This window comes from Heterocephalus glaber, unplaced genomic scaffold (genome assembly GCF_053883595.1).
Source record: "Heterocephalus glaber isolate CG9 unplaced genomic scaffold, H.glaber_assembly_v1.0 deba00001258, whole genome shotgun sequence".
Classification (NCBI taxonomy): domain Eukaryota; kingdom Metazoa; phylum Chordata; class Mammalia; order Rodentia; family Bathyergidae; genus Heterocephalus; species Heterocephalus glaber.
The window spans coordinates 446-144,624 of record NW_028258228.1 but is presented as its reverse complement, the minus strand read 5'-3'; the positions used below and the strand labels follow the sequence as shown (position 1 = coordinate 144,624).

The window sequence follows — 144,179 nt, the reverse complement described above, 5'->3', positions numbered from 1 at the left end:
AACTGTGGCTGGAGGCACATCTGTTAAAGGCCAGGGCTCAAGATAAAGACAGAATGACCAGGCCTACATATCTCCCTAAGGGATAAGTGGTATCACCTGGTCTAATAAAGCCTAGCTAGACATCAGTCACCTGGGTGGGTGACCAGGGCTGCCTAATCCATCCCTTCCCAAAAAAAATCCTTGTTCTTTCCATGCACACTTGCTATGTGACCTACTCCCCACTGGAACAGTATTTCCTAAGTGGCTATACTTGTAACCCTAATGGTTGATCATAGTTTTGATCCACATTGTACTCACCCTGTGACTTTGTACCCACTTCGAGATTTTGCTCTATAAAACTTCCTTTGAGAATGGGGCTGGTTGGCAACCTACTTTCAAGTCTCTCAGGAGTTATCTCTGTCAGAAAATTTTCCCTACTCTTAAACTCTGTTGCTCCTCAGAATTCATTCTTCAATTTTGGGGAACACAAAACTCAGCTTATCTGACATCTAGCAGATTGAGAGTTACATTATTTCCTCTATATCAGTATCACTGAATACTTGCCCTGTCAGCTGTCTCCCCAAGGCCCCCATTGGAGAATGGATCAGAAAGCAAGGGCCTTGGTGGTTCCCATTACTGCACTGTTGTGAGTGGCCTCTCTAAAGGGAGACCAGAGACCCCAGAGAGCACTGACCTTTAAAGAAAGAAAAGGAGACTGTCTGGGGGACCAACAGCAGTTTCTTCTCCTGACACTGTTCGACCATCACAAAGGAAAGAAGTAAGGCTTTTATACATGTAGGAAAGCAGCTTAGTTATTTTGGCTATTGTCTTTCTGAGTTTAACATTTGGTGATAACAAGTGACTTTAAGTAACTCATAAAAGCTACAGGCGAATTCACAAGTCCCTCTTACCAATCCTGTACATCTAAGAGCACACCACAGCCCTCTTCTTATCAGATGGTATCAAGAAAGCAGGGCAACTTCAGCAGAAATCAAGTCCGCTGACTCACCGCAAACATCACAGATGTACATAGTGAGTCGTATCTCTCTCACCACCCATAGAGTCATTGGGTCATGGTTCTCTGATCCCAGACAATGGTTAATAAGAAAACTAGGACAATCTGTTCTTCTCCTGTGAAACTTTTTGCACATCTCTTAAAGTTTCCTGGAATTCTTTTAACAAACAGACTTACGGAAATTCCCAGAAACTACTTCTTAATTTTCTCAGTTAACAAACTTCTTGTGATCAATTTTTACAACTAGATAGCTAAATTCTACAATTTCCCACACACTGTGTTGTTATTTCTAGGTACATTCAGCTGACATAATAAAGAGAGATTCATAGAATGGAATACAGTCAAGCAACAGGAAGAAATGTCAGGAAAGACTGACCAAATATTTGTCCATATCTTTAAGTGGTTTTTTTTCTTTTCCTATTTCTTTCTTTTATTTTTATTTTTTATTTTTATTTTTATTTTTGGGGGTACTGGGGATTGAACTCGGGCCCCTGTGCTTGCACAGCAAGCGGCAAAACCACTGAGCTAAATCCCTGACCCCTATTTTTATTTTTTTAAAGTAAAACATATATTGGTACATTTTAGATATTCATAATGATAATATTCATTATAAGGAATTTGTACCTGCACATGATACACCTTGCTTCTTCTTTTCCCTTTTCCCTCCCCTCCCTTTGACCCCTCTTTATATACAAAAGCTTTGTTTCCATTTTATCCTTCTATTCTCTTTTTCTTGTCCCTTCTTCCCTTTCCCCCAACCCCTACATTTTTCTACTTCTCATTTTAACATTTTCTTCCCATATCACAATATCTATTGTATATTTTAGTCCTTATTTCCATTCTCGATTTCTCACACCAGAGAAACTATTTGGTATTTACATGTTTGTCCTATTTATTTCACTTGAGTATGGCCTCAATGTGCATCCATTTAGCTATAAATGTCTCTAGTTTCTCATTCTTTATGGCTGAGTAGTACTCCATTTTATTTTTTAAAAACCCCACATCTTCTTTATGCAGTCTCCAGTTGATGGGGAATTGGGCTGTTTTCAAGATTTAGCTGTTACAAACTGTGCTGCTATAAACATGGGTGTACACATATCGCTGTGGTATGATAATTTTAATTCTTTCAGGAAGATACCGAGAAGGGGTATAGCTGGGTCAAAAGGAACCTCTAATCCTACTATTTTGAGGAATTTCCTCACTGATTTCCACAGTAGTTGCACAAATCTACAGTCCCACCAACAGTGGGGAAGGATTCCTTTTTCCCCACAGGCCTGTCACCATTTGTTATTGATTTCTTGATAGCAGCCTTTCTTTTTGGAGATGAAATCTCAGTGTTATTTTGATTTGCATTTCTTGAATGAACAGTGATGTTGAACATTGTTTCATATATGTATTTGCTGTTTCTACTTCATCTGAGAAGTGTCTGTTCATTTCAGATGCCCATTTTTGGATTGGGTCTTTAAATTTGGGAGGTCTGATTTTTTTGAGTTCTTTTTATATTCTAGATAGTACTCCTCTGTCTGAGGAACAGCTGGCCAATTCTTTTGCCACCCTGTGGGTTATCTCTTCACCTGTTGGTGGTTTCTTTGGCTGTGCAAAAGCTTTTTTAATATGATGTGGTCCCAGTTGTTCATTCTTTTTGATATTTCCGGTGTGACTGGGGTTTTGTTCATAAAGTCTTTGTCTAACTAATATGTTCAAGAGTTCTACCTATTTCTATCTTCCAGCAGATTTAGTGTTTCTGTTTTAATATTTAGATACTTAATCCTTTAAGATTTTAGTTTAGTGCATGGTGAAAGATGTGGATCTAGCTTTAATCTTTGGCAGGTTGAAACCCAGTTTTTCAAGTACCATTTATTATACAGGCTATTTTTCCTGCAATGATGGTGTTTGGCTCCTTTGTCAAAGATGAGGTGGATCAGTATCTCTGGAGTTGTTTCTGCATCATCTAATTTTCTATTGATCCTCAGGTCTGTTTCTTTGTCAGTACCATACTGTTTTTATCAACAGTAGCTTTGTACTATAGTTTTAAATTGGAGACTATGGTACCCTCTGCCTTGTTTTTGTTGCCTAGAATTGTGTTTGCTATTCTAGGTCTCTTCTAGTTCCAAATGAAGTTTTGGATTATTTTCTCTAGTTCTGTAAAACATGCTGTTGGAATTTCAATCAGGATTGCATTGAATCTGTATAGCAATTTTGGAAGTATGGCCATTTTCATGATATTGGGCCTTCCTACCTGAGAACAATGTGTGTCTTTCCATTATCTGATATCCTCTTCAATCTCCTTTTTCAGAGTGCTGTAGTTTTCAAAGTAGAGGTCTTTTACTTCCTTCATTAGATTGATTCCTAGGTATTTCATTTTTTTTGGATTCTATTTTGAAAGGAGTTGTTTCCTCAATTCCTCCCTCAGTGAGTCTGTTATTTATGTACAGGAAGGCTATTGATTTTTGAGTGTTGACCTTGTATTCAGCTACTCTACTGAATTTGGTTATTAAGTTTTGAAGTCTTTTGGTGGAGTTTTTGGTGTCTTCTATATAGAGTACCATGTCATCCCCAAATAATGACAGTTTAACTTCTTCATTTCCTATCTTTTTAAAAATTTATTTCTCTTGTCTAATTGCTGTGGCTAATGTTTCCAGAACTTTATTGAACAGGAGTGGTGACAGTGGACATCCTTGCCTTATTCCTGATTTTATCATGAAAGATTTCAGGTTTTGACCATTTAGCATGATGTTGGCTGTTGGTTTTTCATAGATGGCTTTTATCAAGTTGAGATAAAGACCATCTATTCCAATTTTCTATAGGGTTTTTATCATGAATGGGCATTGGATTTTCTCAAACTTTTTTTCTGGTTCTATAGAGATGATCAGATAGTCTTTGTCCTTGACTCTGTTAATACAGTGTATTACATTTGTTGATTTGCATATGTTGAACCATCCCTGCATCCCTGGGATGAATCCCACTTGGTCAGGGTGTATGATCTTCTTGATGATGATCTGCATTCTGTTTGCCAGTATCTTTTTGAGGATTTTTGTATCTGTGTTCATTAGTGAGATTTGGCCTGTAGTTTTCTTTTTTGGTTGGGTCTTTCTCTAGTTTTGGCATCAAGGTAATGCTTGCTTCTAGGAATGAATTTTGGAGTATTGCTTCCCTTTAAATTTCATTAAAGAGTTTGAGAAGTGGTGGCATTAGCTCATCTCTAAATTTCTTGTAGAATTCAACAGTATTGTAATCAAGACCTGGGCTTTTCTTTGTTGGTAAGTTTTTAATTATGTTTTCAATTTTATTGATTGATACTGGGTTGTTTAGAATTTTTATATCTTCTTGGTTCAACTCTGGTTATTCATATGTATCTAGGAATCTGTCTATTTCTTCTGTGTTTGCCATCTTATTGGAATACAGAGTGTCAAAGTAGGTATTGATGATCCTCTGGATTTCTGCTGGATCTGTTGTATTTTCACCCTTTTCATTCCTAATTGCATGGATTTCAGTCTTTTCTTTCCTTTTTTGATAAGGTTTGCTAGAGATATGTCAATTTTATTTATTCTTTCAAAGAACCAACTCTTTAATTTGTTGATATTTTTTATCATTCTCTTAGTCTCTATTGCATTGATTTCTGCTCTGATCTTTATAATTCTCTCCCTTGTATGAGCTTTGTATTTGTCTTGCTCTTCTTTTTCTAGAAGCCTGTAATTCAGTCAGAGTGGGTTCTTGAAATGCGTGTGTGTAAAAAGTCCCTAATATGACTCAGCTCCCCATTAATCATTCCTGTTATACAGAGACCCAATGAGAGGCACCCATAGGGGGCTGCTGTGAAATATGTTAAAGCCCAGGCATCTGGGGGCACCTGAAAACACAATCCCATTGTTTAGCACAGGTGCCTGATGAGGATTCATTATATAATAATGAATCAGCATAGACAACCACCCATGTGCCACATGGCCTACAAGGTCACCCAGAATGTTTTGTCTTACTATGTCTCAGTAAACTGATTTAAAAAACTATAAGTGCTATGCTGGAAAGTAAAGTTGGTTCCTACTTTTTTGTGATATCTGCTCCATGCATGTTCTTTTCTTTGGGAACCGTGCCTGACTGGGCTTCCCTTCAGCCCAATGACCCTGACAGCACCCAAGCCAGAATTATCTATGTGCTTTTTATTTTCCTGTCATCCTGATATCACTTTTTTATTAATTCTCCCTTCTCCTTCTTCTTCTTTCCTCCTCCTCCTACTCCTCCTTCCTCCTCCTCCCTCCTCCTCCCTCCCCCTCCTCCTCCTTCCTCCTCCCCCCTCCTCCTCCTCCTTCCTCCTCCTCCTCCTCCTCCTCCTCCTCCTTGTACTGGGGATTGATCCCAGGACCTTGTGCTTGTGAGGCAGGCACAACACCACTGAGCTAAATCCCCAGCCCTCATTCCCCATTCTTTTTTTTGTTGACATAGACCTACCCTGAGCACATCATCCCATTATCTTCAATAAATGTAACTGTTTTTTCTTTTTACCATTAGGTGTACACTTGCAATTATTTAAAAAAATTAATTTTATCAGTACATTTTTAAGTGATGTAATTTTTCTTTTTGTACTGGGGATCGAACTTGGGTCCTTGCACTTGGGAGGCAGGAGGTGGAACTACTGAGCTAAATCCCTGGCTATTGGTATATTTTTGACATACATACTGCATACATAATGATCACATTCATCATAGGAAATTTGTACCTGTGCATAATATATCTTAATTATGTTTTTCCCCATTCTCCTCCCTTCAGTCCTAATATTGTAGACAGCTAACTTACTTATAAATATTAAAGGTAGTCAGACAGGGGTGGGCCTTCAGCACAGAAGACAGTTGTGGCCCAAGGCACATTCACTGAAGGCCAGGCTTCAAGAAAAAGAGGAACTGACTACACTCACATACTTCCCCTAGGGATAAATAGCAGTGATTGATATTCTTAATAGGCATCAATCACCTTGGGACCAAAACCTCCCAGCCCATTCCTTTCTGGAAAAACTTGTTCATTCTATGTACATTTGCTATGTGACTTGCTTCCCTATTTGATCCCCATTTGATCAGTATTATTTAAGTATTACTTGTCCTATCTCATACCTGTCAGGCTTGATCTGGTCATGAAATTAGTGTTTTTTGTTTGTTTGTTTGTTTTTTGTGGGGTTTTTTGGTACAGGGAACTCGGGTCCTTGTGCTTGCTCAGCTGGCGGGGAAACCACTGAGCTAAATCCCCAGCCAGAGGTCATGAAATTGTTAATGAACATGCTGCTTAATTCCAACCTACAGTTTAAAACAAATACAAAAAACCCACAGCCCTCAGAAAAATATAAAGCAGAGGCAAGTGGTGCTGTCTCCACTCAACACAGACCATGCCATCTTGGAGTAGATAGAACACAGGATGGGATGTGACAGGAAAGACCACAAAGTACAGCACAAACTGCAGTGCAGTACATCATCTTCCTGCCTTGACTGTGGATGGAACCTGACCATACATCACAAAGTACAACACAAAGTGCAGTACATCACATCTTCCCTGCCTTGACTGCTGCACGGACCCCAACCACATGTTTGCACTGACCCCCACATGTGATAGCTGTGCCAGACCCCTCTCCCTCCCAATCCCCGATAAAAACCCCTGCCTTTTATCCATTTGGCATTTATGGGCCTCTTGTTGCCCTCAGTTTACATCCACTTGGGTGAATAAAGTCTGTTTGCTTTCCACTGTCCTCCTTAGGTGGTCTCATTCCTCTCTGCCCTTTGTCACAATACCCACTTTGTGGTTTCCCATTGGATCAATATTACCTAAGCAACTATGCTTGTAATCTTATTAGTTGACTGTAGATTTTTCCTGACTTGAACCTGCCTCACCTCAAGGCTTTGCTCAATAAAACACCCTTGAGAAGTGGGATCAGTGGGCAACCCACTTTCCGGGCCCCACTTCTGTCTCTCTTAGACAGAAGCTATCTTTCTCTAAATAAATTCTTCCCACTCAACCTCTGTTGGTCCCTAGAATTCATTCTTTGATTTTAGAGAACACAAACTCAGCATTTTGGACATCTAGCAGATTGGGAGTTATAATATTTCACTTATATTATTTGGAGGTCCATAGATCATACACCCTATATCACATCTTCCTCACTCCATTTGCAAAATTATGTTTCTATTGTTTTCCTGCCATTCTTTTTTATTTCTTATCCCTATTCCCTTCCTTCCTTTCCCCTCCCTCTTCCCTTGTTCCCCTTCTCATTTGAAAATGTTTTTCCTATTTCCCAATATCTATCCTCCATTTTGGTCCACGTTTGCCCTTTAGGTTTCTCATACAAAAGAAACAGTATGCTATTTAAACATGTTACACTTGCAATTCTTTGCTCACTATACAAAGAGGCTACTTATCTCATGACATGGTATCACTTGAATCATTCTGAAACCATGTTCCAAACCCTATGTCATCTATGGAAAAATTGTCTTCCATAAATTAATCCCTGGTACCAAAAAGGGTTTAAAAGATGTCAGAGATTTTCTTTTCTAGTTAGGTCTGTGTGGGGTTCTAAATGCTTCCTGTTCCTGAATATCCCCATCTGTCTCAAGCTTTGGGAAATTTTCTGCAATTCTTTAACGGAATAGGGTTTCTATGCCCTCAGCCTGTAGCACTACTTCCTCATCTGTTCCATTATCCACATGGGTCTTCAGTGGCGACTCAGAGATATTAATGTTCTATTCATTCTTTCTTTTTCTTTATTACTGTCTGGATATGATCATTCATCAACCTTGTCTTCCAAATTCTTTCTCAGCCAGATAGCTTTATTGTCCATAGACTCTCAGAAATCCTATAACTTTCTTTTACTTTGTCTCTTGAGTGACTGAGCTCATATCTTTCCCATTTGTCACATGCACATAGTTCAGGTAGCTTTCAGCACTCTGCTTATCTCTTGGATGTTTGGTTTCACTGAGATTTTAACCCAGGCATTCTTGAGAGTCATGCTAGTTTTCTTTAAATATGTATTTTTAATTTTTAAAATTTACATTTATCTATTTACAGTACTAGGAAGAATGTAGCTGATTAGCATGAGTGGGGGCCAAGAAGCAAAGTGGATGTAACCTTAAATTTATATATACTTTGTGACTGTACTTTATTGGGTAATCCTCTTGCAAATTCATTCATTCCAAAGCTTACCAAGTGCCTCCCATGTACAGTGGTCTATAATTAGATGTTTTTGATATAATGGTAAACTAGGCAAAATTTACATTCCAACATAAACTTTAAACAGCTAATCATGTAATTATAGACAAGTAGGTCAAGTAGAAATATTATAGGGAGTCAGACAGGGCTGGGCCCTCAAGGGAGTCAGAAGATGAAAACCTATCAAAACTGTGGCTGGAGGCACATCTGAAGAAGATTAAAATCTCAATGGTCATATTTATTTACTTCTCTACGGGATAAACAAAATCTTGAGATTATTGGTACCACCTTTTTGAGATTTCCCATATAAATAAACCATTATCTCATCAGGGATGGCCATCTGCTCTCAGTTACTAAGACTAAGACTGAAAAGACTAAAACCAAAGTTGATGTCATCCATATGCCCTTGCTACTATTGGATCAATATTATATTAGCTAAATGGCTATACTTTTCATCTAACTGGCTGATTATAATTTGACCCACATTGTACCCACCTCATTATTTTGCTCTGTAAAACTCTCAGGAAAGTGGGCTCTGTGGCAGCCCACTTTCAGGTCCCCTCCTGTCTCTCAGAAGCTAATTGTTTTTCAATAAATTTTCCTACTCTTAACCTCTGTTGCTCTTTAGAATTCATTCTTCAATTTTGGGGAACACTAACTCAGCATATCTGACATCTAGCAGGTTGGGAGTTATGTTCATTTCCCCTATATCACTGTCATCTATTTATAATTTTGAAATATTATAAACGAGTATATGGAAAACACCTGACCTACTCCATGAACACTTTAATTTGCAATTTCTTAAAGATTGCAAATTAAGAAAAAAGAGGAGATGATGGGGAAGAAGCCTAGGAGAAAATATATATATTCTCAAGAGAAATTTTTCTGAGTTGGGCTTTACGTCTTTATTCGGGAAGAGATACCCTGCTGAGGGACTTGCCTTGTATTTCATTGATAATCAAGGATTTAGCTTTCCATTACAGCAGTTCCAAGCAAGGGAGAAAGGGATTGGAAATAGAGGTTTGGTTACTGAACTACAGCGTCAGCAATAGATGGTTAGATTTCAAACGAGATGAGAATGTAAGGATTTTTTAGGGTAGAGGGAAAATGTAAAGGAACGTGTCCTAATGAAGAGAATTCAGGGATACGAGATCAGCTCACAAGTCATACATACCCAATCTGCTTAAGAAGGTAGAGAAAGTTGGGTACAGAGGCATACACTTACAGTCCCAGCCACTTTGGAGGCTGAGCCAGGAGGACTGCTTGAGCCCAGGAGTCCAGGAGTTCAAGTCTGGCCTGGCAGACACCATTTTAACCCCCCCCCCCAGAGAGAGAGAGAGAGAGAGAGAGAGAGAGAGAGAGAGAGAGAAATATAACAGACAAAAACAAAGACTTGAATGGGAGAAAAAGTTGAAAAAGGATCAAGTAAATATTAGACTTAAGTCGTTAATAAAAATTATAGGTATGATCAAGAAATAAAATCCAAAACCTGGTTGCCTATAAGAAACACTTAAAAGCAGGTGTGGTTGTGCTTGCCTATAACCCCACCACTCTGGGAGGCTGAGGCAGGAGGACCACACATTCAAGTCCAGCCTGGGGAATTTAGAAAGACTCTGTCTCAAAAAGTAAAATATAAAAAATCTTTGGGGATATAGTTCAGCACCATGACCCTGAGTTCAAAACCTAGCATTGCAAAGAGAAAGAGGACCTCTGGTAAAATGGTGGAGTGATGAACAGCAGAGAAATAGCCTCTCTGAGATTCGGTGTCCAGATATTGGACTATAGCAACATGAGGTAGAGAAGGAGGAGGAAAGTGCTTCTCCAGGAACAAGCAAGGATTTTAATTAAGCAAGAATTAAAGTCCATGGGAAGAGCAAGGAGAGAGACTTCAATGAAGAAGAAAGAGGTGGTAAGTGGTGCTTTCTCTCTGAGCCCTAACTCACTGCATGGGAAGGGCAGCTCAAACCTGCAGATGCACTGACTGCTGGTGACCCCAGAGGCCTCTATGGAGAAACACACCAGTGGAATAGAGCAGTAGACACAGCAGATTGCAGTGGCTGGTGAGTTATTCAGGTTTAGTTTTTTGGGTTTAGTTATTCAGGTTTGGGTGAAAGTAATCACCCAGGACAGGGTGATTAGCCAGTAGCCATCTTGGAGAGGAGCCAACTGAGCTTGGAACTCAGAGCTGTGGGCTGGCTCTATCAGGGTAGGTGGAACAAAGTTAAAGTTGGCAGAAGGTCAAGGAGCCAAGTTCAAGTTGGCAAGGAGCTGAGTTCAAGCTAGCAGGAGGCACATAGAGTGTTGCAGGCTGAACAAATCAGGTTCCAGCTTCACAGCCAGAACCCAGCCTGAGCTTCAGAACTAAAGGTACAGGCTTGCTGGAATTATCTACTACCCCACTGTAAATCTATAGTTGGCTTATGGGGAGTAGTCAACATGGATCTGGATCTGGGCTCTGTGTGCCCAGTTTGTCTACCAGTGAGAGCAGAGACATCCCTTGAATGAACTTTATTTTTTTCTTTTTTCTTAATTTTTTTCTTTTGGTTCTTATTTAAATGTGAACATTGTTTCTAGTTTTTTGTTATTCTCTTCTGTTCTTGTTTTTATTTTTATTTATTTATTTTTGTTACCGGGGATCAAACTTGGGTCCTTCCACTTGCAAGGCAGGTAGCAGAACCCCTGAGCTAAATCCCTGGGCCTCTTGTTTTTATTTCTTCCTTCTCTTTTTCCCTCCTGTCTTCTTCACCAGTTTTCCAAAGTTTGTTAATAATCTTTTGTCCTCCATCCTTGGTTTTGATCATTTCCTCTTCTATTTCTTTATCCCCCCCCCATAATGACTTTTAAATTTTCTCTCCTGAGAGAAAAATCACCATATCGAGGGCGTATTTACTGTATACAATTTTCTGGTTTGTTTTACATTTTGTTATATAACCACAAATCTAGTTCATATAGTTAAAGGTGACAGATTAATGGTTACTACAGTTTGTTATTTTCTAGGCTATGTTTGATGCTATTGTTATTGCTGATTGTACTACTTTACCTAAGGTGTCATAATTTTTCTAATCAGTTGTTCTTCCTAGTATGCCAAGACTTAGATTGCCTAAAGGTCATAAATAGTAATATAGGCCAGTGCCAAAGAACTAGAGGCTAGGCAACAACTTCTCACCCCCAATAAATTGAGAAGGTAGGATCTTGCAACAGACTGAAAACCCAAAGGCTAGCTACACCTGGAAGACACCTCTGAGAAGTAGCCATTTCCTTTCTCTTGCCTAATTGCCATGGCTAATGTTTCCAGAACTATATTGAACAAGAGTGGTGATAGTGGACATCCTTGTCTTGTTCCTGATATTGGTGTGAAGGATTTCAGTTTTTGACCATTTAGTATGATATTGGCTGTTGGTTTTTCATAGATGGCTTTTATCAGTTTGAGGTAGAGACCATCTATTCCAATTTTTTGTAGGGCTTTTATCATAAATGCATGTTGGATTTTGTCAAATGCTTTTTCTGTGCCTATGGAGATAATCATATGGTTTTTGTCCTTGGCTCTATTGATATAGTGTATTACATTGATTGATTTGCATATGTTGAACCATCCCTGCATCCCTGGGATGAATCCCACTTGATCAGGGTGGATGATCTTCTTGATGATCTTCTGCATTCTATCTGCCAGTATCTTATTAAGGATTTTTGCATCTATGTTCATTAGTGAGATTGGCCTACAGTTCTCCTTTTCGATTGGGTCTTTCTCTGCTTTGAGGATCAAGGTGATGCCTCCTTCCAGGAATGAATTTGGGAGTATTGCTTCCCTTTCAATTTCATTGAAGAGTTTAAACAGTAGTGGCAGCAGTTCCTCTCTAAATGTCTCGTAGAATTCAGCAGTGAAGCCATCAGGGCCCGGGCTTTTCTTAGTTGATAAGTTTTTAATTACATTTTCAATTTCATTGGTTGATATTGGGTTGTTTAGAATTTTTAGGTCTTCTTCACTCAACTTTGGTAATTCATATGTATCTAGGAATTTGTCCATTTCTTCTGTGTTTTCCATCTTATTGGAGTATAGGTTCTGGAAGTAGGTATTGATGATCCTCTGGATTTCTGCTGGGTCTGTTGTAGTTTCACCCTTTTCATTCCTAATTGCATGGATTTGGGCCTTATCTTTCCTTTTTCTGATAAGGTTGGCTAAGGGTTTGTCAATTTTGTTGATTCTTTCGAAGAACCAACTCTTGGCTTCATTGATTTTTTGTATCATTCTCTTAGTCTCCATTGCATTGATTTCTCCTCTGATCTTTATAATTTCCTCCCTTGTATGAGCTCTGGGGTTGTCCTGCTCTTCTTTTTCTAGAAGCTTGAGGTTCAGCATCAGGTTGTTTAACTGGGCTCGTTCTGTTTTCCTAATATGCGTATTCAGTGCTATGAATTTCCCTCGTAAGACTGCTTTCATTGTGTCCCATAGATTCCGATATGTTGTATTGTCATTGTCATTTAATTGAAGGAACTGTCTGATTTCTTTAATTTCCTCTGTGACCCACTGGTTATTCAGAAGTGTGTTGTTCAATTTCCACGTGTTTATGAAATTTTTCGTTTCTTTTCTATGGATCTCCAATTTCATCCCACTATGGTCTGATAATATACAAGGGATAACTTCAATTCCTTTGCACTTACTTAAACATGTTCTATGTGTGAGTATGTGGTCTATTTTGGAGAATGACCCATGTGCAGCTGAGAAGAATGTGTATTCTGATTTTGTGGGGTGGAAGACTCTAAAAATCTGTCAAGTTCATTTGTTCAAGAGTTTGATTGAGTTCTAGTATTTCATTACTTATTTTTAGTCTAGTTGATCTATCTATTTGTGACAGTGGGGTGTTGAGGTCCCCCACTACAATTGTATTAGTGCATAGATGACTTTTCATGTCCGTTAGTATTTGTTTTATATAGCTGGGAGCACTAGTGTTTGGTGCATAGATATTTATGATTGTCATCTCTTCCTCTTGGATTGTTCCCTTTACAAGGATGTAGTGTCCTTCTTTGTCTCTCTTAATCAGTGTTGGTTTGAAATCTACTTGATCTGTGAAGAGAATAGCTACTCCTGCTTTTTCTCGGGTACCTGTCGCATGCAGTATTGTTTTCCACCCTTTAACTTTCAGTCTATGAGTTTCCTTTTGAATTAAGTGTGTTTCTGGTATGCAGCATATTGTTGGATTTTGCTTCTTGACCCATTCTGCCAGTCTATTTCTTTTGATTGGTGAATTGAGACCATTAACATTGATGGTTATAACTGAAACATATTGACTTGTCATTGCCATGACTTTTTCTTTTTGTTGGGTTCTCCCCTTTTACATTTAATTTCTTGTTGTGCCAGATGGGTTCATTCTGCTGTGCTTCCTGGGGTTGTGATCCTCAATGTCTGTTCCTAGGATATTGTCTAAAATTTTTTGGAGTGCTGGTTTAGTATTCACAAAGTTTCTAAGGTGCTCTTTGTCATGAAAGTATCTTATTTCTCCATCAATTTTGAAAGATAGTCTTGCAGGGTACATCAATCTGGGTTGGAGGCTGTTTTCTTTTAGGGCTTGGAATACTTCACTCCAAGCTCTTCTTGCCTTGATGGTTTGTGTTGAGAAGTCTGCTGTGATTCTGATGGGCTTTCCTTTGTATGTGATTTGTTTCTTTTCTCTAACTGCTTGTAGAACTTTGTTCTTCTGTTGAGTTTCTGGAACTTAACAATTATATGCCTATGTGTAGAGATTTTTTTATCAAGGCTATTTGGAGTCCTATATGCCTCACTTATCTGTATGTCAAATTCTTTTCCCCTCCTTGGGAAGTTTTCTGCCATTACTTCTGTGAAGTTTTTTTATGTCATCTGCACTCTCTCCTGTGTCTTCATTGACTCCAATCAGTCTTATGTTATTCTTCTTTGCAGCATCTAGCAGCTGCTGGATTGATTTCTTGTGTTCCATTATAATTTTGAAGCAATTTTTCTTTTCCTGGTCATTAATTGCAATCTTATCTTCTATATCTGAAATTCTGTCCTCACATTGGCTCATTCTGCTGTGTAGACTTTCAATGGAGTTTTTCATCTCCTGAAAATCTATTTGCATCTGTTTTATGGATTCCATTTGTTTCCTCTGTTGGGATTCCATCCTGTTCCTCAACTCCTCTCTAGATTTATTAATCATGTCTTGCACTAGGAGCACAATTTCTCCTGTTATCTGAGAAATTATTTCTGATTTCATTTTTTCCAGATCCTCTTTTGTTGCCAGTTCAGTGGGCCCACGTGGTTGAGTATCAGAGTGTTCCATCTTATTTCCCTTTGGGGTTGTTGTAGGTGATCTGGAAGTCTGGTTTTGAGACTTATTTACGTGTTTTCTCATTTTCCCTGGGGGGGCGGGGGGGGCTGCTGTTGGCCTCTGCGTTTATCACCACCTCTGAGCTGGGAGAGGTGGGACAGGGGCCAGGAGCAGTGGCACAGATGGCAGCCCGGAAGCCCCTTCCTCTGGGCTGGGAGTGGCAGGAGGGATGGTGGCCGGGATGCCCCTTCCTCTGGACCAGGAGTAGTGGGACGGCAGCTCAGAAGCCCCTACCTCTGGGCCAGGAGAGGCGGGATGGATCAGAAGTAGTCATTTCCTAAGGGTTCCTAATACTAGCCATAAAGCTACTTGCCATAAACAATTTATAAGCATCAAGCCAGGAATTAAATTTTTTTTAAAAATAGAAGACACTTAAGCAAGATGCAATCCAAACTTCCAGCTCACCAAAGGCAAACACGGGGACAATGAGGTAGAACAATTTAAAACCCTACCACCTGGACTCTGTAAAGTAACAGAGGAAGTAACACAGCAGATAATTGAGGCTCTAGAAAACATCAAATCAGAAATAGTTTCTAAGATAACTAAAAGTATGATGACTGTAAATAAAGACATGATGGGTGACTCTAGAACAGATACAGATGAAATTTAAAAAAATACAAGAACTTAGGAAAATAGTGGAACCATGAACACCCAACATAGGAAAGAAATAGCATACATGAAACAGATTCAAACATATATCCAGGAGATTAAAAATTCCATTGAAAGTATACACAGCAGAATAAACCAAGATAAAGACAGAGTATCAAATAGAGAAGACAGGATTGTGGTTAGTGATCATGAAAAGAAATATTTCTTAAAAATAGCAAGGGACTGCACCAGGTATGTAGCTCAGTAGTGCAGTGCCTGCCTGGCAAGTGTGAGGTCCTGAGTTCGATCCCTGGCATGTGTGCACGCACACACACACACACACACACACACACAAATAGCAAAGGACCATGAAAAACAGCCAACAGCTCTTAGATTATGCAAAAAAGAATAACATAAGACTGATCAGAGTCAATGAAAAAGCAGGAGATAGCACAAATGACATTAAAAATATCTATTCACAGAAGTAATGACAGAAAACTTCCCAAGCAGGTGAAAAGAATTTGACATGCAGATAATGAGAACTCAAATTACCCATGATTAAAAAAAAACTACACCAAGGTATATAGTAGTTAAGATTCCAAAAATTCAACACCAGAACAGAATATTATAAGTTGTTAGAGAAAAGAAACAAACCACCTATAAAGGAATGCCCATCAGAATCACAGCAGACTTCTCAACACAAATCCTGAAGTCAAGGAAAGCTTAAGTATTTCAAGCCCTGAAAGAAAATAACCTCCAACACAGACTGATGTAACCCACAAAACTATCTTTCAAATTTGATGGAGAAATAAGATGCTTCCTTGACAAAGAACATGTGAAGAAATTCATTACCCCTAAACCAGCACTCCAGAATGTTCTCAAGGACATTCTAGACAGAGATAACAAGAGCACAACTCCATGAACCCCAACAGAATGAATCCAAAAGGCAAGGGAAGCAATTAAAAGGAGGGAAAAATTACAGGGGAGGAAGGGAACCAACAACAGGAAAATAACATGACAAGGATAAGTCAATACATATCAGTTATAGCCATCAATGTAAATGGTCTCAATTCACAAATAAAAAGAAACAGACTGGCAGAATAGATTAAGAAGTAAGATCCAAAAATATGCTGCGTACAAGAAACACATTTAATTCAAAAAGAAATTCATAGACTGAAGGTCAAAAGATGGAAAACAATACTCCATGCATGAAGAACGTGGAGAAAAGGAAGTGTAGCTATTTTATTTGCAGGCAAAGTGGATTTCAAGCCAAGACTGAGACAAAGAAAGTCACTACATCCTTGTAAAAGGAACAATCCAAGAGGAAGAGATAACAATCATAAATATGTATGCACCAAATATTAGTGCACCCAATTATGTAAAACAAATATTAATGGACATGAAAAATCATCTAACCATTAATACAATTGTAATGGGGGATCTCAATACCCCACTGTCATAAACAGATTAACTAGACAAGAAATCAACAATGAAATATTAGAACTGAACCAAAGTCTTCAACAAATGGACTTAGTAGATGCCTACAGAGTGTTCCACCCCACAACATCAGCACACACATTCTTCTCAGCTGCCCATGGGATATTCTCCAAAATAGACCACATACTAGCTCATAGAGCATGGTTAAGTGAATGCAAAGGAACTGAAATTATTCCATGCTTACTGTCAGACCATAGTGCACTGAAATTGGAAATGTATGGCAAAAATCCCCATAAGAACTACATAAACACATGGAAATTAAATAACACCATCTTGAACAACCAATGGATCACAGATGAAATTAAAGAAGAAATTAGACAGTTTCCACAAATAAATGTTAATGCTAGTACAACATACTGGAAGTTATGAGATGGAATGAAAGTAGTCCTATGACTGAAATTTATAGTGGTGAATTCTCATGTCAGAAAAACAGAGCGAGCTCAAATAAACAACCTAATGTTGAAATTTAAGCTTCTACAAAAAGAAGAGCAAGTCAAGTCCAAAGCTCATACAAGGGAGGAAATTGTAAAGATCAGAGCAGAAATTGATGCAATGCAGACTAAGAAAACAATACAAAGAATCAATGAATTGAGTTGGTTCTTTGAAAGATTAAATGAAATTGACAAATATGTTGGGGACCAGGTTATATGAAGAATTATTAGGGGCCAGATTGTGTGACTTACACTCCATACTCCTAAGGCCTTGGGAAACCAAAAAGCATGCAGAAGGCTACATGGTTCTGGCTGTGTGGGGAATGCTCATAATCACAGTACTCCCATGGCAAGATAATATCTGGTAGGACAAGGTAAAGAATCTTAGTTCCTTACTAACTTGGGCAGGTATCTGGGTATAGGGAAGAGCCTGTTCCTTTCTCACACACTCCTCTTGTAAAAGTTTAACCTGCTTTTTATTTTTCAAACTATCACTTCAACTGTTATTGTTCCATGAATGACACACGACCCCTTCCTCCTATGCTTCTTTCTTGTTAATAAAAGTGAGTCAACCATGGATATTGTTGAGTCTGTACACTAGAGGCAGGCTTCTCCTGGTCCCCTTGTATCTTGAATATTGTATCTTTCTCTCTTTATTCCCTGTCATTCTTGCCTCACAGGTCTGATCAGCCCTTGGCACAAACACTTAGATAACCTTATCAAAAAAAAAAAAAAAAAAAAAAAGCAGGGGCCAGGGATTTAGCTCAGTGGTTCCACTGCCTACCTCCCAAGCATAAGGTCCCAAGTTCGATCCTTGATATAAAAAAAAAGGAAAGAAAAGACTCCAATCCATGCAATTAAGAATTAAAAGGTTGAGGGCTGGGGATTTAGCTCAGTGGTTCTGGCACCTGCCTCACAAGCTCAAGGTCTGAGTTCAATAATCCCCAGCACCAAAAAAAAAAAAAAGAATTAAAAGGTTGAAATCATAACAAATCCTGCAAAATTCCAGAAGATCATCAATACCTACTTCGGGAACCTGCATGCTAATAAGATGGAAAACATATAGATGGATTTCAAAAAATGAATCAAGAAGATACAAAAATTCTAAATAGGCCAATATTAAGTCAATGAAATTGGAGATATAATTAACAACCTACCAACAGCAACAACAAAAAAGCCCAGGCCCTGATGGATTCACTGCTGAATTTCTACAAGAAATTTAGAGAACAGTTAATGCCACCACTTCTCAAACTCTTTAATGAAATTTAGTATATGTGCTGCCGAAGCAAGCACTCTTTAATGAAATTTAAAGGGAAGCAATACTCCAAAATTCATTCCTGGAAGCAAGCATTACCCTGATTCCAAAACCAGAGAAAGACCCAACCAAAAAAGAGAACTATAGGCCAAATCTCACTAATGAACATAGATACAAAAATCCTCAAAAAGATCCAGGCAAACAGAATGCAGATCATCATCAAGAAGATCATACACCCTGACCAAGTGGGATTCATCATCCCAGGGATGCAGGGATGGTTCAACATATGCAAATCAATAAATGTAATACACTATATTAACAGAGTCAAGGACAAAGACCATATGATCGATCATCTCTACAGAACCAGAAAAAAACGTTTGAGAAAATCCAATGCCCAGTCATGATAAAAAAAAAGTTACATGATGAATTTCTTCTTTCCTACTATAGATTCATGCTAGTCTTGACCCCTACGTGAATACAGATGAAGTTAGACCCTCCCTCATTTCTCTATTTTTATGTTAGTCAGCTTTCCATCACTGTAACAAATACCTGAGATAACTAATTTATAAAAAGCTCATTTTCACCTCTGATATTGGAGGATCCAATCCATGATCAGGTAAACCCTTTATTTTTAGGCCTCTGGTGGGAGTGCCTGATGACAGTGGCAGGGAGTAAGTAATGCAGCAAAACCGCTCACCTCTGGCTCAGAAGCAAAAGAGAGAAAGAGGAAGGGGCCAGAGTCCCACAATCCCCTTTGAGTGCAGCCCACGGCGACAGGTAGACATCCCATGAGGGCCCACATCTTAACATTTTCACCACTGCCCAATCTCACCCTCCTAGGAACCAAGCCTTTTCGACATTCCAGATCCAAACTATAGCAACTTGTTTATACAGTAAAGCCTAAGACTTAGGAAAGACCTGTATTTAACTCAATTCATTTTAGGTAGACAGAGGTAATTAATGCCCCTGAAATGCACCATCAGCTGCAGATAAGCAAAACTGAATACAACTATAAACAGCAACTCTTGCCAACAAAGGAATATCTAGTTTTTTTGGAAGGTTTTATTAATCAGGACAGATTTATTTTATAGTACTAATGACAGATGGGCAGATGAGATATTTTTTAATACAGTTAACAGCTGAATTAAAAATATGTTTAACATTTTTAATGAAAATATATAAAGCTGTTTGTAAAAAGTGAATATAATGTAATAGTATTTATTACCTATTTAAAATTGGCCTTGAAAATCATACCTCTTATAATAAATTACTAAAAGTAAGTATTATTACTGTCTTGATGTCAGTTTTTAAATATTTTCCCCCTAAATATGCCTTCCTACATTCAAACATTTTTATCTGCTCTTAAATATTGGGTAAGATTTTTTTTATGAAGTTGATTTTTATTAACCAATAGTCCAGTATTTTCTTATAGCATCCATTTTTCCTACTTTTTTGAGCATCTTTTTATTGATGATTTTATAAGGATTATTTATTTTACTCAATGAATTTATTTTGCTTTTAAATTTAATCTTCTTTTAAAAGTCATTAGACCTTAATATATAGATTATTACCATTAGAATATCCAAGTTACTCATCTGTGTTCTAAGATTTTAAACATTATGAATGCTTTGTACTTATAACTTATGTGATGTCCTCATTACACAAAATTAACTATATTTAGTGAAAACTTCTTTTAGTGAAGGTATACACTAATGTTTCTTTGAAATGAATAAGTTATCTTTGGTCACTGGTGCCTATATTGATATCTCCTTTTTCAGGAAAGGTAATTGAGAAGCGGAACCTACCTTTCAACAACTGGAAAATGATCATATTCTGGATTCTTACCAATCTTGACATCAGGCCTTGAAATTAAAACTATCTTGATAAAATTGACAAATAATTTTAAAGCCATGGTCCAAGCTCTAGCCAGTTGATAGGTTTGTTTGCTTGTTTTTACTATTCTCGGCTTTTGTTTTAAAGGACCACAAAGAAGGTCTGAGAAAAGAATATTTGAAATTTTATCTTATTTGAAAGGAGAGTTAACTTTGGTTGTGTGAGGTTGATCTTAATCTTAAATCTCTTCCTTTTATTTTTCTCAGATGGGTCAGTGCTCTCAATAGTCAAAATGTATCATATCATATTAACTTTTGTTTTATTATAGCATTTATTTGTGTAGTTAAGTTTAAATAAATGAAGTTTTGTACAGAGCAAAAAAAAATATCTGTGCTCCTCAAACTACTTTATAAAATAGAAATGAAAGCAACTCTTCCAAACCCATTCTATGAGATCGGTATAACCCTGCAAGGATATAGCAAAAAAAAAAAAAAAAAGAAAGAAAGACACTGTAGAACAATACCCCTGATGAATCCATATGCAAAAATCCTTAATAAAACACTTGAAAATCAAATTCAACAACATATTAAGATTATACAGCATGATCAAATTGGGTTAATTCCAGGGATACAAGTATGATTTAACATACACAAATAAATGAAGCTAATATAGCACATAAGCAGAATTAAGGATAAAACATCACATGATCATCCCATTACATGCAGAAAAATCCTCTAATAAAATTCAGTGTCACTTGATGATAAAGGGCCTGACTAAACTAGGTATAGAAGGAGCATAGCCTTCATAAAACATAAAAAAGGCTATACGCGACAAACTCACAGTCAATATCACACTGAATGGGGAAAAACTGAAAGCATTTCCTTTAAAATAAAAAAACCAAGGTGTCCCCTCTTAGCATTCTTATTCAGTATAGCACTTGAAATTTTAGCTGGAGAAATTAGGCAAGAGAAAGAAATAGAAGGGATACAAATAAGAAAGGAGGAACTCCAGTTATGTTTGTAGATGATATGATGTTATACTTGGAAAATCCTAAAAACTCTACCAAGTGACTTTCAGAGCTGATAAATTCATCAATGCAGAATACAAAATCATCATATATAAAGCACTAGCTTTTGTATACATCAATAATAAACTTACTAAAAAAATAATAAACTTACTGATAAAAATATTCAGGAAAACAATCACACATGTACATGCATGCACACATCCTAAGAATAACCTAATGAAGATGATGAAAGACCTATACAAATAAAATTATAAAACACTGAAGAAACTGAAGAGTAGAAGATGAAAAGACCACCCATGTCACGAATTGAATTGTTAAAATGACAATACTGTTCAAAGTGATCTGGAGATTCAATGCAATTGCCACCAAAATACCAATGTCGTTTTTCAAGAAATTAGAAAAAATATCCTAAAATTCATATTGAAGTTCAGAAGACCCTGAATATTCCCAAACTAAAGAGAAATGCTGGAAGCATCACAATACCTGATTTCAAAATACACTATAGACTTTTAGTGATAAAAGCAGTATGGAATTGGCACTAAAGCAGGTATGTAGACCAATGGAATAGAACAGAAGACTCAGAAAAAATTCATGGGTCTATAGCCATCTGATTTTTGACAAAGCAGCCAAAAAGATATGTTAGAGAGAAGACAGCCTCTTCACCAAATGACTTTGGGGAAACCTGGATATCCATAAGCAAAGGAGTGAAACTAGATATCTGTCTCTCACTCTACAAAAATCAATGCAAAATGGATCAAGGACCTTAAGTAAGACCTGAAACTTTGAAACCAGAGGTAATCAGAGGGGATACCTCTTGAGATATTGGCATAGGCAGCAATTTCCTGAACAGAATTCCAATAGCTCAGGAAACAAAAGCAAGAATTGAGGAACAGAATTGGATCAGATTATAAAGCTTCTGCATAGCAAATGAGACAATAGAGTGCGGAGACAGCCGGCAGAAGGGGAGAAAGTGTTTGCCATCTATTCATCTGAAAGAGGATTAATATCCGGAATACATAAAGAACTAAAAAACTTAACAAAAGCATAAGGAATCCAATAAAAAACAGCAAATGATATGAACAGATACTTCTCAAAATGGCCAATAAAAATTTTAAAAATATGTCCAGTATCTTTAGCTAATAGCTAAATCAAAAACCGCTTTGAGATTCCATCTCACCCTGGTCAAAATGGCTATTATCAAAGGAGCAAAAAATATTCAATGCTGGCAAGGAAGTGGAAAAAAGGAACACTTTTCCACTGTTGGTGGGAATGTAAGTTAGCATAGCCACTCTGGCAAATACTTTGGATGTTTCTGAAAAAACTAAAAATTAAACTACTATGTGATTTAGCTACAATACTCATGGGTCTATACCCAAAAGAAATGAATTCAACACACAAAGATACCTGCACACCAATGATCAATGCATATATAGAAATGTCACTGAATCCAACTAATTTGTACAATTAAAGTGCATTAATAATTGTAATAATAATTAAAATGGGAGAACTGACTCTAAAGGCAATTCAGAAATCTGCCTGCTGCTCCTGCCACATGCTCACGTGATGAACTGTTTCTCCTGCATTTCAAAGGGTGAGGCCAGGATGCCACTGTTCAGTGCCTTAGGGATAAGGACAGAGTGCAGTGTCATTGGGTGACAAAGCCACCTTGGCGGGCCTGGAGGCACAGCTCTGGACCAAAAAGGCTAACTTCTGAGCCTTGAGATCTAATGAGATTTGTCTTGCTAGGTTTGGCTTTGGGGCCTATTATTCCTTTTTACTTTCTGATTTCTCTCTTTTGGCACAGTTATATCAATCCTGTACCTGTGCCATCATTGAAGTTTGAAAATATATAGTAATTTTTCTCATTTTACAGGTTTATAACCTGAAGAATTTTGCCTCAAGGCTAATCATACCTTCAGTCTTACCCATACCTGGTTTAGATGATACTTTAGAGTTGATGCTTAAACAGATAAAAGAGTTTTTGGACAGAATAAAAGTATTTGCATACTTGGGAGCCAAAAAGGTATATGCCCAAATTTCATACCGAAGCCCAAGCATCTTGGATGGCTATATTTGGAGTGAGGAAGTGACTAGGATTAAATAGGGTCTTAAGGGGATGTGCATGACTCAATAGGACTACTGTTCTTATGAGATGAGACTTCAAGAATTTTTTCCTCTGCTCTCACTCTGATCTGCAGGACATACCAAGGAAAGACCACATGACAACAGCAGAAAGAGCCACCTGCAAGCCAAGGAGAGAGCTCTGACCAGATTGGCCCTGTTGGGCCTTGATCTGGGATTTTCAGGTTCCAGAACCATGAGAATCCAGTCTGTGATTGTTTTATAACAACCTACTGTGCTGACAAAAACTTTGCAGAATTGAGTTACTAATACGTGATTAGGCTAAATTCCTCACCTGCCTTAACAGACTAAAACTAATATCTAAGATACACAGGCTAGTGTTATAATGGTAAGAAACCAAGGTTGATTATTGGAAGACACTGGAGATCAATGACAAAACTTTTTTCTTTACCCTTATTTCTTTTATAACCTGAACCCTAACCTTTTAACCAACCATTAAAAAGTTTAACATAATTTTAAAAGTTAAAACATAACTTTTATTTCCTAAATTTCAGGCATTCACATCTTTTATGATTTTTGTTATATGTACTTTTGCTTGTCTACTTTCAATCAGTATTTTAAAAACTTAATCATCTTAATTTGCTTAATGGTCAATCTAGAGTGTTTATAGTTATATTTTCCCAGTACATATGAGAATATAAATGATTATTAAAAGCATTTACCCTTATAATACCTAAAATTATCTCATGATCCAGGACTGGTATAGGAGTTATACATGCATTGCTAAATACAAAATTTGATTATCATGATGGAATAAAACCATATTAAATGTGAAGTGCTAAGAAACTAGAGAAAGGGCATTTCAGCTCACTTGGCTGCATACCAGTCATGTACCCTGCTTCAAAATGTTTCAGAAACTTATAGCCCAACAACCACTGACACTTTTTCCTGTAACAAGTGTGACCATTCCATTGCCCTATGCCTGCCTGTATCTTACTGTAAGGATGACATGCATCACCTGCCTAAAGGAGTCAAAGAAAGCATGGTCCTGTCCTCCCTGAAATTCCTTTCCTAATATTGGGCCCATGCTACTCACTCCTTCCATCTCAACCCTTTCCTTTTAAAAACACTTCCTCTGCTCCCCTTTGAGGACCTCCCTTTGTCTTGGCTGCTGTTAGCACAAAAGTGCTCTTTCAATCTCTCAGCTTATTTAATAAATCTCTTCTTTCCTTACTCTGGTTTTGGTAAATTCTTTTACCACTCACATCACTGGCCCTCTGCAATGCTATGTCACAACATTAAACATGTATGAGAAAATGAAACCCTGTCTTATGTTTCATAGTTGTTATTCTACAAGTTGCACTACTGACAAAATTTAAAAACATCTAAGTATTTGAATTTCCCATATTAGAATTATTATATTGCACCAAATATAACTTAAAAGTATTTCACAAAATTAAAAAGAATAGATTTTCAATGCTGTTGAAGCCAAATTCTGTGATGGTTAATTGTGGTGTCCACTTGGAATAAGACACACCTAGTGGATTAGTGGAGCACAGTTCTAGACATGTCTGATTGACTTCTAAGTTACAAATTGAGGACATAAGACTCATCCTGGGTGTGGGTGGCACCAATAATAGGGTTGTAGCCTGGATGGAATGAAAATAGGATTCTGTCCTTTTTGCTTCTTTGGAGGAGCTCTAGTCTTTGCCATCACCTTTAGAAGTTCATCTCCAGTTCTTTAAGGCTTCCAGCACAGACCCTTCAGCTTTTGGAAAAGGACTCACACCAGATTCTGCAGTGAACTCCAGGCCTTCGAATGTCCTCCAGCTCTCCAGCACACAGCCATTCTGCATTTATGCACCCTGACTCCCAAGGCGACCACTGTAAGTCTACTTTCTTAAATCCTTTATATATGTGTGAACATATATATATATATATATATTTTTTTTTTTTTTGGTACCGGGGATCGAACTCAGGTCCTTAGCTTGAGAGGCAGGCGGTGGAACCACTGAGCTAAATCCCCGGCCCATGAACATATATATATTTTTATATCAAATCCATTCCTCTACTGAATCTTGTCTGATACATTACTCTTTTTAAAAAATCGAGAAGCTAAATATGATAGGATTAACAACAACAAAAAAGCATTTACCTCAGTTCGCGAACTCAATTCTCTCCACAATTGCATTCACAAACTGAACTGGATGAGAACCAAATCAAATTTCCCCATAAAGTCAACATTGAACTTAACCATTGAATTTGATTCAGTTCTTGTCCAACTTGGTTTGCAACCAGAATCATGGAATCGAGTTTGTGAACCTAGGTACCACTGTATGTTATCACAGAGAAGCTGTCCAACACAACAATTATTCAATGAATGTTTAACCAGGGGCTACACACAACGCCCTCTCCTAATTACTAGACTCTAAAGACCGATCTGAAGTCTCTGAAGTTTGAATTGCACTGCATCTCCATAAGAATCTAAGCAAGGGCTGGGGATTTAGCTCAGTGGTTCCACCACCTGCCTCGAAATTGCAAGGTCCCGAGTTTGATCCCTGGTACCACACACAAAAAAATAAGAATCTAAGCAAACAGAAATGCTTCTTGATAATAATTTCATGAATTAAAGTGGTTCATCTCTCTCTTTTTTTTTTTTTTGTGGTACCAGGGATTGGACTCAGGACCTTGCGCTTGTGAGGCAGGCGTGGTGCCACTGAGCTAAATCCCCAGCCCAAGTGGTTCATCTCTTGGTGACTAAGTAGTGAAAAGGCTTTAACCTAAATCTTTGGTAAAACTTAAAGCAAGACATAATTTACTTAGAGAATAATTATGCTTTAATTTCTCAGCATTCTATCTGTGTAACTAAGTCCTTTGTATTTTATCTATCTAAAGCACATTTTCTTAAGGGTGGGGGACTGAGGAACTCCTTACTACAGATGGAAATATGTGCATTAACCTATACCTATCCCTCTTTAAAAGCACAACTTCCACCCACTTCATTTCCCCTTGTAGATGTATTCTGTTCTAGTTCTGGTGGCATCAACAATCTCTGCTGCACGTGAGGGAATAGAAGGTAAAGCCTGCGTGGTCCCAGCTCACCCCAGGAAAGGTCCCTGAGGCCTGAAAAGAAGATTTTAATACTGATAGTCTTTTGTTTTTTTTTTTTTTGGTACTAGGGATCGAACTTGGGTTCTTGTGCTTGCGAGGCAGGCGGTGAAACTACTGAGCTAAATCCCTGGCCCCCATAGTCATTTTTGCAAGCAGAATGGATTTTAATTTATTTCATTCAAAAGTTTTATACAAGAAAAAAAAAGTTTTATACAAGAAAATTTGTGAAAAAATTTATTGTAAATAAAACTCAGAGTAAAACTGAGTATTTTTTTGCATTTCTCCTGGTAATAGCACTCAACCTATAAGAAACACAAACAATGCTGTACAATGTTGTAAAGTTCTGCTTTAAATATAGCCATTTTTTGAAAGTTGGTGTCTCTTTTTAGTGGCAACAAGTAAAATTGTTTTTAAAATGCCATTTAAAAAACAGTATTTTAAGGGCCAGGGATTTAGCGCAGTAGTTTTGCTGCCTGCCTTGCAAGTGCAAGGTCCCGAGTTCAATCCCTGATACTCCCCAAAAAATAAAAATAGTATTTTAAGAAATACGTACTTGATTAACATGATGTGTTTTATAGAATGGACATATATCTGGACGCCACTCTGAATATGGAAGATTTATATGTTAAAAACCACTCTTGAAACCCAAATGTTCTTTTTATAGAAAGTAGTTTAAAATAATAAAAAGAACTTGCCAGTAACTCCATAAACTTTCACACATGGGATTTAAAAAAAAAAATCCTCACCTTCCCTACCCCTCTCCCACAAAAAAGACAAAAAAGTGATTCATTTTGGCAAAGCCTTCATATAACCACACATGCCACACAAGTGGATGCTCTGTTACACAGTCAGTATTTGCTTCCTAAAGTGCATGTTTGAAGAGTTGTCTAGTAAAACTGCAGTATCAAATATGACACTTAACACGACATGCAATAACAAAGCTAAGACATTACAGTGTAAAGTTTTAAAAACTATTTTTAAAACTTTTGATTCACCAAAAAAATAAAGATGTCAAATACAGTAGCATTCTCATCCTCCAACAGTAAGCGTTAGATGCTTCTGTTATTTGGCAAATCTTTTGGAGTTGAACAAAAAAATGCAGCCTAAACAATTTTTCTTCTGTCAATATAATACGATTCCGTGAGCAGAACAGTAGGCTGCAGCAGAAGAGTCAGATTTTTGGAAGTTTGGGTGCTTTCACCACAGGATTTGCCTCCTGTAAGAACCTCCTCCCTGCACTCTTGTAATCAAAGGTGCAGCCGTGAGTCTCTGCATAGCGATGAGATGCGCAGAAGTTGTTCCCACATCTAGAGCACAGAAAGGGTGTGTGAATAGGCACATTTCAGAGGGGTGTGCAGGCCAGCAGATGCTCTCTGGATCTTTCTCAATTTCAATTTCTCAAAAGCAGAGACCCTGAAAAGAACAAGCTAACTGTCTATGAGTGGCAATTTATAATAAAGAATCTATTATGGATTGAAGCTACGTTTAGCCTTCATGTGAAGTAGCCCCATTGCAAAAGGTGATAAATATCTCCACCATATCTCCTACACCTAGTAAACCTAAATGAAAGTCTGAAAAATGCAGTCTTATGAAAAAATTATGTTAAATATAGCTACTTCATGAAAGAATTTTTTAAAAATGTTACTATGGTAAGGCATTTTGTTTGAATACAAGACACTTCAAAAAGTAGCAGTTATTTTCAATGCCTGGGCTTACCCAAAGGCCAGACATCACCATTCTTGGAGATATCAGTCAATGCTAATGAAAAACATAATTATGGGAAGAAAAAGTTCTTTACTTTAAAAAATGTATTATTCAACTGTTTTGAAATAATTGTACCATATAATTGTTAAAATTTATAGTAAATTAACTTTCAATGTAGTCTGTTTTTGTCAATGTAAAATAATAGCATCTTGCAGAGGGCCTTCTTCTAAGGTAACGTTCCAACAAAAGCCATGCATATTTAACACAAAACAAAGAAGGTTCATTTTCCCGCTAGCTCGAATCTCCTAGTTAGAGGACAGTGCAGGATCTGCTTTTGCCTCTTGCAAACTCATGAGTTATCTACTTGTTCTTTTTTTTGGTACCAGGGATCGAACTCAGCACCTTGCACTTTTGAGGCAGGCACAGCACCACTGAGCTAATCCCTGGACCAAAATTGCCCCCCCCCCCATACCAGGGATTGAACTCAGGAGCTTATGCATGCAAGGCACGCAGAGTACCACTGAGCTAACTCTCCAGCCCTTACTTGTTCTTGACTTTAGTCAATCAGGGATTCACCTGAGGGCTGCTATTTGAACATCATCTTGATGTTGTGAGAAGCCAACTTAAATCATGCTTTATTTGCATAATCCCCAGGCTAGGTCATTGCCAGAAAAGCATCTGAGCTGCTCCAGCTGGCCAACCTTCCTGCATTCAACCTGCCTGCATTTGTAGCTAGTAGCCAGTCCAGTTTTCTTTCCACAAAGAAAACAATGTTTTGTTGTTGCTTTCTTCTTTGTTTGGAGAGGAGCTTTCACAGGTGGGAGGGTACACTCTCCTGTTAAGAGAAAGGGCACTTGATTAAAAGGCTTAAAATCTATACATGAACAGCTAAGCAAAACATATTTCTGTTGCAGTAAACATCTCTGCCACAAAAATGTAATTTGTAGCATTTTCTATCTAAAATTTAGTTATAGAATCTACAAAAGGAGTTGCACAAGGACGCTGCTTTTAAGATTTAGTAGGTTTATACTGATATGGACTTCTTGGACACACTAATACTTTTCTGGTTGCACCTAAGGGTAATCAGCTCATATAAAGTAAACCAAGCCTTGAAGAGAATTAAGAAAGATGTCTGGCTCAGAATCATACTTGATGAGTCCTTCAAGAATAATCCAGCTGTAATACAATCATCCTATAAATGAAGAGGTGTGGGAGGCCTGAGCTCAGTATTTGGCAGCTAAATTCTCAGAAGACCCTTCAAGGATTCTGACAACTAGCTTTACAATTAACCAAAGCTATGCCTTTTGTCAAAGCCCAGATCAGGTACTTGCTATTAAAGCATAAAGGAAGAAGACAGCTGTTGCTCCCCTCCTGGGAAAACCAGCCAGCATGTCTGTGAGGAGCCACTCCTGGCAGAAGACGCTCTGAGAGCTGCTCTGTCCCTGTGCTGCGGAGGCCTGGTCCTTCTTTAGTCCAGACATAACCAGGCTGTCTAAGAGAGACTGATGTTGGACTAGGATGCTTAAAACACTTGCCCAGGCCAATTCCTCCAACCCTACCCTGCAACCCAGCAGGCTCAGCCGCTGGAGCTTGGGAACCACATGGCAACTCTGAAGTGGGCTCCTCCCAGATAGGAGCTATCAATTTCAAACTTGGTTTTATTCTTCAAGGGTATTCTACATGCCATTCATCATTTCCTGAACTGCGAAAAAGCTTAGGGAGAGCCTTCGCTCTGTGCACACCACGGAGACGTTCTCTCCCTTTCTCCATGGAGATTCAATAGGGTACATAAACGGTATGATTATTAGCCTCATTCTGTCTCCATGGTGACCCCGTTTCCTTACCTCCTCTTTTCCCTGCTGCTGCACTGTTTCGTTTCATTTCCAGGCCAAGGGCAGACTGCAAGAACACAAAACACCTGCAGAGGTGAGTCACCAGTGGGGCGACAAACTCGGACTGTACTAAGATATGGTGGGGCTTCCCTTTAACATTATTTGATTTTTGTTTAAATTAATTTGGAACCCAATTCTCACTTTTAGCACTACTATGTAGTGCCTATTATTATTATTATTATTATTATTGTTATCATCATTTATTTTTGTGACAGTGTCTTACTTTGTAGTCCAGGCTGGATTTGAACTCACAGTGATCCTCCTACTCAGTCTGCCCAGTGCTGGGATTACAAGCCTGCACCACCATGCCCAGCCTAGTGTTTATTATTAATGTTTAAAAGACTAAAGTTTGATGGCTCAGATAAGAATTCTTACTTTGTGAAAAAGCACAAATAAAAATATTTAGTATTTAAGAAACTGTTTACCTATTTTCAATTACAGTTCTCAATTTAGGACCAATACATTTAAAATTTAATCATCAAACTGGGTGTGGTAGTGAAGGCCTGTAATCCCGGCAGTCAGGAGGCTGAGGAAGGAGGATCCTTGAGAATTCAAGGCCAGCCTGGGCTACACAGTGAGTTCAAGTCCAGCCTAAACTAGGTAGGGAGATCCTGACTCAACCAAAACCAACCCCAAAATAAATAAATAAAATTTAATCATCAAATAGACTGACTACAAACTGGAAAACACCACCACCACCACCACCACCACCCTCAGGCCTATTTATGGCCAGAGACAAGACTCAGTGTTGCCTCTCTTCTCAGCATCGCAGAAAGGGCTGCACTTACCGGGAAGGGCACTATAGGCTGGGGCCCGGGAGAGCCGCTTGGGGTTGAGGGGTACAGGCGCCGGAGCGGCGGATGCAGCGTGGTCCCCGGGGGGCGCAGCCGGCCCAGGCTGTGGCCACTCTGTACCCCGGCCCTGCTCCAGCTCCGGGCTAAAGAAGCCAGTAGCCTGGCCTTGCTCACACGGCCTACGTGATCTTTGGTGGCCTTGTTGGCCATCTCCGTGATGTCCCGCCCCTCCACTCGGGAGATGACGTCGGGCCTCTTCCCCGGAGAGCAGACCTTCACCCCTCCACAGCCACGGCCAGGGCTGGGGACAATGGGCTCGAGGGCGGCTCTGGAGTCCCGTGCCCTGGGCTCTCGGTGCGGCTTCCCCGGTGATCCGCTGTCCCAGGGACTGTGTGCTGCTGCCTTGGGAGAGGCCGGGGTCGATGGGGACAAGACGCTGGCCCTCCGCGCGCCCTGGGCGCCTGCACCACAGCCCGCCCCCGCAGCGTTCCCCTCCGTCTCTGCGGGGCGCAGCGCAGCCTCGGGTTTGTGCTCTTTGAGGGGTGGGATCACAAGGACGGGATCCTGCAGGTCCTTGGTCGCCAAGTTCCCTGTGGAGTGCTGGGTGCCCTGAGGCTGAGAGGACCCCGGCCTCAGGTGTCCCTGGGTCCCCAGGCCCAGGGGCGTGAGGGCGGGCAGCAGCGGGGGGCGGGGGATCACGCCCGAAGAGTCACTGGAGGGGCGCATGTTGGGTGGGTGAGGCTGCACCCTCGGGACTCTCTTGGGCTGCAAGGAAACAGCACACAGACATTACTGAGGGTCCTTCTCACCACCTGTTGGCTAATCACAGCACTTTGGCATTTCATAATCTCAATGCCAAATCTTTAAACGGTATACACCTTAAGATTCTGATTGAGAATAATTGCGCTATTTTGCTTCACTGGGTATAATTTTCTGAGAATGTTAAAGAAAAATAATTGTATTTACCGTAATATTATTTCTCAGTTTTACTGAGAGGAACATAGGTTGATTATTTGTGATATAGCACTGCTGACCCATTTTCCATCCTGGACCATCTTTCCTGCCAGAATGAACAAGTGTTTGAAGGGCTGAGGATCATCAACTGCTCTCCTGGAAGGAACTTGTGTTTCAGGAGGGTGGCCCTGACCCTAATGGCTCTGGGAGGCGAGGGAAAAGAAGGGCAAGTTCCAGCCTAGCCTGGGCAACTTTGCTAGACTCTGTCTCAAAAAATAAAATAAAATAAAATTTAAAAAAGGGCTGGAGATATAGCTCAGAGTGAAGGCCCTGTGTCCAAGTACAAAAAAAAAAAGTGGCTTGCATGTCACTTAGGCAAACTGCTTGTGCACACGATATGGGTAACGCTGAATGCCTGATTTCTTTCAGGAGTCTGGGACACACACGCTGGACAGAAGAGTGCCCCGCAGACAGGCCCAGTGAGGTCTGCGTACTGCTCACCCTTGGTGGAGGAGCTAGCCACATCCTACAGGCCCTGTGGGAAAGGACCCTGGGAAGTCTGGGCCTGGCTTCCTCTGGACTTGGCTCCCTCTACCTTTTCCCTTTGTTGATTTGCTTTATATCCTTTGCTGCAACAAAGCCTAGTCACAGTGCAATTATATCATATGTATTATGCTCCAATGACTCTTCCCAGCAAAGCATACACCTGGGAGTGGTCTTGGACCCACTGGCTCAGGGTTTTAAAACATTGAAAGATTTATTTGATCTGAGAAGAAACCAGAGTATGGTTAAAAGTTTTAATGAAAGTTCTGCAAAAATTCATGCTCTTATGAGGAAAGTTGAGAATTAAAGGAAAGAAGACTTAACAAAATGGTAGCCAGCAGGGAATGGGATAGGATGAAGTATCTGATGACAAACACTCTCCTTACAAGGGACAGAAAATATGCTATGTTGTCAGAAAATTCAGATAATCTAGGAGATAGCATTGAGGCAAGGAAAACAAGAGGAGCTAAGAAGAAAAGGCCTTATGAACCTGAACCAATTCCTGCTGCTGCTTTTATGCTGGGGCCATTGCCAATCTGGGACCATTGCCAATTTTACATCCACCAAAAAATTCTTCAAAAGTTAGGGTTACGACTTCTAGGCCGTGGAGATTTATGCTGGTTGCCTAAATCTGAATCTCTCCATGCAACTTCTACCCTCCCCCACCACGTCCCCCAGAATTAAGTAACAATCTAAGCTAATCCCATTGGTCTGGGAATGTGGCTCAGTGGCAGGGCACTTGTCTAGCCTGGGCAGGGCCCTAGGTAAATCTAAGACTCACCTGCAAAGCCTATTGCTGTGGTGAGAAGAATGTTGAGCTTCAACAAAACGAACAAAAAAACAGAATGAGAGAGGCAGGTTAAACTGCTGATGGAACAAAGTATGCCCATCAAAGAAAAAAATCCTACTTGTTACGAAAATACTGAAAGTGGGTCTAAAACCTGTGCTATCAAACATGGGCCACCAGGATGAAAAGGGCAATGAGAAATCGAGAAATCGCTTGGAGACCAAGGAGGTCATTTCAGAGGCATGGCTGTGGGGGAGGACCCAACTGGAAGGAAAGGTGCCTCCCCTTTGAGAACATGAGAAGGATGGTAAAGAAAGACAGGACGGGGAGAGTAAAGATCTCAGAGACACAAAAGTAAATCACAAAACCTTCCTTCTAAAAGAGTAACAGTGACTTAAACAGAAACAACTCCAGCACTGTGGGAGACTGAGGCAGGAGGACTGAAAATTGGAGCCTGGCCTAGGCAACTTAGTGCTCAGTGAGAACCTGTCTCAAAATAAAAAATAAAAGGGCAGAAGAGCTAGCTCAGTGTGAAGGCACTGGGCTCAATCCCTAGTAGTACAAACAAAAACAAAAATGAAAACTGAAATTCTTGCAATTTTCTAGAGAAAAGAGTGTTTGCACCCTCTCCTCACAGTATCGGGGTACTCTATCACAAAGCTGCATCTCAAGTCGTTTTTAATTGAGACAGGGTCTCACTAAATTGCCCGGATGGGCTTGGAATTTGCACTTTTCTTGACTCAACCTCTTGAGAGCAGATAGGGTTGCAAGTGTGACCTAATAAGAAACTTACTTCCCCACACAAAATCCTCACTGCTGTGTATTAACACCCAACTATGAATCCTTATTCAAGTAAATGTTATAGGAAAAAATTAGAAAATAAGCAGAAAAAGGCAGACCAAATGCACACAAAGCTAATGAAATACATTAAAAAATAAGAATTAGAACATGTCAGCTAGATTCACCAACACAATGAGGGGGGAAAAAATCTCTAAAACAAACAAAAAAACTTATATCCCAGCCCTCCAATCTGAATTAAATATTTTCAAATTAGTATTCACAGATATTTTTTAAAGTCTTATCAAGGCTGGAGATTTAGCTCAGCAGTAGAGTGCTTGCCTAGGATGCACAAAACCCTGGATTCCATCAAAAAGCAAAAGCAAAAGAAAGTCCTATAAAATCATAAATCCCCAAACTCAAGAAAAAGTAGACAAAAAATTAGGAAGATATGAAATAAATTGATCTAGTCCAGGGAAATCATTTCAGAAATGAATAAATTATAAGATGCCCAAAAGAGACAAGATTCTACTATTCTACTGAAATTAATAAACAACACTGAAAAAAGGTGCAACAGTCAAGGGAATGAAGTTTCAGCAGGTGTGTAAAGTTCCTAGAAAATAAATAAATAACATCAAAAATATACAAACTACAAGAAATCATCCTGAAATAAAAGACTTGAATCTTTATGTTAAAAAGGCACAAGGGTGTAGTGAAAATTGACTTAGAATACTTAATTCCAAGACATATCCTAAGTAAGACCATTACACTTAAAAAGACAATAAGATCAAGTCATTTACAAAGAAAAGCTACTTGGCTTGGCAGTAAAATAAACATAAAATAAATTTTCAGATAAATGCTGAGAGAATTCATTTTCAGGAGCCCTAAATGAAAAGAAACTCTAAAGAAGACAATTCAGATAGAGGGGAAATAATCCTTGAAGAAAGCATATAACTTCAGGGAAGAATAAGGAGCAACAGATAAGATGGCTCTGTAGGTACATATGAAATACAGTCTAATACTGGCAATATAAAATGATTGGGGTTCCAAGCACACACAGACTTAACGTGATGACAGTGTGAATGAAATGAGTGTGCTCAGATTCCAGGGTCTACAGTAGTAATACCACTACAACTAAATGAAAGTCATAGAAATTATTTTTGCTAGACAATAATAAATCAAGGGTGCACACTGTAATCTCCACAGTAACCACTGAAAGAAAACAGTAAGAGAAGGTATAGCTAACAAAAACATGGAAAACAAAAAATAGAGTACACCTAACAAAGCCAAAACTAAAGAAGAAAAGAAAAAAGAAACAAAGTGGGTGGGAAAATAGAGAACAAAAAGGGCTGGGTATTTATCTCATTGTGAAGGCCCTGAATTCAACTGTTAGAACTGCAAAAAGAGACAAATAAACAAAACTAAACTCATCACCTTAGATAAAAGTGAGCCAAACCATGTGCTGCTTAAATTATAACCACTTGAAAGTCAGAGTAGAGTGGCAAGGATATACCATAGAAACACAAACAAACAAAACATAAGGAAGGTATCACAACTGCACGTCTTTACTAGATCCAACGACAGACTTTCAAAATATGTAAGGGAAAAATTAAGAACTTTTAGAAAAACAAATCCACAAACATGGAGGAAGATTTTAACATATTTCTCTCAATAAATAATAGAAAACAGAAACCTTCTCCAGGAAAACCCACAGAAAACAAATCAGAAAGGATAAAGAAACAGAAGACCTGGGCTGGGGATGTAGCTCAGTGGCACTGTGCCTCCCTCGAAAGTGCAAGGTCCTGAATTCGATCCCCAGTACTGAAAAAAAAAAAAAGAAAAGAAAAAAACAGAAGACCTAACACCACAATCAACAAATTTGATCTACTGATATAAAGAGAATAATATACAATGACCAAATACAGTCTTCTCAAGGGTACCAGTAGCATTTACCAGTAAGCATAGTCACAAATCAAACCTCACCTATTTTCAAAGGACTGAAATCATTATGTTCCCCAACCACAGTAAAATTATGCTGCAAATCAATATTAAAAAGGTATGGAAAATTGCAAGTTTTAGAAACTATAGAGCCCACTTCTAAATAAGTCACTAGTCAAAAAGATATCACCAATACTACCCAATATCACCAATACTAGAGCTCGACAGACTTAATGCAATCCCTATCAGAACCCTAAAAGCAGTTTTTAAAGAAATAAGAAAATCCATCTTAAATGTCACGTAATAAGGCTACCATGGAAAATGGTCTGGTGGTTCCCCCAAAAATTAAAAATAGAATTACTATACTATATTTTCCAGCAATTTCACCTCTAGTGTATCCTAAAAGAAATGAAAGCCAGATCTCAATGAGGTATTTGCATCCCATGTTCATGGCCCCATTCTTCACAACAGCCAAGATGCAGAAGCAACACAAGTATCCACTGGTGGATATGTGGATAAATAAAATGTAAAAATAACAACAAAAAGCATCTGATCAGGGATTTGACAGAAAAGGATATCCACAGGCCCAAGAGAAATGGAAAGATGCTCTATTTCCCTGATCATCAGAGAGATGCAAGTTAAGAATACAGGGGGCCGGGGATTTAGCTCGGTGCCGTCGGCTGCCTCACAAGACTACAGGGCAATGCCACTAGATACCAACCTGAGTGGCAAAAATAAAGAGGAGGATATGCCAAATACCAACCAGAGGTACAAGTCTCACTTGTCTGTCTGCTGGACAGAATGCAAATTGGTTTAATCATTTTGGAATTGCTTTTGAAAACTGGTGGTATCTACTAAAGGCAGAAATATTATCCATAATAAGCAAATATTAACATAGGATTTGGGGACAGTATTGGGTGTTGAAGCCAAGCCCTTGCACAGGCTGAGCACCTGCTCTATCACAGAGAACCCCGTAGGCTTAACAGAATTTTAAGAAGTAATTGTTACAAGATTAATCTACGTTTCATCATCCTTTATAGTTCTAGCACTATGAAATTTTAAAAAATTACAAATTATTTTAAGTGCAGTACAACTTCTTCAGTCATGTTTTGGCTTAAGAAAATGTATCAGGATTTCCATACCTCATAATGCTTTGTCCACTCCCCCTGTGACCCAGCCCTTCCAGGGTAAGCTAGAGAAAGCCTGGCCGGCACTGTGTTACCTTTCTGCCGAGGTTCATGCTCTCCATCTTCGCCTTCAGCAGCTTCATCTTATTCATAGTTATTGAATTTTCAATGGTCTTTTGCCCAGAAGGAGAAAGGTCCACCTCCCCATCCTCATCTGTACACAAATTGTACACAGAACCACCGCTGCAAAGAAAACGAAAATGACTTGAAGCTTGCACGACACCTACCTGTCCACAAGTAAGAAGCTCTACTGCAAGCCAGAGGCTGCTAGGGCAAACACATGCTGTCAATTCGAGCCCAGGGAAGACATGTTTTGAAAAGGTCTTCCTTGGGAGAACAGATTAAACGGGGATTGATACTGTGGTGAAGATCTAGTCAGCTGTGCTTCTCTGAACTCAGTGTATCACAGGTGGAGATCTTTTGGCACCTGCTCTATCATTCAAGAAGAGGCAAAATCTATTTCCGCAAGAATGTTTAGCCAAGGCTGCTAAGTATGCAACCTAGACCACAGGCTCATCAGGTTTCTATGACCCAGAATGAAAGCAAAATTGTCACAGAAGAGAAGTACCAGTTCCCATGCATCTGAGGGACACACAATGAAAAGAACTCCTAACTCCAGTGTTAGCAGAACATTTTCTGTTCTCAAAAGATATTAAAAAGGGGATAAGAGAATTTTTCTAAGTATGTTTGGAAACATAATCACTTAGAACAGCATGGATTTTAACACAGAGCCACACCCATGGTCGTCAAGCCTTGGTGCACATTATCACACGTTACACTGTTTTTGCCTTTTTTACTGTATTAGTGCATGGAGTTATCCAGAATAAGAGGTTTAGCTTTAGCATGTTTCTACATGTGCAGGACATGTACCTCATTATACCCTTTCCTCTTTCTTTCCTCACCCCCTTTCTGGTCTCTAATAGTCTTCCTAATTTCTTGCCATTTGACCTCTACTTTTTTAGATTCCACATGTTATATTTCTATTAGTATGTTTGCAATGCGTAAGAATGATATTTGTCTTGGGGAATTAGTATATATATGTATCACATCTTAATCATTTTTACTTCCCTTCCCCTCCTTCCCATCTCCCCTCATTCCAGACCCCCTTCCCATCTTCACAGTCTACCTCCTTGTTTCCTATCATCTATCTTTTATTTTGCTCTTTAAGTTATTTATATTTGGGGTTTCTCATATAAGAGAAATCATGTGATATTTAACCTTCTGCATCTGACTTTAATTCTCTGAGCATTATGTCCTCAAGGTGCATCCCCTTCCCTACAAATGACTCAACTTTGTCCTTCTTTATGGGTGAGCAGTTAACCATCATGACATTTATTTACACTTCAAGGATACACCTGGAGCCTCTTCTTTTTGACTGCATACTAGAATGACACTGCACACAATCTTCATATTTTTACTTACATGTTTGCTTCCCTTGTGTAAAGCACACAATAGGCTTTACATATCCTCCTAGTCTTTGCACCTGACAACAGTGCTTGGGACATACCCAATACATGTTTGATGAACTGAATAGAAACATTAAAATCTCAGTACATTTTAAACAGTGAGAAAATGTGGATAGTAAGGGTTTGTAAAAAACACAAGCTCACTGCAGTGGCTACCCATTGGTGATGCAAGGGGGAAAGCCTTAGCAGCAGAAATCTCCCTGAGCCATCTTGCTCAGCATCCAGAAGACAACAAAGCAGCACTGACCAAATCTACACAAGACAAAAACACATCTTTGATGTAGGGCCGATTCATTCTTCCCAAGGAACTCTGACCCACCTTCTCTAAAAGTTAATGTGTACAAGTCTCTATCTGAAACTAAAAGGCCTTCCTTCTGTGAGCCCTCAAGGAAGTGGTCTTGTTAAACTGCAACTTCAAACATACAATTTTAGTCACAATGCAGGTGCTCCTGGAAGTTCTAGAAGGTCCTAGATGATCTGGAAAAAGATATTCTTTAGATAATCATATCTGCTGCCTAGACTGTTTCCACATCCTCAAACTTTCACAAAACCCCCAATTTCTCACCCCGAAGGCATGCTTCCTCTCTTAGAACTTGTCTGTTGTCCCTCTTGACAGTGTACTCTGACCAGGATAAACCCTTAATGTTACCATTATCCTTGCCCTGGTAAATTCTCACTGGCCCTCCGTATGCTGTCTCACACAGCACTCAGCCTATTTGGAAAATGATTCAAACTTTAAACAGAGCAGAATAAGAATACTTACTAGTCACTGCACCTGAAGTACTCACATGAATAGTAGAGCATGTAGTTGTGCTACAAAGGCATGGAGCATAACAATTCTTGTTCTGTGTGGTGTAAAACATGGGGACATTCCCAGGACATACATACAGGGCACATTCCATAAATGCTTCTGAAGGACACAGCACATGGGCAGAACATATGGTGGACATTCTTAAACTTTCTGGGGTGAAACGGATGATGTTTTGAGATTGTGGGTTAATTACATGCACACAGGCATGAGTGTCAGAAGGGACAAAGCAGGAACTGACCAGCAACTGCCACTAGCTACCTAGTGTAGCTTCCCAGTGATGCTGATGGCTCTGAATGAGAACTGACACCAGCAAAACACTGCCTGTTGGTACCGAATGCCGACTCTGCCAGGCGCTTTCCACACATTTCCCTAATTCTTGTACAACTACAGAAGACAGACTTTATATCCCATTTTAAATGAAGAAACTGCAGCTAGAGAGGTTAAGCGATTTGTCTTGCGACCAGAAAGCTGGCAGATGGGAGCACCCAAGATCCAAGTGCCCCTTGGTCTGGTTCCAAAGTTGATCCTTCTTACCGCTTCCGGTTGCTTCCCCAAGCACCAGACCATAGCTTAACTGCAGCATGTTGTGCCCCAAACGAGTGACAGACTTACAGCTTATAGTACCTGATGGGTGGTGGCCTTTGCCTCCAGGTCAACCACACCTGAAAAGGAGGGCCGCATGAAGACTGTCAGTTCACCTGCTGGACTTAGAAGGAATGTTTCAAGTATACTCTCTCCTGGGTTACCTGGCATTATTTTTTAACTTTAAATATTTCTCAATTACCCCATGACATTTTAACTTCATTGTTATCAAATACCGAAAGAAGTTTTGGACTTAATTATCACCATCATGAAAAGATCTATTCTCCCATTAAATATGTGTATTGAAAAAGAACAATCAAGATAAACATTTCATTGGATGCATTTTAGAAGATAAAAACACCTTTAAATTCATCTCAGTTTTCCTAACCATCACAGCATATTTCCTCTCAAAAACCATGAATTCATGAAATTTTTTTCCACAATAAAAAAATGTTACTAGACTAAGATAACAGTGATTTATAAACTTATTCCACAAATATCTTTATAAATTTCAGTATTCTAATATTTATTGAATTTCTACAGATTTTTTTCTTTTTTCTTTTGGATTTTTGAGACAGGGTCTCACTGTGTAGTTCAGGCTGACCTCAAACTCGAGGCAATCCTCCTTGCCTCAGCCTCCCAAGTGCTGGGATTACAGGTGTGCACCACAATGCCTGGCTTTCTACATATTTTCTTGAGTACTATGTAAAATTTCCTTTAAACATTTAAATAATTTAATATGATTAAAGGATAACAGATGGGCAAATAAGGTATTTAGTTCAACAGGAATACTATTCATTCCAAAGCTAAGACCTAATTTGACTTTTACAGACTTTTTAAAGTCTTGCAGTGTCCCTTTCCATCTTCTAAAAAAACAGAAAGATAGCATGAATCATAAAACTATTTGAAAATCAAAAAGACGGATGCTGCATTTTGTACCATAATGAATCACACAAACACCTAATTTGCCCTGTTTCTTCTTAAAGCAGGAACTGGCAAAATATGGCCATGGGCCATAGCAATTCACCTGACCATGTATTGTTTTGCTGCTTTAGCACCACAATGGCAGAGGTGAGCAAGCAGTGGTGACAGCAACTGCATGTGGCTCTTTCATTGCGATGCAGCTTGGTGAAGGGACCCTGCCTGTGGTCCAGAGCAGCAGCCCTCGCTACGCACCTCCTCTCCTGTAGCCCATATATCTGTGCCGACCAAATCCTGACACTCTGGACAACAGTCACCATGCACTGGCACAGTCTGTTCTCTGTGGCCACCAACAGCGAGTGCATGCTCTTTTCCACAGGCACTCTGTGGGGTACAGAGTCCCATGGAGATCTGTGACTCCAGTGCCTGGTGTTTGCATCCATAGAGTGCCCTTAAGTGTAGGCATGACCTATGACAAGCTTCTAGATAAGGGATATGGCAAAGGGAAAGGGATTTTACAGATCTAATTTAGCCCCAAATCAGTTCATTTTGAGTTAATCCAAAGGGAGCTGATAGCGGGGCGTGGTAGAGGGTACCTGCAGTCCCAGCTACTCGGGAGGCTGAGGTGGGAGAGCTGCTTCAGCCCATAAGCTGGAGACAACCTGGGCCACAGAGCAAGACCTGGTCTCAAACACACAACAAAACCCCAAACAAACAATAAACAAAAGGGAGCTGAGGACAGCCTCTAGCCAACAGCCAGCAAAACCTGGAGCCTCAGTCTACCTGAAAGGAAATGAATTAAGGACACAATGTGAATGAGTTTGAAAGCAGATTCTCTTCCTAGTGCAGCCTCTAGATGAGAACACACCCTGCTGACAGTGGCAAACAGCCTGTGGCACCCTGAGCCCCAGTCTCTGCTCCCCAGACTACAAGCTTTTTTTGTTGTTGTTGTTTTTGAATAGCTTTACCTATTTATTTGTTTCACCCAGAATGCCTTTCCTTCCTTTGTCTTCTTGGCAAACTCCCTCTCCTCTTTTAGGGTCACTTCCCCTCAGAGACTGTCCCTAACTCTCCATCTTTAGGTAAAATGAGCACCTTCTCTGATTCTCCAGAGATCTTGGTATCTTGTTATGTCATCAGTACTACCCACAGCAGATTGACACTCACAAAGGTAAGGTTGATACTATTTGTAACACCAGTGGTCAGCTACAAAAGTTCAGTAAATGTTTAACGACTGAAAGTGAAGGGAGATAAAGAATCACAGTAAGCTGGAATGCACAGAAACTTAGAGGTTAACAGGTCCAGTCCTTCAATGTTTCTATTGCCTAGCTAACCCCTCTAGGATTTTCTCTTTTGATTTTAAAAGTAATATTTCAATTTATCTCCCCTTTACAGAGTAGAAAAATAAAAACAAAGAAGAGATTTATATTTATCACTCTTTAAGTGGCAGGGTTAAATTTTGAAAAAAGATCCAATGATAGGTTTAACCTTTTCTACTATGTCACAGTTAAGTAACATGCTATTATCACAAGACTATTATCTAGGAGGCATCTTAGAGTTTCACAAAGTAACAGAAACAGATATCTTTTACGAGAAACTCTTACTCTGTAAAGAAACTGTAGTTTTAGAAATTACTCTAAATATCAATCATACAAAAAAATTAAATATGAGGGGAAGGCAGGGAGAACTGCAAAAAATTTAGTTTTGTTAAACACACTAAGATCACTTGATCACACAAAGTAAACAAAAGAGTATATGGAGTGTGTCAGATGATACTCTCTTTTACTAGGTGAGATATGCAAATGAAAACCTATTTACCTTAAAGATTCAGATAATGGTGTTAAAGTGCCATCTCCCCTATCTACTACATAAAAGAAATTCAACTGGTCTCCTTCTCGGTAAACCAAGAACGGAACTTGTCTGCTGCAGGAGGCCTTCTCCCAGACCTCATCTTGACTGGGGTCCATGTACTTGGCCATCTCCCTAAGCGGGTCTTCCATGGGAACTAAAGTGGAAAAATTAACAGAAAGTTTTCAATTTACAGCAACTTTTGTGCATCTTGTACACTAACAGGACATAATGTGCTGAACTGAGTAACCACTTGTGCATATAGCATTGCGTATGTTGTGTTTTTATGAAAGAAATAAAATGCATCATTATGCTGACCAAAACATAAGGATTTTCTTTTCCTGCACCACCAGCGTCTGTATATCTGCTGATTTTTATGATACCATCATCTAAGAATTTTCTGCTGCATACCTTCTGTTTTCTATATTTTCAAATATTGTTTCCAATGATCGACAACTGAAAAGCAATACAAATGCCACTTACTTTGAATTAAAAGGTAAACACATACGATTGAAAGAAATATGTAAAAAATTGGAAGGAAGGGAGAGCTGGGAGTATAGCTTAGTAGAACACTTACTTATATCCCCAAGGCCCTTGGGTCATTCCCTAGCAGCAAAACAAAAAACAAAGCAAAACAAAAAAACCCAACAAGGCAGGAGCAGGAGTAGCGGGAGTAGTCGGAGTAGCTAGAGCAGCAGGAGCAGCAGGACCAGCAGCAGCAGCAGCAGGCAAACCTCTTCTTTCTGCTTTTATATAAGCTGTTTCTTCTCAGACCTGCTGCTCTTTGATGTGAAGTCAGGTAACTAACAGGATTCAGTGGCTCAGCACACAGGGGCTGATACTGTGGTACACTGCAGAGTGTGAGGGGTCAGTACGCTCTTTTGGGACAGGATCCTCCCATGATCCTCTGCTGTCCTGAAGCTTGTGTGTCTGGTCAGAGTGCACAGGCTCTGGGGGTCCAGAGCTGCCCCTGGGTTTGAATGATACTGAGGCTATCATGACAACCTGCTCCCATCCACAGCAGCCACTGATTTTACCCCGAGGGTGGGAATGGACATTAGGAGATTGCTGCTCACAGGATAAATGCTCCAGAAGGCCCCGGGTCCAGTCCTGGGGAGCCTAGGTAACGATGGTATAGAAAGAAAAAGTTCTCTCCAAAGCTGTTCCCCTGTCAAGCTGCAGGATCACCGTTCTCTCCTAAAAGAAGCAACAGTTTTCCAATCTGCATAACTTTCATTCACTTACTAACAGAATCACAAGGCTATCCTACCCTTTAAGAAGTGCTACCACTAGAAAAATACCAAACTCTGAAGGGAGTAAGAAAAAATCCAAGATGTTCCTGCATCCTAAATTCACAACACACACACAAATTGTAAAAATAAAATAAGATTTGTTTTGTGAAATAATCATTTGAATGATTTGATTGACTCAGATATAAAATGTACAACTATTAAAGGACATTTTTCAGGTAAGTTCTTGGCTTTTTAAAGTGAATGTTCTCCTTTCCACATTAAATGGGAAATAAAAATGATGATGCTGGATGTTAGGTTTTATCACCGCTGTCACTACATGCACATGAGGGCCACTCACAAGCAGCACAGGGCTTTGCTAGGGCCTAGGTTGCCACTATACACATGTGTGCATGTACATGCATCTGTGTACATGTGCACACGCATGTGCACACCATGTATATCTGTGTCAGAAAAGTCATTTACTTTATTAGCTACAAAATAATGCATATAGAACTAGGATACAATTAATTTAATTTTAATTATGTAAAAAATAAATTTTATTTTATCCCTTTCCTCCCCTCAAGCTCCCTCCCTTCCCTATATACACAATTTAATATTAGAAAGCAAAGCATTTTCTATGCTTTCTTGATAATGGTTATCTCAGAACAAATTTTAAAGCTAAATATTCCTGGAACACACACAGTAAAGATATTCTCTGAACCATGGTTTTGAAATAAGATTAAATTAGCTTTAAAAGTATGGTTTCTCAAATACAATATGGAAAGCTACTAAACCTAGATGCAGTTTTTCTTTTCTTCACAAAGTTTTAAATGACTTACTATAGGCAATATCAAGCCTTTAACATTAAAAAGTGTATTTAATAAAGGGAAATTTATTAAAAACAATTTTAAATATTAAAATTAAGTGCTAGCTACTGATTTATCAATTCCCGAGAAAGGCACAGAAAGTTGTAGAAAAATTATTATGAAGACTTTATTATAAAGCTTCAACTACCAAAGGGTAGTGATGCCTTTCATTTTCATTAAAAAAGAAAAAAATATATATATACACTCAGAATTTGTAATACTTACATGCATTCTTATAAATGTGCAAAATAATTTTACTCCTATTAAGAAAAATTTGCTGTTCTAATTAAACACTCTGTACTACACACAACCAACTGTCAAAAACATAATACAATGGAATTCACATGTCATTAAACACTGTATAATTCTATCTTAACGTAATGGCTCAGTAAACACTTAGGGCTCTTGTACTGCTCTCAAAGTCATCACTATAAACACTACCTGTGTTACATAAAAGCATTTTATCAGTCTAGTTAACAGAGTTCCTGATGTCTCCAATCTGCTGTAGTATGATTACTGTTTGCACTAACCTATGCAAAACAGTGCAACAGCTCTCACAAAATCCTCTTGAGGTAGCTAGGGAAAAGACGGTAATAATCCTATTTTTAAACCACATTTGTGAAGCATAGGTATATTGTTTGACAGGTGGCAGTAAGTCAGCAGTGAATCAATACTTAAGCTTCAATTTTCTGGTCTGTGAAGAACCAAACAAATCTGAAGCGCTTCCCCAATAGAGCAGCTGCCTCACATGGTGGGGATTTGTGTGACATTGCTGAAGCAGGGGCCAGTGAATACTCCTAGCTCTTCTATGCTTAGAACTTTATTATTAATCAAGTCTCTGCCTACATCATCTCCAACGACCCTCCCTTCTGTCCCACTTCATAGACATTGTCACATTATCTTATGTTTCCAGTGCAGCTCTTACAGCCACTTGAATTTACTGTCATTCTTTACACATTCACCAGAGGCAGTGTCAGGGAGCAGGGCCTCATGTTCACTGTAGTGACACCTTATAGTCACCGAGCATTTGTGGAAGGCATGAATGAGCAGACTCTAGAGGTTGCCCACATTCTGAGAAAGGATTCGAGAGGGCCATGAAAACATCCATGAAACCCAGATACATCATAAACAAGGTAAATAAATGGGCAACTATGACATTTTCCATAGTAATCATTATTCCAGGAATTGAAGACTCAGTAGGAAAAAAAAGCAACAAAAGTGGTATGAATCTAAACTCAATGATGACATTATCTATATTGCCACTCCTTTTGCCTTCCCTTTACTGTGTAGGTTTACTTCTAAATCTCCCTGAATTGAATCAGGAGTCACGAAATCTTCTGGAATATATTTAAAAGTTCTGGTTCTCCATGTATTTACGTCTTAAAGAATAATGCCAGTGAAACAAATAAGATTCTTCTAAGACCTAACAGCAGAGAAGGAACTTGACTTAAACCAGAGGTTATAACATTGCTGACTTAAGAATGTTATTGTCAAGCTGCTTGAAGAATGATAGCCAAATTGCTTTAAAGTATGCCTACCTTTTCTAGTATTTATAGGTCCACCACGCATGGCCAAAACCAGCTTCAAGGTACAATCTTCTGAAACGCTGTGAACAGTGAACACAGAAATAATCTATAATCGTGAGAACACATCCAATGTTAAATGTAATACAAATTAAATGCTGTTCTATTGGGCATAGTACTTATTCTTCAAACCCTAAAAAGATACAGCAATATGAATAAATTTAAAATGTTAATATTTACTTATACAAAGAATTAAAAAGTTAAATGGTTCCCATCAGCCTTACACTGATGTGAAATCCCAGAATAAATGTACTGGAAAGGACCTCTGTGATCTGTGCCTCTCTACCCGATGTGAGCAAAATGAGGCCTGGGGAGAAGAGAGGCTTGCCCAGGACCCCCAGAGCTGTAGGAGGGCAGATCTGCTCATGGCAGCAGCAAACAGGAGAACAGTGAAGCAGCCTGGGATGGCCCCCAGGGATCTCTCAACTATTCTGCATTATTCTGACTCTTCAAAAGAGTAGTGAACTATGTGAGAAGGAGAAGGAAAAAAGCCCAAGTGTGTCTGGACCCAGTGGTACACACAGATCTGCTCAGTGACCAATGGGAGGCTTCAGGAGGAAATTCTAGGCAGGGAGCAAGGCTCTCAGGCCCAGAACTCTTCTGCAGATGGACAGGAAAGGAACACAGAAGACAGGAATGGGTCAGTGTTCTGAGAGAGAGAGAGAAGCAAAGGGGACAAGAAGTTAATAGGAAGATAGAAAAAGCAGGAGGGAACAGTTTGACATGAAAAATAATAAAGTGTAGGCATCAGAGGGCAAAGATTCAGGGGCAATAATGAACACTGAGCCAATAAATCTATAGCTCAAAATTTACAGTGAATGAAAAAAAAAAAAGAAAAAATTTACAATGAAATCTGGAGTCAGCTATTCAGAAAGAGAGACATGATCCAAGGATTCAGAAGAAAAACACTGGTCTACAGAGTCATTATCCTGAGCACCTACAAACAGCTTATACACAAGGACACTCACTTGTAATCATTCAAGCAATAATCATCTTCAAGTTCCAGGTTGTTCCAAATTAAGTGCTGCTGACAGATGGGAATACCTTAGAGGAAGGTGATAATAAAAAGTGTTAAAGAACTCAACAGCATTTCCAAAAGAGTGTGATACAAAATTACTTCACTAAAGAACTAAGAATACTGATAAATACACTTCTAAATTGAATGCTAGGTGCTTAGCTAAAATTTACAGAATTACAAGTAAAAGCATAGTTAAGAATAGACAAAATCTATTCACTTTACAAGCATATGTTTCGGTAACTCTCTGGCCCTAGAAGAAAATATAAATACACAGCCCTATAAAAAATAAACTATCATGAGTAAGCCCTGAAGAGTTTAAGATTTAAGACCTAGAAGACAGTGCTAAATGCTGCAAACTAGTTTGCATTGAGTTTTATTCATTTCACATTCCATGGTAAAAGCATACTGACAATTTTCAAAGCTGAAAATCACAGTCCCCAAGATATTTTCCTTACATTTCTGTGATGCTAAAAGAACATTAAGGCAGAATCTATACTATAGGATAATAATTCTATTTTTTAACAATTTGCACACTTAAAGGTCCCAAGAAAATTTGGATTATATTAGTCAGGGAGTAAGCATTATCTACCCAATTGAACACTTAAGGGATATTGTCTCTGATGAAAATATTTTCAAATATTTCACATACTACCTTCTCAAATTGCTTTTGCTTATATTATAAAATAAGTGGATGAGAATAACACCATGAAGTGCCACACGTACTAATGTTTATTACATAAGCCAGGAACCTTGTACACACTTGACCTTTATTATCATAATTCAGCTCCAACAACAACCCTGTGAAGTGGAATCACTGGAATCTGAATTTCACATGTCAGGACACTCAGGAACCCAGAGACAGTGACACAAGAAGAGTACAAGTGTGATCAAACAGTAAAATGAATGCTTCCATTTTTAAAAAGTTATCAGAGTAAAAGACACATCTGTCATGAATCCCCAACAGTCCCCCTAGCTTTCAATGGCTATATCGAGTCTTTCTGCCACTTTCTGAAGTGGTTCTGGAATCCTCTTTCCTATCTTTAGCCAAGCTGTTGTGGCTGCGTTGATGTCTCAAGCTGATTCAAAACATTCACATTTCATGGTGATTTTGACTTTGCCAAAGAGCTGGGAGTCGGATCCACTGAATAAGGGGGACGAGGACACTCTGTAATGTTTTTTTCAGACAGAAATTGCCTTAGCAGAACCAGTGTGTTACATGGTATTGTCACGACGGAGATGAAACTGTTTGTCCATTTCTCAGGCTGTTTTCTATGCACATTGTTTCTTACATGCTCTAACAAGTCCTTAAAATATTCAGAGTTCACCATAGTATCCCTAGGTATGAACTCAACTCTCACACTTCTATCAAAGTAAAAAGCACAATTAGCATCACTTTGATGCTGGATGTTCACTCACATACTTTTTTGCTGAGGAAAACTGGGTGATTTCCATTCAGAACTCCAAAGTTTAGTCTCATGATCATAACCACAGACTCAAGTTTCATCTCCCATAATGACATTTCTTAAAAAGGTGGGATATGAAGTGGCATAATGGCATAACTCCAATAAAACTGAAAACATTTCATGTTATTTGTTGTCATGATTTATGGCACACCTTAAAGTACACCTTCTCCCAACTGTTGCTCACAGACTGAGCATACCAAACAAGGTGAAATTTGCTACACACTGTTATAAGGTCTGACATGCCACCTCCATACCCTGCCTTTCCATCGGGCAGCATGGTGTCAGCTGCATTCACTGTACATTTTGATGACATTTCCTGTGGCAGTGGAACACTGGAGCTGCTTGTAGAGACTGGATTCCACTTTTATGCTGACTCATCTCTAGGATATCAGCCTCCACAAAGCAAAAGCAGCTGTCTGAGCAACGTGCTTTCACGGTGTTGGCTGTTCATAGACCTGAATTTACCAAAGCTTATTTTAGCAAGTGTCCTAAAAGGTAATCATGAACTACACTGGGGCTTATGGAGCAGATGTCCATGCCTGTGTCTCCCAAACAGAATAGTTCATTTCTTTAGGAATGGTTTCTAAGATACATTAGTTCACTCTAAAAATATTTTTGTATTTAAGTAAACTTGACCGCATCGAGATCATCTTTTCAATCAAACTCACAGGATTTCGTCAGCTTCAGTACATAAAGCACTCTGGGCCAGAGAACCATGTTTCCATCCAGTTGATGCAGCAGAGGTTGGCTTTGGAATGAAGCCTTCAAGTTGGATGATAAGACAGGAAGGACGCTGATTGGGCCCATCTACCCTAACTGTCAGTGGCCTTTGCCATCAGAGAACGGACAGCACAAGGCAGTGTGGACTGGCCAAAACCAAGCTGGGGTCCTGCCTGCCATCTGAGTGCAAGAGAACTTTGGAAAGTCGGCCATCCTCTGTGAGGGTCGCTGCTTCCCCCTCACGTGGAAGGAGGCGAGGGCTGCTTCCACCCAGCAGGACGCTGAGAATCTCAAACACACAGAACAGAGCAACTCAGCCTTAAGACAGGGACTCTGAGTTTGTACTTGCTAGATCTGGCAACCCTCCTAGAGAGTGGCTCTTTGCTTTTAACCCCCAGATACATTAATTTCTAGAAAAATACATTTCCCTCTGAAATGGACTTATTTATATAAATTTTCTCCTTTTGTGGTGCTGGGGATTGAATCCAGGACCTCTTGCAGGCCAGGCAAGTTTTCTATCACTGAGCTACACCCTCTGCCCCTAAACTTCCATTCAGTGCTTTTTGCTTCTTTCAAATGAAAATATTTATTATAAAAATAGTTACTTATGGAAAAATAGACAACATAGAAAAATATAAAATAAAATAAAAACTATGTATAATCCTAAACCCAATAGAAGCTATTCTCAATATTTGGGGTATATTTCCTTCTAAAAAATTTTTAATAAAATGGGAGTATACTTTGTGAGCTGTTTTATAAACTGCTTTTTAAATATACTGTTTATATTTTTATATCAATAAATAAAGACATACATTGCTTTGTACTACTAGATGAAACTCCAAAATATATTTGCCATAATCAATTGATCTGTGTAACCCTCTAGTAAGATTTATTCATCAATACAGTTTTTCACTATAGTAAAAAAAGTTGTGATTATGAAAAGTTGTCGGAATCAAAATGGAGATGCTCTGTGTCCAGCCTAACAAAAACTAACTGGACAGAACCAGGAGGTATGGAAGGTAGTTTCTTACCCACAGTGGCTGACAGTAACAATCATCAGAGAGGCCAGCACCGCAGCCCTGCTCGGAGGCCACCACAGCCTCACTCACTGGGAAATACTCACAAGAACGTCTGTGCAGCAACTGTCTGTTCAAGGCAGGGTCCTTGATATTAATCCCTGTGGCCATAAATTATGATTTCAATACATCTTAAGGAATCCTCCTCATTTTGCCTTTAAAATTCTCCCTTCCCTCAACCACTCTGAATAAGTGCATTTCCATTGTAATGCTTTGCTACTCCTAAGTAAACCTAATTTTCAGAGAATCTCTCTTAATTTAGGTTAACATGATAAATTGATACACAGATGTGCACACATTTGAGTGTGTGTGTGTGCTTGCAAATGTGTGTAAGTCTGCTGGGGCTGATATAACAAAATACCCTGGACTAGGGAAGCTTAAACAACAGAAATGCATTTCTCACAGTTCTGAAGCCTGGTAGCCCTGGGTCAAGGTGCCAGTGAAGTTTCCCTGTCAGCCTTTGTTCCTTGGCACTTACCCAGAAGCCACCAGACTGTATTTACATGACCATTTCTTTGTGTGAGGGCAGAGAGGGAGGGTGCTCCCTGGTGTCTCTTCTTATAAGGACATCAATATCATGAAGTCCTCACTTAGGGTAGGTAAGGACCTGCTCATGTAATCCCATTCACCTCCCAAAGCCCCATCCCCAAATGCTATCATATGAGGGTCAAGCTTAAACACAAGAATCTGCAGGGGCAGAGGGGTATAAATATTTAGCTACCACAGAATGTGTGTATATCCACATTATAATGAACCATATGTTTCTTTTGTATTTTTAAGGGAGTCAGGGAGAGAAGGGAGGGAAGGGCAAGGGGGGAGTAATGGGTGGGTGGAAGTAAAATATCTCCTGTGCATGTGCAAATATGCCAAAATGAGACCAATTATTCTGTGTAATTAATAGGCACTAAAACCTCAACAAAATACAGAATTTTAAAATGTTCCTTGTATTTTTTTAGAATTTTCAGACAGATGTGTGTTGAGAACACATTCATATCTGCATTAGAATAAACCATAAAAGTAGAAGCAATTGAGCTTTAAACAAAGGTACACCATAGTTCTCATCTCCTCATTTCCTTCCTCAACAATAAACAACAGTATGAAGGAAAATGAATCCATACAAAAACCCTGCCCTCATAACTTGATGACACAGAAATGTCCAAATTCAAAATAACTACATAAAACAAGTCAACCACCCCATCCCAGTGCAGATACCTTGTGTTCCCACCGTTGCAGGGCTGATCAAACAAATCCATGGGTTAGGCACACAGGGGAACTAAGACTGGTCCTGTGTACAATATAAATCTCTCACCAGAAAGACAAAGAGGATTCCGAGTATGAAAGTTTACAGAAATGATTCAGGTGGATTGGAACATTCACCACAAGGAAGGGACCTAAAAGCCATGTGATTTGAAGAAGCTTCTGCAAGAGGCAAAGTAGACAAGAACTCCCCTTGAAGAGCTTCACTGTGCACCGGGCAGGGGTGCGTAGTCTGGTGAGAGAATGCCACAAACAAGGTGCTCTCAGGCTGCAAGCACAGCGGCTTGGGGTCACTGCCAGGCTGTCCTCACATTTCAGGAATGTGGCCTGGAAGTCTTGACTATATGAGCCCAAGTTGGACTGCTCATGAGGGACCCAAGAAAGCAGCTTGTCCTGGGTTTTAACCTAGGGTCCAGTGACATGCTGGGCTGGAGCAGTGAAGAGCATGCCGTCTCTAGGGAGGACTGGAAGGGAGCCTGGGCATCCTGGCCAGTCCGCGCAAGTCTCAGGATACCGTATACTCCACATATTCTATAGCAGATTCTTGAGAACTACAAGAGAGAAAGGGAAAGACCTGGGTAGGTCCAAGGGTGCCAGGACCTTCCTGCATGCCCTTCAATGATTCACTGGTCAGAGGGAAGGAAAGGGTAGAAGACAATAGAGAATTATAAAACTGGGGATTCAGATCACCAAACAAACCTAAGACATTTATTGGAATATGGACATTGCTATGTTGTCAGAGAACGCACCATCACACAAACCTGGAAAACATGCCACGATCACAAAAACAAGCAAGAGAACAACTAACCAATCCACAGTTAATGTTAAAAACTAGAAAATGAAATTCCATATGCACATCAACCAAGCAACATTTCACTCAGAAAAATTACCATGAAGCTGAAGAAAACTATAAGGCCACACCTCTATCAGAGTTACAAATAATCAAGCATTTGAAGATACGAAAAAACTTTGCAACAGAAATTTAAAAATTAACAGAAATTGGGTAAAAGTAGATATACAAAAATATAGGAAAAAATGACAGTAAGAACCTAAGGAATACAATGAAATGAGTTATCAGAAGAGAATTCACAGTAGTAAACATAAAAATATAAGTAAAAGAATAAAAATAGGGGCGGGGATTTAGCCGCGCCTGCTGTGCAAGCGTAAGGACCCAAGTTCGATCCCCAGTACCAAAAAAAAAAAAAAAAAAAGAATAAAAATAAATTCCTATCTTAAAAAAAAAGGTGTTTTCCTCAGAATAGAATTTTACAAGTGCCTAAGTCCTCAATCAATAGAGGACTGGCTACATAAAGTACAGAAATAGCACTTACTACACCGTTATGAATAGTAAACAGTAAATGTGCTTGAAAGGGCTGATCATTTTTCTGTAATAAGTCATAAGTTGTAAGAAAAAAGGCAAAGAACAAAATAAATCAAAAGAATGCCAAGAATAGTAGTAGAAAAGACAAAGTCAGAATATAATGAGGTAGAAAATTTAAAAGCAGTAATAAAACTCTGGATTTCTAAAAACATTAACAAAGTATACAAACTTCTAGGTAACTCAAGAAAAAACATGAATACAAAAAACAGGAAATAGAAAGGAGATACTACTCTTAGGAAATGATAGATTAACAAAATTTCTACATTAAAATTAGAAAGCTTACACGGATAAATTTTTGTAGAACTGGAGGATGTTATTCAGGAATGACACCACAATAAATAGTACAAGGCCCAGATGGAGTCACCAAACCTCAAGGAAATAAAGTAAACCTCTGATCCACAAATTTTTCAAAAGCACTGAAAATGAGTGAAAATTTTCTGATTTAGGAAGAAGCAAATATCATCGAATATTAAACCTAATAAAGACAGTACAAAGAAAGAAAACTATGGACAGATTTTATTTACTCATGTAGATATGAAAATCTATTAGCAAACAATCAAAAATTACATGAAGAAATCATTTACTGTAACTAATGTGCCAAGTGGAATATATGTGAGGAGTACAGGTTGGTTCAACAGTAAGAAATCTATTAATGTCATAGCATAGCAATAGTTCTAATGAGGAAACAAAAGACCCTGAGAAAGCCCAGAATATCCATTCATGGTGTTTTTTAAAAACTCAAAAGATAATGGAAATTGAGAGATATGCTCTTAATATGCACTAAATAAACATATAAACATGTATTTACCCAGATAATACTACTAATAAAATAGTCCTAAAGCCAGTATATCATTTAATGGAGAAATGCTAGCAACATGTCTATTAAGACCAGGACAAAGCAAAGGTGGCCACTATCCTACTATTGGACAAATCACTAGAGATATTAGTCATTGTACTTAGAAAATAGAATTAATTAGAGGCCCCAAAATGGTTAAAGAAGAAAAAAAGCTCTCTCTGCTACAAATGCATATTATGTGTAATTTACTTGAAAAGCCTTAGAGAATCTTTGAGAGAACTAAAAAAATTCAGTAAAATAGGATATAAAATGAATATACAAATATAAATAGCTTTCAAATTAAAAAGAAGGACTCAATGGTAGAGAAAATCTCTTTTGCAATAGCACTAAAGATAATTTACTACTTAATAATAAACTTAAGGTCTGTTTAAATCTGTGCAAAAAATTTTTAAGTGCATCTACATAAAAGTAGACTTGAAAAAACAGAAAAATAATTTTTCTTAGAATAATTCAACATTATAAAGTTGTCAATTCTGCCTAAGTTAATTTATAAATTTAATGCAATTGTACTATCATGACCAGACTTTTAAAAAGACACAAGTGATATAAGTACTAGAGTGGAAAAACAAACATGCAAGAGTAGCCAGAAAACAAACAAAGTAAAAAAAAAAACCCAGAAAATTAACGACTACCCATCCCACTAGACAAGGAAACATACCATCAAGCCCATAATGAGAAGTTGGTATGACAGACATGCAGAAAGCCCAGATATAGACCCCAGCACAGAGCATAATGGTGGGATCTCAAATTACCAGGCCCGGAATGGTCTTCTTAAATAAATGGTGCTAGAACCACTGGACAGTCACGTTAGAAAAGACAAAATTAGATCCATACCTAATACTATCATACATAAGAACAAACTCCCAATGGATTAAAAATGTAAACGTAAAAAAGGACACCGTACAAGTAACAAAATAAGACAAGGACCAATTTCTCTTTAACTTTGCTAGGGAAAGGCTTTCTACTATTCAAAACACAAAGATAATAAGAGACTGATGAATTTGCCTTAAGAATTAGCAACAATTTGAAAGTACGGCAGCACTCTCTTCTGGCAAGGCTATGGGTAAACAGGCATTTTCTTATAACGCTGTGAGAACAACTGCTACAACCATTCTAAAGAGGAAACTGAGGACACCTCACAAAACCACATGTGCAGTCATGCACCTCTTGGCCCAGCAATTCCCAATGTTAGTCATCGTCCCTGAAGATATGCTTACAATGTACAAGAACACAGGATCATTGATTGCAGCACCATTTAAAATTGGAAAATACTGGAAACCACCTAAATGACCCACACAGGAAAATAACTAAACTAGGATCACTCATACAATGAAGTCTGTTCAGACATAAAGAAAAAATGTCTTTCCTCTATGTTTCTGCCCTGGAGCTAGCCAACTACGGACTAAAACTGTGAGCCAAAATAAACTTTTCCTCCTTGAAGCTGTGAGTTGGATATTTTGACCCTGAGATGAGGAAAGTGACAAGGACAATGGTACAACGCGATGAACCTTGAAAATATTATGCTAAGTGAAAGAAGCTAGACACAAAAGACCACACATTGTATGATACTCCTTATATAAAATGCCCTTTCTCTCTCTCCTCTTCCTGTTGCCTCCCCTTCCCCTTCTCCCCCCTTTCCCTCTTCCTGGTCTATACGTTGTTAATAGCCAGGCTCCTCCATGACATTCTGCCTTGTCACAGGTCAAAAATATAGTGGTACTTCAGTTCACAGACTTAATTCTTTCCACAATTCTGGTCACAGAATTTGTTCCACACAACCAGAATTGTGGAAAGAATTAACTTCATGAACTAAGGCACCAATGTAACAGGGCCAAGTGATCATAAACTGAAGCCTCTGAAACTGTAAGTCAAAATAAACATTTCCTTCTTGTGAGTTGATTTTTCCCATATCTTTTATTAAAACAGTGGAAATTTGATTTATATAGTCTTTAAACTACCTTTATCTGTTTTACATTATCAGGACGATGATATTTTTCTATTCATTTCTACCATATTTTGTGGTTTCTAATTGTTCTTCTTTAACTCTTTGCACTTTTATGCATTAACTTAGGGAAATGGGAAAACACAGTATTTTAATTTTTCTCTACCATTTGGAAGTTATATAACTGTCTCTAATCTGAAATGATTACTCTAAAAATTGAAATGATCATATTTAACAAAATAAAGCCTAAAGCTAATCACACCTTTGCAGTCCTCATGAATAATATTAAAGGCCTTAACACACTCACTTCAAGCAATGCAGCCTTGACTTACATGTTATCGTTACCAGTATCTTAATTCTCTCTTGATTTTCTTAACCTTCATATGTTAGCCATGGTTTTACTAAATAAATATTTACTTAGATTTACCAAGAGGTGTGCTGTCTGCTAACCATTCCCTTACTTCCCCCAGCTTTATTGAGACACAGGTGATGAAGGTGATCATGGCATCTTGCACGACTGACTTCCTTTATGGATAAGTTGCTGCCTTCTCAGCTACGTCCTTTAGAAAAGCTACTATTCAGCCATAAAGAATGAGAAATTAGAGACATTTATAGCTAGATGGATGCACATTGAGGTGATACTCTTAAGTGAAATAAATAGGACAGACCAAATAGTTTCTCTGGTGTGAGAAGCTGAAAGTGTAAATAAGGATCAAAAGGCATAACAGATGTTGTGAAATAGGAAGAAAAGGTCCAAAGAGAAAGGGGAAGTGGGATGGACTGCGGAAAGGAAAGAAGGGAATGGAATAAATATGACTAAATGAAAAAATGGAAACAAAGTCTTTACAAATAGGGAGGGATGGAGGGGTTGAAGGGAGGGCAGGGCAATGGGGAAAAAATAAGAATCAAGATAGATTATGTAAAGGTACAAATTTCCAATGATGAATGTCATTATACTGTATACCTAAAATGTACCAATAAAATTAATTTTTAAAAAAAAGAAAAGAAAAGCTCCTTTGGCCAAGAGTTCGTTTTTAGGAGAATCAAGGATTTTTCTAGAAATGTCTTTATTTTGTTCTCATCCTTGAAAGGTAAGTTCACTGAATATTCAGTTTTTGGTAGAGATATTTTCTCTCGGCACTGAGAAGACAATGTTCCACAAACTAAAACAAAACTAAACAAGAAACCTAAGCTCCTTGAAGAAATGGTAGAGGCTAGGACAGGGGCAGGAAATACCCAAGATGAACCTGGGGCATCATCTAGGACTGCAAAGAGAGCAGGGGGCATCAGAAACAGTGGCTCTGGGGGTTAGGCAGCAAACATAGCTGTGAGCCCAGTGCCCATGGTATGCAGACACCACACTGGCTAAGGGCACAGAGACCGTCAGAAGCTGGGGACAAACGCCAGCTCTGCTGACTCTTTCTAAGGACTCATACATCTTACATTTGAGCTTAAAGTAATAATGGTCTAGAATTTTCCAAAATTAATGAGACACACCAAGTCCCAGATGTGGGAAACTCAGAGAGCACCAAACAGGATAAATACCCAAACTACACTGAGGCACAGATCAAACTACAGAAAAGCAAAGACAGAGAATTTTTAAATGATGCAGAGGGACACAAAGCCCCTTTTGTGTAGAAGAAAAGATAATAATTCCTGCAGACTTCTCATCAGAAATCATGCAAGCAAGAAGACAGTGAAATATTTAAGCAGTCGAAAGAAAAAAAATCATCAATCTGGATTTCTATGCCCTGAAAATTATCCTTCAAAAGTGATGGAGAAATAAAGATTTCCTCAGATAATACTGATCAGAAACTTAGATCTACACAAAGAAATGAAGAATGTTAGAGTAGGAATGAATAAAAGTAAAAGAAAGTGTTTATTTTTATCACCCTTCATCTAACAGGTAACAGTGTTCAAAATAATACTAGCAACAGGATGTGGGATGATCATGGCTTACACATAAATGAAGTGGATGACACCAAGGAGATGAAAGGTGGAACTGGGACAGAGGAATTAGGACTATTTTATTATTAGAAGGCACCTGTACAATCCAAGAAGCTGTTTAGTGTTATTTGAAAGTACACTTGAATTAGTTGTAAATGTATATTACAAGCTCTAGGGCAACCATTACAAAAGGTTAAAAAAAAGGTATAATTGATATTCTAAGAAAGACAAAAAAATAGAATCATGTAAAATGATCATCTAAAACCACAAAAGGGAGATAAGTGTGGAAGACAAAAATAGGAACCAAAAACAAGGGTAAAAAAACAGAAAACAATAACATACGGTAATTAATCCCATATACTAATAACCACTTTAAATGTTCTAAAACAGATCAATAAAAACAGAATATAACAGTAAAAAAACACAAGACTGTATGTTTCACTTTAAATAAGAGACACATATGCATCAAAAATAAGAGAATGAAGCCAGGCATGGTAGTACATGCCTATATCCCAGCACTTGGGAGGCTGAGGTAGGAGGATTATGAGTTTCAGGCCAGACTGGGCTATGCAGTGAGACCCTATCTCAAAAAAAGTAATACAAACAAACAAATGTAAAAGTTTGGCGGAATACATCTGGGCTAGCACTATTAAAATGAAAGCAGGAACACAGCCCGGTCATCTGAAGCTGGGCACTAGCACTGGTGTCCCTTCAGGCCTGTTTAAAATCCTCTCGAAGTGCTGGGGTTCAGTCATCTAACCAAGTGTACCCCTGCTGCCTTCTCCCCACATATCCCTTCCAGCCTCTAGGCTCTCCATCACATCTTTCCGACCTGGAGCCTCACCACATTAGTTGCAGATGACAGCCAGGCCAGAAGTAAAAAGTCCACCTAGAAAAGGACAGAGACGCACTGTGTGAAGGCTGGCTGCAGCCTTGAAGTGTTCTGAAAGAACACAGTGATCATCACTGCCTTCAGGCTTCAAGAAGCTACAAGAAAGTCCAGAGAACACAGAGAAAGAAGGGGTGTGGGGAGCTGAGCTAGGAAAAGGGCACAGGAAGAAGGAAATAGCGGGAAGGCGGTATGTACTCACCTGTGTCCCTCCTCTTATGGCCACATCCCCCAGGATGATGGCACTTAGGAATGAGGCCTCTGGGTGGTAATCAGGTTTAGAGAGGTGCTGATGGTGGGTCCTCCTCATGGGACTAGTGTCCTTTTAAGGAACACCAGCAGGCTTCCATGTGCAGTTCTCTCTCTGCCATGTGAAGACACAGTGAGAAGGCCCCAAGCCAGGAAGAGAGCTGCTGTGCTTTGAGAATGGTTCGCCCCTCTGAAACTCATGTTGAAATATAATCCCCACTGTGAGGGATTCAGAGGGTAGAAATTTAAACTATGGGTTTAGAGGCAGGGCCTTTGGGAGGTTATTAGCATGATTTAAAGTCACCAGGGTGAGTCTCTATGATTGAATACTGGTAGCTTCATAGGAAGCAGAGGGATCAGGAAGCATGCATGCACACATGCACACAAAGATACAGGGACACACACAGATGCAGACAGAGACAGACAGACACAGACACAGACACACACACACACGAGTGTGTGTGGTCCCTGTCTCTTGCCATGTGATATCTACATTGTACTCCTGGGTCTCTACAGCAAGAAGACCATCACCCCTTAACTTTGAACAAGAACTGGGAAAGCAAATAAACCTCTTTTCTTTACAGCTTAGGGGTTGGGTCTAGATGTCCCCCAAAGCCTCATGCGGTCATAGATGGGGCTTTTTCAGAGGTGGCTGAATCTAGTGTGTACTGAGATTAAGGATGTGTGATTACTAAAGCAGCCCACTGATTGTTTTGGCACCACCCTAATCATGGTAACCTAGAGAGTAAAAAGGCAGAAAGAAGCTGCTAAGGTTGCTTGGCGGTTTCCTTCCTTGCTCTGCTACCTTCTGCCCACCATGAAATGTTTCTCCTCTGTGATGCTTGTCTGCCATGCCACCCTTCCTTGCAGCCAGCCAACTATGGACTAAAACCTCTCCAAACTGTGAGCCAAATAAACCTTTTTGCCTTTAACTTTGGGCATCAGGTATTTTGTCTCAGCAATAAGAAAGGTAACTATGACAACCGGTCTGTGGCACTGTGTTTACTACAGCAAATAGGTTAAGTGCCCTCACCAGAACCTGACCATGCTGGTACCCTGAGGTTGGACTTCCACTGTGAGAAGATAAATTTCTGTTGTGGGAGCCACCCTTTCTAAGGTATTTTTTTAGGTCAGCCCCAGCAGACTAAGATAGTAGGCATTTAAAATAGTATCTTAATTTTCAAATTTTTGCATTTGTTTTATAAGTGTTTAAACTGGGATTCAACTACCTAATTAACCACAAAGATAATGCTTTTATCTCAACAATGTTTCCTCCTATGGAGGTCAAGGAGTCTATACAACTTTCTGTGGTTCTGACTCACAGTAACTACATATTTCTCATGAGTTCCTAATCTTCTTTAAGCCTAAATTTAGTCTCCTGACATTAAAAGTCTGAAATAGGATGCTCTCCAAAGTACTTCTGCTGCACAGAGATTATTTAAAATACATGAAAGAGGGAAAAATACAGATTACTTTTATTTTGTGATGCCACGGATTGAACCTTGGACCTTGGGCATACAATACAAGTCCTCTACCACTGAGACACATCTCCAGTCCTGGAGATTATCTGGAACCCAAGAGGATTTTATATTCCTGCTCTCTGCACCATCATCTAAATAGAAAAGCAGAACAGGGTCTAAATAAACTATTCTGACTAGGTCTCCTGAATCATGTGCAGTGACCAATGCTGCATGTGCCATTACTGTATGTGCTGGCATCATGTCAAGACTCTGCAGGCCACTGACCTCAACAGCTTCTTCTCAGTTATTCAGTATCCCTGCTGCACTAAGGGAATATCTGCTACGTATAAATGAAAGCCAAAAACTCTTCTTGGAAATCTCCACCTTAGGGAGAAAAAAAAAGGATTTGCAAGTAGTCCAAAAAGGTAAGTGAGGTCATTAAAAGAGAAAGCACATCATTTTCTATTAAAAATAACCTTAAGAGAGCTATGGCAAAGTCTGCATGTCATTACAACCTGTTGAAGACTATTTGTTATGATTTCTATCTGGATGTCCCACAGAGCCTTAAAGCACTCATAATGGGGTCTTTGTGGAGGTGACTCAATCATGGGGTATGATACTCATCAGTGGATTAGTCTACTAATGAGTTTATAGCTAAACGTGAGGTTGGGAGGTGAAGTCTGGCCAGGGCACGTGGGAGTGTGGCCTGGAAAGGTCTGTCTCTTCCTCCTCTCTTGATCATTCTGCTTATCTGCCATGCTATGAGCAACCCTTCTCTGCCAGGCCCCTCTGCCATGTCACCCTGATTTGGAGCCAGATGATTATGGACTGAAACCTCTATAAACTGTGAGCCCAAATAAACCTCTCCTCCTCTAATTTGGGGGAGTCAGCTATTGTGTCCCAGCAACAAGGGAAGTAACTAAGACGCTATTTAAAAATACTATTTCTACCATTAGCATGATGCCAGAGATTTGCTTCAAAAGAATCTGGGAGAAGGGGATTAAGGTGGGAAGAACCTGAAACAAGACAGAAGACAGTTTATGAGTTGATAATTGCTGAAGATGAGTGAGGGGCACTTGGGGGATCATCATCTTATTCTTTCAAATGTCATATGTTTGAAATTTTCTCCATTAAAAATGTAAAAGGTTATATTTTCTTGATAAACAAATTTAACCCTTGTATTCTACAATAAAGAAAGACTAGTACCTTTCAGTCTTTGAATTTTTGCCTTTACAGAAATGACTGCTTCAAAGGGCGAAACTCTCAGCTCAAAACATGTTCCAGTCAGTGTCTCAATGAAGACCTCCATGGTATCACAGAAAAGAAGTTTGTAGTCAAATGGTCCCAGTTCCATGTTATCTTCATTGAAGAATGGCAGCTCTTTTCTGTTATCTATCACTTTGACTTCTCTAATTCCTCTGGAATATGTTGTAGGCAATCGAATCCCAGTCCTACCCAAATCAGCTTTGAACATTGGTAATATATATTGTTGTTCATAGTTTGATTCTTGTATCTAAGAAACAAGGAAAAAATTAAATAAGCCTATCTGAAAAATCTCATTCTTCTATATAGAATTCTGAATAACTCTGGCCCATATCAATCTTCCAGAGAAGGGAGCTCCTGAATCCACTCAGTGTTTTCAGTCATGTCTAATCCTGAACTTTTCATATTTGATTCTAAAATCACTCTCCCAAACAGACTGTAAAACTGTTAAAAATTGGTATATTTTGACACTTAAATGTATTGCACTAGAGCTCAGCACAATTACGAATATAGAGTATATGGTCAACAAATATTTTTGTTAGTACATTTAAACAAACAACACATCATTACAGTTTTGTAAGACTTTAAGAAATATATTTTTCCGAATAAGTAAATTATGTGCTCTGAACTGTACAGCATAAATGTACAGCCATAGTACACTGGAATCAAACTGGATAGAAGGAATAGCAACCATCTTAACAGGTTCCTTAAACATAGGACTCACTAAATAACCAATGAACATTTGTATTTGGATTCTACCATTAAGAGGATAATTCTTACTGGTAAGAGACATTAGATAATCTCTACTTACAAGTATACAATGGCTAATCGAGTATGCGAGACAAACGACAAACAGGACTTTGTATTAAGTTGCAAAAATCAGAAGCAAAAAGATAAAATACGGAGTATAGAATTGGGAGCATATGGATGATCAGATTGATAAATTGCTATTAATTAGTTAAAACTTTATAAAGAAAAAGTGTGATCCAGGCCTGGGAGCAACTTAACAGACTTAGCAAGACCTTGTCTCAAAAAAAAGAAAAAAAAAAAAGTGAGACGCTGAGGACGTAGCTCATTGCAAAGGCCCTGAGTTTCAATCCCAGTAACCACCCCCTACAAAGGCTTGAGATATGTAATTCATATACCATACCATATAATTCACTCATATAAAGTCTAAAATTCACTAGTTTTACTGTATTCACAGAATTATGCAATCATCAAACAATCTTTGTTATTTTTTGAGGTTGTGAGTGTGCTGGGGATAGAACCCAGGGCCTTGCACTTGTGAGGCCTCACTCTACCACTAGGCTAAGCCCTAGCTTCTCACGATCACTTTCAGAACATTTTCATTACCCCAAAGGAGCCCTACACCTGTACCCACCACTCCCACTTCTCCCCATTCTGACCCTTGGCCCAAGACAACCACTAAGCTACTTTCCCTGTATATAATTTGCCTATTCTGAACATTTTCCATAAATAAAATGATACAATATACGGTGCTTTGTGACTGCTTTCTTTCATTGAGTATAGTGTTTTCAAAGTTCATTCATGCATAGGATTTATCAGCACTGTTTCACTGCTGGATAAGTCCCTTTAAGGATATATCTCATGATGTTTTTTTCAGTCATCAGTTAGGCATTTGGATTTTTTCCAATTTTTGGCTGTTAAGACTAATGCAGCCAGGGATTTAGTTCAGTGGTTCCGCTGCCTGCCTCGAAAGCACAAGGTCCTGAGTTCGATCTCCAGTACCAAAAAAAAAAAAAAAAGGACTAATGCTATGAGGGATAGTCAATGACAAGCTTTTGTGTAGACCTACATGTTCCTTTCTCTTTGATATATATCTTGGAGTGTGATTGCTAGGCTATAGGCTAACTCTGTTTAGCAATTTGTAGAAGTAAAATTTCCAAAACAGACATTTATTACCTAATTTTAAGACTTCTTCTAAAGCTACAGTAATCAAGGCAATGTTGGCATAAGGAAAGACATATAGATCATTGGAATACAACAGAGAATCTAGAAATAGAACCAAATGTATATGGTCCACTGATTTGTGAAAGACTATTTAACATTAAAATTGTATAGACATAAACTCAACTCAAGAGCAGAGGAAAAGATAGTGTTTTCAGCAAATGGTACTAGAATACCTGGTATCCATATGCAAAAACTTATCCTCAACCCTTTATTTCCATACATAAAAATAACTTGAAAGGATCTATGAACCTAAATATGAAAGACTAAAACTATAAAACTTTAAGAAGAAATTATAAGGGAAAATGTTCAAGAATTTAGGGTAGGCAAGAATTTCCTAGGATACAAAAAACATGATGTATAAACGATAGAAATTGATAAATGAGATTCCATCAAAATTTAGAACTTTAAATGACATCGTTAAGAAAATGAAAAGTAGTCCTTAACCACAACATATTTATAATACATATAACCTATGACCAGAATATATAAAGAACTCTTACACCTCATTAATAGACAACCCAATTAAAAAGTAGACACAAGATGATAATAGCCAGTATAGCACAAGGAAAGGTGTGGAACACTACAATCAGAAAAATAGTGATCAGTACAATAACAAGATCATATTATACACTCATTAGGGAAATGAAGTTAAAAGTTTTAAAAGAACAAATATCAGCTTAGGTGTGAACCAGTTAGAACTGTCTAATACTGCTAATGTGAATGTAAAATCATAAAACCATTTTGGAAAACAATATAGAAATTTCTTGTATTACTGTTAAGAACCAACAGTTCTGTTCTTTCATTTACTTATTTATTTATTTATTTATTTATTTATTTATTTATTTTTGGTACCAGGGATCGAACTTGGGACCTAGCACTTGCGAGGCAGGCAGCGGAACCAATGAGCTAAATACTCAGCCCAACAGTTCTGTTCTTAAGTTTTTACTTAAGAGGAATGAAAGCACATGTTCACAATAGATTTGTACATACAAGTTGACTATCATTTATGTGAAATTCCTGGGACCGGAAGTGTTCAGGTTTTGGTTTGAAATCCACTTGATCTGCAAAGAGGATAGCCACTCCTGCTTTTTTGGGGTTCCTGTCACATGGAGCATTGTTTTCCACCCTTTAACTTTCAGTCTATGAGTTTCTTTTTGAATTAAATGTGTTTCTTGTATGCAGCATACTGTTGGATCTTGCTTCTTGACCCATTCTCCCAGTCTATTTCTTTTGATTGGTGAATTGAGACCATTAACATTGATGGCTATAACTGATACATATTGACCTATTATTGTCATGACTTATTCTTTTTGTTGGATTTAATTTTGCATTTAATTTCTTGTCACACCGGACGGATTCATTCTGCTGGGCTTCCTGGAGCTGTGATCCTCATTGTCTTTTCGTAGGATATTGTCTAAAATTTTTTGGAGTGCTGGTTTGGTATTCATGAAGTTCTTGAGGTGCTCTTTGTTATTAAAGTATCTTATTTCTCCATCAATTTTGAAAGATAGTTTTGCAGGGTACATCAATCTGGGTAGCAGGCTGTTTTCCTTTAGGGGTTGAAATACGTCACTCCAAGCTCTTCTTGCCTTGAGGATTTGTGTTGAGAAGTCTGCTGTGATTCTGATGGGCTTTCCTTTGTACATGATTTGTTTCTCTAACTGCTTGTAGAATTTTGTTCTGTTGGGTTTCTGGAATCTTAACAATTATATGCCTATGTGTAGGTTATTTTTTGATCAAGACTAGTTGGAGTCTATATGTCTCACTTATCTGTATGTTAAGTTCTTTTTCCCCTGCTTGGGAAGTTTTCTGCCATCACTTCTGTGAACAGGTTTTTTTATGTCATCTGAAGTCTCTCCTGTTTCTTCATTGACTCCAGTCAGTCTTATGTTATTCTTCTTTGCATTGTCTAGCAGCTGCTGGACTGATTTCTCATAGTCCCTTACAATTTTTAAGCAATTTTTCTTTTCCTGGTCACTAATTGCAATCTTATCTTCTATATCTGAGATTCTGTCCTCACATTGGCTCATTCTGCTCCGAAGCCTTTCAGTGGAGTTTTTAATCTCCTGGAAATCTGTTTTATGAATTCTATTTGTTTCCTATGTTGGGATTCCATCATGTTCCTCAGGTCCTCTATTTTTTTATGTGCCCTCTCTAAATTTATTACTCATGTCTTGCACTATGGGCACAATCCCTGTGGTTATCTGAGAAATTATTTCTGATTTCATTTTTTCCAGATCCTCTTTTTTTGGCAGTTCAGGGAGTCCAGGTGGTTGAGTATCAGAGTGTTCCATCTTGTTCCCCTTTGGGGTGGCTTTAGGTGATCCGAAAGTCTGGTTTTGAGACTTGTTTACGTATCTTCTCATTTTGATAGGGGTGGAGGGTGGGATTGGGGGGGGTGCTGTTGGTGGCTCACCTCCTCTGCACTGGGGGGCGGTAGTATGGTGGCCTAGAAGCCTCCTCCTGGGCGCTGGGAGCAGCTCACCTTCTCTGCACTGGGTGGGTGGGGGGCTTAAGTTTTTCTGATTGTATTTTTAAAAATAGTCCAATTTGGCTATCTGTTCTTTTGTTAATACATTTTATAGTCCTGGTCTAACCCAAGGTAATAGATAGTTCTAGCTAATAAGGTAATAAATGTTTTTCTAAAAATTGTATAGTTTCAGCACTTATATTTATGTTTAGCATTCATTTTGAGTTAATATTTGTGTATGGTGTGAGGTAGGGGCCTTATTGTCAACTTGACTGGTTAAGAGATGACTGGATTAGTAAAGCTCTCTTTTGCCTGTCTCTGTGAGGATTTTTTGAGAGATGCTTGGCATTCAGACCAGCAAAGTGAGACAGAAACACCTGCCCTGATTGTGGTTGGCACATCCATGAAGTCTACAACCTGGATGGAAAGAAAGGGGGAATGAGGTGGAAACTGGCCAATGTGTGCAAGCTTGACTCAGCTTGAGTGGTTGCCACTGCCACTGCTTGTGGACATCAAATTCCACCCTTTTTAGCCTTTCAATGCAGGCTCACACCAGAGACCCTCCAGAGAGGTTTCAGGCCTTCAGACTCAAAACTGAGACTGCACCCTTGATCCCTCTTGTTCTGACATTTCCAGCTTTTTGTACTGATCAGATCCTGAATCTTCTGGCATCCAGGTGTCTATTATAGGATATCTGACACTGTAAGCTTCCTGTAACCCTATTTAACAAATCCCCTCATACAACTTTATATATGTATGTATACATATATAAATATGACTTTTTCTATTGATTTTGCTCCTCTAGAGCAGTGATGGTGAACCTTTTAGAGATCAAGTGCCCAAACTGCTTGTGACATCATTGTCTGGTGCCACTACTCCTTTCTGAGCATGCACATGGCCCCTTTGTGTGCTGTTACACGATACTCAGGTGCTGGGGCAATGCTTGGGTGCCTTGGCTCGTGTGCCAACAGAGAGGGGTCTACATGCCCGCTGTGGCACACAAGCCATAGGTTTAACAGCACTGCTATAGAGGATCCTAACCAATACAGGTCCATTCTCCTGAATGATAGATTACCAGTTGTTTCAGAATCACATGCTGGAAAGGCTATTCTATCCTTTGTAGGAAACCAATGGAATGTAAATGTGAGGGTCTATTTTCAGATTCTTTATTCCATAACTCCTATGCCAGTATCACTTTGAGCAGTGCAACTTTGTATTAAATCGCAAAAAAAAAATCAGGAAACATGAGTTCTCCAATTTGTTCTTTTCTTTCCATATTGTTGGCTATTCTGAATCCCTTGTATGTCCATCTGTATTTTAGCATGAGTTTCCCCATTTTGCAAAAATGTCAACTAAGATTTTGACAGGGACAGTGTTGAATTTGTAGATAAATACTGTTTGAGACAAATGATATCCTAACAATTATCTGCTAATTTGTAAACATGTAGCATCTCTCAGTTTATCTTTCAACATATTTTATAGTTTATTGCATAAATTTTATACTCTTAAGTTTACTCCAAAGTATTTAATTCTTTTTATGCTGTTATAAGTGGAATTGTTCCTGTAATTATTTTCAGATTGTTCATAATATTGTGTAGGAATATAATTGATTGTAATATATTAGTCTTGTTAATTGTTAGTCTTACAATTGTTAATTATAAGTTATAGTGTTATGCTCTTACAAGGGAAATTGTTACTCTAATTATTTTCAGATTGTTCGTAATATTGTGTAGGAATATAATTGTAATATATTAGTCTTGCATACTGCAATTGTGCTGAACTGTTTAGTTTTAATGGTTTAAGTAGGTTCCTTAGGATTTTCTAAATAAAAGATCATATTATCTGCAAATACAATTTTACTTTTTCCTTTCTCCTCTAGATGCCATGTATTTCCTTTTCTTGCTTAACTGTCCTGCTTAGAACTTACAATGAAAAGTTGACTAGCAGTGGCACAAATAGATGGGTATCGCTGTCTTATTCCTAACTGCAGGAGGAAAGCACTGCCTCATCATTAGATACATGCTAACCATTGGGTTTTCACAGATCACCTTTGTCAGGCTGAGGGGTTTCCCTTCTATTTTGATTTTGTCTAGGTATTTGGTTTTGTTTTTTAGATCATGAAGATACAGATTGTGTGAAATGTTTTTCAAGTGTCTATTTAAATGATTATATAGCTTTTATTATTACTTATTACTGTTATGATATATTAGTTCTAATACTGTATATTCTATGGATTCATATTTATTGAATCAACCTTGCATTCCTGAAATTAATCCCACGTGCACAGAAGACTTTATATAGGTTGATAGATTTGGGTTGGCAGTATTTGAGGATTTCTGTGTCTGTAATTATAAGAAATAATGGTCTATAGTTTCTGTACACCTTTGATTTTGCGATCAGGGCCTCTAGAAGGAGTTGGGAGGTGTTCTCTGAAGATGAAGAAACTTTGCCTGTATTTAAGGATGGGAAAAGCCTCAGAGTGGGAGAGGTCTATGGATGAATAGAAAGTGAACACTGTGGAAGTAGAAGAGTCAAAAATAAGTAAGGGTTATATATAAATTTAAAATATTTTTTCTACCAAAAGGATGAGAAATGACTTAAGTCACTTATAGAAATTTTATAAATTTTATAGAAATTTAAAGGAAGATTTGTATGTTTTAAAGATTGTGACTTCGTTAATAACCACCTCTCTAAAAGCATGATATTCTATAGGCATCTGTGATGTTAATACTTCAAAGATATCTGAAATCTAACATACCCAAAGAGACTCATTCATCATCCCCACAAACCTCCCCACAAACCATCCCCACAGTTCTTGGTTTGTTAGAGGTACCACCAGTCTTCTAGTCACTCAAGCCAGAAATCTAGGAATCATTTTGGATTTCCTCCCACCTGACCGATCTTGACAATGTGACTTCTTACTATTTCTGTATTCTGTCAACCTCTCCAGTCACTATGATTAGGACTTAGCTCCAGGGGTTCATTAGTTCTCAAATGAGCAATTTTTAAAGCCCAGCTTTGATCTTTGGTCCCCAGTGGTTCACTCTTCAAACCTATTAATTATCTTTGTTAACTTTTGGAAAGAATGTTTATAAAAACTAGATTTAGGGTACTATTTTATCACATTGTTCAGCAATTTTCTTTCTATTTTCTATGTTTAAGTATGGGAAGAGGTCATACAAAGTTCTACAATGGTTTTATTCTTGACATTAATTTATATTTTATTATTAGTGCATATTAGTGATACAAAGTGAGAATAATTTTGAATATTTTCATCTTGGACTTTAGAATGCATTGCAGTGTAACCTCTTTAGTGAGGATATAAAAGGAGGGATGTGAATCTAAGTTAAGACGCCAAATTTTAACACAGAATTTATTTTTCACAGCCATTTTAGATTCACAGTAAACTTAAGCAGAAAGTACAGAGTTCCTATCACAGGCCTCTTCCCTGCTCGCCCAGCCCCCAGCTATGCCCTGTACCAGCATGGTACATTTGTTGTGATGAACTCAACATCCTAGCTTACATTAAGGTTCATTCATCATGGTGCATATCCTAGGCTCGGGCCCATACCTATGGGTTCAATTGTTTCCCCTATTTTCTTCTAGCAGTTTCAAAGTTTCTAGGTCTTTGATTCATTCTGAACTGACTTTTGTAAAGGGTGAGAGTTAGGGATCTAGTTTTCCTCACATTTGTTCAAGAGGCTGTCTTTTCTCCAATGGATGTTTTTGGTTCCTTTGTCAAGAATCAGATAGCTTGCCAGGCATGGTGGTGCCTGTCTGTTATTCCAGCACTCGGGAGGCTGAGGCAGGAAGATCAGCATGAGTTTGAGGCCAGCCTGAGCTATATAGTGAGTTTGAGGCCAGCCTGAATTATAGCATGAACCCTATTTCAAAAACAAACAACAACAACAACAAAAAGAATCAGATGGCTGTAGCTGTGTGAAATTGTTTCTGTATCCTCCATTCTATTCTCTTGGTCTACATGTCTGTTTTTGTGCCACTACCATGCTGTTTCTGTTACCACAGCTTTGCAGTGTAATTTGAAATCATGTATAATGATGCCTCTAGCCTTGCTCTCTTTTTCTTAGGATTGCTTTGGCTGTTCTAGGGCTACTGTGTATCCATATGAAATTTTTTTCCCAGCTCTGTTGGGAACATCATTGGCAGTTTGATGGGGACTGCCTGAATTTGTGCATTGCTCTTGGTAATATAGCCCTTTTAACAAAATCAATTGTCAGCCCATGAACAAGGGAGATCTTTTAAACTCTCATGTCTCTTTCAATCTCTTTCTTCAGAATTCTATAATTTTCATTATAGAGGTCTTGCACTTTCTTGGATGGTTGATTCCTAGATTTTTGGTTTTGCTGCTATAGTGAGTGGAATTGTTTTCCTGATTTCTTTCACTGCTAGTTCATTATTGGTATATAGAAAAGCTATTGATGATGATGATGATGATGATGATGATGATGATGATGATGATGATGATGATTTTTTTGGTACCAGGGATTGAACTCAGGACGTTTCGCTTGTGAGGCAGGCGACAGAACCACTGAACTAAATTCCTGGCCCACTACTGAGTTTATACCTTGTTACTTTGCTGAATTTATCAGTTATAAGTCTTTTAGTGGAGTCTTTAAGACCTTCCAGTATAGGACCACATCATCTTCAAAGAAAGATAACTTCATGTCTTCTTTTCCTATTTGTATAAATTTCTTTCTCTTATCTAATTGCTCTAACTAAAATTTCCAGGACTATACTGAACAGGAGTGGGGATAGTGGAAATCCTTGCCTCATTCTTGATTTTAGAGGAAATGCTTTCAGTTTTTTCCCCATTCAGAACGATGTTAGCTGGGTGTTTGTCATAATTAATCTTTAATATTGTATTTTGAGACACGATTCTTCAATACCTGGTTTCTTCAGGGCTTTATCATGAAGGAATGCTGAATTTTGTCAAACATTTTTTCTGAATAAATCGTGATGATCATATGATTTTTATTCTTGGTACTATTAACTTGTATACATTGAACCAGAAACATCTGCTTTTTAAATGATTTTGTTTAACATGGATTCTTAAAAACATAACATGATACATTATAATACATCAAATAAGAGTCTACTACAGAATTCTGTCTCTACTCCCCTAAGGCCAACAGCACTCCTACCTACAAAGAAGCAGCACTACAAATAGGATTCAGGTGTCAAGAATGCTAAAATGAACATTATAGGTGGAAAGCCTAGGTGATCGGTGCCTACCCAAAGAATATGGAGACCAAGGATACAAGGAACATTTCCTTCACCACAGTGATTTCTGCAGCAATACCCTGAAAACAATGGGAAAGGGTAACAGATTTGGAAGTCTTTCATCTAAGATTGATAAAATGTCTTTAGGCTGAAAGGAAAACCACAGTGCAGTACAAACACGTTTAACTGTACTGGGCCTTCTACCCTAAGTCACAGCCCAGCCAATGGAGTAATTTACAAAATGCGGAGTCAAGGAACTGAAGATGTTCATCTCTAGAAAAGCTATACCTCTCAAGAGTAGAAGTCACTTGTAGTAGACGATGAAATGAGGCCACATATGTAGTCAAACCAGTCTGGAGAACCAAATGACCGAATTCAAGCCCCAGAGGGCCAGAGACCTAGTCAGTACTAAAGGCTGGGACAGCAGAGGGTTTCTCAAAGTGGCATGCAATCACACCTGGCTGAGTCTGTTAGGGTTGGAAAATGAAGGGGGCAATGAAAACTCAAAGATGGGAGGCAGGACGATACAAAAATTGCTAAAAATAACAGGGTGTGGCTCATCCCTGTAATCCCAGCACTCAGGAGGCCAAGGCAGAAGGATTGGTGTGAGTTTCAGGCCAGCCTGGGCTACATAGTGAGTTCAAGGCCAGCCAGAATTACAAAGACTGTCTCAAAAACAAAACAAACAACTATAAATTCCCACAAATTTGCTAAAAAAAAAAAAAAAAAAAAAAAAAAAAGGCAAAAAGAAGCCAGCTAAAGTGTCTCCAGAATTCTAATAATAAAAAAAGAACCTAACAAGCTAAGTGTAACGACATCAAAGACAATTCCAAATTAATTACCAAAATAGCTATCTTTTCTGAAAAGTTTAAAAAAACACTACCAAAGATGAAAGGAAAGTTAAATACGTAAGGCAATAATGGCGCTGAGTCAATAATTTCACTAAGTTTGAGTCTGCTTAGTCCTAAAGAAGCCTGGCTACCTACGGGCACTCACCTTGCAAACTGTTCACCAGCACACAGACACCCTGAAGCGACGTGCTCCTGAAGAGGTTGACTGCTTTTCTTTACTGACATGAAAACATCCTCGAGTTCCCAAAGCACACTTCACGAGTCCGTCCACCACAGCGCTTCCGCGCCTACCCTCCAGCCTGGAGTGGGCGGCAAAGGGACAGGGACGTCCTTCAGGGCTGGTATCCGGGCTGCCCCGCCCCGCACACACACCGGCTGCTGCCATCTCCTCCCGCCCACCCGTACGGTCCCGTGGCCCGTCAGTCACTTCACCCCCCACCCTCCTAGGGGCCGAAGCCCACAAGGGCCCGTCCCACTCTGCCCGGCCCCACTCACCTCACTCCTTCGCCCGACACAGGCTCACTGGGACGCGCCTCCCGCCAGCGAAGCCTCGGCTAGCGCTGAGTGCACCGCCCCTTTGTGACGCGCAGACCAATCAGGAGCCTGTGCTCACGTTGCCCTTCAATTAGCGGAGTCCGCCACTAAAGCCCGCGGTTGCTGGGACGCGAAGGTAGCGGGAGCCCAACGGGGCGTCGGTTGAAAATGCCCGGATGTGGCGTCGGTGTCTAGCAACGGAGGACGCAGCCTGCACTGCCAGGCATGGCGGAGTCCCTGCATGCTGTGCGCCCAGCGCCCTTCTAGACCCTACACTCCAGGCCTCATACACTCCCTTCCCTGTACTGCAGTCCGCACCGCTCCGCCTTCCTGGCCTCACAGGGAAAGCAGACGCACCGCGCGGCTGGAGACCTGGCGATGAGCTCCAAGCAGTCCCCGATCGTCGGGGGTGGGGTGGGTAAGGGCGGCGTCGAAGACTGTACCGCTTGCCCGCTCTGGGGTGCCGGCTGCCCCGCTGCGGCGTGGACGGCCCGGGCCCGTGATCCCACCTCTGCGGTGCACGGCCCTCCTTACCACGGGACTCAGGCAGAAGCCTGGTCCTGTACCCTGAGCCACCTCAGGCTCCTCCTAGAACCCCGAGGGCTGGCAGCACATTTTTCTCCTTGGTGCTCAGAGCCTGGAAGCGCCTGGGTGCAACCTACAAAACTGAACGTCCCAGTCTGGGCTTTAGAATTTTGTCTTGGCTCCAGTCTAACTGACCGAGTCATTGTTAGCATCACCTGCTACCACCATTGTTCAAGTGCCAGATAGTTTACAAGGGTCTTTAGATCCTCTCTCCCCTTCACCATCCTGCAAGGTTGGTACAGAACTGAACCCTCATCTGACAAAGCTGGAAACAGAAGCTAAGGAAGGCTCAGCACGGTGCCTACTGTGTGAGTGGGGGGGCCAGTTTTGAATCTTGGGCAGAATACAAAAACACAACCCTGTTCCACTATCCTCCCTGCTCCTAGTCTTCAGCCTTATCTGGGAAGTTACGTCACTGCCAAGGTGGTGGTTTATGGAGGCTGAATCAAGAGTAACATGCAGGTTGGGTGTTGTGGCGCATACCTGTAATCCTAGCACTCTAGAGGCTGAGGTAGGAGGCTCGCTGGTGAGTTCGAGACCAGTCTGAACTACACAGCGAGACAAAATAAAACCAAAAAACAAAGTAGCATGAAGAGTGCCACCACAGGAACTTTGCCATACAGTCCCTCTTTCCAAACCTCTCAAAACAGCAACGTATTTTTAATCCTGTCTCCCAAATCCCCTAGAATCAGTCCTAATGACTGAGTAGATTTGCTGACTCCAAAAGAAAAGGTCAATTATTGAAGATAGACTGGACCCTGGTCCCTGGCTCAGAACAGGAAGGTAGATACACAAACACACCTGGGAGAAGCAGGCAACTAGGAAGCACCCTCTCCCACCAGGGACCACTTTCCCAGCAGAGAACTGCTGACCCATCAGAGCTGTACAAAACCTTTGGCTCCGGGTATGGGTAACTACCACACCTATTTTTTTTTTTTTTTTTTTGGTACTGGGGATTGAACCCTGAGCCTTCATACTGTGCTACATCCCCAGGCTGCTTTTTTAAAAATTTTAAGTCAAGGTCTTACCATATTAGGCTCAAACTTGTGATCCTCCTGCCTCAGCCTCTGAGTGCTGGGGTTTCAGCTTCTCAGTCCAATCTTAATGTGCCTGCTCAAGAAAGTTGGTGGTTTCAGAATTGGTGAGGCCAATGCAGCTGGCCTCCAGCATTGTTCCATGGTTAGACTGAATACTCATCAGTGTGATGGCACAACCCAGGAAAGCACAGCTGGGATCGGTGAGCCCTCTGTGTGGCCAGCAGCCAGGAGATGTCTGCCAGTGCACCGTTCAGCAGGACACCGTCTCCATCTTAAGCATCTCCCCTCTGTGCTGTGACCTGGGCTCACCCAGCTGCCTCCACAAGGAAGTGCAAAGCTGTGGGGATGGAAATGGGTTACTCTGAGGGGGAGCCTGCTCTTTCTGTAAGCAGCAAGGAGAAACACCTTAGGCGCTGTGGGCCACCCCAGTGACTGTCCCAGCTTCTCAACTCTGGCAGTTTGTGGGCTGAATGCAGGCAGACAATATGTGAAAGAATGGGCGTGGCTGTGTTCCAAGAACACTATTTACACAGCCAGAAGAAGGCCACTGTTTGCAAACTCTTTCCTTAGAGGACTTGCAGAGGCATCTTTGGAATTTAGTGGAAACCACTTCTTGAAGGCTAAGACTCATGAAGCATCATCTCTCATCCTTCACCTGCCCAGGGCCTAGGTGGGGCTCCCACAGGGCTTCTACCCACTAACACAGACCCTCATCATCTGTGTGGCATTTGCTTGTTGGATTCTGTGGGCAGCTGTGAAAGCTATAAGTAGATTTCTTCTGTAACAAGCCCTAATCTTACTGTGGCCCTAGTGAAATAAAAACCAAGGAACCAGTGTGAAACATTTATTTTTGTTTTGCAGTATTAAGCTTGATTAAAATCAGTGCAAAAAGATACTTAGTACATAGGGTAAAAGGACTAGCTGTTTCAGTATGTGTCTTTTATAATTCAGGTAGGACAATGGGCACATAAGTCAACATCTCTAACTCAAGAATGTAACTGAAGGGTGAGACACAGATATTGGGCAAAATCTACTGGCCTCCAAAAGCATTCAAGGGATCATCAAATATGTTGGACACCTTGTATTTTGATTTTGGTTCAGGCGTAGTCTGTGCAGATTGATTTTTTGGTTTGGTTGTCTTAGTCTGGAGACCAGAGGAGGAGAAGATATCATCTTTGAAGAGAAAAAGAGTTGCTTAATGCCAAGAAAATGGGTACTTTTTAAGACACATCCACATGAACTACCAGAGACTCAATTCTGGTAACAGTGCAAGGTACCAAAACACTAAGACAGAGTCAAGGCTCAGGTCTTGGCCCTGCCTCAGTTCCTGATTAAGTTTTAGGATAGGATGCAAATCACAGTTTCCCTTGGCCACAAAGTGTGTGTATGCATGTGCAGGAAAGGGGAGTGTGACTGGCTCTCTAATGGGACAGTGGACTCATTTCTACCTTCTTTTCACTGTGGGTTTTAAAAGGGCAAAAAGGATGTGTGAGGGGAGTCCAACTTTTGACTCGTTTTCTTGCAGAATTAAAAACACTGATTTGAGGCACCATGGAAAGAATGAAATCTTCATGATTATATCTGTGTAGCATTTCACTGACTCTTAAAACTTGTCTTGGTTATGTACCACATACAGTGATGTTACTGCTAGGATTCTGCCTGACCAAGATTTTGGCATGTGTACATAAAGACAAGTGTAAAAAACCGTGATATTATTTGTATTAGAGAAAATTTAGAACAGCGTAGATCACCATTAACAGGATAAATACATAGTACTTCATAACTACCAAAATCAAGAACTCTATGTACTGACAAGGAAAGATATTTGAAAGGTGACTAAAAGGAACAGCAGAAAAGTAAAGTCTATTCTTATTTTTGAAATATTACCATGTCTGAAAACACACCAAAATCTGAATAATGGTTGAAGCCTCCAAGGCTTTTTCTTTTCACTATTCATACATTCTAAATTGTTTATCACCATAAGCATACGCATTTACATTTCTGGTAATAAAAGATACAAATGAAGTTTCTTCACACTCCTGTGGGACAGTGCACACTTGCTGGGGGAGCAGTTCAATCTGGTGGGGGTGTGCGGCACCAGCCTCAAGGCTAACTTGGGGAAAGGAGGGAGCCTCCAGGAAGAGTACACCCAGCCTCAGCCCAAGTTTACTCAAGGCCATCAGAAACCCCACCTTTATGGCTATGAGGCATCTGGCTTTCCCATTTGCCAAGCACGGGTTGCAGCAAGTGGACAAATCAAAGAACCGAGGGAGATGCCAAGTGGGGAAAACAGTCCTGTTTCCCAAGTTCTGCCCCAGTCTCTGAACCGCCAGCCCTCACTCTCCAGCTGGAACTGATTTAACCAACTCCCTGGCCCCAAGCAGCCCCCTCAGCCTGCACCAGTGCTTGGATCAGTGTGCAACAGAGGGTGCACCACCAAGGCAGAAGTTATATTGTGCTTAAAGGTGGAATTGTGGGCACCTTCATATTCTCCAAAGCCAACCATGCCAACAGGCTGCTTCACCTGAGTGTCCAGGAGGCGGACTTATCCAGCCTCAGGCCGACTCAGGCTCACACAGGAAGCAAGGGCCCAGGCAGGGGTGGTTTCCAGGAAAGGGCCCGACACAGGCCAGGCACCGAGGGCTATCAGTTCTCTATAACCAAGATGGAACACTAGACTTACCCATATCATCATCGAAGATAGACTTAGCTTCCACTTTATTTTTGGACTTTCGTTTTGGTTTTAGGGTCAGGTCAGCGAAGATATCAATGTTATCATCAAGTAAGCTGGGTTCCAAATTTCTCTCCTCTCTCTTTTTTTGTGAAGTTTTAATTGCTTCTATAGCAAATATATCATCCTTATTAAGGCAAAAAAAAAAAAAAAAGCAAAACAACTATATATATATATATATTTTGTTGTTGTTACTAAAAACATTTCATGAGTTCTAGACATGCACACTGCCAGAGTGTTTAGAGACACCTGTCCCTGCCTGGAAGGCGATGCCCAGAGCTGCACTTGGCCTGTAGCAGCTCAGACGGCAGCTCTCTTGTACCCCAGGGAATGCCCTCAACACACTCAGTGTTATCCCAGAACATTCGATCATCTGCTGCCCTGTTTCTGTCTTGTTCCCCTCCCTGAGAGCTCTGAGAAGCAGAGCACCCATCTTCGTTCACCTTGTACCTGGGACCCAGATATTCGACATTGGCCAAGTAGCTCCTACCCAAAACCACAGTGCCTGGGCCTCTGCTAAGCCAGCAGCTCCAGCCAGAGCCTATTTTCCCAGAATCAGAGAATCACCACAAAAGCCACACTCACATACTTCTCACATGCTGCAGCGTGGCATGCAAGGATGCTGATGGCAGCATGGTCCATAAAATAAATCAAACTCTGAAACCAAGACCCAGGGCTGGGGTGTTCATCAGGCGGAGCACTTGCCTAGTGGTTGCAAGGGTCTGGGTTCAATCCCAGCACCGCCTTCCCCCCAAAACCTCAGGAACTGTATCAAAGATTATGGTCAAGAACTACCACCCCTACGTGAAACACACTTCTGAGTAAACTTCAGAGTTATTGATAGGAGATGTGAATCACTAAGCAAGTAGACACTAGGCATGCACAGAACAAGCTCAACACACCCCTGGCTCAAATGAACCATGGAGTATTTGTTACCTCAAAAATATCTTGTGTTTTTGATACAACCTCCTGCTGACTGCTGGGCTTGGGCTCATTCTTGCCTTTCTGATCAGTGAAGAGATCGTCCTCATCATCCAGGAGGGGAAAGGGGTTTGTTTTCTTTGCTGATCTCGGCTTAACAGACTGAAAGAGATCATCATCGCTGCCCACCTCACCGAGGGCGGGAAACAGGGGACTTCTTTCTTTGCCTCCCTCAGCCAGGTGGGCTGAGATCTCCCTGTCCTTCACCTTGGCTTTTGCTCTCTCAGTGAACTGTGATCTTGTGCCCTTGGAAAAGATGTCCTCGGAATCAAACAAGTCAGTCTCATCCCTGGGCTGGCCCAGGGCCATCACAAAGGGGCTCCTGTCCATCGCAGGCACAGGACCGCTTTCCCTAGGTGGAGTGGCAGCAGCCACGGCCTGCTCAGACTTGACTTGCATACTGGTTGCTCTGGGCTGAAGCTGACGGCCACTGGGCAAAGTGGCACCCTCTGCCAACTGTGTGATGGAGCCTCTGGGAACACCTGCATCCTCAGCCTCGCTGGACACTTGGGCAGCCAGCCGCCTGGCCGCACGGGTCTGCGGCCTGCGCTTCCCTCTCACTTTGACACGGCTCTGCAATGCCAAAAACACCACACGTGGACTTGGTGATCAACTAAGTGTGAAAAGCCAGCATAGCAAAGAATCAGCAACTCAAAATACTGCATAGGCGTCTGACCTGTGTCAGTCGAGATACCATCTACTAGACAGGTTATCTATTGAGGAATTCCAAAGGAGTTTGTATATCCTGCTACTCCAACACTCTTTAATACTTTATGTTCTCCATTCTTGGGTCTTTTTGAGGGCAGTTTCAGTTCAGTTTCATGTAAAAAGCCTCAGCGGTTGCTAGAGACCCAGAAGTGGGCCCATGGGTACTCTGTGACTGACAATCTTCTCTTAATTCAAACATGCCTCTTTCCAAACAAGGAATATCAGAAGGACTCCAGTACCGACATCTTCTCAGGCCCCAGGGGCAGGGAAATGTGCAACAGGAAAAAGGTAACCCCAAGTGCTTTCTTCAACAAACATCAAGTACTGAATGAAAAAAATACAGCCCAGAAATCAGAACCCTTAATAGAACTTTGAAACATAATTTGGTGTTTAGTTCTGAGAAAATACAGCCTACTTTGGGCAAAGTTCTTGTCTGTGTCTGTCTACTTCAAGGAAATTTCCTAAGTAATTTTAGGAAGTAGTCACTTTAAACAAACAAGAGTTAACAGAAACTATCAACAAAAGGAAGGATGTTCTTTTTTACCTATGAAAACAGGTTTGGAACCCTTGCATGTATCTGCTAGGGTTAGGTCATCCTAGATCTTGTCGCTAACTCAGAGGCCAGCTAGGACTTTCTAGGGAAGGAATGTGACTGGATAGCAAAAAGAAAGCACATTAACATGGAAGGAACATGTACGGGAGTTTGGAATCCACTGTGACGGCTTTCCTAGCTGGGGAGGAGAGTGCCCCAGGATTTTGGAGTTGGGAGCCCAGGAAATAAGGTGGGAAGTCCTGAGTGAGGCTGCGAGACAGAGGAAGCTTGGCCAGCGGGCAGCGGCCTGCGGGGGTGAAGGGGTGGCACCAGAAGTGACTGCAAGTTGGGGGTGATCCATGAGAAAGCAGCAGACACCAACTGAGGCTAGGGGACTTTTCAACATGGCTACTATGCAAAACATAAATGGGACACTAAAGATATGGAAACAGCAGAACTGGGGAGGTGGAGAGCAACAGGAGGGAGGGAGGCTGAAGGAAGGATGGGGTGTCAGAGCAGGACTATAGTGTGTAACGCATGGACTAGGAAGAGGCAGCCAGGCCGTTCTCTGAGAGCAAAGCTCATACAGAGGTTGCATCACCTTGTTGGCGCTGTGTAAGGTGTCTGCCTGTGCGGGAAGATCAAAGCTCACACCGGCCTCTCCGTGCCCAGGAGCAGCAGGGTGACTGTCCACACCGAGGCTCCTTCCAGGTTCCGAGGAAGGAAGAGCCAACTCTGGAGAAACAGGCTTTGCTCCCAGGACCTGGGGAGGTGCTCCAGGCAACAAGGCCGTGGGGTTAATTGCTAAATTTGCCTGAAGAAGAAAAAGAACAGTCGGTATTTGTTGTTCAACACAGCAGCCTATTATCACCCCTGCCACACACTATGAGACTCAGTGTTTATGATGTAAAATACAAGAGAGGAGAAATCCAGGAAAACCATCTGATCCAGACTAGAATTAGACCAGAATGTAACACACCTGTGCCCATCATGGGGACCAAGAAAAGACGTTAAAGACACACCACACAGAAGCAACAACCAGGAGGGGTGCAGGGTGTGCTGGGGGCAGGGGCAAAGATGAGAAAATGCTTGCAGCAGGTGGAAAAAGTGAAAATCCGAAAACAGGTTTATAGATGCCACAAGGCAGGCAATGATGATTCTGTTATAATTACTTGTATCTTCCCGATCCGAGTGGACAGCTCTTTGGTTTTAAGTGGAGTGAGACCTGGCGAATCCTGTGTGAAATTACATTCAGTTAATGATCTGTGGGGAACAGGGAGCCAAGTGTCTCCTGGCTTACAGTCAAACCTGGGGTCAGATCTGGGGTGGAGCAACACTGTCACTTTCTGCTGATCACACAGTCTCTCCTGAGGCTTCACACTTGCTAGTGTCCCTTGGTTATGCCTTCCTTCCACACGCAGGAGAAAGGCTGTCAGTCATACATGGAGCAGAGGGAGGCACGAAGACCTAGGATTCCTAGGAGCCGCAGTTTGTCAGAACGGGGCCTGGCACTGGCAAATGACCATGCTGGCCATCCCACACAGCAGGTGTCAAAGAGCACGGACTCTCAACGGCCTGGCCTGGTTCTCCAAGCAAGGCATCTGAGCTGTGCGATGAGTGAGTGGTGATATGCCAGCCCTGGGGCCTCCTCATTCCAGAGTTCTGGGAGGAATGCAGAGGGACTGACAGCCACCACCCTGGAAGCGGCCATCAGTGGAATTCACAGTAACTCTAATTTAATTCTACTCCAAGGGAGCATAGAACAGGAGGCTCTGTGCTCGACCTTAGCTCCAGCTTGAAACTGAATCTGGAATCAGATCAGAAAATAATGACTGGATACAGACTGGTGAGACTGCAGTAGAGTGAGGGGAGGAGAGATGAACAGGAATAAAAGATACAGCAAAAAGGACAGGCTCTAGGTACTATGGAGTAGCTCTGGGTCTGCACAGTGGAACTAACCTATACTTAGATGCGATAAGAGCTGGAAATCCTTAAAGATATCTAACCTGCTCAGTTTCTGGTTTCCATATGCTTTTCTCTTTGCTACTTTGGGTGGATTCAGGATGCTTCTGGTTCTTGGAAGAGATAACAGAATGGAATTTTTTTACCACCTTTTTTTCTGGTACCTACAAAAGGAAAAAATGCTGCAGTATATCATGTATCTTAAAAATTTTAAAGAAAAATCATAATTCAAGGAGGAATCTGATTTCTGGATTTTAAAAATTTTCTTCTCCAATGAGGGTTGAGCAGCTCAAAAGTAGCATTTCAGGCCAGGGATTTAGCTCAGTGGTTCCACCGGCTGCCTTGCAAGTGCAAGGTCCCGAGTTCGATCCCCTGTACCAAAAAAAACCCCCCAAAAATAAAAAGTAGCATTTCAGAAAGAGCATTCTGAGGGTTATGGCTTTCCAGGGCTGGGAGTGCAGCTGGTGGTAAAGTGCCTGCCTAACATGCACAAGGCCCCAGCCTTGATGCCCAGAACTACAACAGCAAAGGGGAAAAAAAAAGAAAAGAAAGAGAAGAATGTGTCTTTCACAGCATTCTCTGTGACAGAAATAAAATCTAGTGGGGCAGGAAGGAAAAAACACATGTGGGTTAGAACTCAAATTAGTCTGTACCTGAGAGGCCCTAAAACAAAGTCTCTGGAGCATGTGCAATGATTTTGCAATAAATCAAACATGTTTGTAACGCAGTCAGAGGGCCTGGGCCAGTAACGGTTTTAATGTCAAGTGAGGAAACACAGGATGGGCAACCACATGAGCTGAGATCCCAAACACATGATCCTACCAGAATGTTTGGCTGCTATTTGCATATGATCTGGCACTACAACTCTCTGTTCATTCTTCCTCTGATAACTGGACATTAGTTTCCTCTCTCACATCCCCAGTACAGAGAAAAGGCTGATACCACAGGCTGGATCTTGGCAGAGCTGAAAAGATCCTCATCTTCATCATCACCAAACAGGGTCCCCATGATCGGCTCTGCCAACTGGAACAGACAACTTTCAGATTCAGCCCCCCAAAGGAAAGTGGTTTATATCAAGAGCTGAGTGAGGAGCTGAGATGGAATCTAACAGAGTGACAAAGTGTCACGTGGAGAACTAACCCTGTTTTTTTTGGTGCCAGCAAAAAGGTCAACATCTGGGTCATTGTCCTTTTGGAGCTTGTGACTAAAAAGGAGCTCTTCATCCTGGAAGACACCTGTGCTCTTGGGGCGGGCATCGGGATCAGGACCCTGGGCAAAAGATTGAGAACATGATGACGACATTTCTAAGGATGTAGCATATGAAAATCACATGTGTGCAAAGATGGACACTCCAAGGAGGTCTCCTATAGCTTGCCATATGCTACCAAAGGCTGGCGATGGCCTAAGTGCCCAGCAGCAGGGGTACAACACATTCATACAACAGAACACCCATTCAGAGCTTGTAATCCAAGGATTTTTAAATACATTCATGTGGTGATGCAAACATCACCACTATTTAAGTTTACAGCATTCTCATCACCCTAAAGAAGCCTTGAACCATTCAGTCACTTTCCCTTCCTGCCCGCCCTTTCCTCTCAGCCACAGGTAACCATTCATAGACTTTGGGTCTTCATGGGGTACCATGTGACAAATGGATATGTGTATACAAGTGTGTCCTGACAACGTCAGGGTGATTAGCATTTCCAACTCCTTAAATACTTATCACTTCTTTGTGTCAGAAATTTTAGAACTCCTTTTCTCCAGTTCTTTATAAAATAAAAATAATAAAACAAGTACAGATTGCTGTGCATGGACTACGGCCATACTGTTGTATTGTATCGCATTAGAACTCAACTCTTCCTATTTACTGCACTTTCATATTGGCAAATAATACAGCAGCTTTCCTGTATCCAAGGGGGACATTCCAGGACCCCCATCAGATGCCTGAAACCTTGGAGAGCACTGAACATTTTAATCTCTTTTCCATGCTCAGCACTCAGGAGCTGGTGGGGTATAACTTATAGTTTAAGTTGCAACAGCACAACTAGGCATGAATTCTTTCCTTCATAATTTCACAGGCAGAAAATTTCTTCTTATCATGAAGCTTAGCAACTTGTGCACAGGATTTGGTTTCTCTCCTGAGGCCCAGAACTTTCACCTTTCACTCTGGGGAGGTGCTTTATTGCTTCTCTTCCACATGTCTGAATCACCAGCATCATTCTTTTTGGCTCTGGCACCATGATTATGAAAGTAAGGTTTCCTTACACACGGGCACTACAATGTGGCCAAGATACTAATAGCCTGGTAACCATGAGAGCTAATATGTGACTACTGGGCAGACTGCCTACACAGCGAGGCTACACTGCATGATGAGATGATTCACATCCCAGGCAGACGGATTAGGATGGGGTGAAATTCTGTCACGCTTCTCAGAAAAAGGGACAACATAAACACTGTTCATTTCTGAAATTTACCATTTCACATTTTTAGACTGTAGGATCTTTGGGTAACTGAAACTGTGAAAAGTGAAGCCATGAGTAGAAGGATCACTATCTTTCATGGCATGGATGCGCCTTAAGGGCCCATCCGCAGGGGGTGCACATCTGAGCTGGTCCATCGCTTTGCTCTGGTGCACAATCCTGCTGGGAACATCCAGTACATGTCTGTGTGAACATATCTTCACCTCTCTTGAGATATACACCTAGGCGTGGACTTGCTGGGCTATATGGTAGCTCCACGTTTTAACAACTTTAAGGACGATGACCTGTTTTCCAAAGTGCTTGGACCATTTCACATTCCACTTCCTCTACACCCTGCCAACATCTGTTCATTTTGTTTTCCAGTAACAATCTTCCTGATGGGCACCTGGCTGAGGTTCTGGTTCCCTAATAACTGATGAAGCTGAGTATTTTTTTCATGTGTTTTAGCCATCTGTGTATCTTCTTTGTAGAAATGTGCATTCACAAGTTTTGTCCTTTTTTAAATTGGATTATCTTTTTATGATTGAGCTGTAATTATTTTATGTATTCTAGATGTATACCCCTTATCAAGTACATGATTTAAAATAATTTCTCATGACCATGGGTCATCTTTTTACTGTTTTGATGGTGTCCTTTGAAGTACAATTTTGGCTTTCATTTGAATGCAGTCCATTTTGGCTATTTTTTTCTCCTTTGTGCTTTTGGTATCATATCTGAGAAAGCTCTGCCTAATCCAAGGACATGATGATTTATTTTTACATTCTCTTCCAGGAGTTGCGTAGTTTTAATTCTTACATTTGTATCTATGACTTGTTCTGAGTTTCATTTCTGTGTGTAACAGTCTAGCTTCATTCTTTTGCATGGCGATAACCAGTATCCCAATATCATTTGTTGAAATGAATGCTAGAAGTATGAAGTATACAGATCTGGTCTGACTTCCCTCTCCTACCACTAGCAGCCTTTAACTGGCTAAGGGTCAAAGTATTGCCAGAAGCACCCAGCACAGGCAGGTGTCATTCTAAAACCCTTCCCCAGAGCTTCTGGAGGGAAGTCATTGATCAGATTTCCAAACATCTGAATGACAGGACAGAATCATTCACACTCCGTTCCAAAGGCTAAGATCTCTTCCTTAACTCATGAGAGGACACCACAAAATGAGATTCTTTCATCATCTCTATAGACTCAAACCTATATTCCTTCTGCTCACCTTCCCCACTTCTGTCTGTGGAGCACGGGTGCTGTCTGGATCTTCCATTTTATCCTCTTCCTCATCAAACAAGCTAAGGACAGTTTTAGTTCTACCTGTGGTTCCTTTGTCCAATGGGGTAGCTGGGAAAAACAAATCAGAATGCCTGATGGCTTCCTGGGCAGATGTGGTCAAAAGTCCTTTCTGGAAATGGAAATAATAAGGAGGAAAGGTATGTAATAAATGTAAAAAGTAAAAATCTGATCCTGGCACCTTCCCACCCCTTATGAATTCTATAGCTGTTGCAGTTGCCAGATTCAGGGCACTACAGCTAGTCATATCTACTCCATGTGATGAAACACTGTTGGCTGTGCCAATGAAAAATCTTATACAGACAATCGACAGCCAAAGATAACTTCTCCAAACACTTTAAGGCTGCAGGTCCCTCCTTTCTTTAGGTGATAGGTCATCAGAACCCTGCTGCACACAGGCTCCTTATAAACTAGAAGAAAATTTTAAGTCACAGAGACAACAAATGTCTGTCACTTCTCAGCATTTAACTAATACATTACCTAAGGTCCAAAGGGAACCCTAACTAGCAAAACCAGACATTCAAATTGTAAGGCTATGATTGTATATGCAATTAGAACAATGTCCAAAACAATCCTAACACACAACATTCATATTCCACAGTATCACGATTCAGGTAAGATACTATTGGTCATAAGAACCACTATTACTCTTTGTACACCTAGGAAGGAGACTGACTCCTGATTTCGCCTGTCATGGATTCTGAGGTATACCCCAATTTCAGAATGGCCAAACTGGAACATGCTTTTACGACACAGTATGTAAGTAAGATGGTATCCACTATGTGCAAGGTGGTATGTGAAGTAAAAGATGTAATGCTGAGCAAACAAAGCTCGCTCAGGCCTGAAGAGTGGATACTCAAATGAGGGAGAGGGTACAGGGCAGGCAGGCAGAAGCAAGAGTGGATGGGCTAGGACAGGACAGTGCAGGTCCACACAGGATGGTTTACATGCAGCCACTTGTGGGAGCTGGTCAGTGATGGGGCACAGAGAAAGGCCTGCATCACCAATGCTCCAAGGACCTCACAGAAAAAGTAATGCAGTGTTCTTCTCTCAGGCGCTCGACAGAGTGTCTGGACACACAGTGGATGAGAAGAGTCAGAAAGATAGAAAGAACAGAGATGGACAGCTATTGTGGTTCCTGGACTCTCAGGATGTGGTCAGCGGCATTAGCATAGGGCCCAGTCAGACATGGTCGACCATCAGGAGAAGAGCGCCAGTGCATGAGACGAAAGACACACTTCACCTTGCTCTGCAATTCACAACCAGCATCAACTAGAAATATAAGAATCTGAAACTAGAGTCTTCGTAAAATCAACATCTTAATTCAAGTACAGGTGGGGACGAGAAGAGCTAAAGGAGACAGGAAAATCACAGAGAAGAGAAGCCAGAAAGAGCAAAGATGTGGAGAGAAGACAAGACAGGAGACCAAGAGGAGCACGCTGGAGGGAAGACAAAGCACACACCGACAAGACTCCACGGGACCTTTGTGGCACAGGCAGTGCCTAGGACAGGAACCAAAGCAAGGCTGTGGGAAGGTTTCCCTGAGCCCAGGGGGAGCACAGGCTGCCTTCTCACACTTTCTAGGGCTTTTAAATCTTTCCATATATGAGGCACTGATTTTTTGTGGTGGAAAACAATGTGTGTGTGTGTGTGTGTGTGTGTGTGTGTGTGTGTGAGAGAGAGAGAGAGAGAGAGAGAGAGAGCAACATTCGGGATGCCACTGCATTAGGAAACAAGAGGACAAGGCCCACCTTCTCCAGCTTCTCCGCTGCGCTGATTCCCTGCAGTGCTGAGGGTGTGCGGGGGCTCTCGGCCTTCTGAGCCACAGGTCTCACTCCAAACTGCGGCTCCTTCTCTTCCTCATCGCTGAACAGCAAAGGCAGTGCCTTGTGGGCAGTCTCTTTTTTCTACCAAGAGAAAGGCCAGTGTCTTTCCTAGAACAAACTTTTATTTTCTCTCTAGTAGCTCACGTAAGGTTTTCATCTTATGTGTAGCTGGGAACTCACAGGAGCTTGTAACAGTGGCACCTTTATGTGCTATGACCAGTGGAGGAAATGAGGTCACTGAGGAGTGCCTCTCTGCTTCCTAGCCACCATGAGGTGAACACTTCCTTTACCTCACGCTCCTGCCACAACACCCAGTGCCATGACAGGCCCAAAGCATCTGGGCCAACCAGCCACAAACCAAAACCTCTGAAATCCAGAGCTGGAACAAACCTTTTCTCCTTATTCATGAGTATCTCAGGTTCCTGTATCTGTCACAATGAGGGAAAACTGACCAACACGTGCCCTAACCAGCCACACAAAGGTTAGCAGCACTGCAGGCCCTGGGGCTCAGTCTCCCTTACACAGAGCTTCTTGTTCTAGTACCTGCTTCAGTGGGCTGCCTGACATGGGGAGCCCTTTTCTGCTAGCTCTGCATAATGTGCACATCGACAGTACCCTTAACCAGAGCTTTCCGCATCATGCAAACACGTTCTTCCTGAGGCTCAGTCACCCTGGTGGGCAGCACCACTACTCTGCAGTGGAACTACAACATTTTCCCGGTCTGAGGAAGGAAAAGTACCATGGCTACAGGAGGAGTAGAGGTGGTGGGAGAGCCAAAGAGAGAGCTTCCATTGTCTACATCATCTTCAAATAGGAGGGACACTCTCTGGGTCTTCTTCTGGCTACACGAGAAAACAAAAAGTCACATTCAGGGCAGATGTGATTTAAGAAGAAAAGCGATATCCTTTCTAAGCCACACCTGTAGTAACCACCTGCCCCATCTGTTGACTGTACATAGCTGAGAACAGACAGGAAACACTTCTAACTGGGAACATTCCTCTCTGGCCTGTGTCCTCTTAACCTGGCCCCTGGCCGGTAACTCTCCTCTAGTGTAGGGGCACTAGGCAGGAACCCTGTGGTATCACAGCAGAGGGAGGACAGAGTAGACTGCCTGTGTCGGGCGTGGCCGGGAAGGCTGTGGCCAGCTTGGGGATGTGAGGTTGTGGTCTGAATACTACCTGTTTCACAGTAACTTTACCAAGAGAATTTTCACACCATAAAATCAACCTTGTATGTCAGTGATTTTCTATATACTCAGAATTGTGTGTTATCAAAATGACCTAAGCTCAAGCATTTCTATCACCCTGAACGCAGGCCACTGGCGTCACTCCCCACCCCTTCTCCCCTCAACCCTGGTGGCCAGAGTCTACTTCCTGTCTCCATGGAGTTATGTATTCTGGATACATCCTATCAAGGGAATTATACAATTTATGGTTTTCTGTGGCTGGCTTCTCATGAATACAGTACGTTCTAGGATGATTTACCTCCCAGCAAATATCAGTGCTTCACTCTTTTCACTGGGGGTCATAGTCTACTGCGTGGTTATGCAACATGTGTTTATCCATTCACTGCTGATGGACATGTGGACTTGTCTACACGATGGACTTATTTCTACTTTTTGCCTACTGTAATGCTACAATAAACATTCGTGTGCAAGTTTTTGTATGAACACTTATTTTCATTTCTCTTAGAGATAAGCAGGTTTACTGGGTCACAGGCTAACTCTACACTTAACATTTTGAGGAGATGCCAAGCCATTTTCCAAACTGGTGCTAACATTTCACCTTCCCATCAGCAGTGTATGGGGTTCCAATTCCTCCATGTTCTTGTCAGAGGGGAGTCACCCAGACGGCAAGGGTTCCTGCCACCTGTGGGTCTCACAGCTCTGTGGACATCTGTCCTCTACCAGGACACTTTTCAATCCTGAGCCCATTTTTATGGAAGTGACAAATTTTTAAGTAACCCTGACCAAACTTTACAATGTTTAGGGTACATCAGAGAACACAAAGTACACAAGACAACAACTGTACTTAAACCACTGACAAACTAAGACAAAGAGTATTTCCAGGTTAATAAAAACAATGATGGAGAGAAGACATCAAGGATACAAGAAAACAAGCACTTCCAGCACTGGGAGAAGACTTGGACGTCTGTCGTGACGACCACACACTGCCTGATCTGCACTCCAAACCTTCCCTCGCTACTGCAGACACAGAACCAGTCCTTTCCAGACTATCTCACCTGTCCTTGGCAATGGCAAACAGGTCATCTTCATCGTCCTCCTCAAAGAGGCTGGTCTTCTTCATAGCCACGGCCCACTGGCCCTGGCTGGTTCTAGTGTCACCGAGTTCTCCTGTGGATTTGCTATCAGATGCTGGCTTGGTCTGTGTGTCAGTGATGCTCCACTGGTCCTGAAAACACAACCCACATGTTATACATCAGGAGGTGAGGGGAGCCACTCAGTGGCAGAGCACCTGCCTGCACAGGCCTGGCTCTGCTGCTGCTCCCTAGCACCGCAAGAACAGAACAAAAACCAACAGCGATTCAGATCACGGAACACCAGAGTATTTTACATTTATTGAATTAAGTGATTTTTAAATTAAATATCAAACTCAGTGTATCACTCTTGGAGAAAGGTCATGCCCAAGGCTTTGAACTCAGATCCACTCAGCTGGGTTCTAGGATCTCACAGTCCTTCTCGGGCCTTTTTCTTCCACCACCTGCCACAATCCTTCTCCCTGCTATGGCTCTGTCCTGGGCTGGGACCAGAGACCCTGTCCATTTTAGGGGTTCAAAATCAATTACAAAGGGGATAAGAAGAAAGAGGAATGGAAGTCACAAAGCCAACTCTGGAGAAGAATGCTGTTTGATGTAAAATATCAGGAAGCAGACAGTGAAATGGGTAACAAGCTCTTGCCACACACCTGCCAACTGTCATGATGGAAGCTGCTGGTGACCCTGTACTACAGTGTTGGGATATGGACCTCGGTAAGCATTTAAGGAAATCCCACCAGGCCATGCTGACCCCTGCACACCAAGGCTCTCCCAAGTCCTAGAGTACGTGGCTTTGCAGGGGTCCCCAAGCCAGCACAGGTTCGGCAGAACCTCAGGGCCGACCTTAGGCTGAGTCAGAACCTGCATCTCACAGGGTCTTGGTGGGGCTTCTTCACACACTGAGCTTTGAGAACTCCTCAGAGCAGCCACACTCAACCAGGGCTGCAGGCTAGAAGCCACTGAAGACCTTTAACAAGTTCATGTAAGGAGGCTGTACCCCAAAGCCATTCTAATTCTGAGACCCACCTTCAGCACCCTTTAAGGCTTGCCAGGGACCCAGGGGCAGCTGAGGTTGACAGTCTTTGTTCTAGAGCCTTGATCATCTTTACTCCGGGTTACTTTTTGCTCCCAGCTATAGCTAATATTTTTATTTTCTCCGCACCACTATTATGCTCTGGTAGGATTGAGTCCACTGATGTCTGCCTATCATTATGAGGCAAATCACCACTAACAATGGTAAAAAAATAAAAAATGAATCAAAATTTTATTTGAGAAGAAAACACAATTTAGGTTCTGTCATTTTAAGTTGCTTTCAATAAATATATTAACAAAGCTATGAGTTGTTATCCACCTTATACCATCATAACTGCAAAGATAAAGAACTCAGCTTTTTATTTTATTTATTTAAAAATTGGTTTTCCAGGCCTGGGGATGGAACCCAAGCCTTGTACATTTTAAGCAAACACTCTACACTGAGCTATACCTCCAACCCTCAGGAAGATCTTTAATGCTCAGGATTTTAAATTTAATGAAAGGCTTTTCTGCACAGTTCAATCTGAATAGCAGCTAAATCATACTCACTACTGATTGTGCTGAATTGGAAACAGAAACACTTATATGAGCTGGCCATGCACCAGCCACTCCTACCATGTCGATCTGTCCTTTTAGTTAGTGACACGTAGTTGTCACTAAGCAAGATAGTGGGCAGCTGATGGGGCACAGGACATGTTACCCCGTGGTATGGCACCCTGGCATGGAGTAAACAGAGGCAGCAAGGTCTGACTTTCCCCTCATGCTTCTCCCTTGAAGCAGGTCAGTAAGTGTCCTCCAACTTCCTCTTTACAGGAGGCCACTAGAGGCGCCTCCCTGAATCCAGAGCTAAGGAATCCCCTTATCACTAACATGGAAAGGAACCTGAATACAGAGGCCTGGCTGAATTCCCCCAGTGATGCCCATTAGATCACCCCTCTCTGTCCAATCTCCTTCTCAGCAACTGCCCACACTCATTGGACATAGCGTGAAATACACAAGCTTCCCTGCGTCTCTGGGTCTTCATTTCTAATGGCTCCTGTGTCACCTAAAACTCATCTAAAATAAACCTTATGTTTTCCCCATGCTAATCTATCTGTCTTGTATAGAGCCTCAGCCACAGACTTTGTGATGGGGGAGAAATCTTTCCTCCCCTCCATGACCCAGCTCACCTGAATTAGCATCAAGCAGAGTTTGGGGACTGTCACACATTCTAATTATTTAGAAAAGATTAATCTCTAAATTAACATATCCTATACAGCTTTTTAAAAGAAAAAACCCACAATCTTGTAAATGTCCCATTCAGTGTCCCGGCTAGCTGTAACTCTTCAATCCCATCCAGCAAGACCTCCTCATCTTCAGGCGAAACCACAACTCACCTCCTCGTCGCTGCTAAACAGTAAGGCAGAGGCTTTCTTTTTGGGCTGTTCCAAGGGTTTTACTTTCTCCTGACTCTGAATTTGTGGAGATGGCATTTGTTTCTTAGCAGCAGCAGCCCCAAAAAGATTATCCTAGAAAAACAATTGGCAGGAAGGTATGATGGCTTCATACACCTGAAAGAAATCTTGTCAAAGGGAGCAAATCTCCCCAAGGACCAGAACATAACACCTTGTGGGTCGAGAAATAGTCCCTCCCCACGACTTCCCTAACTGTATTCTCTACCTATGGAAGGAAGCAGACCACCACAGAACCTAAGTGCAGAGCAGGCAGTGAGGAGAGGGCAACAGAGGCGGTAGAGGCATGAGGAGGAACTGAGGCCCAGGCAGTGCCACATGGGTATGACAGCAGGCAGCAGCCAAAGTCACACTTCTCTCGTCTATGACTTAGAAACCAAGCAATTGATAAAAAGAACAAAGGGGCTTTCTTCACCCTGTAACAACTAAGACAGACACATCCATGAAAAAGAGAAGAAAGGACCTGGGTTCTAATTAAAGACAGAATACAAAGTTAAGAAACAGTTTACAACATAAAATTGCTGGCATACTAAGAGCTGATTCTCATACACTCAATGGTTTTGCAAATTTACTCTAAAAGTATATTAAGGTACTTCTACTGGGACAATGGGAACAAAACAATGCGAGGCCTGATCTGAGCTCGGACGGAGGAACTCCCCACAGTGTGTGAGAGCAGGTGGGCACGCTGCACTGCAGACGGGGGGGGGGGGGGGCTCACAGGACGGTGTGGTGAGGCAGGAAGGGCCATGATGAGCACCTGCCCAGTGGGGACACTCACTGGGCACTGACTCCGTGCAAGGCACTGCAGGGTTTTACATCAGGTGTCGGCTTCAACTACCACAAGGGCCTAGTCACCTTCAGGGTGTGGAGATTTAGGATGGTAAGGGTCCTGCACGCAGCAATGGAGCTGGTCTGAGGCCACAGCCCATGCGGTTAGCCACTGTGCAATGCTGCACAAGGGCGCGGTTTGCTGTCCCTTCACTCTGACTCTTCTGCCCTGTTATGTTCTCCTCATCCAGGGTGGGAAAGAAAGGCTGGGGTGGGAGATGGCCTCTTGCTCCTTGCCAGCCCTTTATCTAAGACACTCTTGCAGATCACTGGGCACACCTGGCAGCAACACAGAAAAAGTGCTATCAAAGGAAGAGTATAAAGATGCACTTCATTAAGCTTCCCACAAGAACTCGGCCACACGTCTACATCCCCTGTGTGAGTGACTGTGTTGTTCGCTGCCCTATTTCTGCTCCACCAGCCCCAGGCAGCCTGTGGTTCCCTATCACCCCTTCTCCACTGTGAGCCTATGACTGTACAGTACCATCAGCTGCCTTTTCTACTTAACTAGAAATTGATTACCTCTTATTGCAATAAGGAAGTTTATTTACCTCTTCATCGTCATCATCAAAAAGGGAGACTGATGTGGGGAGCTTGCTGGGCAGGAGAGATGCACTTTTGGGCTGACTCACATTTTGAGAAGAAAACAAATCCTGTTGGATCAAGATTGAACTTGCGGATTAGCATGTCAGGTCACTAGAGAAGTAATGACTAGGACACAATGGCTGCCATGAGGCTGAGACAGAGTCCTCAGGGGCCTGTCCTAGGTGCTTGTGGGCGCGTGCCCCACCAGCAGCTGATGGCGAAGGAGGAGGGCTGTGAGACTCCAGATGGTCTCACCCACACCCAGGGCTTTCACATGCCCACCCTACTGGCCTCAGGCAGGAGGATGAGTCCCTGTCCCTGTTCTAGCCTGCTGAGAAAATAAGAATGACTTCCTCTGTCTGAAGAGTCAGAGATAATGACCCAAATCATGGAAACAGCCTAGATTCCCAATTAGTGGCCCTATGGGTGTTTATTATTAGTAATACCCCTCTCTCCTTACCATATTATTTCTTTTAAATGAATACAAATTAAATTTCTACTTCAAAATGTTGGCTATTCAACTTGAAGCATAGCTATGAGATGTTGCAAATCAAGGAAAGATTTGCTGGATTTTGAATAATTTGAAGTGTTTTAAAATGTCAGCTCAGACTGCAGAGAAGGCTCTGTGAACTGACCTGCATGAATTTGAAACACAAGACTGGGCAACCAGTCCCTTAGACAGAGAAACTTCAAAAGCCAAATAGGACACGAACATACTTTCTTAAGACATCTTTGGATAATTTTCTTAAACCATAAAACCAGTGTTTCCTCTTGAAGTGCAGATCTAAGCCATTCAGAGTGGTGTCCTGGACTGGGATTGCCAGTGCACAGGTGGGTTCAGGCAAAGAGGCCATACCTGGAGCTCCAGCAGGCTGCCCTCTCCTGTATTTTACATATTCCCAAAAGAAAGGGCTCTGCTGCTTTAAGAAAATGAAAGCAATCCAAACAAAGACTTAAAAACAAACTTCTACATCATAATTTTGTATCTTTCTTGGTGCTGGGGAAAAAAGACATCTCCATTATCTCCAACTTGCCCCCCACCCCATGACTTCCTTGGGCAAGCTTCAGCTGCTCGCTTCAGACAAGGACAAGGAATAAAGGACAAAGGACAAGGAATTGGTCCTTTAGTCCAAAGCTTCATCTGTTAACTACCTGGCTTAAAGTCTCCTTGCCTAAGGGTACTGACCACATGCAGTGAAATCACTCACTCTGTGGTGATGCCCAGGGGCCAAAGCCCTGCTGTGGTTGTAAACCGAGTTTCCAATCCATTTACACTCCCACCACCAAGTACAGTCTACACCTCTGCCTCCATCCAGGGCAGGCTAGTGTAAATGTCCCGACCAATCAAAGGGACAAGTTGTCCAGGAGGACAGGCTGGTTTCAAAGGCTGGGCTACCAAAGGCTACACGGACTCCAAGCTCTCTCACTTGGAGCCTGACTCACTGTGTCTAGGTCCTGTGTCCCTGAAGCTCTGCCCCTGGGAGATGGCTCTGGTTGCCCAGCAGCTCTACTGCTCAAGTCTCTCTGGTGGGTGGATTCTCAGCCCAGTCTGGCTGACAGCAGAGGCCCTTGGTGACCGTAGGAGACAGTGAAGCAACTGGTGCTGTAAACCACTGAATTCTGGAGTGGTTTGGTGAGAGCAATAAAGAAGCCGAACACCAGGAAAGTCACTGAAACTTCTCATGTCTGGTTTTCCACACACTTGACTGTCACTGGGTAACTGAGCAATGCCAAGTGCTGGCATTGGAGGAAGGTTGTTGAGGACATGGTCTGGGACAAATCCTCCCTGCCCTGGGGAGCCTTGTCAAACTAGGGGAGGGACAATGGTTGCTGAGCAAAGTGCCAGGCCAGAAAAGAGAGTGGATGGGTGCGGTGTGGCCTGTGCTGTAGCCCAGATGTGGCGGGCTGGTGGGGTGCCTTCATGTAGATCAGAGCGCAGGAAAATGATCCCCTGAGATGGAAGAAGAGCACTCCAGAGGGGCAGGGGCCAGCACCTGCTGGTTGTGAGGTGGGTTGTGCTGGATGGCAGTGAAGTAAACAAAGAATGTGAGGGAAACTCCTGTGTGGGGCTCTCCTGCTTGCTGGGGGGTCAGAAGGCAGCCCGAACTGCACTTTTGGCTAATTCTCTCTATCCACAAGTCCTCCAGGAAATATAAGCCCAAAAGGCATTACTCATATCACTCGTCATCCATGCTCCCTGGCTGGGAGTGCAAAGTCTACCTGTAGTCCAAATTTCTTGAAATTACACATACATTTTGATGATCTTGGTCTCCAGTCTTCCAAAGGTCTGGCCTAAGGCTAGATCTGAAAGGACCAGGCCAGAAGCAGTCACAGAAAGGCAAAGCCTAGAGTGAACGAGGCCACCCGAAACTTGTGCCTGGCCATGAGAAGACCGAAAACACGCCACTTCAGTACTATGCCTGCCATGTAGCGAGACTGTCAAAAAAGGAAGCAGCCGGCTACAGTCCATTCTGGCACAGGCACCTTACTGTGCGCATCAGTAACAGCCTGCAACCTAAGCATCCTAGAGGCAGGTGTTCTCCTCGCATACAAAGCGTTAGATAGAGTCAAACTCCAAAATGGAAAGTGTTGTACCCATACTGCTTTCTGAAGCCCAAGTACTTCTTGGAGATTATTTAAAAAACAACAACAAAAAACTGAACCTACTTAATAAAAAGTCTTATGCCTCTACTGGGAAAAAAACTGATCCAGAAATAATAGTCTTTAGTGTCACAAGCATAGATGAATATTTAGGACTAAGAAAAAGAATTCCATACCTCAGAGTCCTCCTCATCCGAAAACAAACCTTTTTGAGCTTTTGTTTCTGGCAAGAGCTTGAGATGTTTGCTGGAAGGTAGGGTATCCTTGTTGGGGGAAAAGAAGAAAAATGGTAGATTACCAAATATGAAACCTGGAAATGAGATTTATTTATTTAGAGTTTTTTATAAGAAGGTGCCAAGGCACACCTCTGGGAATAAAGATGCCAACGTGGGCCCTGGTGCATGTGAGCCTCACACAAATAATTAACACAAGGGGTGAACTATCACGGGAAGAAGTTAAAACTGGTCTAGGGAAAGTGGGAAGTTTCCTTGAAAAAGTCAGTATTTCAGGATGGACAAGGCCTGGGCCCAGGGAGAAGGGCCTTCCAACCTGAGAGAACTGGGTACCAAGGAAAAAGCAAGATGGCGCAGAGGGGATGGCTACGGAAGCAGGGCACAGGAGAGGCTGCCTCCGAGTCATGCAGTGTACAGAGGGGATATGTGCAATGGGACCTTGGAGCTATCTGCACAGGCTGCCCATAGCCTTCTGGGTTCTGATTACTGGGATGGTGGTGACTGGCAGAAGTCGGGTTTCTGACAAGGATGAGACACAATGGGATGTGCCTGGGAGAGAAGAGGAAGCAACCGGTGTTGACAGCAGGGGAAAGAGCAGCAGCCTGAAGAGCTCAGGACTGAGGGAGACACAGGCGGCTCACCAAACATAGATGTGACCACCACCAAAAAAAAAAAAAAAGTAGTACACTGGATAAAGAACTGATGTTCCCATGGCAATACTGTAAACTGGGATAACGAGGAGAGGAGAAAGCTCTTCTATTCAGAATACCAGCTAGTAAGTCTAGCTAATAAATATAGAGAAAACATATAACTTTAAAAAAATATAGAGAGAAAACAGAATCAGAAAGGCACTTTTCACACCCCTCTCAGGATAACTGGTTCAGAAAAAGTCATCAGTGGATGTTAAAACCACTAAGCTCATGGCTGGTGCAGAACAGAACATTAAGTGTCAAAGATCACAGAGATCAACTTGTTAATGACACAGAGAGCAGTGCCTTTGAGGGGAGTCATGTGGGGATCCAACTGCAATGAGGGTGGAGAGCTGGCACGGTGGCATCAGCATTGTCAGAGGTGAAGCAGTGTCTGCCTGTATCCCTGCCAAAAACGCTCAACCTAAACCTAATTGTAGGAAAACAGTGAGGTAAATTCACAGCATGAAACATTCTACAAGAAAACTTGCTGGCTGTAGAAACAAAAACAGGAACACAGTAGGCACTGTTTCAGATTAAAAGAAACAGGATGAGCAAATGCAATGTGGTAACACTGCCCAGATCATGGTTTTCTTCAAAATGAAACAAAGCAAAACTAAAGCCACAGATGACATTCTGAAGATAAGACAATGAATATGAGATAATTTTAAATCAGTACTATACATGGTTGGATGTTGGGTATGATCTTTTTTAACACATTTCAGGGCCAACTGTGTATGAAGACTAGACACTGGATCCTACTGGAGAATCACTGGTAATCTTGTAGCTGTTGATAAGGGCACCTGGTTATATAGCAGTTTTTGTTCACAACATGTTAAATATTTAGGGGTAAAAGTCATGATGAGTATAGCTTCCCTGCAAAAGCACATGCAGATAGGTTCAAATATGTAAAACATTTGGCACAATCTGAACAACTGCTGATTCTGAGCAGTAGTTACTTGGAGTTTATTGACTTTTCTTTCAAGCTCATGTGTGAAGCTCTTCCGTATAAACACACACAGGAACACCCCTTCCCCGGCTCCAGAAGAACCAGTAAGGCACCTAGAGCTACCCTCCTTCCTGCCCTGCTCCCTCCACTCACCGTCTGCTCTGCCCTTGCTTTGAGTTCAGCTTTGCTTTCATCCCACTGTTTACCAGATGTCTGTTTCCCAGCTGCTTTGGGCACAGCTGCTGCTTTCTCTTTGAACAGATCACCTTCTTCATCATCAAAGATGTTGGCCGTAGATTTGATTTTGTCTTCAAAAAGATAGCACAGGGTAAGATCTAAATCTTATCATGAGGTTTGCAGATTGCAACATTCTCTCCCAAAGGATGAACAGAAAAGGCCTGCTATTTCTTGATTAGTTATAAAAAAGTAGGAAGTAGAACCACACTTAATACTTTTCTTTGTGTGGTACTGGGGATCAAACCTGTGACCTCATGCATGCTAGGCAAGTGCTCTACCATTGGGCTACACCCCAGCCCCATTCCCTTGGTGCCTTTCAAAGGAACAACGGTAGCTTAGATGACACAGGACAGACAGTTCAACCCTCCAGCTGATGCAATTATCCAAGTCCAGCATCAAATGCTTGGAGGGGCCAGGAGAAGCTTAACAGGTAACCATAAAAAGAGACCTAAAGAAACATCATTTGACAGGGACACTGAGTCGGAGTCATCACTCTAGAACTCTACAACTTGAGGATAGCTCCTGCTTTAAAAAATAAAACTACAGAAGGAGATAAAACCAAATGCTAAAATTTCCCAGAATGCTACCTGCCCACTCAGACAAAACAGACATCAGAACAGCTGGGCACACGTGCTTCTAAATCTCCCAAAAGTTAACGTTCAATTCTAGTTGTTCATAAACAGGGCCATGATGGCAAGACAGTGAGTAATGCATCCTACAGATTGTGTTTTCCACTAAATGTACCTAGAAAATCTGCCCATGTCAACCCACAAAGACCTCATTCTTTTTAACAACTTCACAAAACTCCAATGAACAAAAGGACCAGTCATGCTACTGATGAACGCCTGGGTGGCTCCAACTCTTCATTCTCACAAGCACTGCTGCCCTGCATGAAGTCCGAGTCAGTGAAAGGAGGGCACTGGTTCATGAGTGTCCCAAGAAACACCCATTTGTGACCCCCGATCATTTCTCAAGGATACTGACTAAGAGCCCTTGGGTCCCTCTTGCCTTCACCCACTGTCAGTTCAGCCTGCCGAGGTCTCAGCACACCATGCATCTGCCTGTCCTCTAATGTGAGAAGGACATCAACTTCCTTGACTACTTTTTTACCCACCTGGAAAAGGAGAGTCAGTCCAGACACCCTGTGTCTGAACACATCTGGTTCCCTCTCTTCCTTAGGACACCCTTCATTCTTACCTTTGTTCATGTGCCGGAAACTGATCTACTGTCCTTTTCTGGAAAAGCCCCCATTGAATCTAATTCTTGCTCCTTCAAGTGTGGCCCACAGAACAGCAAACTCGGCCCATGCTGCTATCCATGCAGAGTCCCAGGCCCTACCCAGATGCATCCGATCAGATCACAGTCCTCATTCTGACAGCAGCCCCCAGATCCACCTGTACCCTGAAGAAAGGTGAGGTGAAGACTTCACCAGCACACTGACTTAAACCTGAGGGAGCAGAAAGGAGAGGGCCATCTGGACAGGGCTGAAAGTCCTTCACACTCAGACACCTGGGCTCTTCCACATGAAGGAGAGAAGCTAAGAACTAAATGGCCAGCACACAACTTTCTGCTCATCCAAGGCACTGCAGCAGGTTGTTGGGAGAGCAGCAGGACAAAAACCACCTCCGTAACTCCACAGGCCAGAACTAGAGATTCTGAGCAGAAATTATAGGGGAAAAGACTTCAGCTCTCTATAAAAAAGATAATCTCTGTACGCAGTTTGCAGAGCAGAAAAGACAGTCCACTCTATAGCAACCTCTGAGGCTGAGCACCATTAGAATGGAGGAGACAAAGATAGCAAAGTGCGAGGTGGGATTTGGAGACGGGAAGGCCCATGGCTGGGGGAGCTGCATCCTCTTTGGGCCACAGCTTTCTCCAGCCAAATCCCCAGAATCAGAAGCAGGGACAGATACCTGTCTTGGAAGGTTTGCTGCTAGATGCTGTGAAAAAGTCATCGTCATCATCATCATCGTCATCGAAGAGGCCACTAGTAGGCGGGACACATGAGCTCTTCCCCAGAGTGGGCTGCTCCGGCTTCTGGGGCTCCTTCAGCACCGGAGAGGTTGGGGCCCCAAACACATCTGTGTCCCCTGAGGGCGGAGAACAGGACAGCCACAGCTGAGGGGCAGTGTGGGTGAGTTTCCTGGCTTCAGAATAAACAGCGCCTCCACTGAGAACTACGTACTAGTTTCAGTTCATCCTCAAAACACACCAGCAGGTCCAAACTATATCCATCTGCTACTGCTAGGGAGGGACTCACAATGCAGGATCACATGGCCACTCAAACAAAGAAGCCCAAGCCACCCATTTCTGTCTTTTTAAAAATTATTTTGTGGTGCTGGGGATGGAAGACAGGGCCTGTGCACACAAGGCAAAATGCTCTATGCCTCAGCAGCAGCCCAGCCACAAGGCCAAGGGTTTCCAAGTTACTGATGAGCTGGCATCAGTAACTGAGTGCTCTGTAAGCTACTCTGCACTGTCTGAAGGGGCCTCCTCTCCAGCCAGTCCTCAGGATGGCAGAACCATCACAAAACAGAGCCCCTGTGGTTTTTAAAGAGCAAATCCGTTACCTAAAAATACAGAAACAGCTCCAGCTGGAATTTTCTTTCCAGGTTTGGAGGAGGAGGACTCTAGAGTGAGGAAGAAAGAGACAATCAGTTCACAAAGAAACCAACTTCCCTTATAAACCTCCCTTTCCTAAAGTATGTGTGACACAACATATTCCAGTAGGGGACCTTTCAGAACTGATGATTCCTAAATAAGCCATTAAATATCCCTGACTTTCCCTCTAGCCACGTCAGAGATTAACATGTCTAAGCTGTGACTCCATGGAAGGTGAGGAGCCCTGACAGTGGTCAAGTGCAGTGGGGTGGCTGGGGGAGTCATGCCTGGCAACCAAGTCTCACAAAATGGCTCTGTGTCTGGCCCAGCTCAATGACATGAACAAGTAAAAAGGAACAGCACCAAAAAAAAAAAAAGTGCAATATTAGTGAAAAAAGTGATGGCCATAAAAGCAAACAGAGGGCTGGGGATGTAGCTCAGTGGCGCTGTGCTGGCCTCTTGACTGGGGAGGTTGGGGGAGCAAACAGAAACAAGTCACTGACACCAAAACAGGACAGCAGAAGCAGGAAGACAGCACACCCACATCCCAACACCTAGACGTGCAGCACAGGAGAATCACCGCAATCCTAATAGGAGAAAAGGTGCAGATTAAAAAAAAAAAACTTTCCACTTTTAAAAAACTCCACAAGTGATTCTGAGGCACCTGAATTCTGAAGAGAATTACTGATCGCCAATTTAGATGCAGAATGTTAGGAATTACTTTGAGTTAGAGTTTATTTTATTTATTATTTTTTATAATTGATTTCTTTATTAAATTTATCAATATACACGGCAGCTTTCTCAAATCTCAAAGTACCAAAAAGTACATAATTTTAAAGGTGAAAAATCACTTTCCTTTAGATATTCCTATTAAAATCTATTTATAAACAAAAATAATTGATAAACACACTTTAGAAATCAGAATATTTTAAATTAAAGTATTTTTAATGAATATGTCTTTTAATTAACTATCATAGTTAAATTTAATATCACAAAACAAAATGGCTTATCCCCACCAACTTCCCAAGTGAGGGAAAGTCATTGGGATTTACACTTAATATAAGTTTTAAATGTGATTATTAAATGATAATATTTTATCAATTATAGGAAATGTTTATTTATATTTTTTAAAATTTTAGTATCAGGGATCAAACTCGGGTCCTTGTGCTTGTGAGGCAGGCGCTGGAACCAGGGAAATGTTCATTTATAGGAATTTCCTCAGGTCCATCAATTATTTTAGGCCAAGTTTGAGCCCATGTCAACCTTCCAGGTTCCATTCAGCGCACCTAACTCTCCTAGTAAGTTTATCAATTTAAGAATATGAGTTTCATTGATAAGAAGAGAGAATAAGCAGTAGCTAAATCCACTGTTCAAGTGATAAAAGACAAAAAAAAAAGCTAAACCTGAATGGGATAATTTCAAGTAATAATTTAAAAAATTTTTTAAAACTTTAAACAGGAATGGCCAAGGCTGCTGGCTTAAGATTTCACAGGATAACCTTAAGAAAAAAACAAAAAAATAAAACACATAGAAATAGTGAAGTCATCAAACCTTACTGATAAAAAACTAAAGTTTAATAGTCATTGAAGGGGTAACAGCAACTTATTGTCTACATTTAAAATTAATTTTAAAGAAAACTAGAAATAAAGAATGCTATTAAGAAACAACAAAAATGATAAACATTTAACACCTAAAGTGTACTTAAGATCCTAAATAAAAATATTAAAGATAAAAGGGCTTTGAAATTTTTTCCAACAATTCATCTTATAAAATCGATTTCTAAATAGCTCATATCCTTTTTGCTTTGGTGTTTTGTTTGCTATCAACTAGACATTAATACAGTAGAAAATCTCTTAGGTTCTTTTCAAATGCTTGGCATTATAATGTGATCTCATATCTTTCCTCAAATTAAATTTTGCTCCACATATTCCACATGTATACAGATGAACATCCATGTGCTGCTCCAATTGTTCATTATTTGGGAATATCTGAAAGCAGACCTGGCATATAGTCTCAACAGCAGATAAATGAGAAATCATATGCCGTACATGGTCATGCTTTCTGAAGTTGCCTTGATCACAAATGCAACAGACATACCTGGCCATGCCTTTGTGCATATCATTGTGCAGACGCAACTGACGTTCTCTTAAAAACTGCTTCCCACATGTCTGACAAACTGTTTTTCCTTAGAATGAACAGTATAGTGTTCTCTTAAATGACACCGCTGATAAAATCCTTTTCCACACAAATTACAAAAATGCTTTCGCCTATGATCTCTTTCATTTTCTTCCATAATCACACTTTTAAACATATCTTGATCTAGGCAGCTAGACATATGTTCAACCACTAGATTTGCAGTTTCAAAACGCTGACCACAATTAGGACATCGAAAAGGACAGGCAGAATGTTTAAATAACTGCTTTGTTTGGATACTGTTTATTTGGTAATGACTGTCCCTAAAATCATCCAGCATTTCAACAAACATAGCTCTTATTTCAGACTGTTCATCAGGGTTTTCTTCCATGTCCATCTTCTCTTCCGTATTTCCTAGCCCATTCATTGTCAGATCTTGGGGTTCTCCACATCTCTGTGCATGTTCCTGAAGCTGCCGACCCTTGACGAGGATCTGTCCACATTTACCGCATGCACAGATGTTCTCAATGTGTTTGGCTAGGTAATGAGAAGACAGGTCCTCCTCCATTATTGTGAGTCCACACAGCTCACAAGAGGCATTTTCGCTATCCTCCTGTACCAGACTACTGTTGTTAGGGTGCCTCAGATTTTCTAAAGAACCTCTTTCATCAGAATTTATTGACATTCGAGGTTTTAGAGATTTCCTACCACTTTTTTTAATGCCAACATCTTCTTCGACATAGTATCTATAAAATGGCTCTTCGGGTTCATCTTCTAATTCATCGTTATCAGTGGATTCATTGCAGTCTTTATCAGTAACTTTAATAATATTAAAGTCTTTAAGCTCATCTGTAGGAACATCTTCAGGCTCCATCTTAATGATGATTCTTTTCCTCTCAGCAGCCCTGCTTTTTTCTTCACTGGCTAGTTCAGACTCCACTGTGCTACTTTTTCTATTTGCAGTGGTTGAAGCAGAATCATCAGGACCCTGGCTTGTGTCTCCTCTGTATTTGTCTGCCTGTGTAGAAAATATTTTAGATGAATCTTTTTCACCAAATTCAGCTTTGATATTACTGTCTTTTGCATCTCTCATATCTACTATTCGGTGGTAAGATCTTGTGTTTTGATATGAATGTCTATTAGTACAGGTCAGTACATGTTCATCTAATAATCTTTCACAGCTAAAGCCAAATCCACAGCTGTCACAGGTAAAACTCCGTCCAAAGCGTCGTGATACCCTTTCTTTTGGGGCAGATAATTTGGACACAGAACTTTTCTTACATACATCAAACAGTGGTTCAGGAAAATTACCCAATTGTAAAGATTCTTCATCTGGTTCTCTATTATGAGGTGTGTTTACTGTTGAACTTGGCTCTGCACACCACCTGTTGGCTTCGCTGCCATTTCTAGCCAGTGTCTTCACACATTCTTACTCCAAATATCATTTTGGTGTTCTGTTTCCTGGAAGCAGAAGAGGAACATTTTGAACTAGAACAATCTGCATCTTGTATGTCTTCTAAGCAGTCAGGAACATTGTAAAGCTGTAGGTAGTTCACTGCCACTTTAAACTGCTCAAACCTGGAGGGAGCTGTCATAATATTTCCTAAATACATAAATTGCAGAATGAGATCAAAACACTCAGCACTGATTTTCATGTTGCTGAGATTCAATTGTGCAATACTATGCTGATGGTTCATGAAAAACATTCTAAAATAGGAGCTGCAGGCAGCTAGAACAGCTTTGTGTGCTTGGAAGTAAATGTCATCAATTGCAATGCAACAGTCACAGAGGAAACCCCATTCTCTTTGGTTGTTTAGCTGCTGCAGGACATAGCTGCTGTGGCTGGGCTTTGCCATCTTCTAGTAGAGACCTGGATTCCAATCTGGCTTTGCCACTTCTGTAACTTGCTTCTCCTTGTTGATCCGGGCGAAGTGGGAACCAGGGCAGCGGAGATTTTAGGAAGTTTAAGGCAAATCGGCCGCGAGAACGGCGGGCGGAGGCGAAGGGGCCGCTAGTGCAGCGGCGGTGGCGCGCGGCACTCGGGCTGGGCTGCAAGGAGACTCCGCTCTGCCAGGGACTGCGCTGCAACAAAGGACTTACGCTGCCGCGCCTGCCGCACCGCACTGAGCCGGGCCCGCTTACGCGGCGACTCCGGGTCTGCCCACCAGTTCGCCGCGGCATCCGCCAGCCTTCCCCTCCCTCTCGCCCGCCCACCCACTCCGCCGCTGGCTGCTAGGGGCACCCGCGGTCGCCTGTTTGTTGCAACAAGTTTCTGCGTCGGGCTCCGGGCAGGCTGGCACAACCCGCACCGCGGGAGCCGGCCAGGCCACCCCTCTCCCGAGGGTCGGCTTGGGACCTCCTCCTCCTCCTGTGTGCACAGCTGGATGGGACGCGACTCCTCCCGACTCCCCAGGGGCAGGAGGCTGCGCACACCGCCCAGAGGTCAGGGCCCTGCCCCGCCGGGCTCGGCGGCGGGCCCTCCCTCGCGGCTCAACCCGGCTGTTTGGGGGTGCCGGCGCCCTTCGCCCCGTCCCGTCCCCAACTCGTCCACTCAGGATCGCCCGTTCCCCCCGCCCAGCCCCCCGTGGGCCCGTCCGCCACGGGTCCTGAGTCACTTCCCCCGCCATGCCCCACCCCGCCCAGCCCGCCTCTCCTCCGAGGCGCGCCCGGCGTGGCCCCGCGCCCTCACCCCTCTCCGCCGAGTACGCGGACCCACCCTTCCCCGCCCCCACCCGAGTCGAGGGGGTGCCCGTGCTTTTGCACACCCTGGGGAAAGTCCCCGGGTCACGCGGCTGTGTGTGGGGAGCCTGTGACGCTCAGGCTTGTCCCCACGCTTCCGCCTACACAGTCGCGACTGGGAACCGCGGCGGCTGCGGCGCCCGGAGCGCCGGCAGACCCCCGCCCCCGAGTTAGAGTTTATTAAAAATATTCTTGGGCTGGGGATTTAGCTCAGTGGTTCCGCTGCCTGTCTTGCCAAGCTCAAGGTCCTGAGTTCGATCCCCAGTACCAAAAAAAAAAAATTCTCCATATTGCTATACTTTTCCTGTCTGACCTTTTATGAATTTTTGAAGGAGTTTACAGACGGTACTGTTTTTACCAAGAGCCAAGTTAGTGAAGTGCTGCATGTCTCTGGAATATCCCCCATAGGTCCATGTGCTGAAGGCTCTGTTCCCAGCCCGTGTCACTACCGGTAGGTGCTGAACTTTTTAGGACAATTACGGTGAAATCTTTTAGAGCTTTCAATGATAAAACAGTTGGCTGTAGTACACATGCCATAGGTTCGCCATCACTGCTTTAGGAGGAAGTTAGGCCACTAGGGGTGCCCTTGAGCGGACACTGGGATTTGACCTTTCCCCTTCTCTCTTACTTCCTGGCTGCCAAAAGGGGAGCAGCCGCACCCACCCACCCTTCCCTCACAGTGGGCTGTGCAGCCCAGGACAAGGCAATGGTGTCAAGTGTCCACGGCTGACAGCCTCTGAAACTATGAGCCCAAACAACCCTGTTGTCCTTGTAAGTTATCTCAGGTGCTCTGCCACTGGATCGAGAGAACAGAAACCTAACACAGGAAAACAAACTGTCTACAACTGGTCCAAAGCAAACACCACAGACTTTAGCTTGGGAACCATTTGGGGCTTCCACTTCCAGTGGGAAGGGAATGGAGGTCTCTCACACCAAAAAGGGGAGCTTACCGTCATTCACGGGGGTTGGGGTGTGCCAGTCCTGGGGGGCCTCCCTGAAGAGGTCACTCTGGGTGAAACAGATAGAAAGAAATGAACACAGGAGGGGAAATGCACCCACACTGCAGGGTCTCAAGGACCCTATCAAACTTGAAGCTCCATATTCGTTGTTCTGCCAGAAAATCAGCTGCAAAGTTAAGATGATGGAGACAGAGTAACTAATTTGGGGCTGTCCAGGAATTAAATACAAGGATGAAAGAAGACAGTAAGGTAAGAAACCACCACTGAGGTAAGTGAATCACTTACTGATAACACATCCTCTTCGCCCTAACAAATGAGCCCAGGAGACAGTGTATCCCCCATGGGTGAGTCTGACGCCCCCCAGATCTGATGTTGAGGTAACTCCCAGAGAAAACCACCTCTTCCACTAAGAGCAAAGGCAGATTTCCCCTGTGAACTCAGCCATAGCCGGCAGCGCTGCACACCGACTCACCTCATCCTCATCGTCAAAGAGGCCCTGCCCACCACTGAACAGGCCGCCCCGAGAGCCGAAAGGTAAGAAGTCTTCATCAGTTAGCTTGGGAGGTGCGAATAAGTTATCTTCTTCATCTGGTGAGCAGAAAGCAACATTGTGCAGACACAGCCAGGGTGGATTTGGAGCCCACAGTCCTAGGGTAGGTGTCTATGGTACCCGTGCCAGGTGTATGGGAAGCACCTGGCCTCAGGAGGGGCTGTGGGCAGCAGACGATTCCTAAAAGAAACCCACTCAGAGCCCACTTGGGTACCCAAAAGGCTCACTGGGCTTAGACTTTCAAGTCGGTAAATGTCTGGAGCAGAAAGAATGAAGTTTTTGTTACTGTTTTGTTTTCGGAGACAGAGTCTTGTGTAGCACAGGATGGCCTTGCACTCACTATGCAGCCCTAGCTGGTCTCAAACTTGTGCCTTGCCTGTCTCAGCCTCCCCAGGGCATTCTTTAGGCAATCCTCCTGACTTTTTGTGGCAAGCTCAACTGCCAAGTTCAAGACCCACCACCTTGGGGATCTGAGGACATGCTCAATAGAGATGTTAAAAAGGTCACAGCAACAGGGCATATGATGACCACTGCTGCTAGATGTGAGAGGGCCCAACAGAACTGTTACTGAAAATTCTAGCTCCTTCTTTCCTCATCTCTAGAAAATTCTAGACAGACAGGTGATGCCTGCTATACAGTCTAATAATTCAAATCTTCACTATTTTTATTCCACATTATCCCCCCCCCCTCCTAGGACCTCAAAGAACGCTTTCAGATGCTTTGGCCATGTGAATGGAGATGGAGCCCATTTGTCAGTGTTTAAGGCAGCACTTTCCAAATTCAGTGAAGGACGTTCCTGAGTCAAAAGGCTCCTAGCGGGGCTGAACCGAGGGAGAAGGCCTACCATCAGAAGGCGTTCTTCTTTCCTTCTTCTCTTTCAGTGTCTTCCGAGGTTTGGGATCTCCTGAGGACAAGGCTGGGATAGTTCAGATTCCCTAATACTCAGCCCTGCTATGTGTGTCTCTACGTGCATCTGTTGTCCTCACAACTCAGGCAAAGAGCAGGATGCTCGGCTTTGCATCTCACCTCACCAGAGTAATTAGCTTGGGCTGGGTGCAGAGGAGCCACTCAAGTGTCCCCTGGGGGGCAGAAGGGCAGAAGTGTCCCCTGGAGGGCCATGCCTGGCTCAAGAGCACACAGCACTGAACCTGCTCAAAGACTTACTTTGACATCTTTCTAAGCTGTCAAATAACCAGAATAAACTGTATCGTGCATTATATTTATTCAAAATATAGAAGTAAATACAATGCCACAGACCCTTATCTGGGTGCCCATGGTTCCCTGGGGTGTCTGAGGCCCTTGGAATTGTGTGGAAAATGTTACATAGATACACAAGTGTGCATTTCTCCTGGTGTCAGAGTGCCTGTGCCTCTGCACTTTAGGAATGAGGAGAACCCCAGCCCAGTGGGGCCAGCAGGGGCTCCTGTACTGCACGGATGACTTGTTACCTTGTCCCAGCTCACCTGCCTGTTCCTCTCCAAGACGGCTTCCATCCCCTTTGATTCGAGCTGCCAACTCATCAGCGAAAGACATGGGCTTTTTCTGTGGGTAGGAGAGACCAAAAGAAGTACTCTTTTTAATAGACAGGTAAGTGCATTTTACTTTTGGACACCTAGCAAACCCACATCCTCAGCAGCAAAGAAACTGAGCCGAGGAGAAAACAGGGTTTGATGAAATGAAGTTGAACATATGCACCCAACAGAGGTCGCCTGAGGGACAGGATTCATGAAATGTGCCATCAAAAGACTTTTTATTTCCTCGCCAATACAGTATGCCTCCCTGTGATGTTGTGGTTCAGAGTTCCAAACCTCAGTAGTTCTCGGATTTTTCCTTAAAACTTAACTAACAACTGCTCACAGAAACCCCTGCCATTTTGTGAAAACCCCAAATATCCTCTGTAATTGTTTCTCTGGCAGAAAGTTTGCAAGTGTCCAGTCCAAGAGCGTTATTCAGTTCTCCTTACTGCTGACTGGTTGCTGCCTTGGGGCAGATACACCAGCATTCCCACATCATAAGAGGTTGATGTACCTATGTAGCTATCTCCAATGTTCTCAGTTTTGTTCTTCTTAAAGGCCTAAGATGCTGCCTAAACACCCTGCACCTTCTAAGGCTTTACTAATAATATTATTTTATTAAATTAAATTATATAACTACAGGAGACATAGAATATTTAGGGATTAAACTATAAAAATAGACATTTATAGGCATTTTTCTGACCCTTATCTGAAATTCTTGCTTTTTACAATTTGCGGGTGCTCTAGGAACGTAACCCTTGTGAATTTTGGGGGCCCACTGTACTTTACTCGAATCTAGGTAAAGATGAATAGGTAAGAAAATCTCAGTGAGAAAACTAGAATAGATGCTCGGGTGAGAAGAGAGGAGCACAGGTCCTTAAACTCTAGAATTGAGTATATTCTGAAAACCCTGACCTATAAAATCCTAACATAGGGAGAAGAAAGCGGCACTTATAAGACAATTGGGGTGTTTGCCACTGTTTCAGGAGTGTAAGTGAACTTAGAAATGCTACACAAAACCAGTCAGCTACACAGCTGAGTGACAAGACAGGGAATGAGCTACAGGTACCATTTCTAAAACCTTGTTGAATGACAGCAACAATGGTTTCTTACTGGCTTAGTATCTTCGTCAGCGTCCTCAATATCCTCCTCATTCTCAGAGTCAGCGAAGAGGTCAGCATCATCATCCTCTTCTTCATCGCTCATCTGTGTGGTGTGCTGACAGTACACAACACCAGGTTAGAACTATCAGATGCAAAGCAGCAAGGTGAAAAGACACTGTCGCTTAGCTTTTAGGCTCCTTCAAAAAAGTAACAGCTTTTAAAAATAATGATGAAAATAAGGCAAGTGCTGAAGTAGTGCACATGCTGACAATGCACAGGGCTGACTTATCAGAATCCAAAGGCGGCCTTTACTCCTTAGCAAGAATACAAAAGCAAAATACTGAAATATGCAAAATGTTCCTCAGTACAGAAATACAAGTAAATACAGTCTGATCTTAATACAAACGTGGAATAATAGTTAAAAGGTGTAAGCTGCAATACGGAAGAGCCATCTGAGGCAGATCAGGAAAAGCACAGAGTGATGAATCCAACATGACACCTGCCTGCCCCTACACATCAGTCTCTGTGGATAAGAACACACTTGCACAGGCAAGGAAAAGATCAAAGCACCAGACACCTTGGAGACCATGACAATGAGGACCTGCAGGGTCAAGCTCAGCCACAATTATTTGTTAAATTCCCATTTCTCCTAAGGTACCACTAACTAGTGCAGCTAATCTGTGTGATGAATATATACTGTTTAAATCAGTAAGCTGTGTCAGGACTATGCTGGAAGTACTCTGCTATCTAATTTAATCCTTATGACTCTGAGGTTAGTTGTGGCACACAAACCAGTCTATTTTAACAATAAAAACAGATGGGTAAGCTGATGATTTTAATCACTATATTATACTGTCGGAAGAAACTATTTATAGATCCTAACAGTAATTTCTATAGAAATAAGGATCTTTCAAAGGAAGATTATAGACCAGCCACATTTTGTGTATACAACCAAACAGAAGTACCATGGAAAAGTACAAAACCCTTCACCTGATAATTGAAAAATTTTGTGAAAAATTTCAATTCCTAATTAGGGAATTGAAATGCAATTTGAGATTATGTTAATACACCATGGTACATGTATTCTAGAGCAAAAATGTAGCTAAAACCATCATCCTGCTGTTGGTCAGATTGTCGGAAAATCAATCTGCATATCTGTAATTAAGACTGTCTACCAGACAGTAATACCAAGATCCATTAACATGTTACTGCCAGCTTGAACCTCTGGTGCTACATGTACAACTGTTCCATCAGGTGGCTTGTACCACTGGTGGTACAAATGAATCTAATCACTTTGATATTATCAGTCTTTTACTAATAAAATTAATAAAAAGTTGCCCTGTGGGGTAGTTATGCATGTACACCCATTGGTTCAAGCTGCCTGGCAGTGAGGAACAGGAATTATGGCCCCACTGTGAACATGTTAATGTAACTCTACATCCCCGTTTCAGAAACAGTTCACAGAAGCAAAGGATTCCTGTATGAATCTAAAATCCGAGAAATAAATTATTTCCCTTAATTTAGAGCCTACCACACTGTCTTATATCAGCTTCATTTAAAAATATAGACAGGGTTGGGGATGAAGCTTAGTGGTAGAGCAGTTGCCTAGCATGTGCTAGCCCTGGGTTCCATCCCTGGCACCGCAAAGACAAATACAGACACACATATTTACATACAAAATTACAAAAGGTATTGAAAATGTCAGAGGAAACACTTATGTTAACATAAAAGAACAGAAACAAAATATGCCTTTTATGGATTTACAAAAATTAAGAACACTGTGCTAAGAGAGCAGGAGCTTTCTCTCTACTGTCTCAATTGTTCTGTCTCCATTAGTGGGAGTGGGGATAGAACCCAGGGCCCCACACATGCCAGGGAAGTGCTCTACTGCTGAGCTACACCTCCAGGCCTACACTGTCTCAAACTGTACAACAGGAGAGGAGTCATATGAAATAGTTCAGTTTGGGTAAGTGGATATTCTTTCACAGCCCTGTTCCCCAATTTTTTTTTAAGAAAGAAAATAAAATATAAAGTAAAATTGGAAAGTATATGAAAAGGGTAGTCTTAAATATGTGACATTTCTAAGGGAAAATTAGTTATAAACATGAAGAAAATCCTCACTTTGCCATAAATCATTCAGAAATGATTTTAGTAAGTATTTAAAACTTAAAAAATAAAGTCACCTCAACACATGGGCCTCACCTGGTTTTGATCATTGTCACTCTGATTGGCAAAATCATCTTCTGACTCCTAAGCGGGGGAAGATGGCTCCATTAGCACAGGCTTTACTCAGAAGCAGAGCTGACTTCGGTCCAAGACTCTGGGTAAGCTCATGCTAAGTCACGCAGAGGAAGACACTCGGTCTGTGGCACCAACCACGGGTCACCACAAGGACAGAGATGCAGACAAGGTAGATGGAGTGTGAAGGCTGTCACAGCTGTCTTCTATGGTCCATGTTAATACCTCCAACCATTTTTTCATGACAGTTGCATTTTTGATTCTGACTTCTGAATTCAAAGTAAGAGCTACAAATTCAGTTAAGTCAGCTGTATTATTTCACATTCTGGACTCTACTCTCTACTTCCTCTATGTAGGATAACTGCTTCATCGAACCCAAGGGAACATTACTACTTGCTCCCAGAAATTTAAAGAAGAGTGACACTGATGGCTAAAAACAGGAGGGAGGGAATGAATGGGTTTGGCACAGTTATCAAAGGAAAGCTCATTTCCTTCTGGTAATATTTCTGCTTGGGGGCTACAGGAAGGCAGGGAGCAGAGGGGACTGCAGAAAGCAGGACAGATGAGGAGAGGGCCACACACACAAATCCATCTTCTTTCAGAACTCTTATACTCAAGGTCCACTCCTCAGGGTGTCCCTGCCCTTCACAATGACCCCCTCTAAGGGCCAGGCAGCCAGATTATGCTCTGTGGACACAAACATGCTCAAAGTGGCAGTGATGTTTAATGCATCTTCTGGTCTAGAAGCTTCATCATAAAAATGTTAGATGCAGATTTTTTTCCCCTGGAACCATTCAGAGATAGAATATACTCAAAGATTATAATCACAGGTAGAGATCTAAGCTGCCCTCAAATGTACTGGGAAGAGGAGGGATTCAGTAGCAAGATGAGAGGAAGCTAACCCTTAAGGACACTGGGTTAGTTTTCCTTGTTTCTGTATACAAGACAAAGAGGAAATCTAACCCAAGGAGAAGCTTCAGATTTTGACTTCCAGCATTGTAAAAATTTTATGAAATCAGACAGATAACTCACAAATACAGACTTTGCCTGCTGAACACCTCAGTTTCCCGCTCACCATGACTTGGTCGGATTAGTCCTTACCTCCTCCTCTTTCTCTGCATCACTGTCCACAATGCTCCCCCGATCACTGCCCACGGAGCCTTCTGTGAGAAGAGGATAAGGGTGAGCACCAACACCACCAGAGAACGACTTTAGTTCGAGTCACACAATACCGCGCAACAGGATCCCAGAGGCTCTGAAAAAGCCATATATAGCCACTTATGGGAATTAAAAATATCATTATGTGAGGAGCCCGATATTTATACAGTCTCAAAGCATATCTCCATATGATTAAAAAATTATTCATTACAACAGAAAAAAAAACACCTGGCTGTACTCTTCAAAGATGTCAAGGTCATGAAAAGGAAGGAAGGCTGAGAAATTGTGTCACGCTAAAAGATGACAGAGACATTAGACAACTAAATGCCCTCCCAGGGCCTGGACTGAGTCCTGGACCAGAGGAAGAAGAGAGACAAGAAAAGGCATCATGAGGACAACTGGCAAAACTCAAGTATGACCAGAGATTAGGGAATAGTATTATGCTAGTACATCCAGTAAAGTTTCCTGGTTTGGATCATTATACTATGGCTATACTGTATAAGACAATGTCCTTGTTCTTGGAAAATACACAGAAAACTATTTAGGAGTACTGGGGCTTGCTGCATCAGATAGTTCTGAAAGAACATTATGTGCACATATAGAGAGAATAATAAAACATATGTGGTAAAAGGTTAAACGGCAAAGCTCGGTGAAGAGTACATGTGAGTTCTCTGGACTATTTCTGCAATGTTAATGTAAAGTTTCACAGTATTTTCTAAATGTTAAAAGTAACAGGAGTATTTGCTGAAGATACACACTGTTATGGTTTTTATCTAGATGTCCCCCTTAAGTCTCATATGCTCACAGGTGGGGCTCTGGGAGGTGACTAGGTCATGGGTGCATGATACTCACCAGTGGATTAGAACACTGGTGAGTTTATGGCTATAAATGTGATGCGGGGAGGGGAAGCCTAGTGGAGGAGGTGGGTCACTGGAGCTGTGGCCTAGAAGGGCCTACCTCTCTCTCCTCCCTCATCCCTTGATTGCTTTCTGCTTCCTAATGACAAGCCATGAGCAACCCTCTCTGCCAGTCCCCTCTGCCATGCCATCCTGCCTTGGAGCCAGGCAACCACAGACTGAAACCTCTATAAACCATGAGCCAAGATGAACATCTTCTCCTTATAGTTGTTGAGTATTGCGTCCTAGTGACCGGAAAGTAAATAAGACAAGCACCTTCACTAGAGAGCTCTCCAAGTCCTACATCTTCCTGCTCCATGAAGAGTTTGGAGCCAATGAGGTAGGGCAAGGGGCGGTCGATGTACAGGTCCTGTAAAAAAACAAAAGCGAACAGCCATTGTTTCGGTCCAAAAAAGGAAACCAAGGTGGGGGATTTAGCTCAGTGGCACCACACCTGCCTCGCAAGCGCAAGGTCCTGAGTTCGATCCCCAGTACCCCCCTCCCAAAAAAGGAAACCAAGTATCCCCCTGAACATCCACTTTTCTGACTACCTCAAACAAGCTACTTAATGAAAGTGGACAGTAAGAAACAGAAGGTCTGTGAGTAAAATAAATGAACAGAATTCTTAAAATCATTGATTTTAAAACATTCAAATCCTAGGTAAAGATAACAAGGTAAAGCAGAACCCTCCTAAGTACCTTGTTAACAAAAATGGCAAAGGCCTGTAAAAAAAAATTTACCAGGAGTAACCAAACAAGGAAAAGTAAACAACCTCCCAGCAAAGCATTCCAAAGAGATCCATGGAAAGGAGCTGAAAATTTAGGGACGCTGTGAGAAATCCCACCCTCAGCTCACTCCTCTAAAACATGTCTCTCACTATAGACACACATCCATATTTATATGTATGTACAGACACATATGAAAAATACATTCAAGTATCTTTTAAATAAAACATAAAAATATTAACATGTAGTTTTATGTATTAAAAACATGTATGTTTGGCTCACCAGTACTGCTTTATCCTGCCTTTTATGTATAGAAATACTTACCACGAGCTCATCAATAGGAGCCCTAAATGTGGAAAAGCAAACTAAGGAACCAGCCCCAGTGCTGGCTTCCATATGACGGCAGGTGGGCACCTGCAGGCTGTGTGGCAGAGGGGACAGGACAAACCAGGCACCGAGGGAAGGGGTCTGTTCACGCTGCCACAGAGCAGAGATGGCTAGAGCAGTGGCCCAGAGCAGGGACAAACTACACCAAGACGGCGAGGAGAAAATAGCCCAGGAAACCGTACAGTAACACTGCCCTCACCCACAGCGGCTCAACACTGGAGATTTGGAAAACTGGTGCTGTAAATGATAAAGGCCTGAAATAGAATGGAGGCTTGGTATGCATGGTAGTATGTGCTGGAGATCATTTCATCTCAGTCCTCCACCATCACATGTGTTAATTAGGGCCGGGGATTTAGCTCAGTGGTTCTGGTGCCTGCCTCGCAAGCACAAGGTCCTGAGTTCGATCCCCGGTACCAAAAAAAGAAAAAGATAGGGTCAAGAAAGTGCCACTGTCACCCCCAACCTGCCCCAGGACTGCCTTCTACCGCCATTTCAGGAGCGAAGGGTGACCTATTTCTCTCAACACCCTGGGGCCCAGTAGAAAACAATTCTGATGCCTCATGCAGTGCACGTCCTAGGGCCTGCTACAGACTTCTAAACCCACAGTAAAAATGAAAACCAGTGAGTGATAAGGATCTACACCAATTTGGTATGCCTGTGGAGTTCAAGTTGGGAGAACTACGCAGCTAAATGAGTAATGAGAGTTGGGTTTCATGCTTTAATCCAAAAAGCATCTGGTGTCATGTGGACTCTCTCAAATATCAGCATGGCAGCCTTGGTACTGACTACGGAGTGGCTGGGTTGCCCACTGTCTCCTTTAACAATCGAACGAAGAATATGCAACACGTACACACCTGCGAGGTGAACAGGAAGCCTACACAGGAAAGCTCACAGTGGCTTTTCTTGTACCCCCCAAATGGGAATGACCATAACACCTTTCAACCCTCTGCTCAGAGTCCCAGGTTCCCAACAACTCCAGAGTTCTCGTGAGCCTCTCCATCCTTCTCACCTCAATTCAAACTAGTGGACTGGGAGGTGAGGGAGATGCTGGGCAGAGGGCACACAGCTTCAGTTAGACAAGAGAAATAAGACTAAGAGGAGATTGTACTCTTAAAATTCACCACGAAAGTAACTACGTGAGGGATCCATAAGTTCGTCAGATGGAGGTATTCTGCACTGTATAGATATTTCAGAACATGCTACACAAGACAAATACACATAAACTTTTAAAAACTTCTGAAGTTGAAGAAAGAACAAACACTACCCAAATCTGAATCTTGTCTCTTCCCTGATGCCTCAGTTAGAAGTCGAGTCTCTGAGCACGTGTGATGATCACTGGTATAAATGCCTCCTCCCTCCCACCAGGCCCGGCAACTCTGTGCCTCTAGCCTGGCATGTGCTATGTTCAAGTGTTCTATCAGTGTCTGTGTACAGCCAGTCTTCTGAAGGGGTTACCATAGGACTGCTAAGTGACACATGCCCTTCCTAAAGGTGAACTCTGGCTCTGCCCAATCCTGTGCCCAGGTAAAGTGCCCGAGACATAACAGGAAGTATGGTGCAGCAGAAAATACCTGAATTGAATGTGCTAACCTTAGGTTCAAGAATCAGTTCCACCCGTTCGTTAATATCATCTTCTTCAGAGTCCGAGTTCCCTGCTTTTATGTCAAGTTGCTCAAACGCACTGTCCAGTACTTGTAAACCGTAGTTCACGGCCTCCTGGACTTTAGGAATCAGATCTACTTCTTTTTGTTCTCGGGTCTTTTCCTGGAAACAAAACATCACTCAGTGTGGATGTCTACATACTGACAGCACCCCATGGAAACACTGCAATGTTCTCACACTTTAAACAAATCCCAATTAAAAATACTGACAATTCAGGTGTGGTGGCAGATGCCTGTAATCACACCTACTTGGGAGGCTGAGGCAGGAGAATTACAAGTTCAAGGCCAGCCTGGGCAACTCAGGAAGACCCTCTCTCAAACTAGAGTCAAAGTGTCCTACTCCCCCTCCCCCCTGCAGTGTGACTAAAGTCAGTAACTGCTCCCTGCACAGCTCACACTGTCCCAACACATCCTGTGGCACACCAGGGGTAGTCACATTTGTACACTAAGCCAGATTCAGTCACCTTCCTGTCACTTCGATAGGCAGAAGAGTCAAAGCAGGCACGAAAGGAACAGAGATATTTGGTTTCAAGGACTCAGCTACATAATATTCTATTTCAGAGTTGGCAAACTGTAGCCCAGAGCCTCTTTTAGTAATGGTCAAGAACGGCTGCCTTATTTTTAAAGGGTTGAAAGAGGAAGGAGAAAAAGGACGAGGGGACGAGGATAGGTGGGGACGGGAGCAGGGAGAAGCTGAAGAGGAGTACAAGGAAGAAGAGGCAGGTTTTGCAGCTTATGAAACCTGTAGAATTTACTCTCTGGCCCTTTATGGAAAAAGTCTACTGACTTTTCTCTATTCTTAAGCCAGAATTCAGGAATTCAATCTACCTGTTACTCAATATGCTACCTTTCAGGAAGAAACGAAGGCGTTCACTTGGGCTGCGGTCAAGAGTCACCTGGTTTCCCTGCCACCACCCCCACAAGACACATCACGAGTCTCAGCTGCTGCTCTTCTCTAAGTCAAGGACTTATGCGAGGAGGGACTGAACCCAAGTACCTGCTCTGTCTTCTCCGCCTCCACCTTGAGCACCGGCTCCTCCAGTTCTTCATCGTACACGCGCTAAACAGGCAAGCAGATTTAGGTTCAAAGGTCAAAGCAGCATCCAGAGGTAAACTACAATGTATTAATTCAATATTCAGTCACAAAAAGGCCAGATGCAGAAGGAAATAGTCAGCAAATGGCTGAGGCCATGACCAGTGGGCCATGGACAATAGGCAAAGGACAGTAGTCCGTCCACAGCTAAAAGAAAAAAGATGCATGAGAGGGAAATGACTAGGAAACAGGAAGAAGAGTTCAGTCCCATGGCTGGCCTGAGAGTTGCCAAAACAAGACAGCGGGTTTTACACTGCCTTTAACCTAGCACACATGGTACAGAGCAAAGGGACAGGCATTCTTCCCCAGGGCCACAGAGGATGTCACCTGCTACAACTTAGCGAGTAGGTCACAAGACATTAGCACCTAGAGCGATGGAAAAGTAAAATTGATTTTCATTCTGTTAACATGGCTGATAAAATTTCTGTACCTCTTTCACATGAAAGCAGAAAGTCAACTCCACTGGAATAAGACAGTGGCCATGGTTATAAAACCTTGTGAATACCCTAAAACCTACTGAACTGCATGCTTTTTAGAAGAGTGCATCATATAGTATGTGGAGTCTAGCTCAACTTAGGAAATTTTAAATCAACATACATTGAGTATCACTTACCTAAAAGCTTAGAATCAGAAGTACCCCAAACTTGAACAGATTTTGGAATATTTATATAGATTTTACCAGGTGAGCATCGTTAACCTGAAAATCTGAAATCTGAAATGCTTCAAAACCTGAAACCTTTTTCAATTTCAGGTTTTTGGATTAAGGACGATCAAGGTGTATAAAGACACACGTAAGAGAGATGCATGGCTCCTGCCCTACTTCAACCTAACCACTGGGATATGCAAGTGTGATGTGTGGTCCTGGGGTCTAAGGCCCTTATACAAACATATGTATATACACAGATGCACAAATTCAGAGTTCTTCTACCCACCTGCTTTTAAATAAATATGCACTCATACTACACACATCTCTCTGCCCTGTATTTTCACTTAGTGTTCTCCTAAACCACTTTCTAGGTCAATACATAGAGATGGGATTCAGTCCTTTTATTTAGTTCATCTCCCACCGGTGAATATTAAGATTTCCAGTTTTTGCTACTGTGAGCAAAGTGGCTCTGAACCCACCCTTACCTATATTCTTAGGCACCTGTACTTTTATTTTGCAGGCTTCTTAAAAGAGGATGGTGAAACCAAAGGACAGAGCTTTTGCAATCTTTATACTTACTTCTAGACTCCTATGAAGAAATGTGTGAGTTGTGACTCACTGCCATCACCTATGTTCCAAGCCTTCACTAGCAGTGGATGTTGTCCACTTTCATGAAAATATCAGCCAATCTCATCAAACAATGTCGTTTTAAATGTATCCCCTGACCCAAGAATCCTACCTCCCAGAGGATGCTCGTGACATCACAATTTGTAATGGAAAGTCACATATACCATTCTATGCAATTCCAATAAAATGCTAGCGAGATTTTCTGCAGAACAAAATAGCAAGTTAATCTTCAAATTCACACAGAAAAGTCAAAAGGCAAAGATAACTATGACAGTTGTGGATATGAAGAAGCTATGGGGACTTAGCTTGTGAAGACACACTGGTAATCTGTGGCATTTAATAATGATGCTGGTGCACAGTAAGGGGCTGGGGTCAGAAAGACCCACAGTTATATGCAGGCCTGACTTTATATTTACACAAACACACATGCATACACAAGAACGTTCACACTCCTCAGTCAGTGAGGAAAAGGTCAGCTACACAATAAAGGTTATATATATGGAAAAAATGAAGTCCCTAATATTGCACAAACATGTGCTCACACATATCCACAGAGTCTCCTGGCAGAGATACAAGGGGGGCCCTCCCTCATCCCAAATGTTTACAGTTAAGGAAAAATATGAGAGAGGCCTGGTGCCTTTGAAAAAGGCGTGATAAAACATTAAAATCTATTAAGGAATGCTAGGTGCTGCTTACTCTTAGCATCTGTGGTTCACTTTTCTTTAAATATGAAATATTTTAGTAAAATTTTCATGTTAGAGAATTATTAAATTATAATGCAGTCATACAATGGAGTTAAGAAAAACTAAGCTCATAAAAGTTTCAAAAGATGTGTTAAAGGCTCAAAAATTAAGGAAAACGCAGGTTATAAACACATATACAGTTATCTAGACTAGAAAAAAAACCCACCAAAATGTTTACTGGATGATTAATTTGGGGTGGTGAAATTAAGCTGATTTTCCTATAGGTCTAATTTTTTAAAGCACAGTATCTGCATGAAGAAGATGGACTTAGAAGTGTACCAAACACGGAGTTTCCCTTCTAGCTCTGGATGGGGGAGGGAGGACAGAAGTTACAGTCAATAAGGCCCTAAGCTCTGTCCCCCAAATTGCTGAAGTGTCTAAAATTTTTGGAAAGTGCATCTGTTTCTTCAACAGAAAAGTAGAAGAGGAAGGAAAACAATGACCAAAAGACAGCTTTTATAAGTTAACAGGAAGATGATCTGGAAAATTAATTGAAGTTTTATGTTGGAAAAAAATCTTTTCAATTTTACGAAGCTAAAGATTTTGAAACGAATGACTTTAAAAAAATCCTTTGTGATATCTCTTAACTATCTCAAGTCATTAACATGGGACTTAAAATTTCAAGATAAAGCTCCTAAATTAATAGAGTAATGAAACTTTAAGAAGTGTGCCATTTAATTAGACAGGAAACACTGCCAACATTAATTAGCATTTCTCATTCTTCAGGGTTCCCCCTTAAGCCTTTACCAAAGTGCTAATTTTCTTGCCCTAGAAAGTTCAGATTGTTTCACTAACTTTCAAATATGGTTTGCAACTGTGCGGATGCCTCTGAGGTTAATTTATAAAACCCAGAAGCCTACCTGACTTGGAATACTCTTTCCAACAAACTGCCATGAAACCAAATGGCACCATCACTCAAGCCGAAATCAAAGAAGTGAGTCCCAACATCAGGGTTTGTAGAAAACATACGAGAAGCCAGGTCACCGCTACTGGTATTATCAGAGGTAGGTTTTTTCTCAGTCTCATTAAGCATTAGCTGTTCTGTCAGCATCACTGGCTGCTCTGTGCATGCAAAGTGGCATTACAGGAGAACTGGGAAGCAGTTACACTTCGCAGTGGCCCCAGCATGTCCTGAGAGGAACCTGGCTGCAGACTGGAAGGGGAAGGGACCTAAGGATTTAACATTAAGGGGATGGAGAGATGGGTGGAAAACTGGAAATCCACATTAAGGGGCAGAAATAAAGAACTATTATCCAAACAAAACAAAAAACAAACTCCACAAAATCTAGAACATGGAAATCGCAGAATCTAAGAGCTAGGAAAAAAAAAAAGACCTGAAGACTGTAATTCAGAAAACAAAGTTTATGATACACTCCTTTTCTCCTATTAGACCGATTAAGTACCAATCCAGTGCCAGTTTGGTGTGGTCATGCTAGATGAAAAAGAAAACCTCCAAAATCTACTCCTTACCAACCAGGTCTAGAGGTGCAACACTCACTGCCGGCAGACGAGCTCAGCACCTGATCCAGCAACAGGAATATTTTTTAAAAGGACACCAAATTCTGCAATAGGGCTGCATTCACAAGGGAACTAGAGACCAATCTCCCCTAAGCTGACTCTTCCAGGACAGGAAATGCTCAGGACCAAGTATGGACATCCTGTGTAGATGACAAGAAAACCACCTCTGGTTGAGTATCCTCCCTAACCTGAAAATCTTGAAATCCAAACCCTTTTAAGCATTAATATGAGACTCAAAAAGTTTTTGATTCCAGAGCGTTTCAGACTAGAGATGCTGAATCAGTATAGTCTATTAGTATAGCCTATAATCTAAAACACTTCTGGTCCCAAGAGTTTCCTATAAAAGATACTCAACATACAATGATTTTACTTGAATAGTTGTATTTCGAACTCACAAATTTCCCTTTGCCACTAAAGAAAACAACCAGCAGAGATCTCTACTAAGGTCCTCATTTCACATATAGTTTCCCCCAAAAAAGGGTAGAAATGGGATTTCAACCTGAGCTACTAAAATATGCACACACATGCTGCCCATATGGCATTCATGGTATCCTCCTAATCCTAATCATGGGCTTTTTAGAATCTTGCAAGTTTGAAAGCCTTTTTTATGATTTTACACTTAACAACCTCAGGAGACAGCCTCCCTTTAGAATATGCAACAACAGGTTTGAACGGCACAGGATCCAGCCTGACAATTGACTACTCTCAAAATTAAAAAGGGAAAGCCTGGAACATGATGAAATATTACCATTAGATTTCTTACAAAGGCTTAAAAAAATCCAAACGTTACTAATAAAGAACAGGCATTGATCCTAAAATTCAGGAGAGAACTTAGAATGACAATAGTTCTTGTTCCCCAAAAGGTATTATTTGAAAGTACAATGTAACTAAAAACTCACGTTTTCAATGAACTGTGTATTAGAGAGCATGAGGAAGTCATTGAAGACGTTATGAAGGCGACAATCTGTGGCTTTAGTCTCCCGAATCAGTCCGTCCACTTGTTTCTTGATTTCATGGGTCCTAGAGATGGTCTGCTGAGAAAATTCCTGTAGAAACTGTAGTAGCTATTTTCAAAATAAACACAGTAGTATCAGTATTACACAATTAAGTGTGTCAAAACAAAAAGAACCCGCATCCTTTCACCTTCACGTGTTGAGATATAAAAGGCTGAATCCTTACGTTGGCACTGGCAATGCAAAACACTCACTTAACGAGTGGCATGGAGTCGACAGGCACTTACAGGCTACCTCCTTTCTGAGGAATTTTGAAATCCTCTTGGGTTGTCATTTTTATTCATACAGGACTTGGGAATTAAGAGTTCTGGGCTTTATAGACCCTATGTTTGAAGAGTCTCACTCAGGGATCTCTACATACTGGCTCATCTCCCATCCCACTCGGTCCAGGTCCAAACAATCGCCTCAACAGGACCATACATATCTTCAGCTTAGCTGAAGATGGATCTGCCCATCGGGATGGAGTCAGGGCACATCGCTAGTACATCCAAACAGGTTGAGTCCCGGCCACAGACCGAGTACTCTGGGGCAGAGGCCCACGGCCCCTTCCCTTCCCGGTGCCTGGGGACTTCCGTGAGGGCTTCGCGGAGGTGGGGGCCGCGTTCTAGGGGCGGCCTGGAGAAGGGGACGCGAGTGCTCGCACGCCTGCCCTCCCTCCCTTGCATGCCGGGACCGCCTCTCACGCCCGCGTCGGCCGCCAGCGACCAGTTCTGGCTGCTCCTGCGGATCTCCTCCACCGACCAAGGCCGCTCCCACTCGGCCTCGGACGCTGGCGCCCGCTCCAGGTCAGGGGTCGTTTGGTTCATCTGTATCGGGAAGGAAGAGACCATGCTGAGCCCGGGGGAGGACCCTCCAGCTTGGCCCGCCCCAGCTCGTCCCAGCCCGCTGCCCTCACCATCTTGGCACTCTCAACCGCTCCGGAGCCACGACGCCCGCCGCCAAGGACCGCGGAGCCTCAGAAGCCCAGGTCCTGTCGCGGCCCCCACGGGACGGCGATCATGTGATCCCGGTCATGTGATTTACCATCGCGCGCCCACATCCACACGTAACCGGAAGTGCGTCGCACGGACAGGAAGTGTGACAGCGCTCCGAGGGCTCAGAGGAGTTCAGGTTGGTGGCTTCTGCCCTACAGGTGGCAGCGTGTGAGCAGCCTGCGACCGGCGGCTCCCCGTCTTGTCTTCAGGGGTCCAAAGGAACCCGAGGGGAGGCAGCCGGGGCAGTGGACTTGAGGAGGGGCTGGTGGGACCCGTGTCATCCTGCGCGCTGTCCCTGCTTGGGACAGGCCGCCATTCCGGCTCTCCTGAGGACTTGGCGGTTTCCACTCTCTCTGTCGTTCTGCTCGAAACCCTTTACCTTAGCTTTGCTCTGGGATTCAAGGCCAAATGTGCCCGGCAGAAATCCGTGGATAAAGCAGTCTCGAAGCATCCAGCACCCCCCACCTCCCGCCCGCGCTCAATGATCCACTGTTTATCCACACCCTTTGAAGAGCCCTCTGCTAAGCCGCTCTCCTGCCAGATCCACTGACTTTTAAAAATTCCAACTCCGGGGCGAGGATATAGCTCGGTGTCAGAACGCTTGCCTACCGTGCTGCAGGCCCTGGGTTCCTCCCCTGCTGTCAAGAGGAGAGAAAATGAATCAGTTTCTTTTCATTTATGTGTGACTGCTGCATAGCAAGTTTAACTTCCCTGAGCTTTCTTCCAGAATGAAAGGACCCATCCTGCAGAGTTGTAACATGGACCTGTAAAATCTCTGGCTTGGTGCCTAGCATATGGTGAGCATTCACCCCACATCTTGGGCTGCTGTTGTTATTAGGATTGAACCCAGGACTTTTTCACTGAGCTACATTTCTAGCCCTTTATTTATTTATTTTTTTTAAGATGGAGGGGTCTTGGTAAGTGGCTAAGTTACCCAAGCTGGGCTTGAACTTGCCATTCTGTCTCTAGCTCCCATAGTGCTAGCATTACACCTGGCTTGGGGCTTTCTTTATTAGTCACCTCAGCTGTCAACATTGAAGACTTTGGATAGTCCTAAGTACAGTTTTAAGTGATTTGTCAGTTTTTTCTGCGTGTTTGTACAATATTGCTCCTAAAATATTTTGTTGTAATGATTTATATACTGGTCTCTTTAAAAGTAACAGCTAGCATTTATAATGTGATCAGTATTACCACACACTTTTTGTATATTCATTTGGTTCTCACAGTGGCATATGTGATAGAGACTGTTATCTCAAGGTGTAGTTGAGGAAACTGACGCACAGAAAAGATAACACTCCTGGTTAGACAAGAACCAGAACCAGGATCCCACACTGTTACCTAAATTGCCATCTAATAATCTCCTAGTCATTCTTCCACATTCATTTAAAAAACAGTACAACTTGGTAAAACTGAGTTCAACCAGTTACTAAACTTGCATCTTAACTAACATCATCACGGGCAACTTCAGAGGCCAGGTGGATGACTATGGCATCGTCGATAATCAGTGACCATAATGTGTATCCTACACCATGGATCTTTTCATCTGGCCAAAACAGACTAAGATAGCAGGCCTCCTGCCTGCCATCTGAAATGAGGCCCACATCGCCTAGACGTGGTTGGCGGGTCCTCATAAGAGACTTTGTAGACTAAGAGCCTGATTCTTATACTGACAGTTCAGTCAAAGCCACTGCTGTATGAAATGTCTCCACAAGTCTCCCTCCCACAGCAAGACTGTCTTGCTCACCCATTTGCTTGGATATTTTCTGTAGCAAGTGCACCTCTCCACTTGGCAAAGAGATTTATTGTATATGAACTATTTAAATGTTTGCTAAGTAAATTATAATATCTGTGTGTGTGTGTGTATATATATGTATTGTATCTAACTTAAATTTCTTTTCTAATTTTTTTGAGACAAGGTCTTGCTGTGTAGCCCTGGCTGGCCTTGAACTTTTGATCCCTCTGCCTCAGACTCCCCTGAGTGCTGAGAGGCACCACTATGTTTAAATATTTTTCATGGGTTTTTTGGGGTTTTTTTGGGTACTGGGGATCGAACTTGGGACCTTGTGCTTGCAAGGCAGGCAGCGGAACCACTGAGCTAAATCCCCAGCCCTCATCCTATTTTGTTTACCTTTGAAATTTAAATCATTTCAGGCTTACAAAGAAATTGCAAAAATAAAAAATTTATTTATATCCTTTGTCCTGTTTCCCCAAATGTCTATATCTTACATGAACACAGTAAAATTAAAACCAGCAAGTTAATATTGAAACATTATTATTACCTAATCTACAGACTTCATTCAAATTTCATCACTTGTGCCAAGCTCCTTTATGGACCAAAATTCCATCTAGGACTGCACAGTGCATTTGTTGTATCCATATTTTAATCTGAGACAATTCCTCATACTTTTTTGTTCATGACTTTGGCTCCTTTGAAGAGTATTAGTTCTTTTATAAAATGTCACTCAATTTGGGTTTATATTTCCTCATGATTAAGTTCAGGTTATTCATTTTTGGCAAGTACAATGTAGAAAACAAATACAGTGGACCCCCAAAATTTGCAGGGGTTGCATTCCTAGAGCACCCACAAATTATGAAAAACTAAGAATTTCATATATGGTCAGAAAAATGCCTATAAATAATTATTTTTCTAATTTAAACCCTAAATATCCTATGTCTTCTGCAGTTAATGTAATTTAATTTAATAAAATACTATACTAATGAAGCCTTAGAAGGTGCAGGGTGTTTTGGTGGCATTTTAGGGATATTAGGGATTTAAGAAGAAAAACAGTAAAAATGGAAACACCGAAGAAACTAGCCTTATTAGACATTAAAACATATAAAGTCTGCACAATTAAAACACTTATATTGGTACATGAATATCTCGAAAGACCAGTGAAACAGAATAGCCTAGGAATAGACAGAAATGCCTTTGGGAACTTGGTATACTGGTGTCATCTCAAGGTGCCATCTCAAGTCACTGGAGCAAAAAATAAAAGACTTAAACAGTGCTGAAAAAGTAAGTAGCCATTTGCAAAAAGATAAAAGATCCTTATTAATACTTTACATCAAAATAAAATACAACTGAACTAGAGATATAAATGTAAAGGAGATACAAGTATTAGCAGAAAACATAAATGACTTCCAATTTAATTTTAGAGAAAATCTGTGATTCAAAACCCAGAGACAATAAAAGAAACAATTGAAAATTTTAATGTATAAAAACAAACCACCTACCACAATCCCAACTCCTATACTGAATCCTAACTCCCATTTTAAAACATGCCCCCACTCTTTTTTAGTGTACATCCTCTCATTTGTATCATTTTAAAAATCAACTTGTTCAACTGGAGCTGTGCTACTACTGGTGGCATTTGGCTGAAGGCCAGAGACATGCCTCAGACATCACTTAACCTAGTCCATTATTTATTGCCCCTTTTCTGGTCATCGTCTTCCTTTCCTACAGGCTTAAACTTGTCAACCACTGAGAACCCTAGAGGAGCTTCTTACCAGGTTATCTGAGAAGTCAGCAAAACAGGGCAGTATCAAATACAGAGCTCTAGCCAGTGTTCTCCAAATGTAATGTGCACAGGAGACTTCTGGGGACTTGTTAAAATGCAGATACCAGTTCAGTGGTTTTGAGGTGGAGTCTGAGAGCCCACATTTCTGACAAGCTCACAGGAATTTGCCTGGCTGCTGGCACCAAAGCAAGTTGGTACAGAGTGCTGGGCTGAGTTTCTTGCTCTGTGTTGCTCTCTGTGGGTTCAACCTGTGTCTGTGTTGTGGGGAGAACAGTAGGACAAAGCTGAGTCATCATGGAAGAGAGGCCAAGCTTGCTCCTGGAGGCCCAGTAGAAACATGGTGGGTTCTGTGGGCCTGCAGTCTGTGTGGTTCACAAGGCTTTGCTTAGAATGTCTCCATTTGGTTTAATGCTCTACTGTTTCTGTCTTGAATACTTGAAACTTTTTGAACAGGGACTCCCAAATTTTCATTTTGCATTGGGCACACAAATTATGTAGCTGATCCTAGGGGTGTGTGTGTGTCTGTCTATTTTGGGCCTTCCCCCTGGGTGGTAATGGGCAAAAAAGTGCTTGGGATTAGAAGCAGAACCTGCCTTCGCTTGGATTCCTGAATTCTGGGAGGCCACACCTAGAAGGAACCAGCTGTGCCCCAGACTCACAGTTTTCTTGCAACGTTCAGGGAAAATGGATAACAGAGAAAATATGGGGTCTTCCCAGAGGCTGGCCTGGGCACTACATCAGTACTAGCTAAGGGAATCAAGGATTTGTGAGGATTACACACCAGCTGCTTCCATATGCTAACAGATTAAGTAACCAACCAACCACTGCATTAGGAACTTCAAGAGAAAGAAAGAAATATAGAGAATCAGTAGCACAACACAATAGACAGGGCTGCAAGAGTTCAGCAGTGAGTACCAAATAGGTCCTACAGTCTGTAACTTATTGCTGCAGTTTCAGAGAATGCAGAAAACTCTAAGGGATGTGGGGATCAGAGAAAGGAAATACACTGGAATTTGTAGTGTAGAACTGAGATCATTGGAAAGGGTTGTTAGTGCCATGAGGATTTTGCTTTTATATCATTTTAGAATGTGTCTAAATGTTTCCAGTTTGCCAAATAGGAAGGTGTATAAGCCTTTGATTTAAAATGAAGAACCTTTAAGTAGAAAAATGCATAAATCTGTGATTAGGAGGAATTGACATGAGTTTTTCTGGATGTGTTTCCAACTTTTAATTGTCAAACTGGAGCAGAGGGGAGTCATTCCTCTTTTCTTGGTGTTATATTTGATAGCTCAAAGGAAGACACACAAAAACCTCAACAGATTAGAGTCTAGAGAGCTCATTATTTCCCTGAAACATAACTCCCGAGTATTTTTCCCATCACATAGGAGGAAGACTTCCCAGCAGACCACACAGCATGCTTCGCAGGGTGCTAGGAACCTGCTTAGTCAAGAGTGGGTACGACTACCGTTAACTCACAGCTCAGGGTGGCAGACCTTTTTCATTCCTTAAGGTTCTGGTGTCTGGCGAGTACTACTGGATGGAGGGAAGGGCGAGGAGGGAGGGAAAGTCACTGATCCTGTCCTGCGAGGGTTGGAGAGTAATATGTCTATGCAGCCTGTTCTTTGAATATTTGGCTAGGTCTAGATTAGACTAGCAAATGGACAATCTGTGCAAAGGCCAGCATATGTAGAGGAGAGAGAACCTGGTCCTCAAACAGACTCATTCAGTCAATAAGACAGAAATAATTGCCTAGAAAATAAAATGAGACTTCACCTATGTGACTAAATCCCTTGTTTCTTGCCCTCCAAACTGTTTCCTAGGCCAACACGTGCCACTCATCCCTCCTTGTCTCTTGCCACCTCCTCAGAAGCAATCTGAACTGAGTTTGTTTAACCTTTCACAGCTCTTTCCAGGTGCTTATGTAAGTATGCACATCTGTAAATTATGTGTACACAGTATTGTTTCTAGTGGTTTACATATATGAAATTCTATACCCTCTATTCTACAAATTTAAAAATATTCACAATAGGTCTATCTGAATTGTAAAAGTAAACCTAAGTTACTCATTATTATGAAAGTGCTCATTAGCTCCTGCAGAATATGCTGTACTGTGAATATATTGTTTACTTAGTTATTCTCTCACTGATGAACATTTAGATCATTACCAGTATTTCATAAAAAATGCTGCTAGGATTTTTATTTGAGTTGGAGACTTGCTGTGTTGGCCCAGGCTGGACTAAAACTATGCTCAAATGATCCTCTCTCCTCAGCCTCCCAAACGCTGGGACTACAGGCATGGACCACCACACCTAGTTGGATATTCTTGGCTATACTTCCTTGTACATGTGTGCAGATGTTTTTGGCTTTTATAGATAAGCTAAATTGTGCTCAAATTGATTGCACCAATGTACACTCCCACTTGTGCGACATGAAGATATCTGTTGTCCAACTTGTGGCTAATACTTTTAATCTGATCATTGAAAATGACATATCAATGTAGAACTATTTATATTTCCTTGACAACTGGTGAAAATTAACATTTTACAAGTTTTTATCAAAAATGTTAATTTTCTTTGTTGTTTTCATGTTAATTGCTCATTTTCTATTTAGGTGATTTTTTTCCTCACTATTAGTCCAAACACTCATTTGGTTGTATTTAATTAAATGATATTACTTTGTTTCCTATTTACACACATTCCTCATTAAACAGCCACTAAAGTATGATCCTGCAACTGAGTTGCTAAATGATGAATTGTATATAGTATATACATTACAATATTCAGAACAAAAGAAATGGTCAAAGGAAACTCCAACTTGATGACTTTGCTTTTATTTTTGTAACTCTTACATACAGTACTGTAATGTATAATGGAACATAAATCATAAGCAGCAAAAATTACAGTACTGTATAAACAAGGTGTACTGTACCAAAAAAGATGGGTCTTAAATGCAAGTGGTGGGTGGTAAGTCCAAACAGTGCATCTCAGTCTTAGGTCCTAACCATTGTTAAACAGGTAGGTTGTTAAATGAGGAATATCTGTAGTATGCTCTCTTTTTGTTTCTTTTTTTTGTACCTAGTCCTACTTTTGGTTGGGTTGATTACATTTTTCTTGCTCTGCCTTTTTTTCTATAGTTTGAAATATATACATTTTCCACTGCAGTTTTTCTACTATTCTCAATTCTGTAGATCTATACATGACGTTAAGTTTACCTGATGAAATCTAAATATAGACTTTTCCCAAACAAGATAATAAATGTTCACTTCTCTCTGCTATTTCCTTCCTCTGAACCCCTCTGTTGATAATATCCACAATTCTAGTTCTAAATTGTTATTTTAAGCATTTTTGGAAATCAGTGTTTATTTAGTCTTATTAGGATTGGCTGGTGACTTAGATAAGTATTTTTTTCTACACTTCTATATTTATTGTTTTTTCTTGCATGAATATGTCTGAAACATTTTTGAATGAATATATTGATGGTATACTTTCTTAAATTTTTAATGTTAAAAAATGCTTCTGTCTTACTCATGCTCTTAAATGATACTATATCTGGGTACAGAGTTCTAAAATGACATTTGTTTGCAAATAGCTCGTTGAGGACATCACTGCATTGCCATTTTGTATCTAGTAATGTTTGTTTGTTTGTTTGTTTTTGAGACAGGGTTTTGCTATGTAGTTCAGGCTGGCCTTGAACTCACTATGTACCCCAGGCTGGCCTTGAATTCATAGTGATCTTCCCACCTTAGCCTCCTGGTTGCTGGGATTATAGGTGTATACCACCAGGCCTGGCAATATCTAGTATTTCTAATGAAATTTACAGTGAAAATTTGATCATTCTTCCTTTGCATTTAATTTTTTTGCTTTCATAGCGTCTAACATTTTTCTCCTTATTTTGATGTTTTGTAGCTTTCTTTGTTTCTGGGGAAATTTTAGATATTGTTTAAATATTGCCATCTCCCATTCCCTTTGTTCTTTCCCTCTGTAATTTCTAGCAAGTGAAAACCCAGATGTCTTCATTGATATTGATATCTTTTCTGCAAGACTCCCTCAATCTAATGTCTCATCTTGCTAATTTATACTTCAAAGAGCGCATGCTGTTTTCAGCCTATCTTTTCAGTTTAGTTTTTCAACAATTTGTGCTTTCATTTTTGAGATCTCTAATTTTTTTTCATAATTCTTTGCTTTTATTTTGCTTTGTGTTGTGAAGGTATTAAATGTACTTGTTCTAATTAATCCTTTGGTTATGTATAAGATCTGTCATGTGCTTAGTTATTTTCTTTTCATGACAATGTTCTTCCTAAGCCATCTGACCCTTCTTCACTCTAATCTTCCAATTTAGAATTCTCCAACTGAGTCTTGGGACTCAGTGACATTCCCATGTGAGCACCGGCTTGTGTTACCTGGGTCTTGATTTCTCCCATGGCATCCTATTCATATCTTTTCTAGGAGGTGGGGAAGGTGTGGTTCATTGTTGTTTTCTATCTTCTCAGGGACTCTTCTTCATAATTTAAAGGCAAACTCTATAGACAGTAATTTCATTTTTAATCCAAGTTCTACAGTTTTTGTTATAGAGGTATTTAACTTCCTTGGTTTGGGTTAATTTCTAGCTATTTAATTTTTTGAAACTATCATAAATGGAATTATTTTCCTGATTTTCTCATTGGATTCATATTGGTGTATAAGAATGTAATTGATTTTCATGTGTTGATTTTGTATTCTGCCACTTTGTTGAATTTATCAGTTCTAAGATTCTTCTGGTGAAATGTTTTGGGCTTTTCTGCAAAGGATCATACATAATCTGCAAATAACAACTTTTTCCTTTTCTTTTCATATCCTTTTTATTTCTTTCTCTTGCCTGATTTGTTTGGATAAAATTTCAAGTGGTATATTGAACAGGAGTGGTGAAAAAGGATACTATTGTCTCATTTCTGATTTTAGAGGGAATGCTCTCATGTAATATGTTGGCTTTGGATTTGTCATATATGGCTTTTATCAATTTGAGGTTAAGTCCTTCTGTACCTATTTCCATGAAGGTTTTTATCATAAAAAGGTGTTGGCTTTTCTCCAAGACTTTTTATTCGCCTATTGAAATGATCATGTGATTTTTGAACTCAATTCTGGTTTCTGTTTATATGGACACATACATACAAATCTTAAATATCTACGTTACATAAAAAAATCTCAGCAAGGCTATGATCTTAGGAAAGATGAGAATGTCAGACATGGGCTCAAAGTACACAGATATGTATGTATGTTTGGGTTGGGTGGGTGGGTGCTTACATGCAAATACCATTTGAACTTGTTTGGTAATTTATTGCAGTAAATGAGTGTTGATACAGTAAAAATTCTGAATTTAATTTCTAATAGGTCAATCTAGAATTTCCCTCCTTGCAGTCTGTAAGACAGGAATGGGGACCCTCCCATCTGATACTTGGGTCTAGCCCTCAGACAGTGGCACAATGAAAGGCCCCAAGATGGAATGCTGTGAAAAGAGATATACCTCCTTGTGAAAACTGGAATTGACCTGAAGTTTCCTTCAGAGAAATTTTCCTTATTGGGCATGAGACAGCTTTTAGAAATTTTTATTCATTGAAGTTAGAAAAAAAAGAGGTCATTTCATGAATGCTTAAGCTTCTAACCTTTAGTGAGGGATTGTTATAGCCCATTCTTACAGTATGGAGAGAAAAATATGTTTCTGTCTTAATTTTCTTTTGGCATTTTTTGCTTCTTTTGATCTTTTTCTTGCTCATCTTTCTCTCCACACCAACTGTATCTCTTTTCTTTCTTTTTGTTTGCCACCTGGCCTCAACTTACCTTTCTAGTCTTTGTCTCATCACATTTTCTGTCCATATGTAGGTCAGAAAAATAATTATAAAAATAATTTGTTATTTTTCCTTCTGTGTTTTTATTGCAAAAGCCACAGAGTAAAACCTTTTACCCTTCCTTCCTTGTAGAAAACAAACCAAAAGAACCTAACAACTTCCTAACACCCTGCCCAAAGTAACAATTCTTTTTAAGAGACATCTCATTGAGTTACACATACTTACAGAAAAGCACAGCCATTGTAACTGTACAATTTAATGAATTTTCACAGAGGGATGCAACCACATAACCAGGACTCAGGTCAAGGATGTCAACACCTCAGGGGACCCTTTCTGATCCTACCCACACATGGCATTCCTCTCACTCAACAGTAACTATCACCAGACTTCTAGTATCACAGGTTAATTCCATTTATTTTTGTACTTTATAGAAATAGAATGTGATGTCCTAGTTTGGTTCCCCTGGGTTCTGACCCCAAGACAAAGATTTTCACTCAGGTTGTTTGGGAGGTACAGGCAACCCTCTGTGTGGTACAAGGAAGTGAGCACATAACTTAATAAATCATTGTTTTAGTAAAAACCAACATGCTATATGTAGAAACAAAAAACTATATACAGAAATTTAATGTATGGGAAGAACGTACTTCTTTGTGTCTTAGTTTTCTCATCTGAAAAAAGAGGGATTTTAATGTGTATTTCACAGGGTTCTGTACAATTAATGAGGTCATCCATGCAGAGCATTCAGAAAGAAGCATGTTCTCCCCTCAATATAACAAAAGCCATACATGAACCCACAGAGAACATTATTATCAATGGGAAAAGAGTAAAAGCTTTCCCCTAAGGTCAGTAACAAAAAAAGAATAGCCACTTTCACCACTGCTATTAACATACTCCTAGAAGTTTTATCCAGGGCAATTAGGGTAAAAGAAGAGCAACTAAAAAAAGAAACAAAATGCAAGCAAATTGGAAAATGAAGATATAATTTTATATGTAGAAAACCCTAAATATCCCAGAAAATAAGTGTCAGAACTAATCAATGAAATCAGCAAATTTGCAAGATACAAAATTGATACACAAAATAAATTGAGCTTCTCTACACTAATAATGAACAATCTGAAAAGAAAATAAAGAAACTAACTTCATCTATGACAACATCAAAAAAATAAAATACTTAGGAATAAATTTCCTGAGGTGAAAGATTTGTATGCTCAAAAGTACAGGCAGGGTCTGTTTGGGGGTAGGTACTGGGAATACAACCTGGAAGGATCCATCCTCCTCCCTGACTCCTCCCTTCTCTCTCTGCTCTCTGGCTGCTGTGATGTGAGCAGCTTGTGTCCACCAGAACTTTCTACCATGACCTCCTCGCATTGGAGCCAGTTGACTGTGGACTGAATTGTCTAAAAACCATGAGCCAAAATAATCCTATCCTTCTTTTAGGATGTGAGTGCTGGGTATTCTGTCCCAGCAATGAGAAAGTGTTTTTAAGACAATGTCATTATTATGGGAGTAGTTTTGTTATTGAAAAGTAAGTTCTGCTCCCTTCCCTCTTCCTTGCTGTCTGTCTGTCTCTGTCTTGAGGTGATCAGGTCATGATTAGTGTTGTTATTGTGGGAGTAGGTTTGTTATAAAAGCAAACTTGGCTGCCTTTCTCCTCCCTTGTTCCTCAGTGCTTGCTGTCTTGTCCTTCTGTATTCTGCTGTGGGATGCCAGCTCCTGGATCTTAGACTTCCCACCTCCCAGAACAATGAGTGATTAATTTTTGTTGATTGTGAATTATCTGTTCCAGTATTAAGACAGAGTAGCACAAAATAGACTAGGAAAAGGAATATACTTATTACTAAAACTGTTGGCAGGCAGAGAAGGAGCCAGAGGAATCAAGACCCTAGGGCTCTCTCCTGTCCTCTTTTCCTGCTGTGTCCATTGGCCAAGCCCCAGTGAAAGCCATGGAAAACAGGACTTGCATGATACAGTCTGCAGTGGTCAGAATCCCTGGCTCAGAGTAGAATGAGGAGAGACTGTGTCAGAAGGAACAACTCCAAACTACTCACCATGCTGGGCTGAAAACCTTGATACAAAAGACAGAAATGTGTCACTGAAGAGCAGCTTGTAGAAAGGGATTTGTACTTACAGTTATTATCCTGAGGTAACTCAGAGTAATTTAAGAGTGTATATACCTGGTATGGTAGTGCATGTCCATAATCCTAGCACTTTGGAGGCTGAGGCAGGAGGTTTGCTGAGTTTGAGGCCAGCCTGGGCTACATAGTGAGTAGTTCAAGGCCAGCCTGGACTACAAAGCCAGATCCTGACTAAAAAAAAAACCAAAATAAAATAAAAGAGTGGTTATGTAGATAAATGCATCCAGGGTTATGTGGATATCATGCCCCTTCATTGACCTAAGTAAACTTTCCTCCAGCCTGGCTTTAGCATCCAGTAAGCACACAATTAAAAACGATGCTCTCCGTGATGGCCAAGCTTGCTGTAGTCCCACATCCTCCACTATTTGAAAAGCCCGCAGGCTGTGAGCCCGTGGATAGGTCCAGTGTTTCCCACAGTCTCTGCCTTACAAGAAGTGGCTCTTCCAGGTCCTTCAGGCAGTGCCAGCACCTGGGCCTTGACACCTGGAGAATCAGGCTTCTGGTGACTGAGGCTCATATTGTAGAGGCTGTAAGGTCACTGAAACACTTCACACATTCAAACAAACTATTTGCAATCACTCATCTGTAAATATTTTGTAGTTTGACCTACATTATCTTGTGTCATCCTCACAATAACTTTATGATGAAGATTTTTATCATCTTTCCTCTCTCAGAGAGATTAGTTTCTCTGTATTCCCCAAACAGTCCAGTTGGGACCTGAAACCCCAACCATGTTTTTTCCACCCTACAAGCTAAAGGAGTCCCAGAATATTCTCTTCAATCTGTGTTGCAGTGTCAAGTCCACATGAGGAATTGGTTGTACACATTTCAGGTTTAGCTTATTAAACATTAAAATATTGATTTAGATTGTATGAATCTGTGTGTGAGATGCATCTCTGCTAAGAACCTGGAATGTTTCCACATTTCTGGTGAGAGCTGTGTGGCTGCACTGTTTTCTTTACTGCTCCAGAAACCAGGAGCTTCCTGCCCAAGTTGGGACAAATCATAAAGGACCTTCCAATCCCATGAATTCCTGTCTTCTTCTCTTGATTTGCCATTTCCCAAATAGCTTCATTGCATCACCCCTGTTTAAAATCAAAAGAGACACAAAATTAATCATGTAAATTTCTTGGTTTTGCCCAATTTGTTGTTGAACTCCTGGTCCAATATCTTAAGAATTATTCAGTGCACATTGAATTGCAAGCGATACATACAAGATTCAGAACTAGGTTGCCTTGATCTTTTAGTGCTAGCCAAAAGAAATGCACATCACAGCATATGATAGCAAGGGATGCATTTTTTTCCCTTATTGTCTTTCTGTATGAAATCACATACATGTCAATGTTAGATAGGAGCTCTTCCACTGAGCTGCAGCCCCACTGCACTTACCTACCACTGGACAGGAAGGACTCCTTCTAGGCAACTGTTTCCAGGAGAGTCACACCAACCATTTATAAAGAACAGGACCCTATGCAGTCAACTCCATTATGAAGGATTTCAGGCCAAGAACACATGGAGTATTATAGAGGGTTGATTATCAACATGATTTCAGATGATGTGTAAGTAATTTATCTTTCAGATCTCCACCCCAATTGTGTCTAACCCTGTTCCCGCCCCTAATATGTGTTTGGCATTCATCTGAGTGGGGAGAGGAGGAAAGAACTCTCCTTACCTGAGCCTTCAGCCTTCACTGGATAGCTTCCTAGGCATATGTACTTGATTTCACTCACAATGAAACAGCAGCTCAAGAATTCTAGTCACCACTGCAAGCTCTGAAGCTGGGTTTTCTAAAGACACAAAAATATCAAAACATTTGAACCTGTCCCCTAACCCAGGGCTGAGGTCAAGAAAGGAGTGCTCTTAGGGACCATAATGAGATAGCAGGATTGGCCATGGCATTCAACAGGGCATGGAGAGACACATGGATCCACCTCTCACCCCAGGTTGTTCTTGACAAGCCACATGGCTCAAACTACTTGAACTTCCTGAAACTCTTCTTGAATCTCCACTCTACATATTCTGGAGCATAAAAAAGCTTTCCTTTGCCTTACTCAAGAATGCTTTGCTTCATGGCAAATAGTATGGAGGCTCATCATAAAACTAAATAGGAAAGTACTGTGTCATCCACAATCCCACACTTGGGTGTATTCATAAAGGACGTGAATCAAGATATCAAAGAAGTACATGCACATTTATATTTACTTCAGCATTATTCACAATAGCTAGGATATAGAATCAACCTAACCACTCATAAACTGGTGAATACACAAAAAAAACAGTGGTAGGTATACACAATGGATTACTATGCAGTCACGAAAATGGTCGAAAAAATATCATTTGCAACAATATGCATGGAAGTGGAGATTTTGGCGAAAGTTATTCACTTTTCATTTATTTAAAAAATTTAAATTTGTTTGGTGTCTTTAGAGGCCCCTGTCCTTGGTTTTCAGACAGTGCTCTGACTCCTCTTTACATGGGATGCATCCCGCTGTCTTTTTGTGGGTTTAAATTCCCTCTTATAAGAACCTTAGACCTATTATACTAGGGTTCACTCATCTTATTCTATCCTAGTTACCTCTTTAAAAGTCCCATCTCCAAAATACATCATAAACTAGAGGTTAGGTGATCAACTGTAAATTTTAGGGAGACATTATTTAACCCCTTAAACCCTTTATCACAAAAATAAGAACCAAGATATATCATGTAAAGGTATAAGTTTCCAGTGATGAATATAACTATTGTATACCTAAAATGTACCAATAAACTTTTCTTTTTTTTTTTTTTTTGGTACCGGGGATCAAACTCGGGTTCTTGCACTTGCGAGGCAGACAGCGGAACCACTGAGCTAAATCCCCGGCCCCCAATAAACTTTTTAAAAAAGTTCCCTGAAGCTTGCTCTAGCATCTGAAATCCCATACTTGTCTCCTCATGTCCCTAGACAGAGCTCTGGCCTCTTGACCTCACTTCCTGGAAGCTCCTCAGTGCAAGTCATGGTCATCCTTTCCAGCACCATCTCCACCACCTCTGAATCCAGTTTTCAGCCATCTGTGGTGTCCCTCAAACTCTCCTTCTTCAGTGCAAGTGTGCTAGGAGGGTGGCATGGTGGGTGATGTCTGAGTCAGGGTACTGGAGCCTTTCTCCTCTGGCTGTGTCCTCATGCTGACATCTTGGAATGACAGAGAACAAAATCACCTCTCCTGTTTTTCCTTATTACAAGACCCATTTCCCTTCTGCTTTGACATGAATTCTAATGAAAGCATCTTGTGGCATTTTCTGTTTAGCAGCTGCATGGCAATTTGTTACAATGAATTTTTTTACCTGTGTGGTTTTTAAGATGGGGTCTTGTTATTCTTCCCAGGCTGGTGACGAGTAGTTTTTGTCTGATTTCTGAAGGTGGTACTCCAGATATGGCTTAACCACAGTTGCATCAGCCTGGCCACCTGCAGTCAGGTTCCAGGTGCTACCCTTCTGGATCTGGATCCTGGTGGGGTCTGGATGGATCAAAAGATTCAGTAAATCCACAGGAGTCTCAGGCAACATCCATACCTCCACCAGTAAGCGGGAACAGATTTATAACAACATCACCAAGCCTGAGTGGGGAGACCAGCAGCCTTTCAGTTCTCACCAGGTCAGTGCTGTCTGCATTCACCTGAAGGAGCAGGGCTCAGCATAGGGAGAAGCAGAATTAACACATCAGACCCTGATCAGGGCTCACTGCATCAACTTTTGGATTTTCAAGGCTGCACCACAAAACAGACATGAGTGCACATTTTTTCTTCTGTTAGGGTGCTCTGTTTTGAATGTGGACCCCCAATTTATGTGTTTAAAGCTTTTTTCCTAATGTGGTCATGTTGGGAGTTCAGACCTTTGTGAGGTGTTTGTGTCCTGAGGGGGGCTCTCCTCAGTTATGTGTTAATGGATTATTCAGGAATGGTTTGTTGTAAAAGTGAACCCTTCTTGCACACTTGCTCTGTGTCACTGTGCATTGTTATGATGTAGGAGGAAGGCCCTCACCAGATACAGAGGCCATGCTTTTCAATTCTCAGCCTCCACAACCAAGAGCTGAATAAACCTCTATTCTGTATAAATCACTCATCTCAGGTATTGGGTTAATGCAACAGAACATAGATCAAAACATGGGATAACCGAAATTTAAAAGGATGGAGAAATCTATGCAGGGTTCTTTGGTGGTGGTAAAAGGTGGATTTTGAAGCCAGGTCTCCTAATTCAAAGCCGTTTTTCTGTAATCCAATTCTACACTCCTCTTACACATATCATTTCTAAGTACGTGTAGCATCAGAATTCAAAAGAAAAGCAAGGAGCACCATCAGGCCAGATCAACAGGAAGCAGTATCCTGCAGGGTGGGAATTTTGGGAGAAGGGACAGCCAAGGTCTTTCTCCTACTCCTCTTCCTTTCTGTCAATGTGTTTGAGTCTCCCATGATGTGGCATAAAGGAATTCCAATAGACTCTAACCAGCCTAGGAATTTAAAACAGTTCCCAGCTCACATGTTTCAGACTGTCCTTCCCCATGAGAGTTTACTGTAACAGAAATGGCTTTCAGACATGGTCACTAAATTTGCCATGGTGGGCAGGTGATCCCTCATGGGGATCTTGGTCCTCTGACTCACCTACCCTGGGGCACAGGTTCTCCACTGGCTCATGGGAATCAATTCCATGAGTGTGCAAGTGCACAGGCTCATAGGAGCATGTCGGTGAGGATGACCCAGTGAAAGTGGTGTGATCTTTAATGTACACTGAACAAAATGTAAAAACACATTTCCAGAGGTCAATACATTTCTCAAAATTACATTAAATTCACTATCACTCCCAGTCTGTTTGTCTTGAAACCAACTTTGGCATGGATACTGTGCAAGTGTTAAGTGCTTACTGTGAGAAGAAACTGGATGCGTGTGATGACACTGCCTGCTGACCACAAGTTCACTTTTGGACTTCAGTAGGAGCAATGAGCTGAGCGTTGTGCCAGCTTCAACCCCACTCCAGTCAACCTCAGTTATACAGACAAGTAAGAAATTCAGATTTTACTTGAGCCTCCCAACTTTTAAGTAACAGTGAAGAATTTACTTGTTTAACATTTCTTTAAAGTTAATAAACTGTTTGTAAGCTAAATTCTGACTGGTGTTTGATTTTGTGACATCACTGTTGCATTTTGTCAATGGCCTTTCTACCTCAGTTCTATGGGAAGCTTAGAAAAAACTTGTATTCATATTTTTTGTTTTTGTTTTACTTTCATTAGTACATGTTTGAAGTACTGCTTCAATGAATGATGATTCCATTTGTCTTGGAAGTGGGTACGTGTACTCATGGAGGTTATTAGGTTCCTGTACATGGTGTATCTTAATTCCACTTACTTTCCCCTTTTCTTCCTCCTCTCCCCTAGCCCTTGGTCTCCTGGACTCATTCCTATTTCCAAGAAGTCTTGCCCCTTGTTTCCTTCTATCCTTTTCTACTCTCTTTATTTGTTCTTTGCTTTACTCAGATGAGAGATACCATATGGTATTGAAGCTTGTGTGTCTGATTTATTCACAAAACATTATATTATCCAGGTCCATCCATTTTTCTAAAAATGTCTTAAATGTATCCTTCCTTACAATGAAGTAGTATTCCACTATGTGTAGATACCACGTTTGCTTTATCCATTCATCAGTTGATCAGCACACAGACTGTGTCCAGTTTTTAGGTATAATGGATTGTGCTGCTATAAACATGGGTGTGGATGCATGTATCCTTGTAATATGATGTCTTTAGCTCTTTGAGGAAGATATCTAGAAGGGGAATAGCTGGGTCATACAGAATTTTTAGTTTTAGTTCTTTGAGAAATCTCCATACTGATTTCCATACTGGAGTACTAATTTGCATTTCCACCAACATTGTAGGAGGGTTCCTTTCTTTTTCTTTTATTTATTATTATTATTATGGTTTACCACAGCCAAGCCAGCATTTGTTATTCTCTGACTTCTTGACAATAGCATTCTTTATGGTGGAAGGTGGAATCTTACTGTTGTTTTATTTGTATTTCTCTAATGGTCAGAGATGTTGAGCATTTTTTCATACATTTGTTGACCATTTGTGCTTCTTCTGAGATGTATCTGTAAATTACACTTGCCCATTTCTTGGCTGGGTCTTTAAATTTCTTTTCTTTTGAGTTCTTTATACATTCTAGATATTAGTCCTCTGTCTGATGAATAGTTGGAAAAAGTATTTTCCCATTCTGTAGGTTGTTTCTTCAGTTTACTAATTGATTCCTATCATGTGCAGAAGTTTTTTTTAATTTGGTCAATCCTCGTTATTCTTTCTTGTGCAATTGGGGTTACATTCCGGAGAAGCAACAGTGAGGGGCAATGAGAGAGGATCAGGATGAAAGAAGAGTACAACAACAGCAAAAATAAGACAAAGGAAAAAGTCGTGTGGTGGCTCATGCTTGTAATCTTGGCATTCAGGAAGCTGAGGCAGGAGGATTGTAATGAGTTGGCAATCAGCCTGGGGTACATAGTAAGTTCATGTCCAGTCTGAACTACATTGCAAGACCTCATCTCAAAGAAAGAAAGTGAGGGAGAGAGAGAGAGAGAGAGAGAGGAGAGAGAGAGAGAGAAAGAGTAAAATACATGAGGGTGAGGTGGGGAGCTGGCTAAAGTCTGTCATCAGTGCAGCTCAGTTCCCTACTGGAGATGTCTTCAGAGTCCACAGCACCTGTCTTCCCTACCGGAGATGTCTTCAGAGTCCACAGCACCTGTCTTCCCTACCGGAGATGTCTTCAGAGTCCACAGCACCTGTCTTGGAAGTGTTAAGAAGGGGGACACACAAGAAGAACAAGCGATGTATCTGCACTGTTTCTCCCAGCACTTCTCTCCTGTTGGTCAAAATCAAACCCATGTTGGAGTTAATTCTAACAGTAACTTTCAGGCCACAACACAGAAGCCATCCAAGCAGCCACCTGGGAAATGAGCACCCCGTGGAAAAACTGCTGAGATATGGCTGTGTCTGCACTGAATAGATAAGTGCAAGGGCCTCTCTGCAAGGAGTGGCTGCAGCAGCAATGTGGTGAGCTTCATTTCCACAGGAATACCGGGGGACAGGATGAGCCTGGCTGCAGACAGGATATTAGGTGTATGTGTGCTGTGCATAAGAATAGGGTGATGAGTGTGGAAAAGGAAATCAGGGTGAGTGTGAACATTTAGTTCATGATAGTCATTCTCACTTACACAATCGCAGCCTTCTATATGAAATTGACCGATACATAATGAAAACTTTGCTCTTTCCAAGAAAGGCCTATTCTTCTTTCTCACTGTCTGCACTTTATATCTGTTTCTCTTATATAAGCCCAATAGCCATCCAGTGAACTTTTTCATGGGAAGAATCTTGGATACACAAGGAAGTGCTATCAGCTTCCATAAGTAACTGAACCTGATGAATGAACATGTTCCATTCAATGAGACTGACGACACCCTGATGTCAAAGTTATATAATCATACCAAAGGAGACAAAAATTTTAAAAAATCCCTCAGGAATACTGAAGCAAATAAAATACTAGCAAGCAGAATCCATCGATGTGTACCAAAGACTTTGCACCATGACAGTGAAGCACAGCTTTTAAAATGATGGGTAACTTTATTTGTCTACCCACTGCAATCACCCATCCCGGTTTCTGAGATAAACTGGCTAGGAATAATGTCCATATAAGTAGAGAGACACCTAAGAACTTTCTCTCCTCTTTCTTGCTGTCCCTTCTCCCCTTTTTAAAACTGAGTACACACAAAAAAGCTCCGTGAACATGTACTGAGCAGCAGCCACCAAGAGAAGCAGCCCTAGATGAGATCTACCATGCAAGCACACAGATCCTGGACTTATAACATCCAAAACTGTGAGAAATGTCTTTTTATTGTTTCTGTGACATTTTGTTATAAAAGCCTAAGCAGATTAATATGAGGACAGAAAAAAAATCTCAATCTGCCTAACTTGATCTATAAATTCATTGATGTTTGAAATAACAAAGAGAAAAACCATTTGCCACAGCTTGGGTATGACTTCAGTGGGTGGCACCCAAAGTTCATGTGTTGAAATTTCATCCTGTGAGGTAGTAAGAAGATGGAACTGAGGGCGCCCCACGGAGCGGCGGGCGGGCTGGGGCGCCAGAGGCGCGGCACGTCAGGTTCCTGGGCCCAGGGCGTCCCATGGAGCCGCCCCTCGAAGCCCACGGGGAGATGGCAAACGCGACTGGCGGGCTCCTCGCGCGCCGTCTGCCGCGCGGGGGACCGGACCTCGGCCCCGCGGGACAGCGCGCCCAGAGCGGAGCCGGGAGCCCAGAGCCCAGCTGTGGCGGCCGCCGCCAGCTGACCGGATCTGAGGCTGTCAGAGATGCCTCTGGTTTTGACCCTGAATAGGTTCTGCCAGCCCATTGTCTCGGAAGGAGCTGCTGAACTTGCTGGGTACCAAGCACCATGGGAGGCTGACAGCTAGAGAGGTCCGAGGCCCCGGGGCCGGAAAGGGTCCCCTGCAGGGAGACCCGGGAGCCGGGCACCCCCGGCAGGGTCCCATTACAGGAGGATTTCAAATGCTGTAACACCCAAGATCACATACTTTAAGAGGAAGTATGTGGAAGAAGAGGATTTTCACCCACCACTCAGCAGCTGTAGCCCTAAAACCATCTCGATTTTTGAGGAACGATCCTGAAGTGCACCTCCGAAGATTCGTTCTTATAAACAATTTGATGAAGAGGATCCATGGCGAAATCATCATGCAGAGTAACTTGTGCCGCTATAAACATAGGTGCACATATATCGCTGTGGTATGATTCTTTTAATTCTTTGGGGAAGATTCCCAGTAGGGGAATAGCTGGGTCTGACAACATTTCTTAGTGCGGAGAATGTAAAATATCTCTTCTAGATATTGTGAAATCTTTCATTAATTATCACATAGCTGTTTCATTATGTTAGAGGACATAAGAAGTAATTTCTTCCATTGAACAGTATCAGGCTCCATTAATAGAAGAGTTAAATTCATAGTTATAGAAACAGAATGATGTCCATAAAGGGGTGGAGTGATGGCAGCCATCAGAGTGACTGCTGATTGGGCACAGAGTTTCAGTGTGCAGTGATGAATGTTCTGCAGGTGGCGACACTTGCAGAGCAGTGTGAATGACTTAAGTGCCCTGAACACTTAGAGAGTGGTATAATGATGCAAATTACCTTGAGTAAGTTTTGAGACCATCTGGTTTCATGATTGAGTAAGTAACTATGTGTTGGCTTGTTTCTAGGTTGCCCCCCCCCCAAGCCTCATGTGCTCAGAGCAGGGCTTTTCAGAGGTGGCTGGATCTAGAGGTGGTGGACCTATGGCATGCATACTGCAGTGGACACACAGAGCCCTATCTATTGGCATGTGAGTCAAGTCAGCCCAGCAGCCAAGCATGGAATAACGGTTGTTTTTTTCTAACTAAAACTTCAGTGTTCAGGTTAATTACAATACTGGCACTTTGTGATAAATAAGTGGGTTTTGGGTTGCAGTTTGGGTATTCAGTTCTCTGAAAGTTTTGCAATCACTGATATAGGGTGTATGAGTATGGATTAAGAGTGTGTGTGATTACTAAATTGGTTTAG

General features: G+C 41.4%; 2 protein-coding genes, 2 long non-coding RNA genes and 1 pseudogene across 26 annotated transcripts; 1 reads left to right on the top strand and 4 right to left on the bottom strand.

The window, feature by feature from the left end:
- Positions 1-27,126: 27,126 nt before the first annotated feature.
- On the bottom strand, positions 27,127-74,419 carry Zfand4 (zinc finger AN1-type containing 4). 2 transcript variants are annotated; one of them, XM_087211003.1, is made up of 11 exons: positions 72,776-74,418; positions 72,426-72,579; positions 61,691-61,997; positions 47,195-47,270; positions 46,182-46,249; positions 42,516-42,702; positions 36,953-37,100; positions 30,726-31,496; positions 29,890-29,944; positions 28,766-28,880; positions 27,127-27,648 (listed from the first exon to the last, which is right to left on the bottom strand). In XM_087211003.1, exons 3-11 carry the CDS (start codon positions 61,956-61,958, stop codon positions 27,513-27,515), a joined length of 1,824 nt encoding a protein of 607 aa, XP_087067129.1. In that variant the 5' UTR covers positions 61,959-61,997; positions 72,426-72,579; positions 72,776-74,418; the 3' UTR covers positions 27,127-27,512. The 2 variants fall into 2 exon arrangements, with proteins under 2 accessions (XP_087067129.1, XP_087067130.1); XM_087211004.1 differs by lacking the exon at positions 61,691-61,997 and having other exon boundaries at positions 72,776-74,419.
- LOC147828154 (uncharacterized) lies at positions 47,277-61,453 on the bottom strand. The gene is made up of 3 exons (XR_015451215.1): positions 61,435-61,453; positions 58,978-59,139; positions 47,277-58,775 (listed from the first exon to the last, which is right to left on the bottom strand). It is a non-coding gene; the product is annotated as an uncharacterized LOC147828154 (long non-coding RNA).
- Positions 74,420-74,474: 55 nt separating the features above from the next.
- Positions 74,475-123,136, bottom strand: Washc2c (WASH complex subunit 2C). Of its 20 annotated transcripts, none has more exons than XM_087210983.1 (31): positions 123,013-123,136; positions 122,801-122,923; positions 122,004-122,168; positions 117,475-117,537; positions 116,407-116,580; positions 113,981-114,074; positions 112,752-112,813; positions 111,615-111,662; positions 109,423-109,527; positions 108,259-108,337; positions 107,640-107,699; positions 106,718-106,833; positions 106,237-106,294; positions 100,384-100,443; positions 99,727-99,903; positions 97,730-97,884; positions 95,882-95,968; positions 93,071-93,172; positions 91,617-91,748; positions 89,176-89,345; positions 87,674-87,776; positions 86,860-87,015; positions 85,038-85,220; positions 82,491-82,619; positions 82,293-82,373; positions 81,395-81,514; positions 80,561-80,623; positions 79,990-80,202; positions 78,104-78,721; positions 77,120-77,294; positions 75,267-75,609 (listed from the first exon to the last, which is right to left on the bottom strand). In XM_087210983.1, exons 1-31 carry the CDS (start codon positions 123,013-123,015, stop codon positions 75,467-75,469), a joined length of 4,017 nt encoding a protein of 1,338 aa, XP_087067109.1. In that variant the 5' UTR covers positions 123,016-123,136; the 3' UTR covers positions 75,267-75,466. The 20 variants fall into 20 exon arrangements, with proteins under 20 accessions (XP_087067122.1, XP_087067119.1, XP_087067109.1 ...); XM_087210990.1 differs by having other exon boundaries at positions 81,395-81,463; XM_087210996.1 differs by lacking the exon at positions 75,267-75,609 and adding an exon at positions 74,475-74,509 and having other exon boundaries at positions 122,801-123,104.
- On the bottom strand, positions 100,454-107,699 carry LOC147828153 (zinc finger and BTB domain-containing protein 1 pseudogene; annotated as a pseudogene). Its single transcript, XR_015451212.1, has 3 exons — positions 107,640-107,699; positions 106,238-106,294; positions 100,454-104,492 (listed from the first exon to the last, which is right to left on the bottom strand). The product of XR_015451212.1 is annotated as a zinc finger and BTB domain-containing protein 1 pseudogene (transcript).
- Positions 123,137-123,184: 48 nt separating the features above from the next.
- Positions 123,185-143,042, top strand: LOC110347543 (uncharacterized). 2 transcript variants are annotated; one of them, XR_015451213.1, is made up of 3 exons: positions 123,185-123,888; positions 128,430-128,530; positions 128,880-131,707. It is a non-coding gene; the product is annotated as an uncharacterized LOC110347543 (long non-coding RNA). The 2 variants fall into 2 exon arrangements; XR_015451214.1 differs by lacking the exon at positions 128,880-131,707 and adding exons at positions 137,504-142,447; positions 142,968-143,042 and having other exon boundaries at positions 123,215-128,530.
- The last annotated feature ends 1,137 nt before the right edge of the window (positions 143,043-144,179 follow it).

Excerpts from the sequence above, each read along its gene's own strand:
- Zfand4 (XM_087211003.1), bottom strand. The coding sequence starts at position 61,958 with ATGTTCAAAGCTGATTTGGGTAGGACTGGGATTCGATTGCCTACAACA. Across the intron at positions 31,497-36,952 it reads GCATGAACCTCGGCAGAAAG|CCCAAGAGAGTCCCGAGGGT; the intron begins GTAACACAGTGC and ends GTTTCCTTGCAG. Across the intron at positions 28,881-29,889 it reads AGCAGCAGGGAAAAGAGGAG|GAGAGTGTACCCTCCCACCT; the intron begins GTAAGGAAACGG and ends TTCTCTTAACAG.
- Washc2c (XM_087210982.1), bottom strand. The coding sequence starts at position 122,947 with ATGGTCTCTTCCTTCCCGATACAGATGAACCAAACGACCCCTGACCTG. Across the intron at positions 112,814-113,980 it reads TGGAGAGCTCTCTAGTGAAG|AAGGCTCCGTGGGCAGTGAT; the intron begins GTGCTTGTCTTA and ends CTCTTCTCACAG. Across the intron at positions 93,173-95,881 it reads CGGATGAGGAGGACTCTGAG|GATTTGTTTTCTTCTCAAAA; the intron begins GTATGGAATTCT and ends TTGATCCAACAG.